The sequence below is a fragment of the Puma concolor genome, chromosome B2 (genome assembly GCF_028749965.1).
Source record: "Puma concolor isolate L17-30 chromosome B2, mPumCon1.1.hap2, whole genome shotgun sequence".
Taxonomy (NCBI): Eukaryota; Metazoa; Chordata; class Mammalia; order Carnivora; family Felidae; genus Puma; species Puma concolor.
In genome coordinates this window covers 112569269-112713447 of record NC_141671.1, presented here as the reverse complement: position 1 = coordinate 112713447, position 144179 = coordinate 112569269, and the positions used below count along the sequence as shown (strand labels likewise).

The 144179-nt window shown below is 36.8% G+C and overlaps 1 protein-coding gene across 1 annotated transcript; it reads right to left on the bottom strand.

The window, feature by feature from the left end:
- Positions 1-56954: 56954 nt before the first annotated feature.
- On the bottom strand, positions 56955-127743 carry CLVS2 (clavesin 2). The gene is made up of 6 exons (XM_086707718.1): positions 127634-127743; positions 126279-127202; positions 115007-115181; positions 74920-75030; positions 68429-68649; positions 56955-63100 (listed from the first exon to the last, which is right to left on the bottom strand). Exons 2-6 carry the CDS (start codon positions 126665-126667, stop codon positions 63013-63015), a joined length of 984 nt encoding a protein of 327 aa, XP_086563844.1. The 5' UTR covers positions 126668-127202; positions 127634-127743; the 3' UTR covers positions 56955-63012.
- Between the last annotated feature and the right edge of the window lie 16436 nt (positions 127744-144179).

The window sequence follows — 144179 nt, the reverse complement described above, 5'->3', positions numbered from 1 at the left end:
AAACTGAGCTAAAATCAAGTTCACTATGTCAATATCCAGTCTGAGTGGTGCAATCTCCAAGCTACAAAACTTTCAAAAGCACTGTTCAATAGCCAAATGTAATTAAAGGACAATTCAATTTTTACTAAATCTCATTAAGATCATTAGAGGAATACAAATGTACAGCATTACTGTTCCTGTTATCTATTGTATGATAAATCACATCAATATCAGTAGCATAAAAACTGGTCATTTTATTATGCTCACAAATTTGTGGGCCAGGAATTCAGATGGGGCAAAAAGCAAGGGTGGCTTGTGTCTGCTCTACAGTGACCTGATCCTCACCTGGCTTTGGGCTAGAAGCTTCCTCATTGTTTTATTTGATTCCCAGGTTGGAAATACTCTAAGTCCAGGCCAAACTGAGGTTGCTGATGGGTGCCAGCTTGCTACTTCTGGGTATACGTTGGTTTCTCATAACAGCAGGGTTCTTAAAAGATGATTTCAGACAAATAATTTTTAAGGGAGTTTACCATCTAAAAGCCCTCACTGAAAAGGATTCACCTCATTAAGAGAAATGACTCCAGGGGAAAGTTTTGTGTGCATCAGCAATGGTGTACAAATAAGTCAATACAAAGGGTGGTATATGTCATTTAACCATTAACATCAACATGTGATGATGATTATCACAAAATTTTGTGCTAAATAAAAATATGACAAACCTTCTTTATAAAAATGCCATGCAAGATAAAAGGGCCTCTGTGTGTGGATACAAAATTTAACAAAATATAGTTCTCGAGTAACTTTTACTAGACAGGAGTACTTTAAAAAGTTTCTCCATAAAGAAAACTGTCAGTAGGAAAGTTTTACCACATATGTTACTATGGAGAGTGTTTAAGCTAAAGTCTACCTCCTTTCTGTTTCAATTTGGGTAGGTTTTTTTTCTATCCATATTAATTTGGCACTGTTAATGATGTATATGTTTTTTTTCCAATTAACTGCATATTGACATTTCCAAACTACTTACAATCAAAGCATTTTAAATGTGAGTTTTCTCTTTATTGGTGAGATCAAATGTATATTGTATAAGAAAAAGGGAAGTATTATATGTCCAAATTGGTTAAAAAAAAAAAAGAAAGTGAAGAAAAGAAAAAAAATAAGTATAAATCATGAGCTTCATTGACTGTAAAGGAAATTTTTTAAAATTATGTTAAGAACAACTTCAAAATGAATTTAAAAGTGCAAGCCTGCACATCAAAAGTTAAAAAAACAACTGGATGCTGGCCAGTTTCATATGTACCACAGTTCAGCTTTGAGTCAGCTGAGTGGCCAGACAAGTTCAGATCCTAAAATTGAATTATGGTGATCCTTGGTTGCTAATGCCCACAAGAATTGGCAGAAAGAAAAGAAAATCCTCAATGGAGAAAAATAATGTAGGGTCAAATAATTTACACAAATTATCATGAAAAGTTCAGCCTAATTAAATAATAAGTCTAATAAATCTTTAATAAAAGATAAAAGTTCAGCATAAAATAAAAGACACAAAAGGAAATAAGACAATATGAAAGAGAATAAACAATGGCTAGCAGAAATAAAAATGATTGAAACGAAAGCCATACAGTGGAATTAAAGAACCAAATTAAAACACATACCACCATCATCAATAACAATTTAGCTAGCTGTGATTTTTTTGGGAATCTATTCATATAATAAAATATGCATTGACAGACATAAAAAGGATGTGTTTATCTCAATAATACAGAAAAAGATATGCAGTCAAATATGAATAAAATTCAAGGCCATTCATCTTTAAATAAATCATTGTAAATGAGAAATAGTACTTGCAAAATAATAATAATAATAATTAATAATAATAATAATAATACCTGGTGAAATAAGTGAGAATTCACTTTAAATAAGAACAACAGCAAAAAAGATGACTGCATTCATTGTTTTTAATGTCACATTAAACTAGAGGAACTGGCTAATGCAATAAATTAAGTGAAATAAATAACACATAAGGATTTGAAATTGAAGAACATTTTCAAAGGTAGCAAGCTCTTGGCTTAGGGAAACATAAATAAATTTTAGATTCTAGAACATGAACTTGAAGTGACTAAAATAAATTGGGTGATATCTTAAACTGGTAACTTTTCTATATCCTTGAGGATTATTCCACTAAAGTTATATTTTTCAAAATATTTACTTCACATTATTATACATAAGTGGTCATTTGTCTGTATTTCAGATGTATCTTAGCTAAAACTAGTGAATACCCTAACTTACATGGTTTTTGAAGCCCGTACATTTGGTATTGTTTGACCTTTAAACTTTTATATATCTTAGTATAGAGGATGAAGAAAGGTTGCATGTTGTTGCTAGACAGTATGTACATTTAAACCAAATTTGTATTTGCAATACAAATGGCACTATGGCAAATAAATGGAAAAAATGTTAATACATTACTAAATTTTTTATTTCTTTTTTTTGATCAGCTTATACCAGTGCTTGAAAATCTCAATTTATGTTCATGACAGTGGGAGCTTTTTTATTTTTTTTGGGACAGAGAGAGACAGAGCATGAACGGGGGAGGGTCAGAGAGAGAGGGAGACACAGAATCGGAAACAGGCTCCAGGCTCTGAGCCATCAGCCCAGAGACTGACGCGGGGCTCGAACTCACGGACCGCGAGATCGTGACCTGGCTGAAGTCGGATGCTTAACCGACTGCGCCACCCAGGCGCCCCATAGTGGGAGCTTTTTTAATGGCTACATGGTTTCCAATCAACTGTTGGAAGACATCAAAAAAACCCTTCCAGTTCTGGGAATTTATCAAAGGAAAACAAAAACACTAACTCAAAAAGATATATGCACCCCCATGTTAATTGCAATATATTTACAATAGCCAAAATATGGAGACAAACTAAGTGTCCATTGATGGATGAATGGATAAAGGAAATATGGTATATATAGACACAATGAGATATTATTTGGCCATAAAAAAGGAAGAGAAATATTCACTGTAAACTTTCAAAATTAAACTACTTTTGAAGAATTAGTATTATACCAAGAGGTAAGTTAAAAACCACTGTTAACAAAGAGATGAACTTTATACAGTTGGAGGTTTAAAATTGTACTGTTCGGGGGCGCCTGGGTGGCGCAGTCGGTTAAGCGTCCGACTTCAGCCAGGTCACGATCTCGCGGTCCGTGAGTTCGAGCCCCGCATCAGGCTCTGGGCTGATGGCTCAGAGCCTGGAGCCTGTTTCCAATTCTGTGTCTCCCTCTCTCTCTGCTCCTCTCCCGTTCATGCTCTGTCTCTCTCTGTCCCAAAAATAAATAAACGTTGAAAAAAAAAATTGTACTGTTCGGTACCTGATGGGTCAAAGATCACAATGAAAATCAAAATACTTAGAATTGAATTTTGTAAAAAAAACAAAAGTACTACATATTAAGATGTGTAGGAAAGTCAACCAAATAGAATAGAACATTGTAGAATTTAAAGCTGACCCCGCCGTTGTCCCATACATTGGTGAAAGCTATGCACAGAACAAGGCTAACTAACAGGCTTGAGGAGGCATACAGGGGCTGAATCCAGTCACTCTCTGCTAGCCACAACTTGGCCTTACTCGTGACTAGAGGAGAGATATCTTTTTTATTTTTTGCAAAGGCACTATTTAGGCTGATCAATAGTCACCAAATTGCAAGAAAGTTAAAAGGATAACTGTTCAGACTAGAACTTAGAAATAAGAAATCTAGAATTAAAAATGCATATTTCATTGAGCTGATTTAGAAGAAATGGATACAAATGAGCAAAAAATCTACACTTGTGACAAATGAATCCTAATTTTACGCAAATGATAACACATCAATTATTGTATCTAGTAGCTAAAGCTTATATAAAACTGTACTGTAAGTAAAATATAATTTGATCTTAGTAAGTGTTATTTTGGTCAAGTAACTGTATCTAACTTAATCTCAATCTCCTCATCTACAAAAGGAGACCTCTTAATTATATGATCCTCAAGGACAATTTTAATTTTAAAATTCTGTGACTCGCTTTTCTTTTGAAAAGAAAAGGTACTTGAAGGCAAACTTCTCTACCTAAACTCAAGAATATTCCTTTTCAGATATTTAAAAAACCAGTGTGACATGTCATATGAGAAATGTCCGATGTTTCATATGTCCAATGTCACATAAGAAAATTATTTCTTGTGGCCAACTAGTATGTGTTTACTCAGAAGACCTAATTGCTTGCCTTTGCAATGTCAAACACTAATTAATTTTAGTTAAATATCTCATAAATATCACTGGAAAGCAATGCACATATTGTAGAAGAAATATTAATCTCTTGAACACATAAAGTAGAAAAGTTTTGAAAATATTTTTAAATATTTTTAATGTTTTATTTATTTTTGAGAGAGAGACAGAGTGCAAGCAGGGTAGGGAGAGAGAAGGAGACACAGAATCTGAAGCAGGATCCAGACTCCAAGCTGTCAGCACAGAGCGCAATGCGGAGGTTGAAGCCATGAACTGCAAGATTGTGATCTGAGCCAAAGTCAGACCCTTAACCGACTGAGCCACCCAAGTGCCCTAATTTTTAACATTTTTTAAGTTCATTTATTTATTTTTGAGAAAGAGAGAGAGCACAAGCAAGGGAGGGACAGAGAGAGTATCCCAAGTAGACTCCATGCTGTCAGTGCAGAGCCCGATGCAGAGCTCGAACTCACAAAGCCTGAGATCATGACCAAAATCAAGATTCGGATATTTAACTGACTGAGCCACTCAGGTGCCTCTAAAATACTTTAAATGCATAATATTATAACACAATATTTCCCAATGTGGTATGCATACCACAGTTTACAATACTTATTCTATAACTTTTTATGTATTTTAAGATTATATATATATATATATATATAAGATTTTTAAGATTATATATATATATATACAGTACCATATATATAGTACCATATATATATGTATTATATATATATACTATAATATATTATATATATATAGTGTGTGTGTGTGTATATATATATATATATAATATCAGCACTAACACACTGATATTTTATAGAAATCACTTAGGCCTTAACTCTTAGGATGATTCTGTGTAAAAAAATTGAATTAGCTTAAAATAAAATTAGAGACTTCTGATCCAGAGAAGATGGCATAGATTTGTTTCTCCCTGCTATTCCCCACTAAGTACAACTCTAGCTCCTGGAAATAACATAAGAAGCAGCCAAATGAGGGCACTGAGAGATGAAAGGAAGATGGTCTAATTAGGGATGCTAGAACTGGAGGAAAAAAATGGTAGTATCTCTTGACTTCCAACATAGCAACCAAAAGCATTTCAGGCACGCAAATTTTCCTCCAGATTAAACTGGAATTTCTCCACTACCAACAAATGGCACCAGCAAGGGGGAATCAATCGGGAACTTTACTGACAATAAGCACCCAGAAAAAATAGTTTCCTTCCCTACTGATAATGGGACTGCTTTCATCTACCTAGCTGAGAATCACCCGTGAGGCCAAGAACCAGGACAATCACAAGTTGAGTGAGAATGATGCCAATGCCCAGATAAGTCAGATGTTGGAATTATCTGACAAAGTTTTGGTCATCACAAAAATAATCTCAACAAGGAGGGCCTGGGTGGCTCAGTTGGTTGAGCATCCGACTTGGGCTCAGGTCATGATTTTGCAGTTCATGAGTTCCAGCCCCACCTTGCGCTCTGTGCTGACAGCTCAGAGCCTGAAGCCTGATTCGGATTCTGTGTCTCCCTCTCTCTCTGCCCCTCCCCCGCTCATGCTCTGTCTCTCTCTGTCTCTCAAAAATAAATAAACATTAAAATTTTTTTTGAATAACTTCAATACACATTCTCTTGAAACAAATAAAAACATAGAAAATCTCAGCAAAGAAATAAAAGCTATAAGAAATAATCAATAACTATGATAAGAAACTTCTTAATGAGTTTATCATTAAAATGTAGGTGATAGAAGAAGATAGGATCAGTGAACTGAGGAGAGATGAATATAATTTACCAATCTGAATAACAGAGAGAAAAATAAATTGAAAAAGTAAAGTGAACAGAACCTGGAGAGCCTGTGGCATAATAACTAATGATCCAATATTAGTTTCACTAAAGTCTCAAAAAGAGAGAAAAAAGAGTGGGGTAAAAAATATTCAAAGAGGGGTGCCTGAGTGGCTCAGTTGGTTAAGGCTCTTACTCTTGATTTCAGATCAGGTCATGATTTTTCAGTTCGTGGGCTCAAGCCCCATGTCTGGCTCTGTGCTGACAGCACGGAGCCTGCTTAGAATTCTCTCTTCCCCTCCCTCTCTGCCCCTCCCTCACTTGTGATCTCTCTCTCTCAAAATAAATACATAAAACTTAAAAAAAGGAATATTCAAATAAACAAAGGCTGAAATCTCCCCAGTTTCAGGAAAAATTTGTCAGAAGACACAACTTAAAAGGTCAAGGAGCTGAGTAAATCCAAATAGGACAAATCTAAGCAAAGCTATACTAAGACACATCATAATTAAACTTCTAAAAACTGAAGGCAAAGAAATGATCACAAAAGAAGAAAGAACTGATACATTTCATATAGGGGAACCCTAATTTGAGTGATTGCACATGCCTTATCTACAGTCATAGAGGCAAGAAGCAAGTACCACAACATTTTTCAAGTGCTGAAAGATGAGTATTGTCAACCATTAACTCTATATTCAGCCATAGTATTCTTCAGAGAAGAAGGTAAAATACATTCTCAGATAAAGGAAAAGTAAAGACTTCATCACTAGCAGACCTACCTTAAAAGAATGACTAGGGGAGGTTCTTCAAACAGAAAGGAAATGATAGAAGAAAACTTGGAGCATCAAGAGGGAAGAAAGAAGAATAGAAAGAGCAGAAATATAAAAATATATAATAAACTACCCCCTTGAAATTTCTAAATCATATTCAATGTTTAAAAAATTGTAAAACTTTCTAATACCAAGACAGTAATATTTAAGAGTGATTAAGGTAATGGGACAAAAATGGAAATAAGATTTCCAGAGTTTGCTCAAAATTAGAAATGTTGTACCCAGGAGACTATGACAAATCACACATATTATAACGTTCAGAGCAACCACTAAGAAAACTCTACAAAATGATAAAATAAAAAACACTGTAATTAAGTCATAATGAAATCTTGAAAATATTCAAGTTACTCACAGGAAGTCAGATGTCTTTTAACAGGTGAATGGTTAAATAAACTGTAATATATCCAAACCATGGAATACTATTCAACAATAAGGAAGAATGAATTATTGTTACATGCATCAACCTGGTTGAACCTCCAGATAATTAGATTGAGTAAAGAAAAGGCAACTTTAAAAGGCACTATTATATGATTCCATTTATATAACATTTTTAAAAAAACAAAATTATAAGGATGGATAACATATTAGCTGTTTCCAAGATTTAGAGGCCAGGTGAGGGTAAGGGTGGTTATAAAAAGGAAGTGCAAAGGATCTTTGTAATGATGGAAATGCTCTGTCTCTTGACTGTGATGGTGGATATACAAATTTATATGTGTGGTTAGATTGCATAGAACTAAATACATCTACACATACACAAGTAAGACCAAGGAAATCTGAGTAAAATTGATGGAGTGCTTCAATGTTAATATCTTGGTTGTGATATTATACTACAGTTTTGTAACATGTTCCCATTGGGGGAAACTGGGTAAAGGGTATATAGTATCACTGTATTATTTCTTACAAAGGCATGTGAATTTTAAACAATTTCAAAATAAAAAGTTTACTTAATAAAATCCAATTCAAAAATGAAGGAAGTTGCAGAACAGGTGGTATTTCACTGTGGGGAGTATCCTGAAGGCAGCATGTGATAAAATCCAGGCCCCTGGGGTGGACAATGGTCAAGGATGTGAAATCTGGAACCTTCCAAATGTAGAATCCTCCAGATGTGGGCTTACATGCCAAGCATCTGTTTTCTAGGCCCAGCCTGTGCTCACCTCCCAAGTGGACGAGGTGGGAATGGGAAACTCCACCCCACCCAAGTAATATCAAGTACATTGATGTAATAGTAACAGAGGAGGAGTTAGTGATCCTAGGCTGGCAGAACACCAGAGATGCTCTACATGTAGAGAAGCTCAATATAGGGAATTTTCCTTCCCCAACCCCCCAGAAAAAGATATGGATGTCAATCTTTATTCCAGCAGTACATATGAGGGGATGCTCCCACAAAGGGTCATTACAGTCTTCAGTCATGATTTTATATGAGAAGAAGAAACCTTTGAAACATGACCATCATCACGTTGAGAGGGACTTGAACCAGAGGAGAATTAATCATAGTTCATGGATTGGAGCATGAACCTGAGATTCTCATAACTTCTAAAATTCTGATCTGGTCACTATTAATTTCAGCCATACTAAATGGAAATGTTAACGAAAAGCAGTGTAGTAGCTCCATCTGGAAGGAAACATTAAATCTGAAAATTATTTTTGCTTTGTGTTCTAATATAGCAGTTATACTTGTAGCTATCTGTGGGTTATGCTTTCCAAAGCCTGAATATGATATAGAAATATTTTCAAAAAATTGTCTAAAATAGTTTTTAGTCTGTAAAAACATGAGAATCAGCCTCATTACACTAAATTCCACATTGAAAAATCTGTTAATTTGCAAAGAGGGTGCTTAGCAACAAAAAACCACCTATGAGTCATAGCTTTTGTTTGGTGAGTAGAAAATATTCATACTATGACTTTTGGTGATTAGTACAAAAATTATGGATCATTTCAATAGGAGTCTAATGGTGCCTTCTGGTAGGATTGCAATTAGATATTTTAGCTAATTATTTAAAAGAATATACTTCAGCTTATAAAGCAAATCAGGTAGAGCAACTGCTCATTAATGGAAAATTAGCACCTTGAAAAAAATGATGGCCATTAATTACAGAGTACTAAATTCATGACATTATTTTCCTTAGTAAAATTGAATAGAAATAGCTAAGTATGTTGAAGAGAATTTTCACCTGATGAAAATATCACTTTACAAAGTTATTCTCTACCTCACTCACTTTTACTTTTCAAAGTGAATAAGTATGGCTGTTAGCTCATTCTACCAAACCAACAAGAAAGTTTCGGTTAAGAATCTAAAAAGCAGATTTTATTTATTTTTTAAGTTTATTTGTTCATTTTGAAGGGAAAGAAAGAGAGCACAAGCGGGAGAGGGGCAGAGAGAAAGAGAGAGAGAGAATCCCAAGCAGGTTCTGTATTGTCCCCACAAAGCATGATGTGGGCTCGATCCCACAAACCATGAGATCATGACCTGAGCCGAAATCAAGAGTTGGTCACTTAACCAAATGAGTCACCCAGCCACCCCAAGAAAATATATTTTAATAAATTCTTTCCATTGTCTTATGGTTGTGAGAGAAGACCTTTTATATTAATTTTAGATTATTCTGTGTGATAGAAAAAACTGCTTCTAAGTACAAAAAAAGCAAATAAATTATTTGATACTCCTTTAAGTTCTACAGTGTAAAGTGTAAAGTAGTATAGAGCATGTCATTTAGAATTAGACAAATTTAGAGTAGAAATTTTGCTCTGCTTTTGATTATTTGTGTGGCTTTGGGCAATTTACTCAAATTCTCTGGGACTTGTTTCCTCACCCAAATTAGGGGATATGTGACCTATATGGTACAATTATCGCACAGATTAAATAGTATGTCAATAAAGTATTAAAAGTGTTTGGCACAATGTCTACCTTATTGTGCTAAATAAAATGATGGAAACAACAGTGGTGAAGGTTCGTTGTAGTTACATCCAAAAACTCCAATTGCTTGGATGCACAGCTTCAATTTTTTTTAAGTTTATTTATTTATTTATTTTGAGAGAGACAGAGAGAGAGTGAGTGAGGGAGGAGCAGAGAAAGAGGGAGACAGAGAATCCCAAGCAGGCTCCACACTGTCAGCTTGGAGCCCAACGCAGGGCTCGAACTCACAAATTCTGAGATCATGATCCAAGCTGAAACCAAGAAAGTAGGATGCTTAACCAACTGAGACACCCAGGTGCCTCCACAGCTTCAATTATTAATTGAATTTAGCTAAGTAATCCATAAATAGCAGTCAAGGGCAACAGGCATTTTAAAGAAAATGTTAATCTTTGAAAGGTGTAAAGGATGAAGAAGTTCAAAATATTGTAAATGTATTACATCACAGCACAATGTTCGCTGAAGGACAGTATAACATATTCTATGCTTTCATAGGGAAACATTTATTAGTTAACATATTTTATGTACTTTAATTGTTTCTAGTTATGTATTATTATATATGGCTTATCACATTAATAATTTTATGGAAATCACTAAGGCTTTAATTTTTAGGGTGAGACTATGTAAAGAAACTGAGAAAACCTAAGATCAAATCTGAGAAAAATATTAAAGTACAGTAGAGATTGTATTTACTGAATATAAGAAATGTCTATCACCTTCACTTTAGTATTTATCTTCTTTTTTTATACAAAATGTAAAGAATATTATGACAAGGTTCTTGGCAGCCTGGTCCTTTACCAAGGAATCACCCCTTTTGTGAGGAGCATGAGGAATTTGAGAGTCAAGGGGTTGGAGAAGATGAGTCCAAACTCTTAGAGAAGAAAGGACAGGACCTGTCCTCTACCTCTGCTGTGTAAATACAGGAGTTGTGCCTTTTTATATCTATGATGGCCCTCTCTCAGAACTGTACTTTAAGGCTGAAGAATTACAGTATATCAATAGCAGACCATTCTTTAGAGCCAGCCCTAAGCAAAATTGTGAAATAGATTGAGTTATCTTTGCCACTTTCCCCTCCTTCCTAATAATTCCACTCTCTACCTGAGGCGTATTTCTTTCTAGTCCCAGTAGAACAGGCTCTCTTTACTGTCACTAATTGAGAAAGTAAGATAATTCCCCTTAAAATGTCAAGTGTTCAATAGTAGCCTCTCCCAAGAGTATTAAAAAGATTCTTGCTGACCAAAAGAGTCTTCAAATCCTAAAGAAAAACATTTCTAGAAGTGTAAGTTAGCATTATCACAAGTGCTTATGTATATACTTTTGGGCAAAAAAAAACCAAATACAAAAACAACAAAAAAAAACACTTTCTTAGTACCACTGAAATCTTAAAATAAAGATACTATATACTGATAAAGCCAAGAAGCCAAGTCTAATACTATCTTTTTTTCATATATTTAGCCTACTTTCCATCCTAAGCAGACAAAACATACACACAAACACACACACACGCACACACACACACACACACACACACACACACAGGCACACACAGTTCTATGAAAGAAAACAGAATAATAGGCTCATATCTAGAAAAAGATGCCCTATAAATAAGATGTCACTTGCTCTACAAGACCAAGAGATATCTCTGTACTACTTTGAAATAACGTAGGAAATTTGTTTTCCTGGGACTGGTAGTCAAAAGAAGAAAACATCTCAAGAGGTATCTGGGGGAAATAGAGTGATAGCCCAAAATTTGGACATAAGAGTTATCATCTTTATCTCTAATCTGAATTTAAATTTTCCATCAAAGCATCTCCTCTGAGTCCTTTACTTTTTGCTCATAACACCACATAACCTTACTTATTCTCGGAAGAAAAAAAACAAAAACTGTTTGATTTAGTGCCTCTGGTTGGTTGTTTACTCCTTATTTTTACTGCTCTCTTCAAAGAAGTCATTCATAATTATTACAGACAACCTCAAGTTACTATTCTGAAGAACATCTTCTACCACCACACCTCCAATTTGTTAAAAATAAAAATTTAGGGCGCCTGGGTGGCGCAGTCGGTTAAGCGTCCGACTTCAGCCAGGTCACGATCTCGCGGTCCGTGGGTTCGAGCCCCGCGTCAGGCTCTGGGCTGATGGCTCAGAGCCTGGAGCCTGTTTCAGATTCTGTGTCTCCCTCTCTCTCTGCCCCTCCCCCGTTCATGCTCTGTCTCTCTCTGTCCCAAAAATAAATAAAACGTTGAAAAAAAAATTTTTTTAAATAAATAAATAAAAATTTAATTCAAGAGATTCCTGGGAGCTGGGGACTTGAACTATCAGTAGGGGCATTTGAAAAAAATGTACTATAAGAACAAGGAAAAACTGGATATAGATCAAACTACACAAAAACAAAATGCCCAGAGTTTAATCACTTCAATTTCAGATTGGATTAATGTAATCTACCCAACCTTTCTGCCAGAATTAAAAGAAAATCATATGTAAATCATCCAGAGACCCTATTTTTTCACACACAGTCATCAGCAATCAATAAAGTATATCAGGAAACCAATTTAAGAAAAGCAGGGGAGAAGACTGGACACAGAACATGGATCATAAGGGATAAGTACTTAGAGTCACCAGACACAAACCTGAAAATGAATCTGATTAATATATTCAAGTAACTAGGGAATAAAATGGAAATGTCATCAGAAACCTGGAATCTATAAAAAAAGATGCAATAAATTCTAAAACAACAAAAATATACTAACAGAAATGACGGATTCAGCAGATGGATTTAACAGCTTGCTAGGCATGGAACACAAACTGAAAATATAGGTCAACAGACAATATCCAAACGGAAGCATGAAGAGGAAACAAAGAAAATATGTGGAAAAGACCCTGTAAAAGGTACATACAGTATTTCATGAAAATGTCTAAAATACATATTAATGGGTTGTAGAAAGAGAGAGAATGGGGCAGATAATGGGACAGTATTTTTGTTAAGAAGAGAACCTATACTTAAAAGAATCTAGTAAAACAGCTTCAAGCTAAAGGCAAAAAAAGAAATCTTCAAAGTAGCCTCAGAATTATTGAATTATTTTCAATAGAAATAATAAGAATAGCAGTTGACCTCTTAACACAAATAATGGGAGCCAGAAAACAATAGATAATATCTTTAGAGTATTGAGAAAAACTAACTACAAACCTAGAATTCTACCAACACACACACAGACACACACACACACACACACACACACACACACACACACACTCACTACACACACTCATTCATTCATACACAGTTGAGGAAACTTAGCATCTGTTTGGAGGTAGATGTTGATGAAGAATTGTGGGTGTCTCTAACCGGTTTCCCACTTCAATTTTGAAGTGGATGTTGAGAGCATTTCTTTAAGTAGAAAGGACACAAAGAGGAGAAAGAGTAAGAGCTCAGTTTCTGACACTAAGGCATATAAATAGATATATATGTTTGAGGAAAGAGATCTAAGATAGATCTTGGAATTATCCACATGCATGTGGCAACTGAAGTTATGAGAGTTGATGGAAAATGTGTAGACAATAATAGGATCAGGGTGCCTAGGTGGATCAGTCAATGGGTGTCTGACTGTTGATCTCAGCTCAGGTCTCAATCTCAGAGTCATGAGTTCAAGCCCCATGTTGGGTCCCACACTGGTCATGGAGAATACTTTAAAAAAAAGATAACAGGGTCTAGAAATACTTAAATTGGAGGATAAATTTAAAACAGTCTAAAAGTAGTAGGTAGAGAGGAGGTCACTGGTAGGCACAGTAGATCAATTTGAGAAGCAAGGTAGGACTGTGTGAGTCAAGGTTCTCCAGAGAAACAGAACTAATAGAATGTGTGTGTGTATATATATATCCATATCCATATCTCTATATCTATCTGTAACTGTCTAAAGAGATTTATTTTAAGGAATTGGTTCACACAACCATGGAGGCAAGCACATCCAAAATCTGCAGAGTAAGCAGGCAAGCTAGAGACCTAGGGAAGAGTTGGAGTTTGAATCTGAAGGCAGTCTGCTGGCAGAGTTCCTGTTGTTTTCGGCTTTTTTTTTTTTCCTTAATAGTAGGTCAATTTTGTTTTTGTTTTTGTTTTTTAAAGTAAGGTCATCAACTGATTGGATGAGGTACATCTATGCTATGGAGGATAATCGGCTTTACTCAAAGTCTACTATTCAAATGTTAGTGTGGTCGAAAAAAAACCACTTTTACAGAATATCTAGAACAAAGTTTGATCAAATATCTGTGTTCCATGGCTTAGCCAAATCGACAAATAAAATTAATCATCACAGGGACCAAAGTCAGAATGTCTTGGTTTGAGAACCATTAGAGAAGTGGAAGAGGAAGTTTTAACTATTCTTTCAGAAAGCTTGACTGTGAAAGGAAGGGAAAGCAAGAAGGAACAATAGGATTATAAGGTAATTGTGTATAAAAGTAGTATGTCGCTTACAATAGGAGAGACTTGGCATATGTACACTTTGGAGAGAATATTCAGCAGAGAGAAAGATTGATGATACAGGAATAAGGGTGTGTGTTTGGCAGCCAGACCCCTGAGGCAGGAATGAGACCCTGAGACTGGTATAAGTGTGAGTCCACTTTTGAACAGAAAATCAGCACACTTTTTCATAGCTCAGATACACAGTTTTAATGTTTTAAGCATAAAATAGATTTAAGCAGTGATCTGTGTTGGTTTTGTAATATGCTAGCTTTGTTAGTTATGTAAGAAGTTCAGTGATGATCTGATACAAAGAAAAAGAGGAAAACACAGCATTTTATGATTATTGTAATACAGGTGGGGAGAGTGTTCAATCAGAATTACAATGGGAAGGTCAGGAAAAGGTTCTTGCAGGACACATTTTAGATTGTGCTTAAAAACATAGAATTTATCTCAGCAAGGAGAGGAGAATGGAAGATATGGGAAGGATTATATATATATATATATGTGTGTGTGTGTATATATATGTGTGTGTGTGTGTGTGTGTGTGTATATATATATATATATATATATATATATATATATATTCATCAGGATAATGATAACTTTTGAGTCCAGGAAGGAGTTTTCTTTAGCTATATTACAACAAAAACTAGTACCATCAGAATAGCAATGTTATTTTAAATTGTTTTCAAATGTAAAGACAATAAGCTCATGTATTTGCTATGTATTTCTTTAAAAATAAAGCTCAATATTTACGTCAGCATAAATTTTTTTTTTCAACATTTATTTATTTTTGGGACAGAGAGAGACAGAGCACGAATGGGGGAGGGGCAGTGAGAGAGGGAGACACAGAATCGGAAACAGGCTCCAAGCTCTGAGCCATCAGCCCAGAGCCTGACGCGGGGCTCGAACTCACGGACCGTGAGATCGTGACCTGGCTGAAGTCGGACGCTTAACCGACTGCGCCACCCAGGCGCCCCATGTCAGCATAAATTTAAGCACTATATTTGTAACACTACATTTAAAAACTTTTAGATTAAATTTTGTTCAATAACTACTTTTGAGCCTTAATTTTTTTTAATTTTTTTAACCTTTTGATTTATTCTTGAGAGAGAGACAGACAGAGCATGAGCGATGGAGGGGCAGAGTGAGATAGGGACACAGAATCTGAAGCAGGCTCCAGACTCTGAGCTATCAGCACAGAGTCCGACACGGGGCTCGAACTCATAAGCCATGAGATCATGACCTGAGTGAAAGTGGGATGCCCAACTGACTGAGCCACCCAGGCAGTGCTACTTTTGAGCCTTTATAATGGATCTAGGAAAGATGGTAGTCAAAATATATTTTATATAATGCAAAAAACCCCACACAAAACAGACATAGTTATAGACCTCAAGGAACTTAAATACTATTGAAAACACACATGATATGTGATTATAGTAGGTCAAAATGCATATTGGTAACTTTTACAAAAGTTATAAAAAAATTTTAAATTTTATCATTTTCCCTAAGAATCTGTCACCTATGAGGAGACAATTATATAATTAATTTTAACAGCTGGTAGAGGAAGATAAGAGCAGGAAAGAGGTACTAACAGAGCTCTATGGCACTCAAGGGAAGGAGAAATTACTTTTCAGGGTGGAAAGGGGGTGGTTTATGAGGGAGAGTGCCATTTGAGATGAACCCCAAGGACTGAGTAGAATATCAAAGTACGGATGCTGTGGCAAATCAAGAAGGAATCCATAATTCCACTTAGTACAAGATAAGTGCAGGCAGGAAGTCACAGAAACATGGACTAAAAAGCTAAGATAGAATTGCTCAGTGTCTGAAATTTAGAATCTGTGTGAAGGAATAGTTAAAACTAAAACTGGAAAAATTATTTGAACCTATATTGTCAATAACATAAATACCAAGAAGAGAAACTCTTCCTTAATTTGGCAAACAATGAGTTACCCTCAAATAATTTTTATGCAGGGAAAGGTGAATTTGGATAAGAAGAGATGGGAACTTATCACTGGTCAGGGGAATCTTGTAGTAGTTCACACAGGAAAGACTTTGGTCCTAATTTAGTGTGTTGGAAAGGGAAATGGAAATTTAATTTCATAAGCCACTCATAATTTCTTTTTTTTTTTTTTGGAGGACTAACATAAAACATTTTATCTGGCTAAGAAAGGGAAAGTGTTTTCTGGGGGCACTTGGCTGGCTTAGTCGGTAGAGCACATGACTCTTGATCTCAGGGTTGTGAACTGAAGCTCCACATTGGGTGTAACACCTACTTAAAAAAAAAAAAAAAAAAAGGTATGTTCTAATATAACTTCATGACCTACTCTGCAGTTAATATTGTCCAGACAGTGGTACTTAGCAAGTCCTTACTGGCTGGTTGGGTCATCACTTCAACCTTGAGGTCATTCACTCAATTCATAAATAAGTATTATGCACCTATTACATACACTATACTCTTCTAGGTTCTGGAATACTGCAATAAACAAAACAGAATCACAGCTTTTTTAGAGGTTATCTTTTAGCAGACAGACTGATACATGAGAAACAAATATAAATAGACTATGAATAAAAGTAAAAGCTTTGGATTTTATTCTCAGGTAGATAAGAAGTCTTTGAATGCCTCTAACTTTGTTTTAATAGGATCATTGTAGCCAATGTGTAGAATTTTCATGTTTTAGTAGAAAAGAAGAGATGAACTGGTGCAGGTGAGTTATTCTGCGTGAGAGGTAATGGTAGTGCAGACTGGAGACATAGCACTGGAACTGAGGAGAAATCCCAGATATTTCCTAAAGCAGAGTTGCCAAGGAGTGTTGATGGTTGGGAATGAGAATGAAGGTTGACACTTTAAGCCAGATAACTCTTTGTTGTGGGCAAGTATCCCAAGCATTGTGGATGCCAGCAGCATACATCCCTTAGTTGGAACATCCAAAAATGTCTCCAGACTTTGCCAAATGTCCTCTTGGGGACAAAATGACCTCCATTTGAGAACAACTGTGTTAAAATAAAGAAGGAATAGATTCAAAAGGGAATTATCAAAACTTTGTTTTAAGGTACACTAATTTGGGATAATTCTTATATATCCTAAAGGAGATATCAAGTTGGAATTTGGAGGCACAAATATGTAATTTAGGAGAAAAGTCAGGGCTGAAGATGCAAACGTGAGAGCCATCAGCATACAAATGAGATCAAGTTCCTGAGAAGGAAGGAGAGTCATTGCTGCTACAGAAAAGAAAATGCCCAAGAGGCAAACCTGGAATGTGCCATGTGTCGCTGTGGGGAACATGATTCAGACCCAGGTAAAATAATTGAAAGTAAGCAAGAATGGCGTTCCAGAAGACAAGACAAGGCTGTGTTTAAAAACAGAGAGAAAAACGGCTTCATATGTTGCTGAAAAGTCTAGAAAGATAAAGACTGGAATTGGGATTTATTGGTGACCTTAATAAGAGCAGTTTTGTACAGAGGTGAAGACTTAAAAACTGGAGTCAGTTCAAGAGATAATGGAGGTAAAGAAGTGGCACCCACTAAAACAAAGAATACTTTAAAAGAAATTTATAGATTTGCTATAGAGGAGAACAAAGAACTGGGCAGTCCCTGGAAAACAATGTGAGGTCAGGGGAGGTGTTTTGCTTTTTTGTTTGTTTGTTTGTTTGTTTGTTTGAACAATGGGGAAAACTGTCGCATATATGTTTGCTATGTTAATGATCCAGAAACAAGGAAAAGATAATGAAGCAAGAACCGAGAATGGCTGAAGTCATTGAGTAGGGCGATGGATGCCAGGATCTCTAACACAAGCATGGATGGTCTAATCCAAGGACACCAGGGAATGAGTAAGTGCCAGATTTTCAAGCCACTGGAGCAGAAGTGAGGTCCTACAGGCCACTACAAAGGAATGACTTCAGTCTTACCACTCGAATTTGGTTCCAAAATAATAAACAATAAACATTGTTTAAGCAGCCAAAGATATTTTTCAGGCCCCATTGTGAGTAAAGCATGAGCCACTGTAGATGTATCTTTTACACTGACTAAGGGATAAATTTGGACATGTTGGCTGGATGGATGGATGCAATTATTCCCTGGGAAATACCATTCACTTAACAAAAGTTCAGCTACCACTTTCACTCAAAAATCATTCTCTACTTGCATATGTTAATTTGTAAATACATTTACAAGGCAAAATAAAGTCCCCTTTTGTAAAACTCTACATCTCTTAATTCCAAACCTGTCCTATTTTATGTACTCAAAATTTTTCCTTATGGCCTAGTTCAAGTGCCATACTCCCAAGTGATAAAAAATTGAATTGTCATGATCCTGAGAGAAATAAGAAGTAGAAATTTATTTTGCTCTATTTTGCAGCCAGATTTTTTTTGCTTGCACTTAAAATTTTATTTTTAAAAAATACACCAGATAGCAATGTAATAATGACTATGAATATATGTCTTATGAAGTGACTTATAAAATAATTTCGCATGTTTTGTGATAACACAAACTGGGGAACTGGAGAAGAAACTTGCTTTTCTAGGTTTTAACTGCTTCTACAGATAGAAGGAGAGATCAGCCTTGATGATAATAATACATTTAGAATGAAGTAGTTACCAAATGCATATTGTTACTTTTGTTACATGGTTCAGCTTCATTTGGCTGTATTTCTCCCTTAAGCATAGTTTATTGAAATGATGTCCTACAGCTAGGAACAATTCAATTTATAAAATCTTATAATACACTTACTTGTAATCACAAAGTAGAAATTTTTTACACTTTTGAACCTTTAGAATATATGCAATGTATTACCTATCTGTTTCAATCCTACTCCCGAATACATTTGGTGTAATCTTTACTAACGGTCCTCAATGTAATACTAATTGGATCAAATTCCCGTAAGCACATTTTTGTCTCCTAATGTGCAACAAAACAAAATGGTTTTCATTGTAGACAAAATAGAAGCTTAAAAAATGAAATAAGGAAAATAACATTGAAAATGTATAAAATGCTGGAGTGACCTTTCTGCCGGGTTGCTTCTTGTGGCTTTTTTTTCTTTGCTAATGTGGTTTTATCTTATCATCTTATCATTTTAACCATTTGACCTTCATTACCTTAAAGGAGGACATGGGCTTTCTATTTTATGTCTCCATTTTATCACCCTTTAATAATAAATCATAAGCTATCTATAATTGTCTGCTTATAAATAATGCTTATAAATATTCTTAGAGAAAGCATAATATTAAATCCAGAATTTAGCTCATCCACCAGGCACAATAAGAATTTCCCTTCCTTGGGCACCTGGGTCACTCAGTCAGTTAAGCATCCGACTTTGGCTCAGGTCATGATTTCCCCATTGGGGAGTTGGAGCCCTGCATCGGGTTCTGTGCTAACAGCTCAGAGCCTGGAGCCTGTTTCAGATTCTGTGTCTCCCCCTTTCTTTGCCCCTCCCTGCTTGCACTCTTTCTCTCACTGTCAAAAATAAATAAACATTAAAAAAATTTATTTAAAAAATTAAAAGATTTTCCCTTCCTGTTAACATTTGTGGCATAAAGAACTTAGAAACATTTTGGGTTTCAATTCCTTTAAAAATATTTATTGGTTATGGGGACTATCTCCTTTTCCATACTTTCTGTATGGGAGGCAAAGAAGGGACTCTGTATACAACATCTTTTTTTTTTCTTTTGAGAGAGCGAAAGAGAGAAAGAGAGTACAAGCAAGAGAGAGGGGCAGAGGGAGAGAAAGAAAATCTTATCTGCATGGAGACTAGTGCGGCCTCAGTCCTATGACTCTGGTATCATGACCTGAGCCAAAATCTAGAGTTGACACTCAATTGACTGAGCCACCCAGGCACCCCTTCATTTCCTTTTGGCAAATACCTTTCCCTGCTCCCTAGTCTCCCTGCCAAGGCCCATGAAATGTACTTTTGCATTTCTCTTCCTTTAACCCAAACACATAAGCCTTCAACATATGAATATGTGCATATGTGTATATATACACATATACATACACACATATATAAATACACATACATATACATATATATTATTCACATATATGTCTTCTATGTACATATACTAAAATATATAACCTTTCTATATAACATTTTGATCAAGTCCATTCACCACTATAAATATAGAAAGGCATAAAACTGTATGGTACTCACATCCATGAGGCCATCCCTAAAAAAAAAGAAACCATCTGACAATGAACAGGCCCTGTGCTAAGCAATTTGTATTTGTTATTTTGGTTAGTGCTCACAACTGTACTTATGAATAATGCCATTTTATAAATGATGAAATTAAGGTTCAGTAATATTAAATAATTTGTCAAAGATCAGGCTGCACTGTTGGTGAGTGAAAATCTTAACCCAGGTCTACCCAGCTGAGAGAGTTCACAGTGCTTCCATTTATTAATCCATTTGACAAATATGTATTGATAATGTATTATGTGCCATACACTGTGCTAGGTACTGAAGTATATGCATGAATGAGACAGACATAATCCAGGTCCTCATGCACTTACAGTCTAAAGGGGTCAAATGTATTTTTTTTAAATAATAGTACAATCACTTAAGACAAAATCTGCAAAGTAAATGCACAAGGACAATTTTTTTCCTGCAAACATATTTATTTGATCTGTGTAGTATTTGTCTGCAGAGTGTCTTTATTATTTCAGTTAATTAGTAATATTTATAAATCAGAAGATTTCATACTCAGGCAGACATACACATGCTGGAAGCCGAGCTATCCCAGCCTGAGTGGCAGGGCCCGGGCTGTGGACGGATTGGTGACTGCAGGGTGGCCCGCCGACAGTGAAGCTTCTTGTACTCCAGTTTTTAGGTAATTTGGCCTTATTAAATTGGGTATCGTCTGTTGGGGAATTCCCCTCAGCAGGCCCCCTGGGAAAAGAACCATTAGGGAAGAAAATAAGGTTCTGCAAGAAATTGTGCAGCCTGGCCTTACGTTTAGCCCTTGCCATTCCCTAAGGAGACTCCTCTACTTACAGGAAGGATAGCCTCATACATTTGCCAGCAAAGAGGGCCTGTAAAGGAGAGACATATGGATTTGAAAGTCCCAATCTGGCAACTAAAGAGTGTATCTCTGGGCACAGGTGACTTCAACCCCTAGACCCACCTGGCCCCTGGAGGCATTCCAGGTGATGACTGAACCTAGTCGGTTAAGGTACAGACACAATGGTTCATTGGTTCCTAGGTGCGTTGTCTCTCTGAGAATGTGTGAGCCATGGGGGTTTCTAAGGCTTTTTCGGCCCCTTCCTGGCACCTCAGACTGAGGCAAACACATTGTTCTTCTGGCCTCATGTGGTTAGGAGGTCATGTCCCTATAACTGTTCCACTTGAGGTGTTGAGAAATGGAGGGCCTTTCACGAGAACAGCACAGCAAATGCTTTGTAGATTATGGACAAACACAGGTGCATAATGGAATAATGTAAGGAATTAATCAATAATCAAAGGGTATGCGGGAACTTTATGAGAAAATCGCCATGTTATTTCTTAAAGGTCGATTACACATAAGAACATTTTCAAAATTAGGTAATGTTAGAAAAACATAGATGACGTATGTTACAAGGAAATCACTAGCATATATAATGCCACGTTTACTACAATAAATTGGCCAGTTCAACACACTGCTGTTTTCTGTGTCCATTTTTATTTTAGTTTTAGTTTTTTATTTTAGTTTTGTTTTATTTTCACCGACGCCTTTCTTCCTTCGGGTACCCCTGGACCTGCTGGAGCTGGACTGGGGCATACACATACACACACATAAATCTGGATTTCTGGCTGATCTGAAAAACTCAGATGTGACTCACTGGGCTGGAATTGCCTGCAAGGCAATGATTGGCTAAAGCTGAGGAGATATGTGTTTTTTAGATGGCAAGAGGCTCTCTAATGCACCACACACTCTATGGCTTCTTCTTATCACTTCATTCATTAACAAAACCTGCCAGCCATTGTAGGCATTTGAGCTTATAATCCTTGACTTGATTAGAATTTTGGTGAGTGTTCAGATAAGGAAAGAATGCCCAAATGAAATTACATATCCAAGTGAGGTAGGCAGAATTCTAAGATGACCTCCAAAAAGTTACGCCCTTGGAAACCCCTTCTCTTCAGTGTGAGTAGAACCTGTGAAAGAATAGGATGTTAGGCTATATGGCAAAGGTAAAGAGATTTTGCAGATATAATTTAAGTCCTGAATCAGTTGACCTTAAGTAAAAGGGAGTTTTTTCTGGGTGGGCCTGTAATAATCTGGTCAGCATTTTCAGAGAGGGCCCAGGTTTCAGAGACTCCAAGCAACAGGGAAACTCTCCTGCTCACCTTGAACAAACTGTCATCCTGTGGGGTGAGCAATGCTGCAGGAAACAGTAGGCTACTTAAAGGAGCTGAGGGTCTCAGTCCTATGGCCACCAGGAACTGAATTTGGCCAACAACCAGTGAGCTTGGAAGTGCATTCGACCTTAGATGAAATCGTATTCCAGGTTTAAACCTTCACTGCAACCTTGTGAGATCCTAAGCCGAGGACTCAGCTAAACGGTGCCCAGACTCTTGCCCCATGGAAACTGTGTCATAAGCTGCTCAATTTATGGCAATTTGCTGCACAGCAATAGAAAACTCATAGATATTTTCTACTTAGAAACACAGGTTAAGAGAGCATTGGGAATGAGAAGAAGCAGTTTATGCAAAGGCTCTATGATAGAGATATGGGGAGGAGGGCTTGTAGTAAAGGTGTGTGTACATGTGGAGGAGAGTGGACGGGAGCTGCTGGTGTGCAGAACATGCAGGGACTCATGGCCAACATTTTATGTATAATCCCAACATTTTAAGAAAACTTCTTTGGAAGGGTTTTAATTTACAGTATGATACACTCACTTTTATACTTTAAAAGAATAAGTTAAATACAGGAAACCAAGTAAAAAATTATTGAAGCAGACTATGTAGCTAGGATTAAGAAAGAGGATATAGAAAGGTGAATGGATCTGAGAATTATTTAGGAGGCAAACCATTATGACTTGGTGATTAGATGCAAGAGTGTTACAGAGTGGGGTCTAAGAGCTAAAATCTAGGTACCTCTGTTCCTAACTTAAATCCAAGTCAGTTTCTGTTTCTGAACGACTTGTCCCTTTGTCAGTTTAATTTACCTGAAAGCCTGTTCACTGTTAAAATTCCACCATTTTCTGTATGGAGTAACCATTGCTTAGTTAAGGTTTTGAAAACAAAGGAAGAATATGGAGTAACAGTGACATTTAGCTTAGGTTCTTAGTACCTAAACTTTAAAGATTCTCCCTTCTTGGAGGCTTTAGGATGGTGGAACAGTAAGGGGACCTGGGCTGGTCTCATCCCTTGAACACAGCTAGATCAACATCAAACCATTTTGAACACCTAGGAAATTGATCAGAGTATTAACAGAACAATCTGCATAATTTGAGGAAGAGAACACAGCAGCTTGTCTTAACAAACAGACCAAACACACTTAGGATCTAGCTTCCTTTATTTGATTTTTTTCAATTTTTCAATTTTTATTTCATTCTATTATTGTTGTTGTTGTTTTTCCTTCTTCCAAAATGACAAGAGGGAGGAATTCACCTCAAAAGAAAGAACAGGAAGGAATGATGGCCAGGGATTTAGTAAATGCAGATATAAGTAAGATGTCTGAACTAGAATTTAAAACAATGCTTACAAGGATACTAGCTGGTCTTGAAAACAGCATAGAAGACACCAGAGAATCCCTTTCTGTAGAGATAAAAGAACTAAAATCTAGTCGGGCCAAAATTATAAATGCTATAACCAAGATACAAACCCAAATGGAGGTCATAAAAATGAGAATGGACAAGGCAGAGGAGCAAATTAGTAATATAGAAGATAAAATTATAGAAAATAATGAAGCTGAAAAGAAGAGAGAAACAAAGGTCAGGGATCACAAAGGCAGAATCAGGGAACTCAGCAATTCATTAAAATGTAATAACATTCATATCAAAGGAGTCCCAGAAGATGAAGAGAGAGAAAAAGGGGCAGAAGGTATATGTGAGCAAATCATAGCTGAAAACTTCCCTAATCGGGGGGAAGGAAACAGATATCAAAATCCAAGAAGCACAGAGAACTCCCATTAAATTCAACAAAAGCTGGTCATCACCAAGATGTATCATAGTCAATTTAACAAAATATACCAACAAGGAAAGAATTATGAAAGCCACAAGGGGAAAAAAGTCCTTAACCTATAAACAAAGACAGATCAGGTTTGCAGCAGATCTGTCTACAGAAAGTTGGCAAGCCAGAAAGGAATGGTAAAATATATTCAACATGCTGAATGGAAAAAATATGCAGCCAAGAGTATTCTATCCAGCAAGGCTGTCATTCAAAATAAAAGGAGAGATAAAGAGTTTCCCAAACAAAAGCTAAAGGAGTTTATGATCACTAAAACAACCCTACAAGAACATTCTACTAAAGAATGAATGGGTTAACCAGGATTAAAGAAGAAATTAAAAAAAAAAAAAACACATGGAAGCAAATAAAAATGAAAACATGACAGCAAAACCTTTGGGATGCAGGAAGGTCAGTCCTAAGAGGAAGTATATTGTAATTCAGGCCTTTCTCAAGAAGCAACAAAGGTTCCAAATGCACAGCCTAACTTCACACCTGAAGGAGCTAGAAAAGGAACAGCAAATAAAGCCTAAAGCCAGCAGAATAAGGGAAATAATAAATATTAGAGCACCAAAAAAAAGATATAGAAATAAACAAACAAAAATCAGTAGAACAGATCAATGAAACTAAGAGCTGGTTTTTTGAAATAATTAACAAAACTTATAAACCCTAGCTAGACTTATCAAAAAGAAAAGAGAAAGGAGACAGATAAAATTATGAATGAAAGGGGAGAAATCAACCAACACCACAGAAATATAAACAATTATAAGAGAATCCTATGAAAAGTTATATGACAACAAACTGGGCAATCTGGAAGAAATGCACAAATTCCTAGAGACTTTAAACTACCAAAACTGAAACAGAAAGAAATAAAAAAAATCGAAAAAAAACAATGACCAGCAAAGAAATTGAATCAGTTATCAAAAATCTCCCAACATACAAGAGTCCTGGGCCAGGTGACTTCCCAGAGGAATTCTATCAGACATTTAAGGAAGAATTAATACCTATTTTTCTCAAACTGTACCAAAAAAAAAAAAAATAGCAGTGGAAAGAAAAGTTCCACACTCATTCTACAAAGCCAGTATTACCTTGATTCCAAAACCAGACAAAGATCACACTATAAAGGAGAATTACAGGCCAATATCCCTGATTAACATGGATGCAAAAATTCTCAACAAGATATTAGCAAATCAAATTCAACCGTAGATTAAAAGAATTATTCACCACCATCAAGTGGAATATTTTCCTGGCCTGTAGGGCTGGTTCAATATTTACGAGTTAATCAACACGACACACCACAATTGAAAAGAAAAAGGGTAAGGACTATCTGATTGTGTCAATAGATGCAGAAAAGGCATTTGATAAAATACAGCATCCATTCTTGATAAAACCCTTCAACAAAGTAGGGATAGATGGAACATACCTCAACATCATAAAGGCTGTATACAAAAGACCCACAGCTAATATCATCCTCAGTGGGGGATAACTGAGTCTACCCCTTATGGTCAGGAACAAGACAGGATGTCCACTCTCACCATTACTATATAACTTAGTATTGGAAATCTAACCTTCAGCAGACAACAGAAAGAAATAAAAGGCATCCAAATCAACAAAGAAGAAGTCAAACTTTCGCTCTTTGCAGACAACATAATACTCCATGTAGAAATCCTGAAACGGTCCCACCAAAAAATTGCTAGAACTAACATGAATTTAGCAAAGTTGCAGTATATAAAACTAACCTTACAGAAATATGTTGCATTTCTATATACCAATAACAAAGTAGCAGAAAAATAAATCAAGAAATCATTTCATTTGCAATTGTACCAAAACCAATAAGATACCCAGGAATACATGTAATTAATGAGGTAAAAGATCTATACTCTGAAAACTATGGAATACTTACGAAAGAAACTGAAGAAGACCCAAAGAAACGGAAAAGCATTCCATGCTCAAGGATTGGAAAAACAAACATTGTCAAAATGTCTATACTATCCAAAGCAATCTACACATTTAATGCAATCCCTATCAAAATACCACCAACATTTTTCACAGAACTAGAACAAAGAATCCTAAAATGTGTATGAAACCGCAAAAGACTCTGAATAGTCATAGCAATTCTGAAAAAAGAAAAACAAAACTGGAGGCATCATGATTCTGGATTTGAAGCTATATTACAAAGCTGTAGACCTCAAGACAGTATGGTTTTGGCACAAAAATAGACACTTGGATCAACGGAACAGAATAGAAAACTCAGAAGTGGACCCACAACCATATGGTCAGCTCATCTTTGACAAAGCAGGAAAGAATACCTAATGGAAAGAAGCCTCTTCAACAAATGGTGTTAGGAAAACTGGATGGCAACATGCAGAAGAATGAAACTGGACCACTTTCTTACACCATACACAAAAATAAATTCAAAATTGATGAAAGAATGGGGCACCTGGGTGGCTCAGTCAATCAAGACATCTGACTCTTGATTTTGGCTCAGAATTATCTCATGGGTCTCATGTGGGTTTGAGCCCCAAGTCAGGCTCTGTGCTGACAGTACAGACAGTGCTTGGGATTCTCTCTCACCCTCTCTGTGCTCCTCTCTCACTCTTACTTGCTCTCTCTCTTTCATAAACTTAAAAAAAAATGACGAGACAGGAAACCATCAAAATTCAGGAGGAGAACACAGGCAGAAACCTCTTTGACCTCAACCAGAGCAACTTCTTACTAGACACATCGCCAAGGGCAAGGGAAACAAAAGCAAACATGAACTGTTTGTACTTCATTGAGATAAAAACTTCTGCACAGCAAACGAAACAATCAACAAAACTAAAAGGCAGCCTACAGAATGGGAGAAGATATTTGCAAATGACATATCTGGTAAAGAGTTAGTATACAAAATCTGTAAAGAACTTATCAAACTCAACACCCAAAAAAACAAATAACCCAGGTAAGAAATGGGCAGAAGACAGCAATAGACAATTTTCCAAAGAAAACATCCACATGGCTAACAGACACATGAAAAGATACTCAACATCACTCATAATCAGGAAAATACAAATCAAAACCACAATGGGATACCGCCCCACACCTGCCAGAATGGCTAAAATTAACAACACAAGAAACAACAGGTGCTGATGAAGATGCAGAGAAAGGAGAACCCTCTTGCACTATTGGTGGGAGTGCAAACTGGTAAACCACTCTGGAGAACAGAGTATGGAAGTTCCTCAAGAAACTAAAAATAGAAATACTCTATGATCCAGCAATTGCACTGCTAGGTATTTACCCAAAGGATGCAAAAATACAGATTGGAAAGAATACCTGCACTCCAGTGTTTATAGCAGCACTATCAACAACAGCCAAACTATGGAGAGAGCCAATAGATGAATAAAGAAGACTATATATATATATACATATATACATATATGTATATATATACATGTGAATATTATATATATGAATATTATACATGAATATTATTCAGCCATAAAAAAGAATGAAATACTGCCATTTTCAATGACTTGGATAGAGCTAGAATATATTACGCTAAGCAAAATAAGTCAATCAGAGAAGGAAAAATACGATATGATTTCACTTATATGTGGAATTTAAGAGACAAAACAAATGAACATATGGGAAGGGGGGGGAAGAGAAGAGAGGGAAACAAACCATACTAGACTATTAATGGTAGAGAACAAACTATGGGCTGATGGAGGGAGGTGGGTGGAAGATGGGCTAAATGGGTGACGGGTATTAAGGAGGGCACTTGTGATGAGCACTGGGTGTTGTATATAAGTGATGAATCACTGAATTCTACGACTGAAACCAATATTACACAGTAACTAAAATTTAAATTAAAAAAAAAAAGGAAGGGCACCTGGGTGGCTCAGTTAGTTAAGCACCGACTCTTGATTTCAGCTCAGGTCATAATTTCATACTTCATGAGATTAAGCCTCACATGTGCTGTAAGCACAGAACCTGCTTGGGATTCTCTCTCTTTCTCGCTCTCTCTCTGCCCCTCTCCCTCTCACACTTTCTCTCTCTCTCTCCCCTTCTCTCAAAATAAGTAAATAAACATTATTTAAAAAAATAAGTAAAATTTTAAAAAGGAAAAAATAATTTTAAAAAGGAAAAAAAAAGTAAAAGAAAATAAAATAATATTCTCCCTCTTTCTTGGAAACAAAGAGCGGGTCACTGATAGGATTTATCCTTACAACTGACTCCTTTTTCCAAGCACATATAAACTTCGTTATGTGTTATGGACATTTTCATTTACTCCTTCATATACTGGCCCCTCTCTTTACCTATTTAATTTATCTGCCATGATGAAAAAAGGAAAATGTCATTACTACAACAACAAAAGATAAGAGCAATACTCAGAATCTGGTTGTGTCAGTGGTGGATATTATCCTTCCCCACATCTCAGAAAGTTAGCATTGCTGGTTCATGAAACAATGGGATGAAGTAATGAGGTGTTCTGCATTGAGATTTGATTTGGAGGTTGGAATCAAACATTCAAAAGCCTCAAAGGATAAACTCAATGATACTTTTAAGGAGAAGTTTATTCAAGAGAATATATGTGTAACAGGAAAAGAATTTGAAATTTCAGAGAGTGAAATTGCAAGCCCCAGGAATCATGGACTTGGCATGGCAGCACCTAGGATGGGAAATGTGGAGGCATACATCATAACCTGAGTGCTCAGTCCCTCAGAAAGTCGCAGGTACCCAAATTTGGCATGTGAACGTAGTAAGACTACCAGTTTGAAGAAACCAATCAGAGAGAAGACAAATGGAGCCTTCCCCAAATGTGTGGAAGAACTAAACATACCCAAACTTGCCAAGAACCTGACAACCTCCTCTCATATCCTTTCCTCTTCAGTTTGTTCCTCTTCAGCTAAGTACCAATGTATAAACCTACTCTTTTATCTCAGCCCCAAATAGAACAATTCTTGCCCAGTAACTCCTGTCTTATCTAGAAAGAGAAATAGCATCCTCTTATGTCTTCCATCTATACTCCCTCTCTGGAAGATTTCATCTAAGCTCCATAGCATGAAAAATCTATGTCCCACCATTTCCGAATTTTTATTTTCATACCTTGGTTTCTCTTGTGAGCTCACTTCTACCTATCTGCTTATTTCTGCTCACATGTCTAATAACTATCATAAACTCAACATGTCAAAAGAAAACTATTGATTCCATATCACTGCCAAAGTCATTTTCTTCCATTCTTCCATCTTAATTGATGGCAATGCCATCTGCGTGGGTCCCAACCTAGACCTCAACTATGATGATTTTCACCTCATTCTCAATTGAACAGTAAAAGTTCTATTGATTACTCATCTGAAATATATTCCAAACAGTACCTACCATTCCACCGTCTCTACTGCTACTTGCTAATGTAAGATATGATTATCCCACCTAGACCTCATTAGTGGCCTCTAGGAGGTCTCTAATTCTATGCTAATGCCTTTTAGTCCATTCTCCTTATATTTTTAAACATAATCTTAAAACCCTTCAATGGTATCTGATTGCAAACAGACCCAAATCCAAATCCTGTCATTTCCCGATTTTATCATTTACTATTCTCCACCCCTCTCACTAATTCCTCTCCAGAAATACTGGACTTCTTTCTGATCTCTTAATAGACCAGAATCTTCTCCTGGATCATGACCTTAGCACTCACTATTCCATGTGCCTAGGACTCTCTCCCCACTCCTCTCTTTTCCCAGATTGTTACATGTTTTTCCCTCCTAGGATTAGCTCAGTTGTCACCTCTTCAGAAAGCTCTTTCCTAACCATCCTCACTGAAGTGACCCTTCCTTCCACCAAGTCATTCTCTTTGCTATTGCCACCCTTATTCTATTTTCTCTACAGCACTTAGAAGTTATCACACTTACTTGTTTACATGATTATAGACTATTTTCACATTAAAATGTAAACCTCATAAAAACAGAAATGTTGTTTATTCCCTGAACCTAGAACATTGCCCAGGGTGGATAAATCTTTGTTGAATGGCATAGACAGAATCTGACCTCAAAATCATTCATCAAAGCTTCATGTGATTTGACATATACATCCTGAGAAAAACTTTGAGGAACTTTGTTGCTTCTGGATTATGATGAGATGTTACTTAGTCCCCTGGATTATTTAACCAGATAATAACATCTACCTCAAATTTAATAGGACATCAGAGTAATGGTAAAAGTCAATATGAATTAATAAGGAAAACTGTTTCAAATATAATTCCCTGAAGAGTTATTATCTCTTAGAGTTCCAAGAAAAAAATTCTTACCCTACTTCAAAAATAAGACCTAAAGTTACTATATTTATTTATAAATTGGCTCAAAATTAAGTACTGAATTATAATCATTAAGTACTGAATTATAATTTTTATCTTGTGATCCAGGATAATGAGTAATAATTTTTATATGAGAATATTTGATGAAGCATAGTAAATATATATTTAAGTGTTTATTTTTCCTAAAAGGATATTATTAAGTTATACATCCCCAAAATAACTAAGCTTCTATTTATTTCATAAAATATTGCTAATTGCTTTTGGATTGAGATTCAATTTCCCTGTGTCCCTAAACTGATTAATAAAAGAGAAAGAAAAATCAACTTTTTGATATACCTTACCTAGATAAACTCCAAATAATGTATTAGCTAGATGCATATCGATCTGAATTGTCATAAAGCTGAGATCCAGTCTCTGGTTTAAAAGCCTTTACTTGGGCACCTGGGTGGCTCAGTCTGTTAAGCAACTGGATTTCGGTTCAGGTCATGATCTCACAGTTTAAGGGATGGAGGCTTATGTCCAGCTCTGTGCTGACAGTTTGGAGCCTGCTTGGGATTTCCTCTCTCCCTCTCTCTCTCTCTTTTTCCCCATCCGCCCATCCCCCACTTGCACACACACATTCTCTCTCTCTCTCTCAAAATAAATAAATAAACTTAAAAAAAAAAAAAAGCTTCTGCTTGCTTTACACCTTCCATAGCAGGAAGGGCAACACCACACTCCTTACTTGCCAACCCCATCCACTACCTGCCCCACTTACCCCATGACCTGGTCACAGTTGGCCTTTTCAGTCTTGCCTCTACACTGTCTCCACAAAACCTCATTTTATAGCCATTGCTGGTGGGTCATTTTCACTAAAATATTTCACACACAGGCCTCCTGTTCAGACATTGACCATGGTTTTCCCTAGACCTAGAATGTCTTTCTCCACTAGTTAACCTGAAAAATGGTTTTCTCAGGCCTGAAGAACAAGCACAAACATTACCTCAGCTTTTGGTAATCCTGTTTTTACTCCCAACTATCTAATCTTATTCAGAAAAAAAAAATTGTTTCCTCATCAGAAACATTTTATGTTATAACTCTACCACTTTTCTGCATAGCACTGGTGCTTAACACATACTTGTGCTTATACGTTTATCTCACGTACTGGGCCTTACGACCCTTAGGACACAAACTATTTCTTACTCATATTCCTATTATACCAACTAGATGAAGCCCACCAAATATTAGATGTCCACGACATATTTGCTAAGTTGAATGGGAATAAAAGTTTGTCATAGAGGAAATGGAGCCCATAGGTTTTATTTATCTAGGTAACCTACAGAGCAATCCATCTTGTAACAATTTGTAAGAATCGTAAAGGAGTCTAAAGGAGTCCAGTCTTCAGTAGTCTTGTCATTGGACAGAAGTGAGAGCAAGAGTTGATATGCAAGTTACCTAGATTGGTTTCGTTGTACATATTTACTATTGTAAATTTCCCCATAATTTGGATAAAATAATTTTTAAAGGGTATTCACTTAATAAATATTTGTTAAGTACAGATTTACAAGAGCTGAGGCATACACAGACTTGCTCTCTTTAATTTCTCATGGACCAAATCATTTAAATCACAGCAATAAATTATTTTAAGTAACCTGACAGATATCAGCAAAGAATCAATTTTATTATAATGCCTTATGCAAATTTTTTTAGAATTATCATTTCAAATAAAAATGATTTCAATCAAAATTTAAAGTGGCATTCTAGATGCCAGAAAAAAAAAAAACTTTCTTAGACTGGGAGGTGGAAACAAAAATTTCCTATATTCCAAGGTCAAGGATCATGAACCCTAAAGATTCATATACAGAGGGATAAATCAACATATCTCCCTATGGCATTCCTGACAAATAGCTATCTGAACAATATAAATGAAAATTGTGTTCTCATTAAATAATGCCCTGGATAAATCTTAACAAATTTTTAACAAAGTCTGGCTTGAAACTCTTTCAAAGCCTTCTAATATCTCCAGGGATGATATAGATACATGTTGTTTTCATACCTCAAACTTCTATGGAGAATCAATTATTTACCTAAGTCTAAATCTTACCTTTGAATTAAATTATCTTTTTAAAAAAAATTTTTTTTAAATCTTTATTTATTTTTGAGAGAGTGAGAGAGAGACAGAGTGAGAGCAGGGGAGGAACAGAGAGAGAGGGAGACACAGAATCTGAAGCAGGTTCCAGGCTCTGAGCTATTAGCACAGAGCCCGATGCAGGGCTTGAACCCACGAACCATGAGATCATGACCTGAGCCGAAGTCGGACACTTAACTGACTGAGCCATCCAGACACCCCTGAATTAAATTTTCTATGCATTTTTCCATGGGTGAGATAGAGTTTGGGGCAAATGAAAGACCTAATTTTTCTTTTAATTTGTTAAATTCCTTATTTTAATATATAACAAATACAACATAACACAATAAAATTTGAATTTTGAGTAAGGACCATCTATCTGCTCACCTCATTTCTTCCCAGTTTAATAATATAGTAGTTTGACAGACCCAATATTCAAATACTGAGTAGCTCATCAAAAAAAAGTTAACTTGTTATAAACTGAAATAAGCATATTAAAAAAAAAAAAGATCTTAGGAAATTAAATGTTATCACCTCCTCAAAATATTGACCTCTCCAAAGAAGACATCACAGAGCCATTGCTTTTAATCATTTGTTTTAGGTAATTAATTCTAGCTTGTAGTAGAAGGTGAAGTACTATTTCCTCACTTATAAAGACTAGTTTGAAAAGTACTCTTTAAATACTACTATAGCATGCATTTGAAATAATGGCCCTCATTTTGAATAGAGGAAGCTGCCTCTTGCATTTTATGTCATTACTAATTCATAGTAATGAATGAGAACCCAGATCATTTTGAGTAAAGTCACAAGACCATGTGGCCATGAGAGAATGCACTGCTGTCTGCTGCTATTGCTATTTCAATGTACTTAGTGTCACAACCAATACTCATCATGGTATGCTTCCACACCACAAACTGGCCAATATGCGTTCTTATTGGTCAGGAAGCCCCTTTCCCTCTGCCTCACTAATTATTAAATAATTTAGATATTACCTCTGAATAACATCCTATTAAAATAAGACTTATATTTGTCCCATTTATCACAAGCTGTGCAAGGCTATACACACCTATATGTGTGTAGGTACATTTATGTACACACACAGAGAAATGTATATATTTCTTAAATCATCCTTATAGGTTAATTTTTTTCTCATTTTAAGATAGAGAGCATGAACCTGAGAAAAGATAGTAACTTTCTCCATATCATTTTCTAAATAAGTGATGCCAGCTACATTAGTTTGATTTAAAATTCAAACAAAATATGCCCTGGGTATTAAACAAAATTCTCTCTCCAATTGCTCTCAGTATGTGACAAAAAATCATATTTTGCAGTATATAAAATTAAAGGTATATTTTGTCATAGTGCTAAGCCTGTGTTCATTGACACACGCTGTTGGAAATGCCAGGAAACAATCACGACAACTAGATGAGGTGGGAACGAACCCTCAGGCTGTCGCAGGAATATTTCGCCCCTGTCATTTGAAAGCCATGGAAAATTCCGACCAATCCTTGAGGATGTCCACACAATGCAGAAATGTAGCTGGACCCACCTAGCACTGCTGCCAACATGTAACCCCGAGCCTTTCCCCAGTGAGGAATCACTTGACTTCAGCATCATTGCTCGCTGTTGCCAGCATGGATATCCCACTGCACTGACAAAAGCCACCACTAGCAACCCTGATGCTAAATGGCAACTGTAAGTCCTTGCTTCCAGACTGCAGCTGAGTCCCTCAGTTCATAAGATCACAATCAGGACCAAGCGTACGATATCTCTCTTCCCCGTTTATAGTAGCCATTGCCCAGAGTCCATACCTCTCAGATTAGTCAATCATTTCCTCCATTCTCATTGCCACAATGCTGGCAACATATTTTCTCCTAGCCCAATTTCTCATTCTAACATTCTTTCCTAAACCTTTCACAGGGACCACTGATATTCCCTAAATTATCTGTTATATAAACTACTTTAACCAAAACCTAGGTATTCCCAGAAAACGTAATTACCTTTTTATCCTTCTCAGGCCAGGCATTTTTGTTTGGTTTTTGTTTGTTTCCATCCCACACCCTCAATGCCTAAGTGTGGGGCTAAGAAGTGGCATTAGGGTCCTCAAGGTTTTTATCAGGAAACATCCAAATTCAAAGTTCCAGAACGTTATGACTTAATTCACCCAGCTTCACCACTCTCCCCGACTCCAAATTCCAGGTCCTTTTTAAAGACTTCAGCACCTGTGCACAATCTCCATCTTTACCTTGGTTGCTATAATCATCCAAATGAGTATATCAGCCTCACGGATGAACCAGCCAAAAGTCTTGAGTCTGTGTTCCCTGGGCTTCCGAAGGATTTCCTCTACTCTACCTAAGCCACGTACTCCCTCAATCACAACCTGAACTCTGTCGTCTCAAGAAACTCAAATTACTCCCTGGGGCACCTGGGTGACTCAGTCAGTTAAGCATCTGGCTCTTGGTTTCAGCTTATGTCATGATCTTGCAGTTGGTGAACTTGAGCCCCACCTCCAGCTCTGTGCTGACAGAGCAGAGCCTACTTGAGATTCTCTCTCTCCCTCTCTCTGGCCCTCCCCTGCTCTGTCTCTCTCTGTCTCAAAATAAATCAATGAACTTAAAAAAAATTAAGAAACTCAAATTACTCCCAAAGTACCCATTTCAGATATTCCACGCTGACCCAACTCCTGTTATTCCAGTCACTTGCTAAGCACGCCCTGTACCCCTTGAAGAAGTTGTCCATAGAACTCTGAGATTGCCAACTCACCACTTGGTAGTGACCCTACCATTTTTACCATATCTAGCAGCCTTTCTGTCTTACCGTCTTTGCCTACACATCTTCAGTTTGGAGTCATCAGTTTGGAAGCTACTCGCTCTGTTACGCTGTTACAGATGCTGCGAATCCTGCTGTCCTGCCCTTGATCATCACACCCAGATGAGAAAACCACACCTCCAGACGAGTCTAACTATAAATCTAACTATAAATCTAACTATAAATCTAACTATAAAACGTCTCTAAAAAAAGCTTTCTGCAAATGTTTCTTTAGTTCTTCACTTTCACTGCACTCTTCAGTTTAGTCTGGCTTCTGGCCCTAGCGCTTGGGGAAAAAAATGCTCTTGTAAAGGAAACTAATGCCACCAAATGGCTAAATCACAGGAAAACCTATTTGACTTTCCTAGGATTCAACCAGCCAAGCACCAACTTCTTTTGGCTTTGAAAAAAAACAAACTATTTCTTTTCTTCTTTAACAAGACATTCTCCTAGTTTTCCTCTTATTTCTCTGACAGCCCCTTCTAGTGACACTCGTGCATGCCTTCTCTGCCTCCAGACTTTTTTTTTTTTAATTTTTTTTTCAACATTTATTTATTTTTGGGACAGAGAGAGACAGAGCATGAACGGGGGAGGGGCAGAGAGAGAGGGAGACACAGAATCAGAAACAGGCTCCAGGCTCTGAGCCATCAGCCCAGAGCCTGACGCGGGGCTCGAACTCCCGGACCGCGAGATCGTGACCTGGCTGAAGTCGGACGCTTAACCGACTGCGCCACCCAGGCGCCCCACTGCCTCCAGACTTTTAAATGTTGGAATTTTGTAGGCTCAGACCTAGGCTATGCACATATTTGAATTTACCCTCATTCTTTAAGTGTTTATATCCCTTCCTATTTTTTTTAAATCATCAATATAAAGCACATTTATATCTTGATTTCTCTTCTAAGCCTTAGACCTATAGTCAAATGCCTAAATGATATACCACTTGGATATTTCACAATTAACTTGTTTATTTAATTAACAATTTCCTTCGATCTGCCTGTCACGGTAGCATAATGAAAAGGCTGTTAGCTCCTGTATAATTGACAGAATTTTATGTCACAAATTCAAAGGTTAAAAACTCCATTTAACAAAATAACCTTAATATTTGTTTTATTTTCCTGAATCACCATCAGGCCCCCTGTAGAGTTCTTCAATGTATATTACACTTGGTTCTTCTGAAAAACACTGTTTTTCATTATTTTTCAAATGTAATTGATCTCCTTTCAAATGCATATTGTCAGCATTCCCTTTCAAAGAGACTTTGGAAGTTAGTTTACTTGGTGAGCACAAAATTCTTTCTCCCCTATGAATTACAAAGTAATTCTTGAAAGCCTGGGGTGGTAGTGGTTGCCCTACACATAAATAAGAACCTGTGATCTTGATGTGTTAATGACTGAGGGGTGGTAGCTTCCCTATGTCTACCTGGTAGCTGTGTGCCTAATTTTTTGTGTATCTGTAGATCATGAGTAAACAATGCCAGCCATATTTTCAAATTCTGGGTCTGTGGTCCTTTTTTTTTTTTTTCTGAGAATTAGGAATATATTGATGGCCATGTCAGTGAGCCAGTGAATATTTCCTGCATGCCTACTATCGGTGTAAGCCCCAAAAAGACACGGGAGCTGGGTCACTATATGAACTACAGGAAAAGTAAGTCTGAAGATCCAATTCAAACTATGCTTTGATAAATAACCTGCTAGAGTTTCTCTTGTGTGTGTTTCATTGAAAAGAAAAACTGTGCCCCTAGCACCGATCCATCTCCTCCTGGTGGAGGCCTGGCAGAGTGGCTTCTCTCTGCAAACCTCTCCGTAATGAAGGCCTTCTAGCAGGAAACTGCATCCTGTCTGTCTGCCTCTCACTTTGGAAAACATGTTTATCAACTCAGAGATGAATCATTGCAGCATTTATGCTAAATGGACAATTCAGGGCCACATAGTGATTTTCCACTGCTTCAGCAGACTTTCTCTTCTATTTACATCTGACTCTCAGCCCACTCCTATTGAATAGAGAGCCTGGCCTCCTTCCAGACTTCCCAAATCTGATTCTGGAGTTCCCTGAGGATAGGTCTGATTGGTGTATACTACCTTGAGGGGCAGCTTCAGCTGGCGAGAGGCGTGCTGCTCTGCTCTAATTTGTGTGTTATGGAGATGTCAGCCACTCTGAGTCATCAGCAAACATAAGTTGGAGTACAAAGTGTCCTGAAATGATGTAGGGCAAAACAGAGTCAGTCTTCAGCTTCGTTCTCCCCTGACTGCTGACAATGCACAAGACACTTAGGATAGAGAGTTTCACATTGACTTTCATAATTCCTTAAATGTAATATCTGTCCTTTGTAAAGCAGTGTTTCGTGGTGATTAAACACCTAGGTTTATGAATGAGACAGAACTGGATTCAGATCCTGACACTTACCAGCTAAGTGTCCTTGGGCACATTAAATTGATGTCACTAAATCAGTTTCCTTCTGAGAATTTTGTCTAAGTATCCACACTATAGAGTGGTTTTAAGGATTAAGGTTTTAAGGATTAAATGGAATACAGTATTTAAAAGGCAGAACATAGAACCAGGTACAAGAGGAGAGTTCAAAAACTAGTAATACTATTAAGGGCATTCTATTCATTGTCTGTTTCCATAATAATCCAATGTTCTTCCAGCTGCTACTAACATCATTTATTTCTTTTTATTTAGTCATTCCTTTGGCTTAACTCACCACAGCACAACTCTTTAAATCTTATCTTCCCTTTTACCTCAGAACAATCCATTCATCTAAAGGAATAAAGACAGAAAACTATTCACGTCTAAGAAGAGGCAGGAAATGAAAAATACTGATATTACTTTAAAACTCAAACACTAACTTTTTGACATTAACTGGACCCAGGGCCTACCAAAAACCTGGGTGTGGTGTTTGCTTTATTTGTTTGTCTTTTGCTCTTGTTTGTGATTTCTAAAATATGAATGGGCTTCAGAATAGGCCACTGAGCACTAAACCATAGAATATTTATTTTATTTTATTTTATTTAAAATTTTTTTTTCAACGTTTATTTATTTTGGGGACAGAGAGAGACAGAGCATGAACGGGTGAGGGGCAGAGAGAGAGGGAGACACAGAATCAGAAACAGGCTCCAGGCTCTGAGCCATCAGCCCAGAGCCCGACGCGGGGCTCGAACTCACGGACCGTGAGATCGTGACCTGGCTGAAGTCAGACGCTTAACCGACTGCGCCACCCAGGCGCCCCTAGAATATTTATTAATATGCCAACATTCATGGGATGTTACATTAGAAATAATACAAATATAGGGCAAAACTCAAAGAAAGCCCCCATTCATACAATAGCTGAAACAAAATCTATTTCTACCTGTAGATGGGATTTACACTTGGGTTTTCAGCCACATTGGCAATCACTTGATGTTTGAATAAGGCAATGGCCCACTTTGATGCCACTGTGGATCTCTCTCTTAGCCAATCCCATACTGCTAAAGACTTTGCTGAGGTAGCTACTTGATGCTCTCTTGGCCTTTTCAGTTTCTTAGATTAACTGACGTTCCTACCTTTGGTCTTCAATCAGTTTCTGGGTTTACAATCTCATATATCCCCAAGTTTGAACAGTTGTATTAGTTTGCTAAAGCTACCATAACAAAATACCACAGACTGGATGACTTAAGCAACAGAAATTAATGACCTCACAGTCCTGGAGGCTGGATGTCCAAGATCAAGGTGTTGGTACATTTAGTTGCCCCTAAGGCCTCTCTTCTTGGTTTGCAAACAGGCTCCTTGCTATGTCTTCACATGGCCTCTTCTTTGGCATTCTTTCCTCTTCTTATAAGGACACCAGTCCTAAAAAGGCCCATACTTACACCCTTATTTATTAACCTTAATTACCTATTTAAAGACATATTTAAAGACCCCCTTAATTACCTATCCAAATACAGTTATATTAGTGGTTAGGGCTTCAACATAAGAAATTTGGAAGAATACATTCCAGTCCTTAACACCCTTGCAGATTATTCATTTGATAAAGATCAACCTCCTTGACCTTGCCTAGTGGTACCTGACATAGCTGGACATTATTCTATAGGTAGCTTCCAAGAAGCATCGAAGCATGACATTCGCCCCAAGGGTAGATCTGGGACTAATGCAATCAAATTACACAGGGCCTGGAAAAGGCTGAGACACGTCAGTTAATTAGGAGACCAATATTTATTTAGTGAGTTGGATTTAAAAAATTTTTTCTTCTTTATACTGAAATATTTCAAACATATAGGAAAATGTAAAGAATAATAAAATGAAACTTAGGCACTCATCCAACTTAATCAAAACTTAAGAGAAAATATTTTTTTTTATTTTTTTAACGTTTAGTTATTTTTGAGACAGAGAGAGACAGAGCATGAACGGGGGAGGGCCAGAGAGAGAGGGAGACACAGAATCTGAAACAGGCTCCAGGCTCTGAGCTGTCAGCACAGAGCCCGACCGGGGCTCGAACTCAGGGACCGCGAGATCGTGACCTGAGCCCAAGTCGGCCGCTTAACTGACTGAGCCACCCAGGCGCCCCAACTTAAGAGAAAATTTAAGATAATTATTTTAAAAGAAATATAGTTATTTTCAAAGAAATGTATTTGAAGTCCCTGTGATTTTTACTTTATCATACTTCCTTCTTTTCTTCTTACAGGCAATCATTGTTTTGAATTTGGTGATTTTTACCATCAGGTATGATACTCTTATACTTTTGCTTCATTGAATAGACCGTTGTTTTTGCCATTATTAAATTTCATATGGCATCAGAATATACATGTAGTTGGAGCTATTTTGTTGTATGTCCTTCCAGGGTAGAATATATCACAATGTAACTATTTATTCTTCTCCGGATGGACATTTACATTGTTTCCAATTTGCTGGTTGTTACAAATAACACTTGAAGAATTTTTGAATCCAGCCTCCTTTCCCAGCGTGTTCAAAAGACCCTCTAGAAACTGGAGGAGAAGAAAAAGTGTTCCCAGGTTTCCAGGTTCCCAGGTTTCTTCTTTTTCTCTTCAATCTTTTGCTCAATTTTCTACGGTATTGACTGCCTTTTCTTACTGATTTTCAGGAGTTTATATATTCTAGATTCATATCCTTTGTTGGATATATTCATTGCAAATAGGTTTTGCTGGCCTCTAGCTCATCAGAAATAAATTTGTTTATGGTTTATAATTAAGTTTATCTTTTTTATGGAGAGAATTTTAATTTTAATATAATCAAATATATGTTTTCCTTTAAAAGTTTGGGGGGAGGGTGTTGAGAAATCCTTCCCTACCCTAGCTTCATGATATTCATCTATATTTTTCTTCTAAAATTGTAATGTTTTATTTTCACATTTCAAATCTTAACCCATTGAATAAATAAAGGTGTGTGAATCTATTAAGAATACTCAATAATTAAATTGGTAGGCATGCATACTTATAATTCTAATAGTTGAAAATTTAAGGATGGTGATATCCTTGCTACTGTTTGTTATATCTCACTGATTCTTGTTCATAGTCAATTTGTTCCTCGTGGATTTTAAATTTTGTACTATGAACTTATTTTCAAGATTCCTTTGTATGTGGAAGTCCTGGGAAACAGGTTTAGTGTCTTCCTCCAGAGTGGTTCTGCTTTTGGTTTTCTGGACCACTCATGTAGTGTAAATTGGAAACCTAATTCCATATGGTTACCAATTTTCAGTGGAGACACTTATTTTCCACCTGGGCCCAGAGTAATGCTTGTAAGTTTCCTCTTGGGGATAAATTTATCTACTAAGTAACTATGTTATTCCTTTAAGGAGGGTATATCACTTTGCAGGGCTTAGCTGACTGTAGGATCTCATTTCTGATTTACTATCTCTTTCTTGGACCCAAAACCTCACTCTACTTTTATAACCAGAGCAAAATAGAGTAGAAACCTCTTCCACCTTTTTCTAATGGCACCCTCCCCTGTTCCACAAACCCACCACCCAGTGTGATCATAGAGCTTTAATACTTTTACTTCATGATCTTGGATATCATCCTTATTTTCTTGCTTGCTCAGCTATGCATTTAAAAGGACAAAAAAACATTGTGATCATTCTAGTTATCTTGTTGCTATTAAGTGTTGCTGTAAGTTGATGTTCTGCTTTTCTATTTATAAATGTTGTATATCACATAGATTCACTTAGTGATTCACTTTAATTGGGCAAAGCAGGATTTATATCCTAAAATAAATAAATAAATGTTCTATAGTTTCTATTTTCTGCATTTTTATACATTTTTTTTTCCTATTCAGAAATCACTTGGGAGGTATAGCAAAGGGTTTAAAATTCAGGTTAATTTCCCATAAACAGTACGATATCATGAATTATTTATTTTCAGAATTTCAGCTGACTGCCTGGCTGCCAAATTTCTGCTGTCATGCAAATTGTAAAATAAATACAATAAGTAAAGCCCAATATTGCATAACAAGAAATGTTTCTCATCTCCACCACTTGAAACTGAGAGCAGGGGCAATTCAAATTTTTCCAATTTATGTCAATAATGTTTTGGTGTCCCACACAGAACATCTCAAGGCACTTTCCCAGCTGATCTGCTCCCAATAGCACTTACCTAGCTATACCCAGAATCAAAGGATTCAGTCTATGTAACTTTTCACATCTCATTCTAGAGAGACCATCCAGGAAAAAAAGTAAAAATCAACCAAAAGTTACTTTACGTATCTCATCTATCTTTGATGCTTTTTTTCTTCAAACCCCCAATTCTTGTTTACCCTTGGGAGACTAGTAAATTCCATATGAATAATATAATTAACCAAGTAAAGATCTGCTTCAATTGTTAGTATTCCCAGAAATCTGTTAAACACCTTTTTTTTTTACTATGTCATCTCAAGGATTGGATGAGTAGAGACAATATAACAGATTTTCCAAAATTAAAAAAAGATAAAAGTAAGCATTTAGGTGCTTGTCATTTATGCCTTTCTTTTAACTCCACAAACCTGTCCTGTGAAGGAAGAGAGCAAGAGACCCTTCCAGTGTCTCCAGTCCCCACTCAGTGGAGTTCATAATGTATCTTAAGCAAATGCACTTGTTCATGAAGGTAAGTCATCAGAAAGTAGGTTTCTCACATTTTTCTTCTCTTATAAAATGCTTTTGATTAAAAATAAGTCTGTGAAAAGCTCCAACACATACCTGTCACATTTTTTCTCAGTTGTCAGGAACATTAGAAATCATTTCTGATAGTCATCCAAGTAGCTTCAAATAATATATGTTTCCAGCATAAATCTCTTTCCTGAGAACGTCCATTCTTATTTTCAACTCATATTTTTACTTTAGTTTTGCCTTGACATAAAAATAGTGACATTTGCCCTCCAGAACATTCACACCATCAGTCACTACACAGCACTGAAAGTACTTCAATACATGTAGATATTGTTGCTTTATGAGATCTTCTGTGTCTTAAATCTGTTTATTGACACATTTTGCAAATGTGCCAATAGTGAAAACTACATTGTGCTAAATAAATATGAAATTGTTTTATTACTATAAAATGACAAAAATCAATTTCAATAGCAATTAAACAATTTAATTGTTTGGATTATATAATACGTGTTATATATAATATGCCTGATATGCTGCATTTTATAACACATGTTATGATACAAAATTTCCATTAATTAGAACTCTTCAAAAAACAGAATATCCTGATCTGATATCTTTTTTTTTTCCAACGTTTATTTATTTTTGGGACAGAGAGAGACAGAGCATGAACGGGGGAGGGGCAGAGAGAGAGGGAGACACAGAATCGGAAACAGGCTCCAGGCTCTGAGCCATCAGCCCAGAGCCTGACGCGGGGCTCGAACTCACGGACCGCGAGATCGTGACCTGGCTGAAGCCGGACGCTTAACCGACTGCGCCACCCAGGCGCCCCCTGATCTGATATCTTTAAGTAGCAGAAAATTGTAGTATAAATAACTTCAGCCTTAGATAAGCAGGTTTTAGAATCCTGCTCCTTCTACTTACTACTCTGAACTTGTCTTCACAAAATCTTTACTTCCATCAAAGTGAAGCATGAGTTAAAAATATCTTCTTTCCACAAAAACAAAACAAAACTATTTGGCACATGTGTCTCTCTTTTTCCATGTTTATTAAGAACGTTTAAAAAATAGAATAAGCTATGTATTAAGTAATAATTAAGGTAAAGTAATATAATTCTCTCTCTTCAGTCTAATTTCATTTTCTGTACTGGTTATAATATTGAAAACAAAAATAAGCTATTGGGACTAAATCAAAATAAAAAGCTTCTGTACAGTGAAGGAAACAACAAAACTAAAAGGCAACCCTTGGAATGGGAGAAGATATTTGCAAATGACATATCTGATAAAGGGTTAGTATCCAAAATATATAAAGAACTTATAAAACTCAACACCCAAAAAATGAGTATTTCAATTAAAAATTAGCAGAAGTCATGAATACACATTTTTTTTTTCCAAAGAAGACGTGCAGATGGCCAACAGACACATGAAAAGATGTTCAACATCACTTATCATCAGGGAATACAAATCAAAACTGCAATGCAGTATCACCTCACACCTGTCAGAATGGCTAACATTAACAACTCAGGCAACAACAGGTGTTGGCAGGATAAGGAGAAAGGGGATCCCTCTTGCAGTGCTGGTGGGAATGCAAACTGGTGCAGCCATTCTGGAAAACTGTGTGGAGGTTCCTCAAAATTTAAAAATAGAAATACCCTATGATCCAGCAATTGTACTTCTAGGAATTTACTCCACCCCCCCCCCCCCCCAAAAATACTAATTCAAAGGAATACATACATTCCCATATTTATAGCAGTATTATCTACAATAGTCAAATTATGGAAACAACCCAGTATCCATCTATTGATGAATAGATAAAGATAAATAGATATATACAATAGAATATTACACAGCCATAAGAAAGAGTGAAATCTTGACATTTGCAACAACATAGATGGAGTTACAGAGTATTATACGAAATGAAATAAGTCAGTCAGAGAAAGACAAATACCATATGATTTTACTGATATATGGAATTTAAGAAACAAAACCAAAGAGCAAAGGGGAGAGAGAGAGAGAGAGAGAGAGAGAGAGAGAGACAGAGGCAAACCAAGAAACAGACTCTTAACTACAGAGAACAAAGTGATAGTTACCAGAAGGGAGATGGATTGGGGATGGGTTAAATAAGTGATGGGGATTAAGGAGTACACTTGTGATCTGCACCAGGGGATATAGATGTATGGAAGTGTTGAATCACTGTATTATACGCCTGAAACTAATATCACACTGCATGCTAATGAACTGGAATTTAAATACAAACTTAAAAAATGATATTGATAGTGAACATAATAACCAATATTATTTAACATTCATCAGTATTTTAAGACTTTGTCAGAATTTTCAATGTTGCTTATAATACTCATCTCAATCAAGAAAGCCTTGGTCCTCTCTGGCTTCTAGTGTCATGACATTGTTGCTATTTCCCAAGTCCCCATTTGCCCTCAGTAAGTTGCATTCTCCATTGATGGGGCATGAGTTGTTTAGTGGTAAGAACACATAAGGATAGTTGGTCTATGAGGCAGAAGACATTGGTCAAAAGCACTGTAGCAGTTTCTTCTTTCTTCAGATGGGCTTCTGAGGCTTGGAAAAGGATTAACACACATGAAAATATAAAAGATAAAAGAAAATATCTGGAGCAAAAGAGACCTCCTCTTATAGATGTTCTCCTTTATGCTAAGATCAGTTTACAATGACAAAAGGGTCAATCCTTCAAGAAGACATACGAGTTATAAGCCTTTAAGTACATAAGAGTAGAGCCCCAAAATACATGAAGTAAAAAACTGACAGAATTGAAGGAAGAAATAAACAATTCAACAATAATAGTTGGAGTCTTCAATATTGCATTTTCAAAATAGATACAACCTCTAAGATCAATAAGGGAAGAGAATACAGGAACACTAGAAGCCCACTATCTTCAGAACATTTCATATTTTATGTTTTGTTTATCTAAATGTAAAAACAGAGAGCTTCCATTATAGAATAATTAACACTAATAGTTAACATTTGCTAGGTCCCAGGTGCTATCCTAAGTGTTTTGCATGTTTCTTATTTTTTTAATAGTCACAACAATCTTAAGAAGTACAAGGATTTATCTCACAGCTGGGAAATGATAAGCAAGGATGTTATAGTATGAATTATGTCCCCCCACTCCCAAATTCTTGTATTGAAATCCTAATCCCCAGTACCTAAGAATGGGACTACATTTGGACATAGTGCCTTTAAAGTGGTAATTAAATGAAAAATGAGACTCTTAGAGTGGGTTCTAATCGAGTCCCACTCCTGTCTTATTAGAAGAGGCTCTTTGACATGGAGAAATGTCAGGGGAGTTCCTGCACAAGAGGATAGACCATGAGAGGACACAGCAAGAAGGCAGCCAGCCATCTGTAAGTCAAAGAGAAAGGCTTCAAAACAAACAAAATACACCAACATCTTGATCTTCGACTTCTGCCTCCAGAATGGCAAGAAAATAAATTGGTTGTTCAAGCTACCCAAGCTCTGCTTTTTCGTAAGGCAGCCTTAGAAAACTAATACAAAGGACTTAAACTCAAGAGTCTGATCTGAGAGACCACAGTTCTAAATACTACTCTAGAATGCCATGGCTTACATGATTATTTTTCTTTGTTCTCAATTTCTAAATATGTATGTGTTATTCTAATCCATCTATATTACTAATTCTTACTTTGAACCTTTTTATCCAAACTGTAGAGAGTTATTTAAGAATAAAAGTTACCTTAGGTTCTGAGTAACCTTAGCAACCTCAGGTTTTGTGATGGTTCAAAAATGTTGAAGCCTATAAGAGACCACCCCTGATTCTGGACCACCCATTCTGAAAGGCATAAAATGATTTTGTTAAAAATTGTTTTAAAGGCAACCTGGAGGTTTCTGAACACTAAAGAATTTAGAGATAGAAAGAATCCCACTTGAATATTTTGGTTACTATAACATTTCCTTCTATAATCCTGCAATGATTTTATCCTTGTTATATGATTATTTGAAGAGAAGAAATCAGGGGCACCTGGGTGGCTCAGTCAATGAAGCCACCAGCTCTTGATTTCGGCTCCAGTCATGATCTCACCATCATGTCAGGCTCTGTGCTGAGCATGGACTCTGCTTAGGATTCTCTCTCTCTCCCTCTCTCTCTCTCTCTCTCTCTGCCCCATGCCCCCATCTCAAAATAAATAAATAAACTTTAAAAAAAATAAAGAGAAGAAATCCAAGGGAAATTACTGCCAGTTGAATACTTCCTGTGTATCCATGACCTCAGAAAATCCTGACTAACATTATGAAAGAGTGCATAGAGTGCAAGTAAAATCTGAGAGCTTTTTGCCTAGGCTAATACATAAATTATCTGCAAGGGAAAAATAAGTGACAAGGCAATTGTTATTCCAAGAAAACTTACTGTCCATCCCAACTGATGTGGACTGCCTCGCTTAATGTGCACCAACAATGTCTATGACATTTATTATTAAATCAGTAGGTATTTAGCTTTCTACACCCATAATATCTTTTCTTTTTTTTTTTTTTAATTTGCAATATTGGAACACATTACATTGAGGTACATGTCAAAAATGTTAGTAATAAAAAACACATCACAAAGGGAACTCCCAAACCATGAGATCATGACCTGAGCCAAAAATCAGAGGCTTAACCGATTAAGCCACCCAGGAGTCCCAAAAAGTTCTTAAAATGGCAATCAATTTAAAAGACTTTTGCACTATTGATATATAAATACTCTGGCAATACCTTCCTCTACAGAACAAGTAGAAATGCTATATTTAAAAAAAACTATTTAAATGCTGCTAAACTGTCAATAAAATGAGGGAAATCCTCGGAGGATATATATAAGGCAGGTGTGAGAATCCAAAGAAGGACACCAAAGACTGATGACAGCCATTGACTTGGGATTTTTTACAAATACTGTTTCACCAGAAGTTTTGGTTTGAATAGTTACTGAAGGTACAGGAGATAAAGGAGGAGGCCCGTACAAGCCTGGAGCATTGGAAACACAGAACAGTGAATGAATTCAGGACTGCCTAAGACTGTTAGACACTTGATGGGGGGAAAACAATATTTGATTTCCATCATTCACTACATAGAAACATCAATTCCACTGAGGTTGTCAAAGGCAAAGGTAAAATATTATGAAAAAAAAGAGAAAAAAAATCATTTCCTACAAGAATATCCATAGCTTTAACAATGTTTATTAAAAATAAGAAAGACTAATAGTTCAAAACCCAAATTAGAAATTTATATTAAAAAGACAAGATTCACAAAATTTAACATTAAGAGGCAAATTAAAAAAAGAATATAGTGAAATTAATGAAATAGGAAGCAAAGCTATAATAGAGTTTCAACTAAGCTACATAAATTTATAAAGCTATATAAAGAAGGTCTAAGACAATACTAATAAAGACACATGTGAATAATCTGAGGAGTAGGAAAAGGAGATGAATACAAACAAGGCATATATATGTTAAAAGGTAGAGATTATTATAAAATTTCTGCAAATCAATTTGAAAACCTCATTGAAAATGGTCACATTCCTAGAAAAAGAAAACAGTAACTGAAACTAACTTAACTACAAACTGGAAATTTCAATTGTCCTAAAATCATTGAGGATATAGGATTAAGAGTTTAAATATTTACGTAAGGAAAATGCCAGTCCCAGATCATCTTAACTGAGTTCTGCCAGACATTCAAAGAAGAGATAACCCAATTTTACATGAACTAGCTGCAAAACTATGTTTTCTAGAGATATATACATAAGTGGTAAACTAGAAAGTAAAATTAAAAGTCAACATAATTTGAGATAGTTACCTTTAAACAGGAATCAGAGGGCATTGTGTAGAGACATAAAGGAGGATTTAAACTATTGGTAATGTTCTGTATCTTAGGCTGAGTGGTGGATACATGGTGCTCCTTCTGTTTTCTATATGTATACTATATGTATTAGCAATGTCAAAATGCTTTAAGACAGTAAAAAATTCTTAAGCTTTTTTAATTTGATTTTCAATAAATAATACATTCACAAAGTTCAACAATAAAAAAATGTAGAAAGGTGAAGAATGAAAATTTCCTTCTCACCCTTACCTTAATCCATCCAATTTCCAACTCCCCCAACAAACAACAAATGTTATTAATCCTTTATATTTTTCTGCATTTCCTTAATATACAAGAAAATATGAATTTTTTATTTCCCACCCCACTTTTTTACATTAAGCATAATATAGTCTCTACAATACTCTGTCCCTTGCTGCTTTTCTCAACAACATATTTAGAGAGCTATTTCAGCACACACAAAAAAAGTTTCCTCATTTTTTAAGATTTGTATGATATTCTCATTTATTTAAACAGATTATATCAGATCTACATAGTATCCTTTCCATGGATATATCATATATTTTTGGTTTTTCTTCCAAATTTTTGGTTCTTGGAAACCATTATCCTATAAATATCTTTGGAAATATTTATTCTTGGAAACACATTTGAATATATCTTATGAAATATTTCTCATGTGTGCAAGTATGCCTGAAGGATAAATTCCCCAAAGAGTAGGTGGATTGAAGTACAGTCTAATTTGTAATTTTGATAGATTATGCCAAATTGTCATCCTTCCTAAAAGCAATATAAGGAGAGCTTATGTCCTCATAGCTTCCTTGAAAAAGAGTAGGTTATTAAACTAGTCCATAGTTTCAATTTCTATTTCTCTCATTTTGAGTATGGCATAGCAGTTTTTCATATTTTTAAAGACACTATATTTTCTGGGAACCATCTGTTCATATCAACTGCCTATTTTTCTACTAGGGTTTTCCTTTTCTTATCAATTTCTAGAAACCTTTTAATATATTAGAAAACTTGACTCTATGTCTGTGATATAAGTTGAAAATTTTCCCCAGCTTTTCATTTGCCTTTTGTTTTGATTTTGCTTATGTTTATTCCATGCAAAAATTGTCGAATTTCATTTTTTAATTTAGTCAAATGTACCCTTTCTTAAAACTTTTTGGAATTTAAATCATAGTATAAGGCCTCTATTCTAAGATTATAAAGGCATTCTTTCATGCTTTCTACCAATACTTCTGTGGTTCCCTTTTTTTAATTTGAAATTTTTAATATATTTGAAATTTATCATAATATATGATGTGATGTATGGAGCTATGCAGTTTTTCACAATTTCCTTTCCTGAAGAGAAATCATATCTAAAGTAGATCACTGTCCATCTAGAATATAATAGTATCATAAGTACATTTTTAAAAATGCATTATTTTTTTTTAATTTTTTTTTCAACGTTTATTTATTTTTGGGACAGAGAGAGACAGAGCATGAACGGGGGAGGGGCAGAGAGAGAGGGAGACACAGAATCGGAACAGGCTCCAGGCTCTGAGCCATCAGCCCAGAGCCTGATGGGGGGCTCAAACTCACAGACCGCGAGATCGTGACCTGGCTGAAGTCGGACGCTTAACCGACTGCGCCACCCAGGCGCCCCAAAAATGCATTATTTTAAGAGAGCACGACTCTGTGTATTATTTATATTTTCAGTATGCGTCTAATACAAGGTCTTCACATAGTATTTTAAAAGCCATAAAAAAGCAATTAAAAAGTCGCATAAATTGATTGTGGCCAAGTGATTCCAAAGCCACTGTCTTCCAAAGTCAGCAATAGCAATGCTAAAACACTCTCAAGTAAAATCTGATGCAGAGCCTGTTTTACTCCCTTTTAGTGAACTGAACTAAAGATTTTTTATGTTTAGATTAGCCAATTTATTAAGACCCGCATTTCTCTCCATTTTTTTTAAGATTTCAGAAAATCTAATCTGTTAAAAAGTCCATTCCACAAAATTCCTGTAAGATATCCTATGAGAACTGCCCATCATAAATCAATACAGTAGGGAAAACACCTGAATAAACTCATGGGAAGCTCCCAAACAGTACCTCAGCTCTCCTATACATCTGCATGGTTGCTTGACAGGCATCATGGTAGTAACATCCTGTCCCACCTGCCCTAACTTACCAACAAATATAGAGAAGATGCTCAAGAGCTAAGTGGAGCACCTGTGTTGAGATGTTCCCGATCCCATTTTCTTCTTGAAATCAAGGAACACATGCTTCTAAACACAGTAGTTGGCTTTGTTGAATGATTCTTTCTTTTAGAGATAAGCCTGATAAAGTTTCATCTTCCTTTAGGACTGGGCTCATCCTGAAGCTATTGATTGCTAAGATCCTGAATGGTTGGGAATAGTGGATATGCCCAATCATCCGCCTCTGATTTGAAAATCCCTGAGTCCTGCCCTCTTTGCATGAGTAGATGTTTACCGAATGTAATGCCAGTGGAGAATTCCAAGCACAGTAAACAGTATGGAGAAAATGAAACAGGTTCATTATGCAGGCAGAACAGAGTTACATAGAAAAAGAGTTAGGGGAACAAGGGAAAGTTATTAAAAGGAACAACAATATCACTGGAATGGTTGAGTCTTGGTTCTACCCTTAATTTGTTGTATGACTTCCAACAAGACAGAGTATTTATAGGCCTCCGTTAATATGCTAATAAAATTGGCAGCTTGGATTAATCTCTAAAGGATCTTCCAGTAGTGGCATCTATTATTTTCAAAGAATGCAAGAACAGAGGTAGTTTTTGGTTGAGGTGAGGGTGCCATAGCTGAGGGATAATAATAAACTTCTTTTCCTTTTTTACTGAAGTGTTCATAATAATCTGTCAGTCTCCATTAATCAAATATATTTGTAATTGGTAAATATTCTCATAATTATTCCAATTAAAAATATGTATACTTACATATCTTTAGTTTTTTTTAAGTCTTGAATTATACATAGTTTGTTTTACTACTCTCGAGAATAGATTGTTAAAACATGTTAACAATGCCCACTAAATGACGTAAGAGCAGCTGTGGCAAAATAAGATTTGAAATTCTTTTCTATAGAAAAATGTTTTCAATCACCCTTTAGTAATAAAGTTGTGTAAAAATCACTATTTTTTTTCTGAGACTGGCTAAAATCCTCAGTATATATAATCAATGAGGGAAATAAATTTATAGAGACTTCATAAACAAATAAGTTCACAAAAGTAGGCAATCTGAATGGTGTCCATAACTTCCTGCTTCTAGAAACAAGATGCTTTATTATGACCATACTAAATTATGTTTTTTTTTTCCTTCATAAATGTAATGAGTCAATTGCTGGTGTTCTTAAATATCTCTTTATAAAAGTCAGTATGTGAAATAACTCAATTTTTCTGTTTATTGATTAACATAGAATCAGCCTGCCCTAACACAAGCGCTCACCTTTAGTGATTTTCTATACGAATGAAAATAGAGAAGCTCCGTTTCCTTAAGATGAAAGTCATTTGCTGTTTTTTTTTTCCTATGTTTCAAAAAGGGAAACTTTTATTTATTCACAGCTCCTTCTATCTAAGTTATAATCAATATTCCTGATACCCTTATTTTGAGACTTGCACATGGTGAGTTATTAAGGTATTTTATAATACGACCACTTTATAAAGGCAAAGAGTCTCGCTTCACATACCAAGCAGGAAATAATCCTTTTAATGCTACCTACATTAGCGCCTCTGGAGCTATAATGGTCAGAGTTCCCCCTAACAGTGGGACATAGAATACATCCAAACATGTCCAGGAAAATAGTGGCTTTGTGGTTCAGATTAAATGGAAAGATTAAATTGAACAGTCTATCGGAATTTGTTTATCTTTGGTTCCTCTTTGTCTTCTTTTCTGATGAAAATCAGTGTTCATTTTTCAGTTATAATGAGTTAAAGCAGTAGGAAATTGCCTGTAAAGGGGCAAAACTGGGCAAGAGCTGACACCTCTGGGTCACCCCGAGAGGCAGATTGTGAGATGCTATACCCCTGAGTGTTGACAGCTTTGAACTACTACCAGTGCAGAGCAGAAAGGAAGGAACCAAAAACTGTAACAGTCTTCCCCAAAACAGCATGGATATGAGAAGATGATACTGCATTTTTCCATGAAAAGGAAGGGGCCAGGTTATCAAAAATTAGTTCCTGATTCTGTGCTGACAGCTCAGAGCCTGGAGCCTGCTATGGATTCTCTGTCTCCCTCTCTCTCTGCCCCTCCCCCACTCGTTCTCCCTCTCGCATGCACTCTCTCTCGCTCTCTCTCTCAGAAATAAATAAACATCAAAAGTTTGTTTAAAAAATTAGCTCATATTGTTGAAACAATAATTGCCCCATTTCACAGACGAGGAAATAGGGCCAGAGGTCACACAAATTAAACTAGGTGTGTTCATCACACTTAACACACTATCTGATTTCCGGAAGGGCAGGAGCTTTGTTTCACTGCCACGTCCCTGGAACTTAGAACAGTGTCTGGGGCAGAGCAAACACTCAATAAACATCTGCTAATGTTAAAATGAAATAAACTGAAATCATCATTCAACCCACTCCACTGCTTTGGGGCTGGACTTTATAACTCATGCTGGTTTGTATCTCCATTCCATCATTCTAGAAATCAAGATGTGACTTTACAGTGATTTGGAGTTTATATCAAATTTTATCAAAGATATTGGATCGAATCAACAATAAATTCAAAATAACATTAAAATATGCCCACACATGTTTAAAATCCATTTGAAAGCATTATATATTCCCATATGCTAATATCAATGCCATATCTCCATATTTTAATAACAAATCTATTCATAGCTATTTAATATGATAGGTTTTCTAAATTTACAGGAGTTTAGTTTATGATAAAAAGATTGAAAGAAATATATACACATTCACATTTCTGAATCTGAAATTTCATTTAGTGACATTTTATTTAGCAGAACTTCATTCATCTTCAGAGATCCAAAGGGACATGAAATAACCTTGACATGAAGTGAAACATTAATACTATGGTTTTAAGAACATAATAGAGGAACTGTAAAATTTCTAAATCCATTTGAAAGCAGATAGAATTAATAAAATTTACCAATGAATATATTCCTAGGATTCAATCATAAAAATGACACATTAAAAAAACAACAAAATTCAGTATAAGATGATGTGAACAACAGCATCTTCCATGCACTGTGTATACTTGAACTTGAACCCTTTATTTCTGATGTAATGCTAAACACATTCTTGGAAACTGGCAAAAAACGATGTCACAGAGGCAAATACCTCCTACTGTCCAGAGAATTCACACAAGAGAATTCTGCCTTTTCCCAAGCACAGGCCATTTAGTCTTTTCTCTATAGAAGGTTTTCCACATTCCTCATTAACCCTGTCATAAATTTGGATAATCAGCAAGAAATATGATCTACACTGATTACCAATATGCTACATCATGCCTATTACAAAGCCACTGAAAGACCGTTTGTCTTCCGAAACATTTTCAAACATCTATTCTCATTTTTCACATTATAGTTCCTTCTTCAATTTCACATTCAACACCATACTTATTCTCAGTGTCTTGTTAATAGAAGACCTGGTAGCAGATTGTAAAACTGGAGGCTTGAATTATTACAATGTAGAGAAAGGCACACAGTGCAGTGGAGTAAAGGGAATAACATAGGTTTGGCGAGAAAGAGAAGATAAACTGCAAAGGATAAAAATCAGAAACCTATCACACCAAGAACCAGTATCGAAGATATTTAGTTACTAAGATTATGCCGAAGTCAGTCCAAATTGTAGGGATACAAAGTATGGGGATAGTTAGGGGTAACAAATGTGATTATGAGTTTCAGAAAATGATAGCTGCAATTGTACAGAGGAGAAGGGAGTAAACCAGTTAGAATATATGAACAATTCCTGCCATGTGGTGTCAGAACTAAAATTTCCAAATTAAAAAATATACAAAAGGTATCAAATATAAAACCCAACTGATATGACTTCTGTTAAAGTGTTCCCAGACAAAATAGTTATAATACCTATTTCTAAGATCATGAAAAGATTATTTAGAAACACCATAAAACTTCATTTATGTTGTAATTGTTTCAGAGAAGGAGTGATCATAATTTCTTTTCCCCCTTCTCTTCTCCTCTTTCTCCTTTCCAGTTAAACTAACTATCTTGGTGTTTTCTCTTAATCTAGTTTCCCATATTGGAAGAGTTATGATCTTTTAACTTGCAAATTTTAAATTGGAACTAAGATAATCAACAAAGAACAATTTACTATGGTTTTGACCTCAAAGTGACTTTTCATCTGAGCTATCTTGTAGTCTTTCCAAAACTGAGTGTAAGCTATGCATATTATAGGTCAAGAATCAAATGATCTTAGAGTAACTTCCAAAGACAAAGCTCAGAGTCATGTAAAACTGAAGTTCTGGGGTAGAGACCAGATCTGAGGGAGAGGGGAATTTAATTATTGGTTCATGTTTCCATCATCATCAGAGAGGGAAAAATTCCCCCTTTGAAGATGAATAACAAAAAGAGGTTTCTTATTAAGAAAAAAAAAAACTTTTCCTTGGGGTATGTGGATGGCTCAGTTGGTTAAGCGCCCAACTCATGATTTCAGCTCAGGTCATGATCTCATGGTTCATGAGTTCGAGCCCTGAATTGGCATGGAACCTGCTTGAAATTCTCTCTCTGTCTCTCTCTCTCTCTCTCTCAAAAATAAATAAATAAATAAATAAATAAATAAATAAATAAATAACTCTCCTTAAAAGCATAACATAACATGCTGAAACAAATTAAGATCTTCATGCAGTCTTTTTGGATTTGCTGCTAAGTCCAGGCACTATTCAAGGCACCAGTAATGAAAGGACAGGCAAAAACCCCTGCTTGTGTGGAGTTCATATTCTGTTAGAAAAAGATGTAAACTAAACAAAATAAATAAGCTATTTGGTGTATTAGAAGGTGATAAAAGCTATGGGGAAGCAATAGACCAGAAAAAGGAAGTATGAAGAACCATAGGGCCATATAATCTTAAATAGGGAAATTTAGAGAGTTCTAAGAAGGTGACTTTTGAGCAAAGATGAAGGAAATGAGGGAATAAGCCACATGGATTTTGGGGAGTTGGGGGAGAGGCAGAAAGAACAGAAGGGCAAAGGTTCTGAGCTGGAGGAATGCTTAGCAAAGTCTTGGCACAGCAAGGATGACAATTTGGCCAGAGTATAAAGAGTAGAAGAAATATTCTTAAGAAATCTCTAGAAAAGCCAAAGTCATGGGTGAGGGGGTATATTGCGTAGAACTTTAGAAGCAAGAAATTAAAGTATTTAACAATTACTTTTGCATTACACAGGTGACAAGATGCAACCCAACCAAAAAATCTGCTATTCTGCTCTTCTGGTGCTTACAAACTTCTTATCAACTCTCCTCATTCTCCATCATAAGGACATTGGTTTTTAGTCTTGCGGGTTTTGAGAAAGTGAAATGATCTGAGCTCACTCTCGCTAATGTGTTATAAATCCACTCTAGGCGCCAAGGGCAGAAGCAAAGAGACCAGTTTTCAGATTATTAAAATATTCCAGGTGGAAAATGTTGAAGTCTTAGGACAGGGTAGTGATGTCCTGGTTAGAGAAGTGGTCAGCATGGATATTACATTTTTTTTTATTTTTTTATTTTTTTTTTTTCAACGTTTATTTATTTTTGGGACAGAGAGAGACAGAGCATGAACGGGGGAGGGGCAGAGAGAGAGGGAGACACAGAATCGGAAACAGGCTCCAGGCTCTGAGCCATCAGCCCAGAGCGTGACGCGGGGCTCGAACTCACGGACCGCGAGATCGTGACCCGGCTGAAGTCGGACGCTTAACCGACTGCGCCACCCAGGCGCCCCTGGATATTACATTTTGAAGGAGAGCCCACAGTATTAGTGAGCTGATTGGATGTGATTTTGAGACAGAGACAGGGAAGAGAGGATGATTGGAAAGTTTTGAGCCCTGGAACCCAGAAGGTTCCAGGACACTTGGGGAGATGGGAAGGCTAAAGGGGAAGCAGGCTCAGAGTGAGAGAAGAGAAGTTTGTTTTTTTTGTAAATGTTAAACGTGACATGTTCATTAGACACCCAAATAAAAACTTTTAGATAAATGAATTCAAAAGAAAGAATATTACTGGTCTTCTCTGTGGATTGAAGATCCAAAAAACATTTCATAATTTTCTATCATGAAAATCTTATATATTTTTGAAAAACATTTACTTAAGCATTTACAAATCAGTAGGCAAATACCCAATCCTATACAACTGACTGATTTATGTTTTTATGTGTATAATGGCACATTTTTTCTTAAAACGTAGCAAAGTGTTTATGGTTTCTGATACTTTTATGATTCCAGTTAGAAAAAAAAAAGGGGGGGGCATAAGAGAGCATACTCATTTTTAGTTTTAGAGAGAAGTGATATTCAGAGACAAGGGTTTTTGATGTTGTTGCTGTGTAAAGACAGACTACACATCAGAGCCTTGACCATCATGTCCCCATGGACTCTTTTATTGGCCAAGTATTTAAGTCTTGATATCAGAAACCCTTGACATTTTGAAAACGTTTTCTGTATGTACACTTTAATACACTTTAATGTACTTTTTAGTGCGGAAAGAATTCCATATCTCTGGTTTTTCTTGCATTCTTTGGTTGTCCTGAATTCATTCCCACTTGTGATGCTTCTTCAGTTGCTGCTAGAAACATGGCCCCTTCCTGACATGGCTTTACAAAGAGGCAGCAATAATGATCCTTAATAATCTCAAAAGCTGTGTACAGGAAAATCATCTGCATCTGAGCCAGAGAAAGTCATAAAGTCTATTACAGAGGGTTCTAGCTAAATGTCTCTTTTCCCTCATTAGATAACTTTTCATCTATAGGTAAGTTAAATGAGGGGAACTCACAGAAGACACAAATGTGTATTTATTAAGCATTTTTTCCAAGTCAGGCTGAATAATTTTATTTTATTTAATAGTTTGAAATGGAGTTATGTTTAATAGAATTTATTTAAATCAATGCTTCTTTATAATTTTGAATGTATGTCTAATCTCACAACTCTATGTCAAAAGTGAAAATATCAGCTATTTAATGGTCGTCCGCATTGCTATATGCAACTTAAAAGTTAATTCACTTCTTCATTCAAACTATCCTTTGAAATCTTGTCTAAAACTTACAGAATACTAAAAATGATGTTTTGATTAAATGAAATGTTTTCTCCTTTAAGCTCCAAACATGTAAATGTCAGAAAATCTCAGATATCCTAACCTAAATAGCTAACTAAAATTTCTCTAAAAAGAAAGTTATTGTCCATTTTTAGATGATATTTTAGAGATTTACATTTCACAGGTGCAACAGATCCAATACTACCAAATTCAACATTCACCATATGCAAAATTATTTTTAAAGCAGAAATGTATTTATTCAAAAATTATATTATACCATTTATAATGTTGTATTGGAATAAATCACTCCCTCAAAAGGTCATAGGTATTTAAACCAAATAGTAAACAGTGTGCTTGTATTCTTATGTAGGACTTTTATAAATTACCTCTTAGACATCTTGTTTTGTTTTCTTTCTGGACAGTTTGGAAAAAAAAAGTATGTGGTTTTGGAATTTTATTTATCTTCTAAATAAGTCTGAAAGCTGAAAACTAGATTAGAAATAAGACAATGCTTGAAACTCTATTATATGTAAACCATTTATAGTCCATTGCAATTTTTCAAAATAGTTGGGGATTGATTAACTCTTGAAAGTTCTATTAACATTTATTTCAGTTTTCACTGAGGTCTCTCTCATTCACCACAAAAATAATTTTGACAGAATAAATGAATTGATATCATTAAAGATACAAATATTTGCATTGAAACTTGAAACTAAGCCAAATATTGACCAACACCTTCTGAATTGTAACATGTCCACTATCTACTAGAAAAGTGTATTCATTGTATTTAAATCTATGCATATTTGATTTTTTTCTTAATTTAAAAAGTATCATTTGCACCCTCCACCTTTGAAAAACAGTAAAATTTGGCTGTTTCAATCCACAGAATTGCTACTTTGTATTTTTTCCCACAATGCAAAGGAATAAATTCCCACACTTATCACAGAATAGACTCCATAATAGTATCTCCATGTGTGGGGTTAACCTATGGATGTTTACAAAATAAAAACTTGAACTTGTGAAAACTTACATTCTTTAAGCCACTAAGATCAAGATATAATAATGTTTCAAAGTCAAGTCTCCTTTTGTAGTCTTACTTATTTGCCACCTTTCAACTAGCAAATAGTGTTAAATAATTCCAATTGCACGTTGAAATCAGTTTTCTTTCAACTAAAATGAACACAAAAAAACAAATCCTTTTTACTACTGAAGATAATTACACATCCTGGATATTTAGCCAATCTTGTACTTTTGTGCCAATACATTTTATGTAACTTGCTGATTCTTAAATGATCTAATGGTTTCATAAATTTAAAATGCACCACTATTTTTTAGGCTATATATCTATATAGCATACTTAAAAAGGAATATATGCCTATGAGCTTATTGATGTAAAAATGTAAATACTATATCTGAAAGTTCAAATATCATGCCAGACCTTTGCTCCTTTTATTTTGTGGGTTGAAAATCACTCTAAAATGTCCTGATGGCTGATGGCAGCTTTTCAAGTAATCATTAATAAATACACACAAAATAAGAATCAAAAAAGTTATTAACTAACCAGATCAGTTAGACATTTAGATACAACAACAGAATACATAGCCTCTCAGCAGGTTTTCTTCATATAATTTCTCTAAGGGGTCACAGACACATCCATAAACCTTTAGGTTGTTTGTAGAAGGAAAGGAAATCTGTTTCTGAAGATACACTCTGCCATGGCTCTAAGGGTTTCTTTTTGTGAGTGATAAACATGTTCCCCGAGGTCTAAAACAATGCTCCATTTTCTTGATGCATTAGAGGGACCTCTGCTCCCTCGGGAATAGTACAGAAACTTCAAATATTTACTTTAACAATGTGACCTAGTTAACAATATTAGAGAGAACCTAGCTGCTTGGCTTTCCTGCTTATGAATGTATGAATTTTCAGTATGGTAAAATAAACAAGCATTTTTCTGTGAAAAGACTCAAGGAATGTCTGCCTACACTAAGCAAACTATTACGGAAATAAAAAAAATCATGCATGCCCACTTCAAAAACTTCCTTGAACAAACACTTGTATATTGTTTTAGCATAATGCCAGACTTGTCAATAACATGTTCAAGTTACGGTATTGAACTTACACAATAAAGACTTAATACTCTATGGGAATGTTCAAAGCAAGGCCTCAATATCCTTCTTCAAATGATATTTATATTTCACCCTTATGACATAGATGCATGTATTTACTTTTCCAAAGAGAATATAAATAGAATCCATATTCTAGTATCACTGCTTTATCTCATTTTTAAAGAGGCACTTCTTCATATTTCTTAGAGTGTATTTTCACGATAATCTCTTCCTTTAAAAATATCAGGCAAAAATGTGTATAAATATCACTGACAATAAAAGGAAAGCTATTTATTTTTAAACTAGCTTTGGAAGCAGCCGCCCCTGAAACAATGGAAGGAAGAAAGGATATAAGAACTAGCTGGCAGAACAGGCAGGGTGCGAGAAGTATGAACAACTGGCCTATTCCAAATGAAATGTGTAATTCTTTGATGTCTACTATTTTCAATAACGACGGCTACAAAAGTAAAGCATAGATCTCAAAATAGGCAAATCCATGAGGGCAAACAGCTGTGTGTGTGTGTGTGTGTGTGTGTGTGTGTGTGTGTGTGTGTGGTGTGTGTATGTATGTGGGCGTGTGTGAGACAGAGAGAGAGAGGACTATCACAATTAAATTGAAAGAATATGGGGGTGCTTATTTATGAAGTTATGTGACAATAGATATAACACAGAATATCGCATCAGGGAAAAGCATCCCGAAATGGTGCAAGTTAGCTGGTGCTGAAGGGAAAATTTATAGAGTTGACCAAATATCCCTCGACCAAGCAGCTCCAAAAACATTCCTGGAAAACGAGTCTACTCACAGATTGAACTAGATAAAGCAATTTCAAAAGGCATCATTGTTGTAATTTTTTCATTCACTTAAAAATATTTTACACAATGCAGCCAACTCTGAATTGCTCATTTGAAGAAGAACAGACACACAGCAATGGGAAATGAAGTTTCCAGATGTTGGGCAAGGGAGATAGTGGGAATCATACTTAGATAGGTATGTATACACATAAAATATGCCTTTCTGGTTATTTTTACATATGACACTAGCCTTATGAGAGGGGAAAGAAGCTGGCTATACTGGTTGACATCTGAAGCTGGTAGAATCCTAAAAAATGCCAATAAATAGTGTATTTCAAGAGAAACACATGAGACTGAAAAGTTGACAATCCTTCTGTACTTTGTTTCTCTTTTATCCTAATGCATCCTATTGCCTAACACTTGCTTCTGTAGTATATGAAGTCCAAGACTATAAAATGTACATCAGGTAGGCAAAAACGTAAGAATCTCATGGGTAGGGTTCTAACAAAGATAAGAGTTGCTGTGGCTTTTTATCCCCAGGTCATTCTAATCTCTATCATATTTATGCGCAGGGCAGAGTACCTGACAGTTGTTATTCTTCTGCACTTCCTTGAGGTTGGCATTTCTAAGGTGTATTTCAATCATATTATTTATGTATAGATTATGTATTTTTACAAATGTTAGATAGGCCATCAGTGAGACTGCAGATTGGTGTCCTGATCTTGATTTTAAGACTTTTGGCTATAGAATTGTCACTGGAATTTTTGAAGCTTTTGGCCAAAAATATATAAAAGCTGCTACATGCCTTTATTTCTGTTGGTTTCCAGAGCTCCTTGAGATATGTTTCTTTCAAAAGAATATTTTAGTGGTAAATTTTCGATCTCAAAAATTGTCACTCTGAAGAGGTGGTAAAAATCTTGCTTTTTCACACTGGGATTTGAAATTTAAAGTAAGATTTTTAAAATGTGCTATAATTGTACAATTTCTATGAAATAAAAACTAAATAACATAAGGATTCCACATCTAGATTTGAATTATAATATGCTATCTCAGATGCCCTCAGAAGCTTTCATTATGTCTTATGGATGCAATATGTTCCTTCAGTCTTTTCTGAAAAGAAAATCTGTACTTACAGAGTCATTAAGATAATTACTTGGATTTTTGAGAAAAATTGTATTACTCTTGGTCACCTAAAACCTATGTTACGTTGAGACCTGTTGTTTTTTAAAGGAAAATTTTTTTTCACTAAAATGGCACAGATTCAAGATTGCATTACAAATTAAATTGGAATTCCCTTAAACAGGTTCACTGAAAGTCTATTTCACTAAACATCATTTTCATTAACTTTAGCAGAAGTAGTTTTCCGGAGTTAGTATCTCACATAATCATTTATAACATCTCTAAGACCATTGAATATGTATGATTTATTTTATAAGCCTGTCACATCAAGAATTTATTAGAGCTCAATAAAAATATATATGTGCATGTGAATATATATGTTTATGTTTCCAACCAGTGCACAAGAATTAGAAACTAGCCCCTTATCCGTACATGGCAACTTTTATGCCCAAAATTAGCTGTCAAAACACTATTCACATATGAGTTCTCTTTCTCTTGGTCAAAGAGTTTGGGGGGGGGGGGGGAAATGTTCTTAAAGTACATTAGACAGGGATACAATGGGGTCTTAAATACTACATTTGATCTTAGCCAAAAGGCCGAGAAACGATACAATGGGGTCTTAAATAAAAGCCACGTTGTGAAGACAGCAGTTAAAAAAAAAAAATCCACTCTCTTTCAGAATTCGACATCTTAATATGGGGAACATATCCTTTCACAAGACTCCAGGAATTAAATAACATAGAAGAGTTCAAGTGTTTAGTTTACCAGCTCCTCTGCCATTCCTTGTCTCCAAAATTCAAGGCCAGTGATAGTCACTAGGACACATTTTGTGTGAAATGAAAATCACTAGACAGGAAATACACTTATCATACTAATTTCCTAGAATCATCTAGTTACCTGTGTCCATTAAAAGTACATTGGAATATGACAATTTCAGAGAAAAACAATGAAACAATCACTATGATAGCTGAAATATGGCTTCATAGGAAACAGGGCTACATTTAATTAGCTTCCATTGCGTGTGTGTCTTTTCTGGTTTTTGTTATAATTCATATCACTGGTATGGTCTCGAGCCAATCTTTTCCAATTTAAGTTACTACCAAAGTTTACAAACTTGACATGAAGATTACATTATATTTACAAAGAACTTGGCACTTACAGAATAAATTATTGACTTTTTTCTTTAACTCCAGACCAGGGCACCCATGGTTCAGGCAAATGGGAAAGCCCAATGCCTTATTATATATTATGCTACATTAACATTAATAAATAAGTTTCCAGCTGGTCATTCTTCCACAGTGCTGTCCCTGTTGCTGAAAACAAGTACCTTCCATTTCTAATCCATGGAGAGTGTAGAGAATTTATTAGTCCAGAGAGAGCAAAGGTTGCATGTTTTCTTCTTCATTTTTATCCATGCGTTTTAGTACTGTAGGATCCACTACCGACTGGGATCTGGAAATGATAAGGCTAATGTCAGAGAGTTGTTACCAAATAATCATGTTCCCTTCTCCGTCTTTTCTCCATTATTACTGCTCTCATGGATGCGGATTATCTTCCCTACATCAAAGGCTTTATGAACTGAGAATGCTGCACGTTAACAGAGGGACATGCTTACCATGGGTTTTGCATCAGAGGGAGAAAAAAATCCCCTCTGAGCTCTAAATAAAATAATGAGCAGCAAAGAATTCTAAATGTACCATAATAGGCTTAAGTTCTACTCTTCCCAATCGATCAAGAGTCTTTTCTTTGAGAGTGAGAATTTATAGCGTAGGACAGATGGATGATAATAGCACATCCCCAAGTGGAAAATTATTACAGTGAAACTATTGTTATGAGAAATGGTGTAGAAGTGATAGGAGCCTTGGTTCCTGTTTTAAAGAGCTCTTGGAAACAAATTCAACACGAATGTGCATTTTAACCACCTTTTTAAATGTTTATTTATTTATTTATTTATTTATTTATTTTGAAAGAGAGAGTGAGAGCAGTGGAGGGACACAGAGAGAGAGAGTCCCAAGACAGACTTTGCGCTATCAGCGTGGAGCCCCATGCAGCACTAGACCTCACCAATCATAAGATCAGAACCTGAGTGGAAATAGAGTCCATTGCTCAAACATTCGAGCCACCCAAGCGTCCCTAACCATCATTTTTCATTTTGGATGACCACAATAGGAAAAGAAAAGGAATCAAAATTTGAATGTGAGCTTTTGTTAAATTTCCCACCAGAGCATCTGAATAAAATCAGTCTTACTCTGGAAAGTTTCATGAAATGATTTAAGGCTTTAAAAGAGTAAAAATCCCTCTTGTTGAGGCAGCAGCACTTTGTGATTACAAGAGCAATCATTTGAACTCCTTATACATGCCTTTGATAGTAGGTAGGGATTATATCTCAATTCATCATTAGGAAACAACTTGAAACTGGGCAGAGGGAAAGTCAATGAAACATACTACTGTTATGGCAGGAAACTGCATTCTTAATAGCTATGGCATTAAAGAAGCAGCTGCCCTTTTAAAATTCTCCTCAGCAATGAATTTCCCCCCCCCGCTGCTGCATTCCAGCCAATTGGCTATTGCTGTGGCAATATGCCTCTTAGCAGACCTCATTAACTCTCAAAAAAAAAGACTGTAAGCTAAAATACAACTGCACATGCTAATGAAAAAGAACAGCAATGGAACTAATTATCAAAGCAAAAATAATTATAGGATTAACTGATTAATTGACTCTTTTATTTAAATAAACCTAAATTCATCTCTAAAGAGGGAGTGAAAAGAAAGGGGAGGACATTAAAATAGGAATGTTTTATTTCCTAAGTCATTTTCACTATTTTATCTCAGTAATAGGTTATACATGTGTATATCAGAAAGGAGACCAACTAAAGTTGAATGAGCAGATGGGTGAGAGAGAGACAGTGGAGGAAAAAAAGGGAGAGGGACAGGGAGGAGAAGGGGAAATAAAGGAGGAGGAAGGAGAGAAGAAGGAGGAAGAAAGGAAGGAATAAAAGATTGTGTATCATTTTTAAAGGCAATAATAATTTATCTTCAGAAAAATAATTTTTAATGTTTATTATTTTGGAGAGAAAGAGAGACAGAGCATGAGCTGGGAGGGGCGGAGAGAGAGGGAGACACAGAATCCGAGCCAGGTTCCAGGCTCTGACCTGTCAGCACACAGTCCGATGCGGGGCTCGAACTCAGGAACCAAGAGATCATGACCTGAGCCAAAGTCAGACCTTTAACCGACTGAGCAACCCAAGCGCCCCATATCTTAGGAAAAATAATTTATTTGATGAATAAAATAACATTTTAACACAGTGAAAAATGGCACAAAACACTTAGGAATTAGACCTTTAACACTGTTTTACTTGGACTCAACTAAAAACAAACAAAAAAATGGTCTCCTAAGAAAAATCCATGTTAAAACAAAAAAATTTCATTTGATGCCCTCCACTAAAGTATTAACGTGACTACTAGTAAATTCCATAAGCAGGGACATGATCAGTTTCTCTCCTTACAGTGAACACAATGTGTATCAGTCTGTTACACAACAGGATCTTAATATCTTTAATTCTACCCAATAAATAGTTTCCATAACTGAAAGAAGTTTGGTATTAAGCATTTAAAAGCAAGAGTAATAAAGATAAAGCCATTTATCCTATAAAAAAGAAATTCTTAACAGAAAATCCATTTTAAAATTCTCACCAATTAGATTTATTCTATGAATTTTGAAGCATAACCTAATAATATTGAATAAGTACATGCCAAAGCTCTTCAGGCAGCATAAAGTGCACAATTTAAGCATTTGCCAAAAGGTTCTATGAAAACATATATCATACACACACATGTGCACACACACACATACAGTCTTTTAAATCCTTAAGTTCCTTGACTATTTTTAAAAAGTGATTAGAGAATATGGTTATTTTAATAAAATATTTTAAATTACAGTGCACTATTCAACCTGGGATTAAATTCTTAGTTTGCTTTTATCATGAACTACCAGTATCAGAATTGTTGGATGATGAATGTTGGCTCCATATGTAGAACAATTCCTCAATAAAACAAGCCAGGCAGAAACGATTTCCGATTAAGATTTTTCGGTATTTAATTGTCCCAAGTGTACCATTATTTTAGTCCAGATTTTTTTTTTTGCTGTGTTATACAAAACAGCAGGGCGTTTTTTTTTTGTTTTTTTTTTGTTTTTTTTTTTTCAGTTCATTTATTTTTGACGGAGAGAAAGAGCATGAACAGGGGTGGGGCAGAGAAAGAGGGAGACACAGGATCTTAAGTGGGCTCTGCACTGAGAGCAGAGAGCCAGATGTGGGGCTGGAACTCACAAACCATGAGATCATGACCTGAGCTGAAGTTGGATGCTTAACCAACTGAGCCACTCAGGTACCTCATATTTGTGCAGGATCATAATTGTGCAGGATCATAAGTGAATGTGCCTGTTTCAGCTACAATAGAAGGAGTTGTTTATCATTAACTCATAGTATATGGGAACCTTCTCCACATAGCCTCTACTGTCTTTGCAATGAATAACTTCTATTTTTTTTTGCATGAATCCCAATAACTTAAATTTAATCACTCAGTTATAATTTATTCATTTATTATGCACCCACAATGTTGCGTTATACCTTTGTGTTTAAGAGGACAGATTTTGGACAGAAGTGGATTCCAATTCCAGGTCTGCTATTTGCTAGCTCTGTGACTATGAGAAGGCTATTTAAACTTCCTAGATTTTGTTCTCTTAACTGTAAGAGGGAGAATACAACACCTACATCATACAGATGTACTAAGGATCAAACTCAATAATGCATGCATAAAGTCCAGCACATACTTTGGCAGTTCACAAATGGTAGCAGTTAAGGAAACGACTGACGGAATTGGATTGTTGGTGTTCCAATATTAGCAGTGCTACTTTGTGTCTGTCTATGTGACATGTGGGAGTTATTTATCTTCTCTTTATCTGGATCTCCTCACCAATGAGAGAGGAATAGTACTAACCTATTAATTATTTATAGAAGCAAACGAGTCAATGTATACAAAGCATTAGATGGAGTTTGACATGTAGTAACAACAGATGTGGAATATTATTCAATAAAATCAGAGCTCATATTACCATGGCGATATTAATATTGCTACTCACTCAACTGTTACATGCCTATCCTAGGCACTATCCTAGGTACTAGAGATATAAGGCAAAAGACATTCCTCCACTTTGAAACACCCACAATCTTTTGAACTTTGTATCTTTTCATGGACCATGGTATTCCTCCACAAATTGACACAGAGGCAGAAAGTCTTCTTCCTACACCTCTAGCTAAATGCCCCCAAAGGAGGAAATATCTACAAGTCTTTGGTGAAGGAATGATTTTTTTCCCTCTCAATCTAATGATAAAATAAAACTGGGGGGGAAAATAGAGAAAAGGAGACAATTTTCTCCCATTCTTAACAGGGAACTGCCATTCCCTGACTTAGAGAAGATGAGACTCAAGTGAAATAACTTTCTTAGGCTCATTCTTCACAAGTTTTCAGATAACACCCTAAGAACTTCACATAATACAAAACCTACCCCAAACAAAGGATGTCTGAAATTCTAATCAATCCATGTCAGAAGCAAGAAACTCAGGGTTGGGAGGTCAATGTGCTGTGAGCCAAGTCGTCAGAGGACAGAATGGCCTAATTAATTGGAGAAGAAAATCAAGACCCAAAAAGACTTCAAAAGGTGGACAGACTGAGCCAAATCTAACAAGATGGTGTTAATCAATTAAAATTGTCTGCTTGGAGGAAAAAGCTAAACACAGAAAGAGAGAATTATGAGGATATGGATCTGTAAGTAAAGAGCCTTCTAGTGTTAGGGAGCTCAAGATGAGTCAGCAATGTGCTTTCGCTGCCTGAACCATAGCAATAGAGTCAAAAACAGAAATCAAAGGAAGCCACTGAGGGCAAAGCTAGCGTTCTGGAACCTAAATGCAAGTAGTGATAGCATCAGATGTCACCTATTCAATTCTGGACATGGCACCTAAAAGGGGCCACTGACAGCAGAGCACTCCTTCATTCACTCCACTAGTACCCAGTGAATACCCTCTCTTTGTGCCAGGCCCTACTTCAGGCACTGGCAATTCAGAGAACAGGACAGACAAAGCCACTGAAGTCTTCATGAAGCTTAAATTTGGGGAGAGGAAATAGAATTAAATAAAATCAGTGATTTGACAGACAAAAAAATAAAGGAAGTGACTGATAAGCAGTGACCAGAATGAGGAGGATGTAGAGTTGATTAAGACCAAGTGGTTGGGGCGCTTGGGTGGCTCAGTCGGTTAAGCAGCCGACTTCGGCTCAGGTCACGATCTCACACTCCGTGAGTTCGAGCCCCGCGTCGGGCTCTGTGCTGACCGCTCAGAGCCTGGAGCCTGTTTCAGATTCCATGTCTCCCTCTCTCTGACCCTCCCCCGTTCATGCTCTGTCTCTCTCTGTCTCAAAAATAAATAAACGTTAAAAAAAAAAAAATTAAAAAAAAAAAAAAAAGACCAAGTGGTTGAGGGGCGCCTGGGTGGCTCATTCAGTTAAGAGCCTTGTTAGAGTCTCTGTGAATATGGAACAAAACTGTGCTGACATTACCTTGTATGACTTTGTCTTTGACTTAACTTTCTTAGACATCTAATGATGGAGGCATAAAAGGATTTAAAATCCCACCAAATATATATTCCCCAAAAGTATAAAAGCTGGAGTTAACTGGGGGCACCCTCACACTGGCTCCAGCCCACTTCCCAGCCACCTCCAGCATACCTCTTCATGGACTTGGGAGAGAGTTCCTTTTCCACCTCTTTTACAGGCATACTGTAGGAGTCCACATTGTATTCACTGTCATCATCGTACTCGTGATCTAGCAGTGTTCTTGCCCACGTTCCCATATCATAAGGGGGCAGCATTCCTCCAAACTCAGAAGGCAGGATCTCAGGATGAATTAGTTGGTGTAGACTGTTCAGGTTGTTACCATGCAAAAATATCTACAAATGCAACAAGGGTGAGGGGAAACACAGACAGGAGAATAAATACAATCCAAAGGCTAGGAGCAGGGAGTGAGGCTAGGAAAAGCAAAAATAAGAGTTTTCCATGTCTGTTAAAATATTTAAGTCCTTCATCCACTCTGTAAAACAGACAGGGATGGTATAGTTATACTAATATTTCATATAAAAATCCTGAGGCATAGGAATTTTAAGTAGTTTCTAGAAAGTCAGAGGGTGGTTGGGTTAAAGAGCTGGAACCCAAAATTTATAGTTTGAGGTCATGAGTAGAATCCAATGTGCATATTGATCTGTACATCATCCTGATGTTAGTTGTGCAAAGCTAATGGTGTGCATAATGAATGCTGTTAAAATAGACCATTCTCATAAGGGACTCATCAACTGTAGAGCCCATCCAAGTTATTAAGCCCAAAAGCTGTTACTACTTTGGCTTTTTCTTTATCATCAATAAAAATAAGAACACTGTAACCACTAAATTACTGCTGTGTAATGCAAAGTGTGTAATGTAAATAAAAGTAGATTAGCATCATCATAATGAAAGGTTGAGTGAAGGTTCACATCCCAAAGGACTTAAGTTCTGTAATGTTGCCAGCATCTTCTCTACTAGTGGTTTCTATATTTATTGTTCAAATAAAAATAAAATAATGGAGTGAAAATGTAAAGATTATGTATACATTAATTATTGGTATTACTGTCTACATCTAGCTTTTTTTTTAACTGGAAAATTATTCAAGCTACAGATGCAAGATTTATTCCTCCATGAATTACTACCTCTTTCCTCTTCTTTCATTTCAATCTCAAAACTATAGATTGGTCTTCTCTGAAAAAGCATTGTTGTCATCTCAAATAATTTATAGAACATTTGTTTAAGGATTATAGTTTATAAGTAACTTAGAAATAGTCACTTATAGTTTAAAAGTGACTCATATTTCAGGTTCATGATGAACAAACAGGCTAATATATTTATCTTCGCTGTCTGTATTTTTAAAGTCCACTAAAGTAAATATATGGGAAAACAAAGAAAAACTAGTCTACAGTATTCAAACAAAATGATAGGGATGGGAATGATCAATCAACAAGTAATTTCAACAGATTATGGACCAGTAAAAGCAGGTGAGAGAGGGTCACTGGCCAAAATAGGCAGAGGAAATGGCTGCCTGAAATCCTTGATGTGGGGCCAACAGAGGGTGAAGATGCCATCTGCTGCCAAGTACATCAGGCCAGTTGCAAACTTCACACACTTCCACTCCTCTTTGCAGAGCACAACAGTCCCCCTACCTACCCTCACCACACACATACACACACACACTCTTAGGTTCTTCTTAGGAGAAATTAAAATAATTGAGGCCGGTGGTAAGTTGAGTTCTGGCACCTGAAACTCTTATTTTATTAGTTATACAATCTTATTTCATTAGATGTGTTTCTTCACGTAACAAACCTCCTTTCAAGTCATGCATGAGTTATCATCATAAATCCTTAGGGAAGTAAATGTAATCCTAGCACACTACTTCCTCTCTTTTTGCTAACATTCTGCTACCTCCTCCCTCAACATCATTTTCAGCTTTGGCCTTGCTTCCTCTTTCACTGAAAAAATAGGGCAACCAGATGAGACCCACCCACCAGCATCTGTGTCCATATGCTGTGCCTCCGCTTCTAGTACAATGGAAAGATAAACTCTACAAAGGCCAACCTCTCCACCTGTGCACTAGAATCCATCTTCTCTCCTCTACTCAGTTATGCTGCTCAAGCAGTTCTTTCCAGTCTCTCTCACATCATCGCACTTCCTCCGTCTGGTGGATCTTTCCCATTAGAGAACAAACCTGCCAACTCTTCTCTTTCCATTCCCTCTCAAAAAGACACACAAAACCTCTCACGGCCAGATTTCTACTTCCAGTTATTCTTCTATTTCTCTCCTTCTCTTTATAAGAAAACTCATCAAAGGAGTTGTTTATATTCACTGTCCAAATACTCTAGTCCCATTTTTCCTGAATCCGGTCCAAACAGGCTTTGCCTCCCACGATAACATGGAGATAGTTCTTGTCAGGCTCTTTCTCATTGCTAAATTCAGTGTCCAATTCTCAGCCTTTGTTTTTCTTGAACTCTCAACAGCACTGGATATAAATGACTCTCCTCATTGAAACATTCCCAGCATCTCACGATTTTCTCCTACTTTGACAGATGCTTCTTTTCAGTCTCTTTTGCTGATTATTCCTCATCATCCCAACATCTTAATGTCACAGAGTTCCAGGCTTCAGTTCTTGGATTTGTTCTCTTCTCTAAGTGTACTTACTTCTTGGTGACCTCATTCAGTCCAGTGGACCTAAATATTGTCCATACACTGAAACATTTATATATCAAATCCAGACCTCTCCTTTGAAATTTATATCACTATTTCTACTCTCTACTTAACATTTCCACTTAAAAGTTCGATGGGCACCTCAAACTTAATATGTCCAAAACTGAACTCACAACTTTCTTCTCAAAATCAGCTCCTCCCTGTTTTCAATGTCAGTTAGTGGTAGGACTGCTTCTAATTTCTCAGGCTAACACCTTCAACCCATCCTTAATTCCTCTCTAAGTTGTCAGTAAATCCTTTTGGTTCTTTCTTCAAAGTATATCATGAATCTGAACATGTGACCAACTCCACCTCTACAACCCTAAATAAAGCTATCATCATCCTTCAAACTGTATTACTGCACTAACCTTCCAATTGTTCTCCCCACTGCCACTCTGGCCACCTGTGCTCTATTCTTAACACAGCGGCCAGAATGACCATGTCAGATCATGTTATTCTACTCACAATTCCCCATTGGCTTCTCCTTTCTCAAAGAGTAAATCCTGTAAGGTCCTCCATAAACCTCTTCTTTGAACACACCTACCCCTTTACTTCCTGATAAAGCATACCATGCATGCATTTGTCCCAGGACATTTGCAATGGATGTGCTGTCTGAGGATTTTTGCCTTTAGATATTCCTATGGCTTATTCTCCCATCTCCTGCAAGCCTTTTCTTGCAAGTCTCCTTTCAGGAAGACCTCCTCTGGTGAGCCTTTTTAATATCATAACCCTGCCTAACCTGGAAAGTTCTGTTCACTTTCCCTACATCATGTTTCTTTATATCATTTCTCACCATCTAGCATATTATATAGTTTACTTAGTTTTACTGTGCATTTACTGTTTTGACAATTCATAAAATACTGTCATGTCTCCAAACCCAAGGTTTCTTGAAAAATATATACTATATGAAGATTCCAGAACTCTTAAATGTGAATGCACCTCTGGGATGGGCAAAAGGATGCATTGCAATAATCCAACTATTTAATTTTTGCTTTAGATATTTCTTTGTTTTAACTAGTTGATAGCGGCATGATTTATTAAAGTTTTGCTATTTTTTTTCTCCTTATATTTTTCTTTTCCACCATTTCATTCAGGAAGTCTTGTCTTTGTGGGCTCCCTAGCCTCAGTGTACCTTACAATTCTACGAATTAGCCTAAATAATGCTTCTATTTTATTTCCCTAAACCATGCCATTAAAGAGATTATGGCAAGTGACCTGAGTGGAAGGGAGGAAAGTGAAATACATTTGGGAATTAGCAAGGAATAGCAGAGTCCACCATATGGAGGCACAGGTGGAAATCTGCACCCATCAGTAGGGAAAGCTATATCCTGTCATCTCTTGGTGAGTGGCAAGACCACAGCCCTAGAATAGCTGAAGGGTACATGAGAGTTGAAGCCTAGCCATTGGTTTCTAGCTTAATTACAGATAACTTGGGAGCAGAAGGAAACCTTTATTCAAGGAACTAGTACTGGCTTCAACAATGAAGATGTCAAGTGGCCATGATGGATGGGAAGTTTGGTTCTGCATGAAAGACTCCAGATATCAATGAGATTTGGGGAAGAAGGGACCCTTCTACCACTTTGGGTTCATATGCCTATCCGTTCAGCATGTTGGAGACTCAAAGTCAGGTTTCGTTTAATGAAAATAAATAAATAAATAAACAAACAAACAGATAATCAGGTGTTTCCTTTTTGTGACAAAAGATTCACAATTATTCCTTGAGTTTTCTTTTACCAGTTTTTCACAGCATAGATTTATAACATCTGAGGAATGTTTGAGTAATGTGGTGATGCTGAATGCATCACTTGGAATACCTGTAAAGAAATATAATTGCTTTGTACATTACATTAATTATTTAAGTAAAAATTAAAAGTGTTTTAACCTATAACTATTTATAAGTCATATAGTTTTAATTAAAATGGTAAAGCTCAGATACCTCACTTCCGTCTGGAATAATGCTACCAAAGAATTTTTCTAGGCATTGTCAAAACTGTTCAGTTCACTCAAATAACCGCAAACCTGGAACTTTCCTCATTTTTTAGACTTGATCCTCTTTAGTCTTTTTCAACAGAGCAGAACATTGTGCTCAGAACAAGTCACCCCTGTACTCATAGTCTTTCAAAGTATTTCTCATTTCACTCTGACTGAAAGCCCAGACCCTTGCAATGGAATACAAAGCCCCATGTGATCTGCCACGCCATGCCCCCTTCTATCCCATCCTCTACTACCCTCCTCAGCAGCTCATTCTGCTCCAGCTTTCTGAGCCTCCTTGCTTTTGCTAAGTGTATATCCCAGGCATGTTTCTACCTAAGGGCCTTTGTCTTTGCTATGCCCTCTGTCTGGCACTGTCTTTCCCATAAATCCACATATTCAGCTCTACTACCTCCTAGCTGTGATTTAGAGCAATTTGCTTAACCTTCTGTAACTCATTTTCCCATCTATAGAGGGAGAAAAATAACAATTCTTCCCCTTGAGCCATTGTTGTAAGGATTAAATGAGTTAACATATGTAAAGTACTTAGAACAGCATGTGGCATAGAGTGAATACTACAGAAGCATTCACTAGTATAATGCGTACTAAAAGCCCCAGCAGGTGTTTTGGATCACCTGATCATCTCTTCATAAAACAAAGTTTGAAAGTGTTACTTGTGAAGCACATCAATACATTTTTCTGAATTCTAACACATTTTTCTGAATTCTTAAATCTAATACACTTTTCTTAATTCTAGTAAATTAATTTGACTCTCACTGGTAGAAACTATTCCTGATATAAATTATAATTGTTTACAGAATTCTTCCTCCTAAACTACTGAAACATTTTCAACAAACTCATATCCAGAAGACCTTCTGCTCACTAATGTTTGATACAAACACATACTGAACAATTACTTCGCTTTTATGCTCACAAGGAGGCTTCTACAACATTGCATGGAAATACCTGAAGTGCCTTCTCATTCATTGGGAAACATGGAAAATTGCCTTCAATAAAGATTTAGAAGTAAAGTATACTTTACTTTGGAACTAATCGTTTGAAAATTGGTCACAGCACGGTGGTAAAAATAGCTCTAAATCTGGAGATGTCTGGATTCCTATACGAGCTTTATAGCTGTGGAACTGAGTAAGCAAGTTGCTCCATCTTAAGACTTACTTTCCTTAGCTCCGAGATAGGAGATACTGCTTACTAAATTTACACTTCAGAAACTTTTGGAGGCTAAAATGAAATAATGTGCATTAAAACACATTTTAAAGTCTGTATTATTAATAATAATGAGAAATGCGTTCAGCATTTATCATGTACCATGCACTGTGCTAAACGCTTTATATAAATCATCTTATTTGCAGAAAAAATGATTATTTTGTTGCATGTACTTTGAATATCCTCATTGTTAAGTGAAACCGAGCCTTAGAACTCAAGTAACTTGCAATCTAAACAAATATTAATATTTTTAAACATCAGCATTCTTTCTGAAATGTGTGATCGATCATGATGATCACCACAAAATTATATTAGATTTCACAAAATTCACTATATTCAATATGATACACATTGTGAAATAACTAGCATTCATATATCCACTAATAAAATGATAACTTTTCTCTAGATCTTACTTGAAATTAGGTGTACTAATAACAATCTAGTAACATGGCATAATTTTTTTTTTACTTTAAACTGGGGCTTTATCATGAATGTACTGACATGTTCTCCCAATTTGTGGGAAAATAGACAAGCAGGCTTGCGGGCTTTTGAATATTTCTTTTATATGGTCTTTAAGAATTTTTAAATATCTTGTATGTTGAATATTTATATGCAATATAGAGGTACATTTACCACACCCGATATTATATACACATTATGCATCATAATTCATTGAATGTGGGAGGAGAAAAAAGTATAAAAACAAAGAAACAAACAAATACCCTTTTTCGAGTCTTCTCCTTTAGGAAAGGCCGGATCACGGTATACAGGGCATGGATATACCATGGCTGGTTGACAAAATGAATTCCTCCAAATCGTGCTGGGAAACTATCCTAGAGTAACACGAAGCGGGGAGAAAAATCAAAACATGCTTTAATATATTGAGAAGGCTTAAGGAAATCATATGGTATATAAATTTGTTATTCCACACACTTAAATGAGATTATTTGTATAGTTAAGATGAATAACAAAGATCCTTACCATATTAAACATTATAATGTTCATACCGAAAGTGAAGCAATATGTAATAAAGCAAATCCTTCTCAAGAACAGTTAATTGCTAACTTCAGCGCTTTTAAGAGTGCCATATTTTAAGCCTACAAACTGTTAACAGTCATTATAGGCCAAGAAGAAGAAATAAATACTTTTATTTATTTGTCAAATACTGAATCTAGTTAGATAAGTGTTGTATTTAAATCATTTATATTTATATTAAAGTGTACCTAATTTAAAATATTTTATTAAGTTCACTGTAGTCAACAACAATGTGAGCACCATCATATTTCAAAACTCACTTTATCTTATTTTGTCAACTTCATTGTAAACATTCTCCTTCCCTTATCTCAGCCATAAAAAAGGGGAAACAGACTTACGCAAAATAAAACCTTAGCGTTGTAGTGTAAGAAATTTGGGGTTGTATTTTGCTAGGTTAAATTAAGTCAAAACCCTTTGAGCTCACCCCACCGGATGAAAACGGGCCTGTCAGAAAGCCACCCTCCTCTTCAACAAGAACTCACTTGTGTAAGGTTCGAATCTGAAGTGACGTAGAGAGGTAGAGAGGGCTTTTCTTCCTATCTGTAACTAAATAGGTGCATCCCATTCACTCTATAATATGAAGGGAATCCTTAGCTGAATGAATTACAACATCTCACAGTGCACTTGAGGAGGCCACATAAATGGACTGATTCTTGCTACTAGTTGAAAAATTCCACACTGAACTGACTACAAAAGTCTTCTTTAAAAAAAAAAAAAGGGCTATATCACTAGAAGTCTCTCTCAAGGCGTATCATGATACTTAGCATTCTTCTGGATTCTATTTAGAGCATGAATGGGAACAAATGAAAAGTAAAGGAACTGAAATAATCAGATGCATTTTTTTAATTTAATATTTTCTTAAACAAGATTGTCTAGTCAAAAACACACATGGCATAACCCCATTAAAATATTTTAGTTTTGGGGGGACACTTTGGAACATTAATAATTAATTCATGGTTTTGCATATTGATTTTCAGAGCGAATAAGCATTTTTTTTTTTGCCAAGCGATACCTATCTCTGAGACTAACACATATAAAAAGACAACAGTACTGGCTGCCTAGGTGGCTCAGTCAGCTAAGCATCCAACTCTTTATCTCGGCTCAGATCATGATCTCATAGTTTGTGAGTCTGAGCCCCACATCAGGCTCTGCACTGACTGTGTGGAGCCTGCTTGGGATTCTCTCTCTTTCTCTCTCTCTCTCTCTCTCTCTCTCTCTCTCTCTCTTTCTGCCCCTCCTCTACTTCCTTTCTATCTCTCAAAATAAATAAAAATAAACTTAAAAAGTAAAAAGAGAACAGTACTAGATAAATAAATAAATAAGAATAACTAAAGATAAAATTTGTCTCCTTTAATGCCAGTGTCTTACTTCTTTTATAAATATATAGTTTTCATTTATCAAGAAGTTATTACAATAATAGAAATGAATCAGATAGAGATACAGACATAGTATGTTTTTAAGTTATGACATTTTTATACATAAAAAGAAAATAATGTATATACAATAAAGAGAATGCTAAGATAAACACCCATGTGCCCTCCACTCACCTTAAGAAATAGAACATGGTTAATAACCTTAAAGTTTATTGTATTCCTATTCTTTGATCTTCTACATTTTAAAATTTATATTGTAATTCTTTTGCTTATATTTTATTTTATAAACATGATAAATATATAAATATAATATTTTACTTGTTCTATAGTTTATATCTTATATATTTTATTTATTTTTATATATTATAGTTTTTGCTGGCATGTATATATATATATATTTTAGGGATATATGTGTTTATATATATGTATGTATATATATGTGTGTGTGTATATATATATATATAGAGAGAGAGAGAGAGAGTTAAGTTTTCTAACTACTTAAACTTTATCAAAATGTCAGTGAATATATTTTTCTGTTGTCACATAACATTGTTTTTAAGGTTTCCTGTATTTGAGTTTTCTACATGCATAGGTATAGTTCATGGTCACTATTGTATAGTATACCATTGTATGATACCTCACAATTTATTTTGTATTGTCAATGCATGGTGTTTTCCAAATATTTTGTCTATTTTGCCATTACCAGTACAGCTGCTCTGCAGACTTCATTCTTGGACCTGTCTCTTGGGCATGTTCAAGTGTATATGTGGGGTATATATCTGAACTTTTAACACTGAGTCATAGAGTGTAGAGACTTCAGCTTTACACAACTGGTAACACCAAGTATATCAATTTATACCCCTCCTTCCCCCAGCAATGAGGAAAGTTCCAGCTCTTACCCATACCACACTTGGTACTGTCAATCTGTTGAATTTTGCCAATTTATTGGGTATAAAATAGATTTTCATGTAACTTCAATTCCCTAGTTACTTGGTCTTTGCTTATTTTAATTCCATCATTAATAACATTATTTAGTAACATAACCATTTAATTAATACATACTTATTTTGTTTTATAGTCCTTGAGCACATGAATTTGCTTACTGTCTCTACTGATCTTGCTTACAGTATCTTGTTTATGGTGAACTTATATTTGGCTGATATTAGCCATTGGGAATCCTGAAGGAGCTGGCTTGAGGATGCTTTTCCCCAGATGAGATCTGTATCAGCTCCTACTCAGTGCCATCAACCTAGTTTGGCTTTAATTTAATTTCCCATCTTGGGGTTTCTGATTGTACAGTGTATATTCAAACCTCAGCCTCATGAGATAATTATGGCCTCAGACTATCACAGAAGATAATTACCATTATTATTAATACCAATATTATCATTATTATTATTTTCCCACCTGCTTATGGGAAAGGCAGAGAGGTTTACCTAAAGGTTTCCTAGCCAGCAGTGATTTTCCTAGCACAAACCTTCCCTAAGGGTGCCACACCTGGAGGAATGCAAAATCTCACATCTAGTCCCCCATTTACCCTCAACTAGTGCAAATCTAGTCTCTGCTTCTGCCCACCCCACACCTTAGGCAATCATTACACTAAATCTGTAGGCTCCTGCAGCCAACATTTGCCTCCAGAACCACCCAGGCTTCACTTATTCCCTGGGTTTTTTTGTTTGTTTTGCTTTGTTTTTTCAGTAGACTTTGTGTTCTTGTCTCAGGGTCCAGAGGCAGGTGAGGGGTAGGTGTGATTCTTTTGCTGTGATTTACCTAACACCTTTGTGTTTCCTGGCAGGAAGATCTTCAAAGAAATTTTAACCTACTGCATTACCTGAAGAAGAACTACTTGGAATGCTTTTAAAATACACTCTTGAATGAGCATTTAATCTCTAGAACAAAACTGAATAAACACCAGCTATCAAGTTTTATGCCAAGTGTTTAAGACTGTGATTTTTAAACAAAATCACAGGGAGGCCATGCTGCTTCTATTGAAAAATGAATATGCACACATATACACAAAACTTAAGCATGAGTTTATGGGCATTCTTGACTGTATCTTTACATAAAGAATGACTTAATCAGTACCAAATCACATTTAAGACAGGGTGAAAGTGGAGAACACTGACTTTGCAATCAAATTAATCCAGGTTAAAATTCTGATTCAATGCCATCTCTCAGGCATCAAAGTCCAAAACAAGGATGACATAATCCCTGATTCCTTCCTTCTCTTTACTGTGATGTCCTTGTTTCCTTCCTCTCTCTCTTCTACTTGTGGTATTACAATTACACATACGTTATACCTTCTATAGCTGTCCTCCAGTCCTTGGATACGCTATTCCATTTTTCTTTTCAGTGTTCTTTCTCTTTGCTTTTCAGTTTTGGAGGTTTCTATTGATATATTCCCAAACTCAGAGATCCTTTCTTTAGCCATGTCCAGTCTAACAGTAACTCCATCAAAGGCATTCTTCATTTGTTACAACATTTTTTATCTCTAGATTTTTTTTTCTTTTTTAGACTTTCCATTTCTCTGCTTATACTATCCATCTGTTTTTGTATGTTGTCTACTTTATCCATTAGAGCAGTTTGCTCTGTCTCTTCAAGTTGTGTTTTTGGACTTTTTTTAGTATACTTTATAATTTTTTTCTTGATAGCCAGACATTATGTACCAGATAAAAGGAACTGCTGTAAATTGGCCTTCTGTAATGTGGTGGTGAGGTGTCATGGGAGGGAAATGTTCCACAGTCCTATGATTAGGCTTCAGTCTTTTAGTGAGTCTGTGCCTCTGGACTGTGAACTCCCAAGTGTTTCTCAGTTGTTTTTTTTCTCTTCTCTTAGGTGGGACAGGTAGCCTAGAGTTGTGTATTTCCCTTCTGCCACCAGAAGGCTGGAGTGTGGTATCTCCCTACCCCTAGGTCAGTTAGGTTCTATTAATACCCTTGCAAATTATGCTCTGGTTAACTAGCTTCTCCTGAGGGCAAGCCCTGTTAGGAACAGAGGATGGCAATTGTGATGAGCACCAGGTGTTTTATGTAAGTGCTGAATCACTAAATTCCACACCTGAAACTAATAATACACTAAATGTTAACTAAATGGAATTTAAATAAAAACTTGGAGAAAAAGGCAGTAAAAATAACAGAGTGCTCTGGCATATTTCAAAGGTTTTCTTCTCCTTTCCCCCTGACATAAACACAAGGGGATTTTTCCCTAATATTTACTGTGAGAACCTGGTCCAGCTCCTAGAAGTAAATCTCACAAAAGCGTGGATGGCCCCCTATGACTGGGCCCCCTGGAATTTTTAACTCTCAAGTTCATTCCCAACGAGACTCCAGCAATTTGTCATTCAAATTTCATGAGGCTGGACACTGATTCTCACCATAGTTTGTTTCCTGTTAAGAGTCTCTGCTCCAGTAAGCCAAGACTCCCTGTGTTCACCTGTCTGCCCGTCCAGTCTTGTTGATAGTGGTGTTCCCTGATACCTCACCTCTCTTGTGAATCTAAGAAGAGTTGTTGATTTCTCAGTCTGTTCAGTTGTTTACTTGTTAAGACAAAGTGGCGACTTCCAAGCTTCTCACAAACAGAACTGGAAACCAGAAGTCTGATTCTCTCACTTCCAATCATGCCCAACGCCCTGCAGTATTTATATCTTCAGCTCTGTGTAGCTTCATATTTTCATATTCACCCTCATGACCACAATAAAAACCCAAACCCCACTGTGTCCACTCCCCTGTTTGGCACCATGTCACTTCCCTGCAGCCTCTTCATGTCTGTTTATGTTCAAGTGCAGTTTTATAGCATGTTGACTTTGTTCTCTCCCTCATGCCTGACATGGCCTTCCTCCCTCTTTGAATTGTCTTCTTGTGCTGATCTTTTAAGGCCTAGCTCATGCCACACTATCTCAAGGAAGCTCTTTTTGATCTTTTCTCTCATTTTTCCATGCCCTACTCTCTCCGTGAAAAGTCCATTCTGTCATCACGAGCACAGTGTCTAAGTACCTTAGTGTACTTGCCACAAGACCCTTAAATTTTCTATTTGTCTGCCTCCACTACTAAACTGTGAGCTCTGAGTGTGCGATTGTGTGTTGTATATGGTCTGTTGGTGCTTGGCCTGGCATCCATTTCCCCCCACTTCATGCCCCACCCCATAGGGCAGGAGATGGAAGGCTAAAACAAAAGAACTTTACAACTGCGATTCTAAATAACAACGTTCTGTCATTCTGTCAATGAGAAGCCCTTCAGCAAGATTTAAAGAACCAGTCATTACATTTACATACAGAGGCCACCATTGCATTGTTGCTGCAGTGGCAGCTGCTAGGCAAGCTCTAGAGGGGCAATTGTTTATGGCAGTGTCTGAACACTACCTTCCACTTCCTAGGTGGCACTTTGGAGAGTGAGAGACTCCTGGGATGGGAGTAGTGAGAGGGTGGAGACAGCAGTTTCTTGACCTCTAGATCACATCTACACGGCTGTGACCTCAAAACCAAGAAAGCGGACATAGTCTGCTAATGACATTGTCATCCCTCCCATTCTTCCAATGAGGTTTTAAAGCGTGAACTCCCTGTATTTAAATCCATTTGTCTTTGAACTATCCAGAGAGATTTCTGTTTTGTGCATCGAACTCAGTTCCAGACTGTGTGTAATTCATCTTCACATTCCCAACATTTTGAAAACGTGTGTGTATGTGTGCATGGGTCTGTGTGTTTGTGTATATGTCCTATAGCAAAGCTAGGTGGATGTTTCTTGAAAAGAATAGATTCTGATATTATTTAGGTAAACTATTTAAGTAAACTGAGCCACAATTTCCTTATCTGCAAAATGAAACATTTAATAGGACTGCTAACAGCCAACCATAGCTGTTAGCCATTAAACACACCTCCTAAGTACTGGGTTACCATATTAACAATCTATTTTTTTACTCTACACATATAGAAATGACTATGGAGGCAATTTTATAATGTGGTATAATGGGTAGTTATTTGGTCCTAAAACACTGCATAGTACAAAATAATAATCAAAATAACAATATACAGCATGCTGATCATTGACTCTGCTGGCCACAGTGTTATTCACGGGAGACAATGAAATAAGAAGTACATTGCAATTAGTGAGAGTGCAGTCAAGATAGGTGGAAGAAAGTTAACAGAATTTCTACCTTCTGAAAGCTTTTGGCAATTCACCTGCTTCCATTCATTTTCCTCTTGAGTGGTAAACTTTGTTGTGCTGGTTGCACAGATTATCTTGCCTGAATGCTTGAGTTAATGGAAACTTGGCCCACCAAAGCTCCAGTGGAATTCAACATTTCTCCAAGCCTCTGTTGACCATATGCTCAAGTAAATATCTTTCTTTGGGAGAAGATAGATTTGGAAGTACTCCCTTCATGCAATATGTGAGTTTCCTTAAAAGTTGATTGCTATTGCAAACAATTACAAAATGATATCAATCAAAGCAAAACCTCTACCTTCTCCTCATTGGCATATAAACAATATACACATTACAGATATTGACACTATGGGCACTATATAGAGAGGTAAATATATGTATATGTATCAAATATACATAAGTAAGTTATTCACATATTTCTAGCAAAAATATGTATGCCTTACATGTCTAGCTATTCAAGAAGAAAAATTAGAAAATGAACCATTAATATATTATTCAATTTTTTAATTGATTCTTATGAAATAAAAAAAATTACATGTTAGGATAATACTATTACAAGTAAATTGTTAGATCTGAAAACACATAAATCAAAATAATGTCTGGTGTAATCGCAGTACAGTTTGTAGTCATAAACATGAACAAAATGAACTCTTCCATGAGAATTAAATCCACAACTTTGGTCTTGTTTCACAAGATTGTTTAAGGTTCCTAAAACAATCAAGTGTGTTAAGAAGTATCCTCAGTGTGAGCATAGGCAAAAATTGTATGTGTAACTCACTCATTCAAAACCAAGTTCATTAGCCTTTTTCAAAAAATATAACTTATTATCAAATTGGCTAACATACAGCGTGTGCAGTGTGCTCTTGGTTTTGGGGGTAGATTCCCATGGTTCATCACTTACATACAACACCCAGTGCTCATCCCAACAAGTTCCCTCCTCAAGGTCCATCACCCATTTTCTCTTCTCCCCCACTCCCCCATCAACCCTTGTTAGCCTTTTTTCAATGCTTGTTTTTCTTTTCTACCTTTACGGTACTTTTTTGAAGCACATAATTTCAACTATTATGTGCACTATAGAAATTACTCTTCTAATTCCATAACTCTCTCTCTAAAATTATACTGAGATTAAAAATATTGCACTATTCTGTTAATGTTTTTAGTATAATTAGAGAACATGATTATTGTAGAAATTCTGAACATCAAATAATGTGTAATTTTTTTAAAAAGCTACTCATAACTTTACCAACCAGAGACAAAAGCAATATTTAAGCATTTTGGTGTGTGCTTCTAATTTTTTTTAGTTAAGCTTTATATAGATGACATGAAATTCTATATAAAAGCCTGGAATTATGAGAATAATTATGAGAATAATTTTTACAATGCCTCATAGGAATACTATATATATATGTATATATATATATATGTATATATATATATACATATATATATAGTCTTTAAAAATATATATATATATACAATATACATACAGTATATATACTATATATATATATATATATATATACTCAATATACATACAGTATATATACTATATATATATATATATATATATATATATATACTCTCTAAAAGTGTGCCCAGGTATAGAAAGAAGAAGGTGGCTATTATAGCAGATGGTACTACTAGTTCCTTAGATCTTATCAATATTTCCTTCAGATATATTTAAACTTATTAAGATTGGTCTGCTTTACAAAGAAGTGTTAGGAAGAGGAGAAATTGGGGAAGGCGTCCCTCAGGCAGAAAGATCTAAACGGCAGCCCAGAACATTGAAGAGAATGGAATGAAACTACAAGAGTGACTAGTGAAAGGTTGCCATTGTGAGAATACAGATCTAACATTCTGGATGGTTTTAGGAAAGGCTCAATTAAGAGTTCTGTTAATAAAGAATTCAGAAAATTTTATTAAAAAGTTTTCTCGGCCAATCTAGTAAAGAAAATCAAGACATGGCCAAAAAAAAAAAAAAAAAGAAGGAGAAGGAGAAAACTTTGATGTGTCTTGATGTGCTAACCACACCATATTTTCCCAAATATGTCTTTTGAGGGTATTCTTTCTAGCTGGTATAATAGCATTTGAATACTTATATCTACCTTTTTGAATGAATGTTGTATAAGCTATTTGTATACACACTCTACCTATCTTGTAAAAGGTTAAGATTCCTGAAGAAAGTCACGTTTGCCCTACTTCCAAAGCCTTGCTTCCATTCCCCACCTCTAGTATTCTGTTCAGTGTCTGAAACTAAAGAGAATGGAGCTACCTCTATAATCTTATATTTTTAGTCTCATCAATACTAGACAGGCAAACCTAGGCAAGTCATTCCATTGCTTTCATGAGGTAAACAAGGATTTTTACCAAAATATGCTAACTAGCATATTTTGCCAAACTGAAAGAAAATAATCAGGAAACTATTTAATGACCAGCTAATTGGAATGTCTTTTTCTATGCCTGCTTCATAACTGGTAATGAGCCATGTGTAAATGGATGCAAATAACAGATTGAAAACAAAGGCTCTTAACCTGGTACAGAGAGATAGCAGTTTAAACTGGGGGGTACAAATACAGAAGGATGCTTCACCTCCAATCTCTTAACTTCTAAATGCCCATTAAAACCTCATGTTGCCCAGGTAGCCAGACAATAAAGGAGATGGGTTAGATACAAAGTATTGTGTAAGAAACAAAATTTCACCCAGATAGGTATTGCTCTGACATGTAGGGAAACAATAATTATTAACATTTTCTATAGTTTACTTAACACTTAAAAGGGAAAAAAAATAAATAAATGGTTAAAAAATGAATAGTCAATTCTTGATAGAGGAAACAATCAGCCTTCAAAGATATATCACATTGTATTTCAAAACAAGCACTTAGAAAGCCTTTCTATTTGATGAGCAATCTCTGAAACAAAATGCACATAAATTACATGCTTAAATTCTAATGATTTCTCAGCAAATAGTGTCTTAATTTTAATAAGTGTTTTAAGAAACATGGATTAACTGTGATGGATCATTTAAAAAAGTAATTAATAGTATACATTAACTTTTCATTAATGGTATTTTTATAATTAAAATTTTTTAAGATATGAGGGGCACCTGGGTGGCTCAGTCACTTGAGCATCTGACTTCAGCAGGGGTCATGATCTACAGTTCATGGGTTCAAGCCCTATGTCAGGCTTTCTTTTTTTTTTTTTTTTTTTTAATTTTTTTTTTTTTTTCAACGTTTATTTATTTTTGGGACAGAGAGAGACAGAGCATGAACGGGGGAGGGGCAGAGAGAGAGGGAGACACAGAATCGGAAACAGGCTCCAGGCTCCGAGCCATCAGCCCAGAGCCCGACGCGGGGCTCGAACTCACGGACCGCGAGATCGTGACCTGGCTGAAGTCGGACGCTTAACCGACTGCGCCACCCAGGCGCCCCATTTTTTTTTTTTTTTTTTTTTTTTTTTTTTTTTTTAAAGTGAAACTCATCTTTTTTTTTTTTTTTTTAATTTTTTTTTTCAACCTTTATTTATTTTGGGGATAGAGAGAGACAGAGCATGAACGGGGGAGGGGCAGAGAGAGAGGGAGACACAGAATCGGAAACAGGCTCCAGGCTCTGAGCCATCAGCCCAGAGCCCGACGCGGGGCTCGAACTCACAGACCGCGAGATCGTGACCTGGCTGAAGTCGGACGCTTAACCGACTGCGCCACCCAGGCGCCCCTGCTTCAGATGCTCTCTCCCCTCTTTCTGCCCCTCCCCCCTAAATAAATAAGTTTTTAAAAAGATTTAAAATTTTATGGGGCACCTGGGTGGCTCAGTCGGTTGAGTGTCTGACTTCGGCTCAGGTCATGATCTCATGGTTTGTGAGTTCGAGCTCCGCATCAGGCTCTGTGCTGACAGCTCAGAGCCTGGAGCCTGCTTCTGCTTCTGTGTCTCCCTCTCTCTCTGCCCCTAACTCACTCGCATTCTGTCTGTCTCTCTCAAAAATAAACAAACATTAAATAAATAAATAAATAAATAAATAAATAAATAAAGTAAAATTCTTAAGATATGAGTATATTTTGAAACTATTTTGCCCTCTCAAATGGTAAAATCCTAATCTAAATATGCATTAAAACAAAGATACCTTCTTAGATTAAATTTTTTAATTTAAAAATAATGTCCCTATTTGCATTTGCATACTTTACATACATAATATCTGTTTGTTTTAAGACGTTTGGCAAAATGTCAGCTAGTGTTTAAACTGTCTATCATGAATACAGATGTGTCAACATGTATATCTCTTAAGGGTGGTCAACAGAATATGCTCTCCCCAAAGGCAAATACATACCATTTATGACATTTTTAATTAAAAAAATAGCCATCTCCCCCTATATACATAAATATTTAGCTAATGAAGACTTCATGACACTGTGACTCCTAGTAATTCTCTTTTGCTCTGTCATTCTCCTTTTATAAAATCCAATTCCTATTATAGAGATGTGTTAGATTTTCTCTTTTTCAGTTTTGTCTGAGGGTGTCCTCTGGTTTAATTTTTAAGTTAATTAGAAGGGCGCCTGGGTGGCTCAGTTGGTTGAGCGTCCGACTTTGCTCAGGTCATGATCTCACGATCTGTGAGTTCGAGTCCCACGTCAGGCTCTGTGCTGACAGCTCAGAGCCTGGAGCCTGTTTCAGATTCTGTGTCTCCTCTCTCTCTGACCTTCCCCCGTTTATGCTCTGTCTCTCTCTCTGTCAAAAATAAATAAACATTAAAAAAATTTAATTTTTAAGTTAATTAGAAGTGGTGCCCATGTACGATGATGCTGCCGGATATTCTCCTTTATAGGGTGCATAAAAGAAAGCATGAAGGGACTTACTGAAGGGCTATGTCTTCTCAACGCAAATTACTAGGAAACCTGCCATAGGATTCTAAGGTGTTAAATAATCATGGCTTTTAATTGTGAGTGGACATATGCTGTAGGAAGCTCAGGTCTCACGCCAACATTTTGAATGCAGAGGGATTGGATTGCATTGCTTTCATGATGCTACAATCAGCATCTATTGTTTGGGCTGAGAGAGTCTTTTAACTTCTATTCAAGAGGACTAGGAGGAATCTGCTTGGGTCACTCAGAACACAGTGGTGGTCAAGGGCTACTCCAGTTTATAAAACTGCAAGCCTAGAGAAAAGCAAGGAGTTACACTTTCCTCATCCAAGATAGCACATGATTATCATCTGCTCAAAGTGAAAACAATGTAGTCTTAATATAGACGATCATTTCTAAATTTTTACTTTTGTTTTAAAAATCTTAAATAACGGTAAATTTGGCTTGTTTAAATCTATAAGCAACCCCAATTCCTCTTCAACCAGTAAATTACCATTTATAAATAACAAATACAACAATCGCTTATAAATAACATTTAAATATATTGTAAATAACAATATAATAATTTGTTTTGTCCTGATGCCACAGACAAAACACAATGTTATTCCTTTTTTTTCTTTTCCTGCTAGTTATGAACACATGTATTGAAGGAATCCATACACTCTTGGCTTCTAGGTTTCAATGATAAATCTACTTACCCACAAGATAAATGAGTCTCTGTCAGCAAAAGTATCCCTGCCACATATACAGAATTACTAAATAGAACAGAGAGACTATAATGGAGAGAAAGCCTCCTAGAGTACACTATGACTATATGGTCAGGACCTCTGAAATTCGTGGACTAGAACTGACCAATCTATCTCAAAATCTCAAGTATATTCTAATTCTAGACAAATCATTATTTTGTTATTTTTTCCTGTGCCCACCATTAATCAGTTAATGCTGGCTAACGGGGCTTCAAACACAACCCTCCTCACCCTACAGGGGTCCCCGGGACACAAATTCTGGTGTATTCATTTAGATAAATCCCTACACCTAGATAAAATTCTTAAATTACACTGGTGACTCACTTTGCATGTGGAGAGGAACATCTGAGTCTTTTGGGTTTTCTTTTTTTCAATAGGCTCCAAGTGGAGCCCAATGCAGGACTTGAACTCACGACCCTGAGATTAAGAACCGAGCTGAGATCAAGAATCACATGCTTAACCAACTGAGCCACCCAGGTGCCCTGATGTGAGTCTTGACTAGGGTAAAATATAGGCAATTTAGTGGGATACTTATATAAAATATTCCTCCTTAAAAGAGTTCTTTCTAGACAAAACTATTTCCTAAAGTAAAACCAACAAGGAAAACTAATTGCAATACGTTTAGCCATCATGTAACTGAATGGGCAGGAAGATCTTTCTTTTGTGAACAAAATAAGTGTGGTATTCTGCCCAGCCACTTTTTCTGTCAGAGAAAGTTGATAACAGATTGAAGCAAATCACAGCTATTGAGCCTTAACATGGAGACACAAGGCTTATTTAAGTTTGTCGCTGCGGGTGTGTGCCTGGTACGTGCGGAAGTCAAGACAACCTGGAGAACATGACACCAGCCATTGTCACAACTCTTCACAATTCATGAAATACAAGTTTCAATCAAGTATAATAGCAGGAGAGAAACCAAAGTAAAAACTACCAACTTATAAAATTGTTACATCATCATGTTTCTAAGTCAGGTTCTTCTATTAAAAGTGAATGCATAGCAAGAGTAACAAATAATGGTGACATTTCTAATCAAAATAGAATATGTAGTCATTTTCTATGACCTGTATCTTGAGGCCTGTAGCTCCAATTTCTAAGTCAGCTGCAACAGGCCTTACTATCAATAATGGATTAGGTCTCTCACTTGACTTTTAAACTACTTTAGTAACACACATTCAGAAGTGCTGACATTCTCATATTCAAAATTGCCAAAGGGGAGTTAAGCTGCAGAACTTCAGCTAGAGGAATTGAGAAGAGCAAATTATAAAAAGAATTAGGCAGAAGTCCTTAAGTGGATATTTCAAGACACTCCTGCCTACATCAGGCATGTGCAACTAGACCAGATTGTTTTTAATGATGAAACTCAATCCTGCAAGGGTTTGGCAAGATGGGAGCCATCAGATTCTGTTGAGGGGATATAAATTGGTAAAACATTCCTGAAAGAAACCTCAAAATATACTTCTTTTGTTTCCTAATACCAGTATGAGAAACCAATTATAAGGAAATCATCATAAATTGGGGTAAAATTTTATGCACACCAATGTTTCATACATATTTTGTGGTGAGGAAATCACTAGAATCAATTTAAATTTATTTAAAACGAAATATAAAAGAAAATATTTAGGAAAATATATCAAAATATTAACCTGGTTAATTCTGTGTAATTGAATAATAGATGACTTTTATTTTATGCTTTGTGTATTTTATACTTTTCAAATGTTCTAACATGACCATGTACCGTACACAAACACACACGCTTGTTAATATGTATAATAGTAAAAACATTATCTACTTTAAAAACATCAACACAAGGACAACAACATAGCCCTCTAAGCATCTATTAAATTTAGCAAATATGTACTGCACACTACTCAAGCTTGGGAAATGTAAGGGGAATGTGAATGAAGCAAAGTCCTAACTGAAGAAACTTATATAATACTGGTAAAGAGAGTAAGTAACATAAAGCAAGAAAAAATAATTTCCACAAAATGTGATTGGGTTTGAAGGAGAGAAACAATTCCATCCTGAAGAGAAAATTTGGAATGATGATGAAAATACTCTCCAAAGAGGTAGTACATGGAATAGATCATGGGGCATCAATGAGAATCTGGTACTTGTGGATGAGGCAATGGAGTGAGTGTAAGAATGTCCCAGGGAGAAGGAGCAGTAAAACCAGAGATGGGAAGACTGGGCCACTTTTAGAATATAGTTTTCAGGAATGTTTGTCAGGAGTTGAGGGTGAATGTGAGGAAATGGTGGCAGCGTGGCGAAGAAGACAGTTATGGGGTCTACTTGGACCGCCATCCAGGTTGTCTTGCCAAAGGGCTTGTAGTGGGCATTCTTGAGAAAAGAGTGGTATGTTACAGTTGTGCTGTAGGAACATTAGTTGAGTAGGGGTGTGTAGTCTGTTATGGAATTCTGACATCTTAATGTTTATGTTTTAGTGCAACCACTTTGATGTGGAGACATTCTCAGGTTAAAAATAAAAACCAGGTAGATGTTTAGTTTAATTATTTTTTAAAATGACCCAGTAATGTGTGACCCACCATCTACCAGGTCTTCCATCATGGCCACCTACCACAGGGCAGCAGGAATGAGGTGGTGAGGGTTAGAGATGGATAGGGGTGGAGTTGGACTAGGGAACTGTTAGAGTTAAGGATGAAATAAGGGTTATGGGTGTCTCGGGTGCATATTTCTTGAAATAGAAAACGGTGATTTGATGCTTTGACCTGCCCAGTTTGTTTGATGAAGTCTTGTGAAATGTCCTACTTTATTTGATTTCAAGAAGATGGAGACATGCAGTCAAATCTATTATCACTATACAGATAACTAGAGCTGAATCTGAGTCCTATCGTGGTGGTAAACCATAAAAGGAAAACATGTGACATATGTTAAGAAATGATTGGATACGGAGAACACCTGCCATAGAATGGCTGAAAACAGGTTGATACTTTTTAATCTTGCTTAGTTCACCGCTAATTGTACTAGAAACATATAACAAAAGGATCATAGTTAAGAGGAGGTCTGAAATGTTGAGCTCTCAGTGTTAGCAGGTCATATGTGTGAGATATCCCCAAGCTTGGATAGCTCACACTGAAATAAAGACATAGAGAATCAGAAACAGAGAAAGAAATTGAGATTCACGAATACATTGAAAGGCTCCAGTAATCTGTGTACTATTAAAATAGTAAAAATACACATTTTTCCCCTAATTGAAGTCCCTGACCAATATCATGGAGCTGGCTTGAGTAAGGGGTTGGAGAGAGGAGGTCACTGAAGCCAGAATGATGTTTCCCAATCATTTGCCAGAACGCTTTTAGCTCTACTACCGCCTTCCAAGACTGTGTGGTGTCCATATGGGTTGTGAGGCAGTGGATTATAAAGACAGCTTGAGAGAGTCTAAAGATGTTTCAGGCACGTGTCCTTCAGAGAAGCACACATGAAAAACAGCACGACTAGGGCTCATGATGTAGGCAATCCCCCATCCACCTGTCTGCTAATGAGGAATTCCCATTCAGTCTCTGAACATCTCCTGCAGGGCTGGGGATAATGAAGACAATGTCACAGTTTAGCTAATCTTGGAATATTTGCTTGTTCTTACTTGTTAGTTTTATAATGGGAAGGAAGCAAGGGTTCAGACTGGGATCATCATCCCCTCTCCAAAATTCAGAAACACTTAATAAGTGTACCTCTCACTACAAAAAGAACTTTTAAGTTAATGCTTCAAAGATTTCACTGTGCTCTTCTTGTGTTTATCACACAATTTTATAGACACTTAAAAATTTTCGCTAATTTGAGAATATTCTAATTAAACACCAGGAAATTCATGTGGCCTCAGAAAGATCCTTTTTCCTTTTGCTTTACTCCCTGTTTCTTTGTTGGCAAATAATAATCATCCAAAGCTATTCCTTATAAGTTTTCCTTTCCATTGCTGCAAAGTCTTTCTACAAATAAAGTTCCTTAGGAAGTAATACTCAACAAGTTGTTTACCCATGGTACACTTCATTGGATTAGCAATGTCAGTGATTAGCCTTTACTGTCTCCCCATTGTGGTACAATGCACTCAAGGTCTCCATTCATTCTGGAATCTTGCAGTGTAATTGGAGAGTTCATATTAGCCTTTGGTCTGCCAATTTGTATAAACAAGATATGCAAGCATCTATATCTGATCAAGCATTGACATCAGGGCAACCATACACATTTGCAATCTGTCTTTCCATAATCTCAGTAATGGCATGTAAATAAAAAAACAAAATTTCCAGCCCAGCCACATAAAGTTGCATAAGATCTCAAGGAAACACAGATTTTTCTGAATTAAGAAATGTTCCTGACTATTGCCGTGTGTATGGATATGTGCTTGTGTGGTTAAGAGAGTTCCGTGGCTTTGACTTCTTCCTTGCAACTCATGAGTAGAAGCAAGAGATTACATGCCTTGCCTTCACTCATCCTTGAAACCTAAGCGAACACAACAATTCTGAATTAGTGGCAAAGCTGATAGAGATCTGTTTTATGTAACATATGAATCTGACTTAGGGTCATGCATGTCATTTTAGACATTGAAGTATGTGACATATTTAGGCTGCTTTTGATCTATATAATGTTTTAATTCACTCTACTTTTTAGAATAGATTGTGGTTCATCTGTGAGTTACAACTTAAGTGGATTCTAAAAATTTTGTAGACAAAACAGTTACACCTTTTCTCCAACAACTTTATCTTCAATACTCTCCCAACCCCATCCATGTAGTTTGCCATTAGATCAGACTTGATGATATTCCTTTTCTCCTACCATCCACTTCCCATTCCTTCAATATGGATCTTATTTGTTTTCAAGTTCGTGTGTGTGTGTGTGTGTGTGTGTGTGTGTGTGTGTGTATCCAAAAGAAAGCTGCATTTGAAGGTTTATGTATTAACTCTGAAAAGATAGTCCCCATGCTTAGGTAAAGTCATCAAAACATTCCTCTACATATAAATGTTAACAAAGAGGTGGATTTTTCTTTGAAGAGTTTTGCTTTTATCTTTCTAATATTCTTTCTGTCATATAATCAAAACCAAAATGGAACAGCAAAAAAAACCCAACTTCTTTTAATAATTCAAATAAAAATGCTTTTTAAATATTATCCCATGGTGTTCTTCAAAAGAGATAATAGACAGTGTCTCTTCATTCTCATTCAACAATTATTTATGGTTCCTACTATATATTTGCACAATGCTGGTGGTGGGACCCAGATTCTGTTACTTTGTCACTTTTTTCACCATTCAGAAGGTATCTGTGTCTATCTATTGACTATTTTTTTTTAATTTTGAAATAATTATAGACACACAGGAAGTTGCAAAACTGAACAGGAAAATCCTATGCACCCCTCACCCAGTCTCCTCAAGTAGGATACCTTACTAGAAAAAAAAATCAAAACCAGGAATTTGATATTGATATAGCCATAGAGCCTATTTAGATGACATCAGTTTTGTAAGTACTTCTTCGTGAGTGTGTATTTATGTACTTCTATGCAATTTTATCACCCATGTAGCTTTCTGTAACCATCACTACATTTCATATTATTGCTGCTATATAGATATGATATTTGTAAAAAGAACAAAATCTATGTCTTTGAGGATGTAAATTTAAAATACTTCTGAATATAACCCCATGTTCTCTGAACATTAAATAAAATGGATTTTTAAGGAAACGATACCTTACCCAGAAAAAGCTAAAAAATTACCTTGTTTTAATTTCATGAGCCAAATAGTATTGGTTTGAAATGTTTCCTTTAAAACAAAAAAAGATTAATACGCCAACATGGAAAAGATAAAACTCAATGTTGAGACAAAATTACACATCTAAAGATTGAGAAAATTTACTAGGAAAGCATACCACCCTAAGGAATAATTCATTTTTAAATATCTCACATAAAATAAAAACTAAAAAAATCTCACATAGGTAAAGAAACAACAGACAGCAAATAGACTTTTGGTGTTTATGATTTACAGAATGCCCACTGCCTCTTGTACTGGCCTGTGATTGCACCATCTTAATTTTATAACTGAGAAAAATGAGGCACAGAAAGCTTACAGATTTGAAAAATTAAAGTTCCAGTCAAGCTGTTACTGCTCAAGGTGATCATGGACTTCACCATGGTTTCAAATCTACTTCTTAGTCCACTCTGCTGTAAGTTTATATTCATTAGTAAGTGCAAAAGAGATCAAAATTTGCCTATTAAGCTAGCTCTATCATCCTAAGAAAACACAGCACACACTCATACAGCAGTGGCATTGTTCGGTCACTCTACAACCAACATCTACCTTTATCGTTTTCTTAGAATAGGCAAAGAAGAAAAGCAAATTTTATTGATGATATATTCATTTAAGAAACATGTTAAGTCCCATTTTTTGCCATCCCTTAGTGATATTAAGACACCATCCCTGCCAGCTATAGATTTTACCACTTAGTTGAAATAAAATGTTTACACTCTATTTTACCAGGGAGCATTTCCATGGCTCACAATGATACATAAAATTATTTAAAAGTAGATGAGTATTGGGGGCGTCTGGCTGGCTCAGTCAGTGGAGCACACGACTCTTGATCTCGAGGTTGTGGGTTCCAGGCCATTTTGGGTATAGAGATTGCTTAAAAATAAAATCTTTAAAAGAAAAGTAGATGAGCATTTTCTAATTTAAAATGACTGAACACATATACTTGTTTCCCTTACTCCTGAGACACCACTGAAAATGATGGAAGATGAATATTTTTTAAAGGAAATGAAAACTGTAAATAGTGAGTGAAGAAAAAACCAACATCGCATAAATTATTTCAAAGCATCTTTAAAATAAAAGAATGAGATAAAACTCTTATGAATAAAACAGAAGCAATGTAGATGTGAAAACCAGGGTAGAGGAGAGAGAGAGAGAGATTCAACAAGAAATGATAGATTTAAACCAGTTCAGTGAAAAAAAGGATCCAGAGTGACAGCCATCCAGCAAGATTAGAAAGCAATTAGACAAGTTAGAAGAGAGGGCCACTGGGCTAAAAGAAGAATGGTTTTTAAAAGAATAGAAGAAATTTCATGAGTAAATACTATCAAAAGATAATAATATATTGGCAGGAAATAGTAGAAAAGGGCCTTTTACTTTTTATTATAAGCTCTTCTATTGTATTTTTATGAAGAGGTAAATATCTTGTATGATATAATATTTTTGAATGGAATTAAGTATAAAAGAAGGAAAAATAGGACCGAGAGGCTGAATCATGAGACTAAGGCAATAAAAAATATCCAAATATATACCCATGTGTGTTTTAGCAGCAGAATTTACAGGTGTACTCCCTGACAATCTTCTTAAAATGACCGCTTGAAAGCTTATCAGATTCTTTAGCAGATATGTGAGCCAGAGTTAGAACTGGCATTTGCTTGAGAAAACAGAGGTGACCTGTTAGAGACACCTGACACAACAGAAATTTATCCTTCCTCTGCTCTCTGACAAACTAAATGATAACCTTTCAGGCAGGAATAAGATGGCTTTTACTGAATTATTTCAACTTCATCCTAATGCATTGCAAATAAAAGTACCATGTGAAGCCCTAGGATTTACTCCCTGTAGTTTGTCAGAGGTAGTTTGAGTTTCAGATACTAACATGAAGAAGAAAGTATGTGTTGTCATTTGGGTCTGCACAGCTTGGTTCCACTCCAATATTACCTGGACAGCAAAGTTCACTTTGGAGCTATGGAAAGAGACAAAGGGAAGCACATCTAGAAAAAATGTTACTGAAGACTGGGGTGACCTTTATGCTTAGCCAGAAGGGAATGAGCAATTCTCCAAGCATTCATATATGAGTCTGAACAACATATACTTTCAGGTGACATAAAGCTTGACTTCAAAGTGACTCATTCCTACTGCTCACTGCTAGAGCTTTGAGAACATTAAAACAGAATATGAGATAAGGTTCTTGGATAACTGGGACTCCACTGAAGATTAAATATTACACAATGGATTCAAGAATCCTCTTACCTGTCTCTTATAATAGCTCCGTAGGACCAGAAATGAGATCAAAGATCAGGCACAGGTAGAATTGAACAAGAAAAGAACTAAATTTACACACTTTTATTAACAGCCTATTTAAAAACGTGCTTCAAAGAAATAAGAAAAAAATCATAAAAGGAGACACTGGGATATTATAAGACAGCACTGTGATGGTGATAAACTGTAACTTCCTGCCGTTTTTGACAGTCAGCATTTGCAGCGCTTTGACAGAGCTTTGCTCTCTTTGTATGGCTTGCTAAATGTCCAGTGTGCAGAGGTTATGAGCATCTCACTAAGTGAGGGTGATACATCTTCAGGTCTAACAGCATTCTCCATGTAAGATGATTCATGAGAACTATTCTCCCAGTGCATTTGACAAAAACTGCCTCATCAATCTGTGTTTTAATACACTGCTGCTTTGCTATCTATGAATTCATCATCAGGAAGTATTTATTAGAAATATGGTTGATGGCATGCTTACAGTGAACCACCAGCATGTCCCGACTGTTACAATGCTTCCCTCTGCTTAATCCATCCTTTATCACAGGACCACTAGATTTAGTTATCTATTGAAATATACTATCCTGTCAAGTTGAAACTTAACTGGTCACCTACAAATAAAAAAAACTTAAAACACGTGAGAGTGGCATTCATGACCTTCTACTATTAAGTATCACCTAGCTTTTGCAGAATACGCCCTATTTTACTTCTTCATGAATGTTAAGATACACTAAATTAACATACTTGATAATACCCAAATGCACTGTGTACATATTCATCTCTGTTTCTCCCCCAAACTGTTCTCAGCCTATAATGTTGCTCACAATATATTTTCCTTCGTTCAAAATCCTTCTAGGGCCTTCTATAGATATCTCTTTTCTTAATCCTTTCCCTAAGTAAGACCTACTCGCCCTGTCCTTGCTTTCCCTTTGGTATATCATTTTCACTTTTACAGAGCCTTGTCTGTTTAATAATATACTAAATAATATAATAACATATATTAATATAAAATGATATAATACATGTACATAATATATTAAAATATAATATTTTCTAACAGTGAGAAGTATTTGCCAAACTGATCAAAATATATTGGAGCAATTATACTTTTACTTGGGGATAAATTGACAAAATATTTTGGGTTTAGTAGTCAACCAGAATGATACAATATTTAGAAACTATGTCATGAGAGAAAGGTTGGAAGAATAGGTGGTATGTATTTGGAGAAGGATATTGTAAAACGAAAAATATCAGATCACTTCTAATGTTCAAAGGACACACATTCTATGTTTTTGAAATATTGTTACGTAAAGGACAGTGTATTCGGTGGTCTGGCATTAATCTTGTTTTCAAGAGCTGGCATAAAGTGCAAAATTCAGAGGCCAGTTTTAGCTGAATTTAAGGAAGAGTTTTGTTGCCAAACTCTTAAAGATGAAAAGGTCTGCCTTGCAAGGAGCTGCACTAGCAGCTGAGTGTGTATAAACAGAACTTGCATAATCATCTCTTAAGACTACCACAGAAGTAATTCTTATGTAAGACGGCTTGTGTGATTTCTAAGTTTCCTTTAAATGCTAAGATTCTAAGATTCTAGACATGTCTACACTAAGCTTTTCATTACAGGATTTGACATAGTACATGCTCCTGTGTCGTGCACCTATTAAAACTGATTTAGATCTGTACTGAATAGCCAACAGCCCAATAAAGAATCACACAACATGACATGAAATAGCATCCCTATTAGATGAGGAAGATCACATTAGGATGCTCTCTGATATTTTAAGACTCAGTTTCCCACTCACCTGGTCTTAATTACTAGTCTAGAAAGTCTCCGGGAAAAAGAAAAATCCAATCATGTATCTGTAACCCTTAAATATTTAAAAGTATACAAATAATACAACAGGCTGTATAAGATCGTGTTTTAGGAAAAAAAGTTCTGATCGCCATGTCAAAAGGGGACTGGACAGGGGCAAGTGGGACTCAGGGCCAATCACTTGTCTTTTGAGATTACCAAGGTGAGAGGTTAAGAAAGATTTAAATGATGACAGGAGAAAAAGGTGAATAGGAAAGGACATAGACAAAAAGTACCCTCCCCTTCTTTTCCATTATTACTTGGCCTGCACTACTGTGGACTTGCAGCATCTCTGGGCTGAATTGCTACAAAAGTCTCCTGACTTCCCGCTTTTCCAAATTCTTCCTTTAAAATTATTCCACACAATAGATATTTATAGAATGAAATCACGAGCAGATGATGTCAATCATTAATTTTTCTGTTGGTCATTTCTCATGAGTTATTCTCCTCAAAATACTCATTGATTCTCCATTCTTCATAAAATACAGTTTAAATGCAAAGTCGCTCCTATTTTGACCCCAACCTGTCAGATTCCTCAAGCTTATCTTTCTTGCCTGTGTTGTATCAACCCTTTACATCAGACTGCCTAGACTCGCTACATATTCAAAATGCAATATATGCATTTTCACCTCTAAACCTTAGCTCTGTTGTTTCCTTCCTTATGTCTCTCTACAGACCAATACAGTGTCATCCTTGAAGATCAAGCTCAATTTTCAACTCTTCCATAAAACCTTTTTAGCGTTTTTAGTCATACACTATAATCCCCTCCTCTGAACTACAAATAATTTCTATCTGTAAAATTTATTTAGTCACTTATTTAATTGATTTTAATCACAGGAAATCACTGACAGAAATAGCATGTATTCTCTAAAAAGCATGATTGTCTTTCTCAGGTGTAATTTATGTTCACTTTTTGTCTTTTACTTAATTCCTTTCTGGCTATCTTATTCAGATTTGCATAAAAGTATTTTTTTAAATAAGGCTTACTGGTGGTTCCTTGAATTCAACTTCCTTCCTTCCTCCTACCAAAAAGTAGTTAATACATGCCAAGTATAGTAGTATAATATTTCGAATTATATGCCAGCCTGGTAGCTTCATAAAACATGTTTTTTTAATCATGTTTGACTTTTTACTCCAAAGCATATTTATATTTCCATTGACTCTGCTTCCCTGAGTCTTCCTGTAAATTTCTTTTGTGGTCCCCAAATGTGACCCATCACAGCCATGTATGTTAACACTGCATAATTTTCTTAAGATTAGCAGCTGCAGCTGCCTGATTCTATTAATTTACTCATCAACCTATGTTAATATTATTTTAAAATAGAAACTAACCTTTTTAACATGGCATATTGTATGCTCGTTAAATAATTTGCTTTGTTTTCTACTGTATATCATGGCTATTTGAAATAAATATTTTATATTTAAAATACCATGTCTCCAATGGTAAAATGTATAAAATGCAGGAAGTAGAAAAAAGAAAATGTTACCATAGTCTTACAACTCTCGCATAATTGTTCACATTCCAATGCATTTCTTCTCTTTTTTAATACATTATTAACATAAATGTGATCATATTTTACATTCATTTATATCATACATATTTCACTTAACATTATATATAGCCATTGCCTATATTATTACAAACTCTTCGCAAACATCACTCCTAAGAGTTGAAAGAACACTCATCAGAGAAACAAGTTGGTGTTGCAAGGTCCTTCTTTATGGGGCTCTGTAGTCTTTCTCTTGTCATGAATTCTGAGTCTGAGAACCAGCTCAGAACCTAGAAAACTAGGCATGGTATTGTAATTTTACACTGGGATAGCCGTCTTCATTCCTTTTCATTTGTTTTGACTGAATATTTTAAGCATCACTTATTGTCTTCTCATCTATCTCTCCCATAGGAGCACTGTTGCCCCGTAAAGGCCAGGCCCTTAACTGCCACTTCAGCCTTGCCCCTCATTGTAATAATTGCTCCCAACACACTTCTGATGTTTAAATGCCATCACCTGGCCAATATTTTTTTCTGAATCCTACCACCCCCATTGGTCAAGAGGTCCTTTTACTGAGTTACTCTAATGTATGAGCTCTCTTTTCCCCATAGTTCTTTTGATTTCTACTTCCTCTGAATCTTTCAAATGCCTGAGATATTGCATCCTCTAGCATATGCTCTTGCAAAAGTCTCCCATCTTACTTCACCATAAGTGAAAGTTTTAAGAACTGCACTTCTACTATATGCCTTTAGTCCACCCAGAACGAGTGATATGATCCTCCTTGCCAGCCAGCCTGTGAGTCATTTAGCTGAACTAAATGTCATTCTTGCCATGGAGGAGCTTATCATACAGCTGAGAACAGTGAGGAGAAATATGTATATTAATCACATCTATACCAGTCTCTTCATGTGGTTTTAGTAGAAAATATTTGTAATATTCCCAAGAGTGAAAATCTCAAGAGTCTTACACCACAGGAGTAAACTGATGAGTTCCACATGCCATAAAGCACCCATACTTATTATAATCATATTTGACCACTATCTTACAGTCTGGAAGGACAATGGTAGGGGCTATAAACTTCTAAGAGAAAATTGCCTACAGTTTGTCTTAGAAACTGGGAGGGGGGGTCTTTCTTCTTACATAATTTTAGTTGGTGAGTTTTGTATGATCTGCCAAGTTAAGCTGATTAATTACATTACATAAAAATAATATTTCAGTTTAAAGGAATAACCTTCTTGTTACATCAGTTTGCATAGATTCTCTTCTGGAGCACAGGGCAAGAAGTACATGGCCAGAACCGATTTAACCAAGTGCCTTTTCTGACTAAGTATCATGCCAATCTCTCTCATATTATATCTTGTTTAATTCTCATAATAATACCAGGTGGAAGGTATTAATCCCATTTTTAAATATGTAATAACAAAGACTGGGATCAGTTAAGTCGTCTATCTAAAATTGAAATCTGGATGTGGCAGAGGCAAGACTTAAGTCCAGGAATACCTGATTCTAAAATCTGACCTATTCTGGCAATTGTCAGGAGGAGACGATTTTGCTTTCAACCATATACCTTATCATTGTTCTCCAAACAGTGCCTTCTAGAGAAAGCAGATAATCAGAACATGACTTTCCCAGCAGTTTGCTTGAGTGAAAGAAACTGATCTCTTTCTTCCTTATATGGTCTCATGATGAAATACAAATTATAGCGTCACTTCTCCTACACTAAATCCAACTTAAGAATGGTTCATGTTCTTTTTTTATTATTATTATTTTTAGAGAAAGAGGGGAAGAGAGAATGTGTATGTGTATGTGCATGTGTGGGTAAGGGGCAGAAAGAGAGGGAGAGACAGAATCCCAAGCAGGCTCTGAGCCCCATGTGGGGCTCAATCTCATGAAATGTGAGATCATGATCTGAGCTGAAATCAAGAGTTGTTCGATTAACTGACTGAGCCACCACCCAGGTGCCTAAGAATGGTTCATATTCTTAAAATTAGGTTATAAATAACATGTGGGAAGCCTCCAAGAAGAAAAGAAAGGGAAGGCATAGTTCTAATTCCAATGCCGATACATGAGCTTCCAGTAAACAATGCCAAAAACAGGAGTTAAATAATAAAGGAAAAGTCTTAAAAGGAGAACCTTGAGCCACATAAAAAATGAAGCCTTAATTCAAACACATAAACCATAAGACTCAGGATAATGAAAGAAATATTTACTTCTGCTGGGATTGTGACCTATTCTAGAGGTAGATGGGCTTACTTTAGAGGCAGTGATAACTAGAGAAAATCAAAACTGGAAAGCATAAAATTACAAACCACAACAATGGAATTTCTAGGAGCTCTCCATGGTGCTACTCAATTCAGCCTCAGCCTCTTTTGATGATTTTTATGCAGTACTGACGTCACCTTAGCTCATCTTTGGGTTAAGGTCTTTCCCAGATCTAAAGATTTATAAAACTAGAAAACAGCCTTATATTTACAAAACTATGATTTACAGCAGAGTGATTTGACTCTTCTTTCACTAACTTAATCACATCTCTAAGTTTAGCACATAGCAGTAACCCATTATGATGCTGACCATCTACCTTGGTTGAGATAGCAGACCTCAGTTACCACTAAATGTAGTTTGTTTGCCAATCCTGTAGCAATACATTATTGTCCTGTGTGGGGTAGAATATGCTTTCCTTATCCATATTAGCAGAGAAAATGGGCTGACCAGAGGCATCTCTTTGAAATCTTTTGATGGGGCACCTGGGTGGCTCAGTCGATTAAGCATCTGACTCTTGATCTTGGCTCAGGTCATGATCTCACAGTTGGTGAGTCCGAGCCCTGTGTCAGGCTCTGCATTGACAGTGTGGAGCCTACTTGGAGTTCTCTCTCCCTCTCTCTATACCCCTACGCCCTTGTGCTCTCTCTCTATCAAAATAAATTAAACTTAAAAAATAAAAAAAAGGTTCTGAAATCTTCTTTTGAAACCAGGTGATAAGGCTGACTATCTGTCTGAATCACTACCCAGTTGCAAATAAACCCAGCTTTCTGCGCTTCAAAGTTTTAGTTTAAGTAGGCCTATACTTATTTATAAAAAACTGTAAGTAAGTATATTCTTTAGAATTTTGATTTTGGAAATAAATTTATTCTATATTTCACCTCAGAAAAAATATCTCTGGGAATTTAGATTGGAAAACATAATAATAACAACAAAACTACTACCTCATGAAAGAATAATTTCTCTCTAGACCTATATATGTAAAAGTAAAAATATGATGCCTCCTGAACTTTATTTCTATCATTCTGTGATCATAAACCTGATAATGACTGGCTTTAAGGCATTACTTACAGGCATTTAAAAAGACTTTAAGGCATTATGGAGCTTCCCAGTCAATATAGCAAACTGAATGAGCTTAATGTCCTCACCTCCCTCTATAAATTTAAATGATAGTAAACAGTTCGAACAATAACAAATTTATAGAAAATTTACACAAACGCTGTAAAAGAGGCAAAGTAACATTATTAAATCAGGTATTTGATAAAAGATGAAAAATACATGGGGGTCTGACTTCTACTTCAAGAAGATGGGATAGTCATACTTTTCCTTATTCTTCCAATTAAATATAACTTTAAAAACTGGGCATTATATGTAAAACAAACATAAGAAGACTATGAAAGTAGTTTCTAACCAGCTAGAAACTGTAGGACCCAAAGAATGACCTAGGTCAATTCCCTGGTTTGATTTTTGCCTTATATATTTCAGACTTAGAGCTCAGGAAACTGGCACCTGGAAATTCCAATAGGCACAGACAAAAAAAGGCCCTAACAAAAGCTTGCCCTCACTGGGCAAAGGACCAGGAAAGGTATACTCACAACATACAAAGCTTTTAGGCAACAGCTACTTTACTCCAGCTGTACACCACAGGGAAAAGAAAAGAGAAGAAAAAAAAAAAGAAAAGAAAAGAGAAGAAAAGAAAAGAAAAAAAGAAAAGGAAAGAAAAGAAAAGGCAAGGAAACGCAAGGCAAGGAAAAGAGAAAAGAAAAGAAAAGAAAAGAAAAGAAAAGAAAAGAAAAGAAAAGAAAATCATGTGACCTCACCACCATCCACACCAACAAAGGGGGAGAGGGAAGGCTGAAAGTGGCACATTTCCAGGCTGTTATGAGGCACCCCATCCCCCACAGAGTAATGTCAGAACAGGTTGAGTGAGCAGTCAGGACTTTCATTCTCTATTCTATCAACATTAACACCCTAGTTGTGAGATGCTATAGTATTTTTACAAGATGTTATCACTGAGGGAAACATGAGATTTCTCTGTACTGCTTCTTACAACTGCACATGAATCTACAATGATCTCAAAACAAAATTTAAAAGTTTAATAAGAAAAAATACATGTGATCATGAAACATTATGATATGCAGAGGATTAAGACCACAGACATAAAGTCCATGCTATAGAAATACAAGAAAAAGTATCAGAGAAAAATTCAGAGGAAAGAATAATAAAAATGTTTCTTTTTCGGGGGCGCCTGGGTGGCGCAGTCGGTTAAGCGTCCGACTTCAGCCAGGTCACGATCTCGCGGTCCGTGAGTTCGAGCCCCGCGTCGGGCTCTGGGCTGATGGCTCGGAGCCTGGAGCCTGTTTCCGATTCTGTGTCTCCCTCTCTCTCTGCCCCTCCCCCGTTCATGCTCTGTCTCTCTCTGTCCCAAAAATAAAACAAACAAACAAAAAAAAAAAAACGTTGAAAAAAAAAATGTTTCTTTTTCTAACTAAAAGGAATAATAAAAAGTTTCATTATGATCTGATAGACACATAAAAGATCTGCTCCCAAGAGCATGCTTGCAAATGCCAAAGGTGAAGAAAATCCTAAAATCTTTTACAAAGTGTAGATACCTACAGAGCAACAAGGGTTTATCTGAAGCCAGCCTTCTTATAAAAAATAATGGATGTCTAACAACTATGAAATAATGATTTCAAAGTTCTAAGGGAAAATTATTTTGAATTCACATTTCTATATCTAGCAAAACTATCAACAAATGTGAAAAACAGAAGAAACACATTTAAGAGAATGCAAATACTCTGCCATTTTACCTCCCCTGTACTCTTTCAGGTAAAACAAACCAAGAAACAAACGAGGCATATAAACTGCTAGCCCTTTACCTAGGCAGAACTAGTCTGGTACAGAGTCATATAATGAATTGTAGGAAAAATGCATTTATTCCATTGTGCTTGAATGTAGCAATTAAACTTCCTTGAAACACTGTCTAATTATCACCTCTTACTTTCAGAGAGCATAAGCAAACATTTAAAAAAAAGTTATTTTAGAGACTCAGTTTTCTAAAAGAGAATACAAGATGTCCACCATTCCTCTTCTTCCTATGATCACAGCTAACCTACATTTCTTCACCTCCTTTATAGTGATGGGTGTCTACTTGGCTGTTTTTTCTAGCCAATAAAATTTGAAAGAAAGCAATGTGCACTGTTTTCAGGTCTGTCCCAAAGAAATATATAATGTGTGATTCTCCATGCTTTTTCAACCTTTAGGGAAATAGAATGGAATTGAACAAAGTGACCCTGAAGACTATACCTAGAAAATGGCAGGACAGTATGGCATTGACTATACCTAGAAAATGGCAGGAACGTGGGTCATTGATTCACTAGGAGAAGCACCTTATTGGACTGCGTGGCAAGATGTTTGAACCAATGTACACATTTTGATCTGTTTGTTATAGCAGCTCTTAGTACCTTATGTAACTACCTCATATTCATTCACATCTTAAATTCCAACTAATTGGGGCTTTGCAAAATGCAGTCAACTTTAAGCTATAGAAACACACTGTTATTAACTGTGCATCAAATAGTATTCTAGGAGGCATTCCTCTTATGAATTTATTGTGGTTTCTCTAACTGCAGCTCTTTTCAGAATAGTTATGATGAAGGATAAAGAGTATTTTATTTCCAGATAAATCTTAAGAAAATATAGCAAATGGGAATGCAAGCTGGTGCCGCCACTCTGGAAAACAGTATGGAGGTTCCTTAAAAAACTAAAAATAGAACTACCCTATAACCCAGCAATTGCACTACTAGGCATTTATCCACAGGATACAGGTGTGCTGTTTCAAAGGGACACATGCGCCCCCATGTTTATAGCAGCACTATCAACAATAACAAAAGTATGGAAAGAGCCCAAATTTCCATCGATGGATGAATGGATAAAGAAGATATGGTATATATATATATATATATATATGCACACACACAATGTATATATATATATATATATATACAATGGAGTATTACTCGGCAATCAAAAAAATGAAATCTTGCCATTTGCAATTATGTGGATGGAACTGGAGGGTATTATGATAAGTGAAATTAGTCAGAGAAAGACAAAAATCATATGACTTCACTCATATGAGATGAACATAAGGGAAGGGAAATAAAAATAATACAAAAACAGGGAGGGGGACAAAACAGAAGAGACTCATAAATATGGAGAACAAACTGAGGGTTACTGGAGGGGTTACGGGAGTGGGGGATGGGCTAAATGGGTAAGGGGCACTAAGGAATCTACTCCTGAAATCATTGTTGCACTACATGCTAACTAATTTGGATGTAAATTTTAAAAAAAGAAAAAAGAAAAGAAAATATAGCAAGAGTGCTACCCATGGAAGAGACAGAAGAATCACGTACCTCTATGATTTGGGCAATATGGTACCAGAATTTTAAAATTTACAAAAGCAAAAACGACACCTCAATTTGATATTCCAAAAAATTTTGATTTAGATGTCCATGAAGTTATATTTATGAAGGTAAAATAGCTAAACATTTGAAAAATAAGCATGTAAATTTTATCAACATATGTAGGAGAATCTGATGACACTAGGGTCCTAATATTTTCCCAGAATTATTTAGTAATGACTGACAAATAAAAAATGCATATATTTAAGGTACACAGCAGATTATGTTACATACACACATTGTAAAATCATTGCCACAATCAAGCTAATTAACATATGTTTCACCTAACATAATTACCGTGTGTGTGTGTGTGTGTGTGTGTGTGTGTGTGTGTGTGTGTGTGGGTTAAAAACACTTAATGTCTACTCTCTTAGCAAATTTCAAGTATACAGTATACCACTACTAACTATAGTCACCATGCTGTACATTAGGTTTTCAGACTTATTCATCTTATGACTGAGACTCTGTATTCTTTGGCCAGCATCTCCCCATTTCCCTCATCTCTCCACCCCTGATAACCACCATTCTATTCCTGTTACTATGAATTTGACTTTTTTTAGATTCCACGTATAAGTGAGATCATGTACTCATTTGTCTTTCTGTGCATGGTTTATTTCACTTAGCATAACGTCTTCCAGGTTCATGCATACTGTTGCAAATGGCAGAATTTCCTTCTTTTTTAAGGTTGAAGAGTATTCAAACTAATTTTTTGAAAGGATAAGTGAATGTTCATTTTGCAGTTTAGAATTGAAGAGAGTAAAAAAATAAAGTGCCATTGGGGAAGAGGGATATATCAAGATGCATTTGCATTGATACTAAAAAGAATAAAAGAGAACTTGCACTTACTCATCTTTTTTGTTCTCTAGTTAAGGACATGTCTAAACATAGCAAATAAAATGAAATGCAGAACAGCTCATATGGTTCGTTCAGTTTTTCATTACAGATAATTACTTTCTATCCATTTATCATTATCTCACTGACTCAGACCAAAAGATTGCTATTTGCTTCTTTCCATTTTGTCACTGCAATTATTTGGCTATTTGAAGCAAAATGATAAGTAGTCTCTTCCTCAGTAGTTGAAAGTGTACACGTAGTAAATTTTATTGATAATACTCTCTACTTTAAGTCAGTAAATACGTGTTGAATAACTCAAGAGCACCAATCTCTTCATTTTTGTGAAAGTTGACACCTACTTCCTACAACTAGACATTTTAAACAGATTTAGCTGCTAATCAAAAAATAAACAGCAATTTTGAGGAACCTGGGTGGCTCAGTCGGTAAGCGTCTGACTTCAGCTCAGGTCATGATCTCATGGTTTGTGAGTTCAAGCCCCGCTTCCGGCTCGGTGCTGACAGCTCGGAGCCTGGAGCCTGCTTCAGATTCTGTGTCTCCCTCTCTCTCTGCCCCTCCCCCGCTTGTGCTCTGTCTCTCTCTGCCTCTCAAAATTGAATAAATGTGAAAAAAATTTTTTAAATAAAAAATAAACAGCAATTTTAACACAAGAAAAGATAATGATATATACATTTATATATACATGTATGTGCTGTGTGTGTGTATATGCATAGAATTAACCTAGCCCATTATCAAAGATTATATAATCCTTAGCTTGCTTGCTGAACTAAATATTATATATAGCTTTTACATGCCTATTGTCAGCTTTTAAAAAGACTTCCAACGTCCTACTTCTGGCGACTAAACCTCTCAGCCAAACCACCACATTATCACACCATGAAATAAAGCAACTTCAAGGGTTTCACTCATTTGTTTTAGGTTAAGTAACAACTGAAAGGAAGCACACTTAGCTCAGACAGCTATGCATGTGATGAAGAAAATGTCACTTTTTTTACACACTGCCCTTGTCACTGTTTCTCAATATGGTTCTGCCTGTGCATACACAATGTGGAAATAAACTCTCCCACCTTCAGGCTGTCTGAATGAAAGCAGTTCATGAATCTGTGTTCATTTTTAAAAAGACAGGCATTGTTTCAGCCCTCTCCTATCAATGCACCATAATGCTGCCTTAAGTTTACAAAGTAGCTTGAATGCAAGAGGTTTCTGCTGCTGTCCAAAGCACTATAAGCTTGCAAACTATTGGCAGGTTAACAATCATTGCAAAGAACACTGTTGCAAAGCACAGAGCCCTTTTGTTTTATTAGGAATTCCTAATTAACTCAATATCTCACTGAGTTCTTTTTGGATATTCTCTCTTAACCATTCTACACACACACACACACACACACACACACACACACACACACAAACACGTGCAATTTGGAAGCTGCCAGAAATTATAGGTAGGATTTGGAGGACTGCACAAACTAATGCTGGACTGAAGTTAATGGGGCTCGTCACCCGCTAGCCTTGGACAGTGATGTTCCAAGTCATTAGCATGTCTTCTGTTTTTGGCAAGCTCCCCCTGGTAGGACTGGGCTTCCAAACAGTCAGAGCCAGAATTTGTAGAAGCAGTACTTTCTGCCTTCCACATGAATGACTAGAGCTCTCAAAGCTAGCAGATTGGTGACCGCTTCTAACACTAGACCCTTTAGACAGAAGAAAGGGCTGCCATTAGGTACTGTGAATTGATTACATATTCTTTATTCTTTCACAAGTCCTACTTATTAAGGGCTCTTAAAATATCTGGCACTGATTTAGGCATTTTGCGATGGCCCTTACATCTGAGTCTTAAGTAGAAACTCAAAGAGCTATTCAGTTCCTTGTTACAGCCAACCCCCCTGACAGCAAGCTGGGCCTTGACTACATTATGTACTTTTCAGCAGATGGAGTTTGGGGATTCCTGTGAAATTGTGAAACAAAAGCACTGAGACACAGGAGAACAGAGCTGGGAGGGAATAACAGATAGATATATCCAAAGAACAACAAACACAGGTAGGGTTAGGATAAGTTAAAAAAAATGACAAGAGATTCTGGATTCGTAAGAGTTTGATTTTTTCATTACTAAAGAGTTTTAAGAATGCTAGTATTTTAGAAAAATAGAGCAACAATGACAAAAAAATATTAAAAAGGACATTGCTTCACTGTAAATTCAAGCAGTCTAAGCTGTGCCAGGTATCTCCAAACATTTCATGTTTTAATTGGCTTCCCAGGGCTACAAGTCACATCCACTTAATCGTGTATTGATTTTCTAAGATGCTTCCTGTTACTATGACTACCCCAATCAATGAACTTCTTATAAGTAGTGAGATCATTTTCTTTCTTGTTTCTTTCCAATGGAGTCTGAATAATTTATTTCCACAAAAATATCTGATGTTGCTTCTCATCTATCAAGGAGCTACGTTATATTGGTAAAATTGTTTGATGCCTCTCATTTGTTTATTTCTTTCTTTCTTTATTTAATATTTATTTATTTTTGAAAGAGAGAGCGAGAGAGAGACCGCACACATGCAAGCAAGGATGGGGCAGAGAGAGAGAGGGACAGAGGATCCAAAGCAAGCTCTGTGCTGACAGCAGAGAGCCTTATGAGGGGCTCAGACTCACAAATTGTGAGATAATGACCTGAGTCAAAGTCAGACACTAAACTGACTGAGCCACCCAGGTGCCTCTGATGCCTTTCATTTAAAAAAAAAATTAACAACTCAGGCAACAACAGATGTTGGCAAGGATGTGGAGAAAGAGGAACCCTTTTGCACTGGGAATGTAAACTGGTACAGTCACTCTGGAAAACAGTATGGAGGTTCCTCAAAAAATTAAAAATAGAACTATCCTATGACCCAGCAATTCCACTACTGGGTATTTATCCAAAAGATACAAAAATGCTGACTCGAAGGAGCACATGCTCCCCAATGTTTATAGCAGCACTATCAACAATAGCCAAATTATGGAAAAAGCCCAAATATCCCTAGACTGACAAATGCATAAAGAAGATCTGGTATATATACACAATGGAATATTACTTGGTGATCAAAAAGAATTAAATCTTGACATTGGCAACAATGTGGATGGAACTGGAGGGTATTATGCTAAGTGAAATAAGTCAATCAGAGAAATACAAATACCGTATGATTTCACTCATATGTGGAACTTAAGAAACAAAACAGATGAACGTAGGGGAAGGGAAGCTAAAATAAGATAAAAACAGAGAGGGAAACAAACCATGAGAGACTCTTAAATACAGAGAACAAACTGAGGAGGGTTGCTGGCAGAGTCTTGGGTGGGGGATGGGCTAAATGAGTGATGGACATTAAGGAGGGTACTTGCTGGGATGAGCACCAGGTGTTACATGTAAGTGATGAATCACTAAATTCTACTCCTGAAATCATTATTACACTATATGTTAACTAACTTGGATTTAAATAAAATTTTTAAATTTTTAAAAAATTTAAAAAATATTTACAGATTCTGCACAGAGAAAGCATACAGAATTATCTTGGACCAAGATCATGAGTGGCTTATCAATCTGTGGTTGTGTTGATAAAAGTTCTTTTTGGCTATGAGAAAAGTTCCTTTCACTTGGGCCTTCATCACAGGGACTGAGAGGCTGACAATCACTCAAAGTGGATGCTCACTGGGAAGAAGAAAGTGGTTCTGCCACTAGGAGTCAAAGAAAGTGCAAGGCCACGGGCCAGCCATTTGTGACTTCGTTAGTTAGAATTGTGCTCTCTACCCCAAGAAACAAATTGTATATTGTGAGGATTTTGGCATGGGGGAGGGAAGTCACTCTAATCTGAGCCTACCCACTTTTTCTGAAGCACAGCCCTAGAAACAATAAAACAAGATTCAGGAAACACATTGGTCTTTGGAGTCAGACAACCTGGACTCAACCCTTCATGTCAGGTGAGAAAAATTGGTTAAGTCTCTTAAACTTCTTGAAGTTTCATTTCCTGTCCTATAAAATGAGATCAACGTAGTTACCACCCGGTAGTATGGAGGCTCTCTAAAATTTTTTTTTATGTTTATTTTATTTTTGAGAAAGACAGACAGGGCACAAGAAGGGGGGGGGGGTGGAGAGGGAGACACAGAATCTGAAGCAGACTCCAGGCTCTAAGCCATCAGTGCAGAGCCTGACATGGGGCTCGAACTCACCAACCATGAGATCATGACCTGAGCTGAAGTTGGTGCTCAACTGACTGAGCCACCCAGGTGCCCCAGTATGGAGGTTCTCTAACTCTAACTTCTCTATCCTTCTATCAAAGTCCATTCTTCTACTTGAGACATCTTTCCAAAGCAGAAGAGTGACCAGGTCACTTTCCTGTCCCAAAACTCCCCAAGTCTGGAGAAACACAGGCCAAACCACATAGGGTGCCATCCGCCACCCCACTGAAACAGTTCTCAGCCAGTCTTTCTTTGCTCACCTCTGATCATTTGCGTCAATTCACTTCTTGGTCTAGTTTCCTCAAAACAGATTTATCACGTACTTTTGACCCCTTACAGCTGTGTGTTTGTTCAAAACACCTCCCTAAAGTTTTCCTGTCTGACAGGTTCTTCCTGTCCTCGTCCACTTAGTAAACTCTTGTTCATCCATCCAGGCCAAGGATATCCACATATTTGCTATCTTTCCCACTGTGCCTGGAGTTTCTCCCCCAAAAAATAAAGATTAATTTTCACCAGGTGAAACAATTTCGTTTTTCATTTGGTTTCCAGCATGAACAAATATTTTATTTGGCGTCTAACGTGAAAATATCTAGATGTTACTTAACCACACAGTGAAGTGATAAAAAAAAAAATGCAACCTGCGTATTGAAAACCTGAACACTAAAAGCAAAATGTGATGTTATTCAGATTCCCAAAGTCAATCAACTTTAAGTCTTCACAGTCTAAGTAGTCACTGAATTGTAAGAAAAACAGCACACTTGCAGAAAAATATGCCGCCTGACAAATGAGCTTATCCACATCAATTACTTTGAGCATTGCTATCACCTCCTAAGCAAAAGATGTATCATTTCTAATTTAATACTCTAAAATTGGTATAAGTGAATGGACTGAGATTCAAACAAGGTACGTCATTTGCCCAAGTATTTAATATGTAGCATTGTTGTCATCCAAACCCGGGTCTATCTGCCTCTAAAGACCATTCTATTTCCACCCCTCTGCATTATCTTTCTATTGACCTTGCACTTTGATCATAGGTGGATCTTAAAAGCAATGGTCTATGTGTCTTTTTCCCAGGTGTCAGGTGCTATCTCTAGCCAGATCACTCAAAATCCTCTTTTGCTTGAGAAAAGGGGGGGTTGGTGTGTGAATTTAGAAAGGTTATACAATCACTTGAAAAGGAAAAGAGACGGGGCCTCTTCAAAACAAAATTACATCATCCTATTAATAACACACATAATTAAAGTAAGTTTTCTTCCTGGCACTAGACCCATTGGTAGCCTTTCTTATTTTTGGTTCAAGTACCTTGAATATTTGTTGTGTTCGCCTAAATAAAAGTAATATAGCAAGATTATAGCATGGTATAAATTCTCACTGAGTTGTTACAAAATATCCTATCTCTTCATTTCCCTGACTAGGTTCATTGGAAGGGGTTTACTATTGTGGTAGTGGTGGTGGTCTTGATGAGGGTAGTAGTTGTGTTTAGCAACCTGACATTGTGTATATATCTTACTTCAAACTTTTTTTTGGACTTACATTAATCTCAAAAAAAAAAACACAGTTTAAATTGATGCTTAGAGTGAAACATGTATCAATACGCAATAATATGTCATACATAATATATGCAAAGTAAAACAGAGTCATGATTACGAAAGCCATAAAAAAATGTTACTTCAGTAGAAGACTATGAAATGCCCCATGCCCCAATGAATGGAACGTTTTTAGCACATCTTATATTCTTATTCAGAATTGCTATTGTTTTTAGATCTAGATATAGAAGTAGTCATAGATACAGAGACAGAGATACAGAGCATTTAAAAATCAATCTGAACTTGAGAAACATCTAGTTTAAAGATTAGTAACAAGTCAAATTTATTCCCAGAAAGAGTTCCTTTAGGTGGCTTCCCAGTTAGCAATTAGAGGAAATCAACTCTCTTACTCAGTCTGGATCCTGGGAGAAAGGTAAGGGGACTGAAACATTTATGGGAACTAGAAACAAGGCGGGCAGCCAGCACAAGGGATCCTTCCCTCTCCAACACAAACACAAAGATTTAAATTGACGGTAGCTCCTGTTGTGCTGACACTTAGCACTTAAAGAAATTCTGATAAGCCATGCTTATAGGGAAGTTCCCAAACATGTCCAAGTTGTCAGTTTTCTCTCCTGGAATGGCTTACAATGTTACTCTTAAATGACTCCAAAAACCATGTAAGTTGGTAAATAGCAAGATACTGAATCTATCCTGAGATGCTTTTTTTATTTTCAATTTCTTACAAATAATATGAGTTCTCCAGTCCTTCATGTAGCTGAAGGCCTGCCTATCCCTAGTGCAGAAAGAAGACGACGGCAGGTAGGGGCACCTGGGTGGCTCAGTCAGTTGAGTGTCAAACTTCGGCTCAGGTCATGATCTCACAGTTTGTGAGTTTAAGCCCCACATCGGGCTCGCTGTTGTCAGCACAGAGCCTACTTCAAATCCTCTGTCTTCCTCTCTCTCTTTCCCTCCCTTGCTTGTGCTCTCTCAAAAATAAATAAAACATTTTTAAAAAGCTAAAAAAAAAATAAGAGGCAGGTTAAAAAAAATTATAAAAGGCTAGATTACCATTATGTGTTAAGTAGCATGGTTGTAGAAGCCAATTTTCTTTACGAAGTGACACTTTATTTATTTTTTTCAAATGTTTATTTTTGAGGGAGAGCAAGTGGAAGAGAGAGAGAGAGAGAAAGAAAGAGAGAGAGAATCTCAAGCAGGCTCCTCAATTCAGTGCAGAGCCCAACGTGGGACTTGAACTCACCAACCGTGAGATCATGACCTGAGCTGAAATCAAGAGTTGGATGCTTATCGGACTGGGTCACCCAAGCACCCCGCAAAGCGAAGGACACTTTACACACTGCTGACAACAGGGTAGAATCAGGAGTGATTTTACATGATATACACATTTCCAAACATGCTTATCCTATGTCCTCTCCCAACACCTATTATCTATCTCTGTGGAGTTTTAAAAAAGGTGTTGTTGAAGAAAAGGCAGCAGCAAGTCTGACTCACCAAGAGCAAGTCAGGAAACCTGCATCAGGAAAAACCTATATAGAGAAAAAGGATCAGTGTGTCTCATTCACTTCAGAGGCAACATCCAAACTGTGAATTCAATTTGGTGATGATGTCCTGCTGCCCGGAGAAGAGGACCCTTTTTATTGAGTCATCAGCCATCAGTTTAGGTGCCTACAGACACAGTCAGAAATTCCTATGGAGCAGAGGTCTGCATGATTTTGGCTATTCAACATAAAAAAATAAAGTCTGACCTTCCAGCCTAATGAATGACAAAGATATAATTAGTTATTTTAAAACGAGTGGTATTTTCAGTGGTAAAAGTTACAAAAATTGACTGTTGACTTGCAAACCTCTAAAATGCATGTTGAATACACGGAAAGTAAACAGTAAATAATATCACTGAAGAGTAACTTCTCAAATCTTTTTTAGGAATTTAAAATTTATCCCATAAATATTGTATACAAAGTACCATAAAGCGAACTACAGAGAGCAGAAGGACATCCTAAAAGTTAAAAAGAAATTATCAGTAGTAGGTTTATGACATGTCGCTAATTAATAATTGATTTTCCATTTTATAATTCCTAACCAGGTAAGTGTCATTCCCTGGAAGAAGCACCATTCCTATATAAATTCTATGTGATAGGCTTTCCACCAAAAACAGCAACAACAACAACAGCAGTAGCAGCAGCAGCAACAAGAAAATCCCCAATTAAGTCTAGAGAAGTAATTCAAAACAGTTATTCCAAATCTTAGATATCAAAATACATACTGACCGATTGCCTTTCTAACAGCTTTTTGGGCAACACGAAGGTATTAATAATCATATCCTCAATTCATCAGGTTAAATTGAGTAGTAAAGCAAATAGTTACCTAATTAATTAATACACACAGAAAAAGAAAGAGAAACAAAACAAGAAAGCTAAATAGCTAATAATTAAAATCGAAAACGTGCTCTTTGTTCTGCTTCTCAAGATAAAAATCTCCAATTGGCACCCACATTTATGTTTAGATGTAGTAAGATTTGCACTCAGTATTACAAACTCCCATCTACAAAAAAGGCCACATCTTTCAACTTTCCTTCTATAATCCTTTGTCCAGTTATGGTTTTAGTGCTTGTGCTTAAAAACTATTTTTTAAAAAATGTTTTTATTATTCTTTTTTTAAATTTTTTTATTTTTAATTTTTTTTTTAAGTTTATTCATTTTTGAGAGAGACAGAGACAGAGTGTGAGCAGGGGAGGGGTGGAGAGAGATGGAGACACAGAATCCAAAGGAGACTCCACGCTCTGAGCTGTCAGCACAGAGCCCGACGCAGGGCTCGAACTCACTAACTGCGAGATCATGACTGAGCTGAAGTTGGACGCTCAACCAACTGAGCCACCCAGGCTCCCCCTTTTATTATTCTGTAAGTAAGACATTTCGTCATTCTAACACATCAGATGAGAGAAATCAAACGTGAAAGACTGAGAAACTGGGTAATTTATAAATCTTTACCTGAAGGCCTTCAATAGCCAGTCGCAGCATGCTTGGTGTAAGTTTGGAGGCTTGCTTGAAGGTGAAGTTACTCCAGTCTATGATCAAAACAAATCCATTCACTTGAAGCTCAGGATCTTCAATCATAGCTTCTAAAGAAAGTAAGATGGCACGCAAAATATCCACCAGTGTGTACCTATCAGCAATAGAAATGTACTGCATTAAATTTGACAACCACTTTCACCAAAACTATAGATAGTGTTTACCACGCTGTAAATTTCCTTTAAGATACCTCAGGAGTCTTAAGATTATTTTATTTAAAAATCTTCTCCTAAGAGGACATTTATTTACTGCACTCAGGGGACATATTAGAATTTAACATGTATTCTACCAAACCAAACTAAAATGCTTTTGAAAACATACACTGTTGCATATTTTACAACCATTTCTTTACTTCCAGGCCTTCCTATGATTTTCTAAAATCTCATTTTGACTATCCTGAAAACTAGGCATGGTAGTTTTTTAAGCAGCTCAGGAACACTCTCAGTAATTCTAACACTTGTACCTTCATATTTCCAAAATTTAAAAAAAATGAGATTTGAAGAAATTTCACCAATAAACAAGAACACTAGGGTTAAATAACACTAGGGTCTAAACCTGTCAACAGATTTTAATTACTTGTACTGAGTTTATGTCATAAAGCTGCAAGAAAAGAAAGGTGATTGAGTCTTGATCTTTTTCAGCCTTGCACTTAGCACAGTGCCTGGCACATTGGAAGAACCCAATGAATGCTCTTTATGTTGCTGTAAAATGGGAGTAGACTAGAGCACAAGAACACTAATTGTGGAGTAAGACACAGCCTCAGTGAAGGCAGCAGAAAGAAGAGCAAAAAAAAAAAAAAAAGGCAAATTTGAGAAGTATTTTAGAGATGAACTTGTTAAAATTTGATACTTGATTAGATGCCGAGACTAAGATTAAAGGAAGAGTAAAAGATGACACACACAAAGATTTTCTAGCCTCAGAGCCTGAGTAAATGGTAAAATCTTTAATCAAAATCAATAATGCAAGAAGAGGATACCTTTGGGGATAGTTGGAAATGTGGAGTTTAGAATAAAACCCATTGTATGAGAAATATGTGGTACACTCAGAAAGATATATCAAGTAAATATCTGAAAAAGTAGATCCTAAACTCAGGAGAAAGCTCAAGGGTGAAAATTCCAGAGTCAAAAACATACAGATCTTAAGTTCAAGTAAGTGAAAGGGTAATGTAATCAGAGCTGAGAAGAAAATGAGATAATTATTCAAGAAGGCAATCCCAGCATTTCAAGAGGAATCACTGAATTTATGAAAATGTTAACAATTTCAATTTTTGAGCAGCCTGCATTTTAAGTTTTCTCCCCTCATATATTCAGGTGGACATGTCTAGGAAAAGCTAGAGAAATAAATCTTGACCTCAGGAAACAAGTGAGATGAAGAGGATTGCTGGATTAGGTGAGTGGAAGTAATGGGCTCTCCAGGAAGACAGTATGAGACGGTGAGTACATATGAGGGAGTAGTTCTATCTTTACTTCTAAAAACATTTGGAGGCAAATGGAGAAAGCATAGTAATTCAGAAGGAACTTCAGGTGATTTTTCACTTGCTTTGGGTATCATTTCCTCATCTGTAAAATCAGTAGTTTGGAATAGAATCCCTTTGGGATCCCAACATTAATCAAGCATGGTGTCAGAAGACTTCAGGATGGAATTCCTTCCCTGTCCCTCATTAGCTGCGTGGTCCAGGACATGTCATTGATCTGTAATTCTGAGCCTCAGTTCCCTAATATGAAAAATGGAAGTACCTATTATTATCTTACTATATCTCACTGGTGATGGTGGGGTGGGGGAAGGGGGGAGGAGAGGAAAGTCAAAGACATGATGCAGGTGAAAGCACTTCCATAGTGCTAGGTGTACAGAAAGTGCTCAGTAAATGTTGGTTGGAATACATACAGAGCATGCTTTTTATTGTAATGGTAACCATAGACATAGTGTACTAGGCAGGATATAATCAGAACTGAAGGCTGTTTACACTTAAAAATTATTGATGATCTTTAGACAACTTATTCTTATAAAAGGCGAGGATCAAAAAATTATTTTTAAATCTTTGGAAAGTATACAGGCTTTTTATAGGCCTAAGGATATAACATCTCAAAATACTTCCTGAATACATAAGACAATAAAACTTTATGTAGAGCTCTGTTACCTATTTGTCTTTAAATCTATGAAATATGTACGGCTGAATACCTTTATTTGTCACGCCATGGCTGGCCTATCTCCTTTATAAATATAATGGCCTAACTTAGTGTTATGACAAAAAGTCTATAGACCTACACAGACTGGAAAGATGAAGGAAAAAGGTTATATTTCTGGTTTAGGCTTAGAGCACCATTTAAAATATATGTTCATTTTAATTCCTGAAATTCATCATAATATCATGCTAAAGTATTTTTAATTAGAAAAGCCCAATTTAGAATCTATCTCCATTATGATCATCCTTATGTTACCTATAGAAATACCAAATAGCATTAATACCAAAATAGCATTAAGTAACACTTGAATCTGAAATCAGCTTTGGAAGGATGATGTATTATTTTCAGTGAGAATAAACCATAGCACCAGTGAAGGCAGAATTCAAGAGGCATTTTGTTTCAAATAACACACTTTGAGTATGGTTTTCCAAAACTGAGGCCAAGTCAAGAGAAAAATTTACGCATATATTGTTATTCCAAAGGAAATAAAACAAGGCAAATCCTATTATCAGCAATGAAGAAAATCATGTTTGCAAAGTTTTCAAGAGTAAATTTCATCAAGTTTTTAAATTTAATATCTTGCTTCAAAAAGAGAATCAAATGATCTTTATCTAAATCATTATATGTCTAAATCAAAGAAAAGAAACATTAAAACATCTTAGCTAACTGTATTCAAAGGGCAGGTCAAAACCACTCTTGACACGCCAGTCCTCTGTTGTCAAACATGTCACATTACTACCATTAACAGCTCAGCAGGCTATTCATAAGCAGAATCTTATTACATGAGATCTTGCCAAAGTCTGTAAAATATCTTCCAAAGAAATGAGGGATTTTATATCTTCAGGAATCCTACCTTCATCCCTCTCTTTGAAATTATGTTTAGCTGTTGTACTCTACAAATCTGAGGTCACTGCAATAAATATGTTCATGTGTGAGGTTTACATCCCAACAACAGGAGCTCCACCATTTTTCTTCTTCCCTCGTATGTTGGAAGAAAGCCATAAATAACAAACTAGCACATTAATGCAGCTCTTGACTCTGAATTGTGCTTTCCAAAACAGCATTAAGTAAATCCTGAATCTGAAATCAACTTGGAGAGGATGATGCATAGCATGTAGTAAGAAGAAATAATAACACCAGAAAGGGATTTTACAACTGGGACACCAAGCTATACAGACCATGGCTCTTGAAAGACAGCAGAGCTGCTATAATATGTAAAAACTGTATGGAGAAGACTGACACCTATATCTCCTATTTACTACCTGTACAATCAAGACCAAGGAAGCGTGTTCTCCTGCCTCAGACCACACAAGGATTTGGGGGGCTGACTGGCCTGTGCTCTCCTGGGGCATCCTCTACAACTTACAATCGGTGCAAAGAGCAAACTAAATCACAAACAAGTCATTACCTTCCTACTTCCCAATCTTTTCTTCCAGCCTGACAAGGAAAAACTGGCATCTTGGCATCACACTGAACAGCACAACAGCAAGCAATTTCCCTTTGTCACTAAATCAATCAGCCATTATTAAATTCTTCATTAAGGCTGCCCCTCCCCTCAGTTTTCATTAAGCCATGTTTCTAATGTCTGAAGCACTTCCTATTAGAAAGGTGCTAAGGGGAAAGACAAAGGCGAAGAATTGCCTGTATTAACGCCTCAGGGTATCATCAGTACTAAAGTTGATGAACCTATCTAGGTGTTTTATATTACTCAGTGGCAATAATAACACCTCTATCTGTGTAATCATTTAAGAGTTCCAAGGCAATTTCAAATGCATTATCTTAATCTCAAAACAAGCCCAGAGTCTCTGTGCTGGCTTTGTTCCTATTATTTTGGAGATGAGGACACAGGGTCTCAGGGAATTTGAACAGTTTGCCCACAATCACCACGGGAGTAAAGCGGGAGCCTAGATGAGAAGCTGGGTCCTTCTGACACCTCAGTCCTCTCCACACCCCATGGTGCCTCGTACCTAGAACGCAGTCTAATGAATAGCTGATCTGCTTTTTCAGGTCTCGGCGGTATGTATGTCAGAAGACAGATCAGGAAGTCAATACCAACGTGGCACCATGCCAGGTTCCAGGGCATGTTCCAGCCTGGCCCCAGCAGCAGGCTTTGGTGAAGGAAAGGCAAGAAGACATTCATAAGAGTCTGAATAGAAAGAGAAGTCTACAAACCCTAGAGAAAATATGAACTCTGAAATATTCATCTGTCTGGCTTGTGTCACTGAGTGCAGAAGATTAGCTGTCTGAGCCTTGCTTTAGTTTTACTGCTGTGGGAGTGTAGGTGAGTGAGAACAAGTGAATCACTGAAAATGAAACATCTACAGGAATAATGTCTTTCTTTGGGGGAAAAAAAGTTTTAAAAAATGTGCACCTACTGCCACCAAAATAAAATAAAGTAAAACAAAACAAAATAGAATTGTAATGGAAAAAATGCAAATGTCAGAAAGGCAACTCTTCAGGGTAGAATACTCTAAACAAATGTCTGCTAAGTCTTTGTCTTCAGATTTATTCTAGCAACTTAACTTTCTCATTGTCTATTCTGACGTTCAATCAAGATTTTGTAAATGACAGATGGAATTTTTCCGCTAGGTTTATGTTTGTCCTTAGACTTACGTTGATAGCTGTCTACACACACAAAAAAAGTTTGACCAATTCACCTACTAGTTGTATGATCATGGGTGAAATATCTCACTGCCCAGTGCCTCAGTTTCCTAATCTGCAAAATGTGGATGTTAATAACACTGGCCTTGTAGGATTGTGATAAAGATTTACTGTGTTAATGTTTGCAAAGGACTTAGAAGAGTCCTTGGCACATCACACATGCTATAAAAGTGTTTTAAATCAATGAATAAATAAAGTAATTAATTAAAGCATTAAAATGAGACAATAAAAGGTTGAATTCAGTTAACAGAGAAGGCGATGTTCTCTCGGCACAACACTGTGTAGTCCACAGCTGCCCCTTTGCCCTGAACTTCGAGCGCAGGCAAATGGTACTCTCATTAAGCACTTACAATCTTTCTAGTAGCTATTTAATGTTTCATGTTTTTTCCTCCCAGAGGTCATCTATCTCTTGATGGTACAAAGAATATGTCATTTGTCTTTATTTGCCCTGTCACCTACTAAATTTCCTTTATATAACAAATGCTCAACTCAGGTGTATTTCAGCATTTATTTATTTATTTATTTATTTATTTATTTATTTATTTATTTTAGAGACAGAGGGAGAGGCAGAGCATGACCAAGGGAGTGGCAGAGAGAGAAGGCGACAGGGGATCTAAAGCTTGACACAGGGCTCAAACTCACGAACAGTGAGATCGGGACCTGAGTCAAAGTCAGACGCTCAACCACCTGAGGCACTTTTTGTTTTTAATGATTTGAATGGAGTACTGTTTGTTCAGTTATTTGATGTTATAAGGACCTGACGTACAGGGACATCCTTTCCCTCATGTCAGTAGTACTGTTTATTATGTTAGTAAAATATATGTACTTGCCCTCAGTCATGTAAAAGAGCTCAACCTTTCTAAGAATGGAAGAAATGTGTTCATTGACTAAGGATAACAGTAATTTACTAACTATTGGCTTATGTTTTAAAATATCTTTAAGCATTTCTTTAGAGGTATCCTGTCAGTGCAGTGTAGTAAACCTCAAATCCTTTGCTTCTCTTCAACTTTGTTTAAAGTTGTATATCTAAAATATGAAAATAGCCCAGTTCAAGTCAGACCCAATCAACATCCTACTTTAAGGTTGGCACTCTTGGTCTTTGCTGTTATTTCAAGATTATTTCACTAATTACTGTATAATTGCCCCAGTTTCTAGAGACCGTCCTATTTTTTTCCAGAGATTCGTTCCAATATTCCACTAACATTTCGCAGGACAATTTTTTTTTCTTTCCCATTTTCCATGGTATGAACCAAGGGCATAGTCTGGAATAAGATGCAGTTTCCAGAATCTTTGTTAAAAGAGCCTCCTTATAAGGAAGCAATACAGAGAGGTTCTGCTGGAACAGAAGTGCCATGGAATCCACACATGCTTTTCCAGTTTTGACTGAATCTCAAAACCCACCCATAACATAGCACAATGATGTCTCCAGGGTTTGAAAGGTAAGGATTCCTGACCTTGACACGATATATAACACCTTAAAACAAAACGTTGAAACATAAATAAATATAAACTTTAATAAACTGAGTCTTCAAAAATCAGGCCTCAAGATGAAGCCTATTTTCTTTTGTTTTGTTTTTTTTTTTTTTGTTTTGTTTTCAAGATCACTGAGTTTGAGTGTTTCTCCCTAATTATCTAGTTAATTGTGCTTGACTGTTCCTAGCAATTTTTACTTCATTTTGTTTTATTTCACAGCACACTTCCAGAGAAGAATAAAACTTCATGGTGGGATTAAAACAAATCTGTATAATCTATGTCTATCTTAAAATTTTAATCTATTATCAACCTAACCTTCTTTCAGTTTGGAGACTGACCACATTATTTTAATAAATGTGAGCAGAATCATAATTCAATCTGAACTTGCAAACATTATCATTGTCTTTTTTGTGAAAAAGCCACACAATAGGAACAAACAAACTACAATGATATGTTTTTTAGGCAAATTCCAGGATAAGTTAGAGAATCATAGCATGATGTTTGACCTGCTAGTCTTCTATCCCTTCCAGAGCTTCAATACTGTAAGTGATAATCAATGTTTATCATGACAAGCCAAACATAATGCAAGACGGTCAGTGCTTCTGAATTGCCACTATATTAGGAGTCGTTTATTTTAGCTGTATGTAATTGTTTTCTAAAGGTTATTAACCAGCTTCCAGATAAATGCTTGTTTGCTGTACAAAAGTGTAGAGGACTACTCTGAATTCTAATGAGGTAAAATGCTACTTGCATGCTGACAGCCTACGGGCCAACAATCAGAATGGGTGTCATCAGGACGTTTCAGGTGACATAATTTCCTCACGAGTGTTTGCAAGAACTACGGTCCAGTGAATTTCAACTTCTCAGATACCTGCTCTCATGCTCTAGGGTCTAAACTGTGATCTACTTTCATTCCAAACGTCCTTTTCTTAAAGTAGTATTATCCCTTCTAGCTTCAGTGTTACATTATCCTCACGTTCTGTTGTTGCAATCAAATGGACAGTTTGAAGGTATCTATAGAGTCCTAATCAGGGCACTATCATCCAGGAAAGAAATACAGCACATGATATGTGGAAGATTATTACATCCTAGTGATGTGGTGTAACGATTCAATTGTTTGTAATTTTGTGGAATTTGCTTTTGTTTTCAGAAATTATGTTAGACAAACTGAAAGAAATGAGATGAAATTGTATGAATCTTTACCAAGGTAGAGCCTACTCAATAAATGTAATAAGTAATCTGAGCCTGTTCTATCCTTTTGAGAAAAACCACAAATCACATTGAAAGTCATTTTGACATTTCAGTATTTTAATTATTTTTTAGATATATTAGAATGTGATAATGCTGTGAATATTATTATTTTACCTTAGTCTTCCTGAAGATTCCATGTCTCTTATAAAAGCTTTGGAAATGGTCCAATTCTTTGCAATAACCTGAAACTGACCTGCACTACATTGCAGTGGAAAGAGCCACTATTTTATTTATAGTCACCAGCTCACACACATTTACTTTTGCTAGTCTCCCGAGGAGCACAGAAAACTGTCCTACAAATTTAACATAGGAGAAAGTATATATAAGATAACTTCCTACTTAGAATTCTTTCTTTTTAATGCGTAACTCACTTCAACTCAATATAGATTTGCATTAACTCTAGGTCACGTGCTATTGTAAATATAATAACATAAGACTTCATCTTTTTTGTTATACAGATCAGTTATTTCAGAGCTCTTTACAAAATTTTTCAAAATTCATTAAAAAAAAAATCTTGCTTTTCCCTTGGGAGGTTGGAAATAACCTTATTTCCAAATAAAGGAGACACTTTCTTCTACCTTGTTTCTGGAATTTCCCTATGTAACCTTGGACATTCCCACCTATTGTTTCTTTAAAACAATGCTATTTTATTTTCTTTAAAACAATGCTACTTTTCAAAAAAGTTGTTGAAAGCCAGGCAATTCACTGAACAACACAAGGAAGGTGGTCCAAATCATGATCAGATGCGCAGTCTTCTCAAGAGACCCAGGTTGTTTGGTCTGGAAGGATGAGAGCAGGATCTGACTCCCAGAACAGGGAAGGCATGGGAATGAAGAGAATTTGGCAGGTAGCATGTTCACCTAACAGAACAGCAGTAAGGTAAACATCGAGGGAAGGTGACACAGACTTCTGTAGAAGTCCAGTCAGTTAAAAATTGAGGCTGCGCAGTGTGGGAAGGAAAAGGATTCAGACCAAAGGTAGGAGAAGGGCTGGTGAGACCCTGATACTGCCAGAAAGGTATTCCCAGAAACTGTCCTGCAGGCTCCAGGGCAGTTCTTAGACACATATCTCAATGATAAAAGTTTACAGAGAATGTTAAGACGATAGAACTGATGATCCACTAGTCCTTGTTATTAGATACATGTAGATCTGAGATAGGGGGCAGGTAGGAAGGATGGAAAGATTTTTTTAAGAATATAGGAGGAATTTTAGACAAGCTCAAAATAACTTGTGTACCTTCTGTTCTTGACATTCTATAACTTCTTGATTATACCTGTTTATTTCCAACCATAGAAACAGAATTTACAAATTTTAGCCTAAGGGTCCTGATAGAGTATTTTTTTATAAGAAATAGCTTCTCATTTTTAATTTCACACGTATGAGATTTTAATGTTTAAATTATTAAAATAATTTTATATACCAATTAATAAATCATCCATTATGGATTCCATTATGGATTTCCAAGGAGATAGATTCTGATTACCAGTAACCTATCCTTTCTATGAAAGAATGAGATAGAGAACTAAAATATATTCTTTAAATCTGGAATATTAACTTCCCATATAGAGGAGAACTCTTTCATCTTAATTAGATTTATGTCAGTGTGAATATTAGTTCACTTATAAAGATAAGTGAATAAAGGTCTGATGTATATGCAAGTTTCACTGAATGCAATCTGCCTCTCTAATATCTTTAACAGAGAGATTTTGAGATATATTTAAATGTAAAATTTCCTCAGCTCCCATTTTACTATAGCTCACAATAAACAAAATGCCACTCTGATATATGGATTAGGTTCCTTCTTGAAGAAATTTTTCAATTTTGATATACACAATAATTGATTTGCATAACCCTACAATGTCCATCTCAGACAGGAAACAAAAATTTCTTAAAGAGAAATTGTGGCCAAATAGTGGCTTTTCTTGGTCCTTTAAACTTTGCCACCTCATAAAAAGTAGAGTGAGATCTTTATAAATAACCAAAATAAGAAACAGAACTCTATTCCCCCTCAATAGCTAACTCTAAGTTTCTTAGCTTTATGATTCTTCAGGTAGTAATTTGTCTTTATATTTATCTAAAAGAAATCAGAGTAGTTCTCAACTTAGAATTACAGGGAATAGGTGACTATATAAAGAGTAAAAAAAAAAAAAAAAAAAACCTGTTAGGGGCATCTGGGTGGTTCAGTTGGTTAACGGTGGCTCACTCAGTTAAGCATCTGACTTCACCCAGGTCATGATCTCATGATTTGTGAGTTTGAGCCCTGTATCTGGCTCTCTGCTGTCAGCACAGAGCCCACTTTGGATCCTCTCTCTCCCTCTCTCTCTGCCTCTCCCCTGCTCTTTCTCTCTCTCTCTCTGTCTCTCTCAAAAATAAATAAAAATATTTTTTAAAAACTTAAAAAAAGTAAAACCCTGTTTAAAATATTAGCTCACATTCTAATGTTTCAATAATCCAAGAAGCCTATCTAGAAAGCTGTAAGATCAATAAACTTTCTCAGTAACTGTAAAAGTCTTTTACAATTGTTCCTGAGATGTTTTCAACTAACCAGATGCATCAAAAGTCACCATTCACAGAACTAAAAATACACCAATGTTATAACAACCAGCTTCTTATGATTCATAGTTCTGCTAACATTTTTAAGTCCCATGAAATATATTTAGCTTTGAACTTAATTGAAACTACCTTACACAAGAGTCTTTCATAATTTTTTATATCTTTCAGTCTGAGAAAATAATTTTGACCGAGCAAGTGGAAGAGTCCCTCTCTGCATCTTGCTATTATAACGTAGATGAAATAAAAATATTATTTCCCCTCCATTAAAAAGCAATAGAGCTCAAAAGTCTACCAACTGACATATCTGAACATTTTCCACTCCCTTACAAAAGATGAGAAATCACATCAGACAGGAAACACATTCTTTAGATTAGTGGCAGGTGTAGAACACACACACCAGTCAGCCTTTATTTTCAGTGTCAGCAGGCATGCTCAGCGAGAGGGCACAACTCTTCCTTTTCATTGAAGTGACACACATCGTATTATTCCTTCATCTACACTTCACCAAGCAGAAAAGTTCCCAAGCCACAAAACTACTTGATCTTGCTTGAACACCACGCTATTCTTTAAAAACAAAACTTCAGTGCTAGGAAGAGGGATGATGGTGATGGTGATGATGAGGATGATGGTGATGGTGATGACAGTGATGATGATGATGAATTTAGTTTAAGAATTTTTTTAGGAACAAGGAGAAAAAGTGGTCTCCACTCTCAGACTCACTTTTCCATAGAACAGTAAACTTATTCAAGAGGTGAAAAATATAGCAGCTGTATTTAGAAGGCGAATGATTCAGATTGCAGCACAATAACACAGTTCTGGAAAACACTTAAAGCTGCAGTAGAAACTAGGTGCTCACGAAGCATGAGTTTCAAAGGTAAAAAGAAAAGCCTTTCTTCCACTGCCCAGGATGTCCACCAAAACCTCATTTTGTAGTTTCAGTTTCTTTTCCCCTCCCCATGAGCCAAATAAACAAAACACCAAAGCTGTAAAACTATGACATGACTCAGGGTAAAATCTGGAAAATGGGGGAGTAAAAGAATCCCTAGTACAAGTTTGAATTTAGGATTTACCTGCTCTGATCCCAGTTGGCTGCAAAAAGGACTAGAATCTTCCTGCCATAGTGGTCCAGGTTGGCCAGGCCCCCAGGGAAGCCATCTTTCAGTGCCTGCTTGATTCCAGGGTCAGTGGCCTTGAAGCTTTTGAACATGTCCAGGTTCTGCTGCCGGTACTCAAAGTACTGGGCCAGAAGGCGGAAAGCTTCAAAGTGATGAAACTTCCTGGCCCGCAAGAAGCGTAAGATGAAGGCATCATCTGTGCGCAGAAAGCCAATGTCCGGCCTGGTGATGACCATATCCCTCACCTCCTGGATGTCCTGGTGCAATGTGTCTGGGTTCTCGTTCAGCTCCAGGCGAGCTTTCTCCAGGGTCTCAGGAGAGAGACCAGCTTGTAAATGAGTCATCGTCCCGCTTGTTCCTGAACCTTCCCTTCCTCCTGCTGACTGTCCCACAACAGACCTGGCCCTTGCCACCACCACACTCTGGCCTCCAGACCTCCCTGCCGCCTGCTTCCTCTTCTGTACAGGAAATTGTTTGTCTTGGCGTCCAGACCAGTACCCTGTTGCTCCTGCCTCTCGGCAGCTCTTTTGTGGGAGTACGAACTTCTTTTCCCACCGCCTAAAAACAACACCTCACTTTGGTTCCCTCTTCCTTTCCTTTAAAGAGCTGTGGACCTCTGGCGGGCCCAACACTCCTTGTCCTTCCTCAACCCTAACAAAACACCCCTAAGCCCACCCAGCACGGTTGGCACTGATCTTGATGCTGTCCTCTTCTCTTCCAAGATGCAACAAAAACAACCCCCACGCACATCTCAGCCCCAGCTCTGTGATGCTTCTGCGGTCCCTACTGAAGGATGCGCCTGCCAGGGATAACGATGGGAATTCTGATTAATAATAAGGTGGCTCTTCAGCGCTGAGCTCCAGGGCGGGGAGAGAGCGTCTTTGCCAGAAAGAAAAAGAGAGAAGGGGGGGGAGGAAATTATTTTTCCTTATGCTTATTTAAAGATGTTATTCTTAAAAGGCATTTGTGGGATTTTGTTTAAAATGATTATGATCCAATTAGGCGGAGACTCTGCAGATAGCGCACCTTCCCTCCTCCCTTCCTAGATACACCGTGATCTCAGAAGGCACCAGAAGGGTTTTGGTGGCGTTGGCACCAGCGTGGGCTACCCACCCCCCAGCCCCACCCGCAACTTCTGCCTTCCTCTAACCCTTTATTTCGACGGAATTATCCCGGAGGTGGAGGGGGGAGGTGGAGGGAGGAGGGGGATCTTTCCCAGAACACACATTTCAAATGCGAGGTTGGGGGCGGGGGGCGGGGGGAGAGAAGGTAGAGAAGAGGAGTGGAGGATAAAATTAAAATGTCTCTACCTTTTCTACAAAACCCCAAAGCAAGAGAGAAGAGCGGCGGGCTCCTACCAGCAAACCCGGAGGCGGGGACGCTAAGCAATGCGGCACTCCCTGGCATCCATCAGCCCCGGCTTCGGCGGCGGCGGCGGCGGCGGCGGCGACAGCAGCATCAACTCCTCTCCGCGGGATGGAGCGAGCAGCGAAGAGGGGCGGCAGCTGGGACCCGGGCCGGAGACGCACTGGGGAGCAGCCGCGACCACATCGTCAGCCAGCAGCCCGCTGCCTCTCCCAGCGGGAGGGTGGGGGTGCGGAGCTAGGGCCCCCGGCGTCCCAGGTCCTCGCCCGGCCCGGCCATTCGCCTCTCCGGGAGAGGAGAACGGAGGGAGCGGGGTTCGAACGCCTGGATGGACAAGGCCACGCCGGCTGCCGCCGCCTTTGTGCGCCGGAGCCGCGGGGCGGTGGGCGCGGCGGGGCGGCAGCTGCGGGGCGCCGGCCTCTCCACGGGGGCCCCGGGCGGCGGGAGTCAGGCGCGCCCCTCCGGGCTCTTGCTGCCGCTGCTGCTGCCACTGCCGCTGCTGCTGCTGCTGCTGCTGCTGCGGCCCCGGCTGCCGCTGCTAAAAGAGGACTCGGCTCAGCCCAACTCCTCTCTAATTATCCCAGCACAGATCTGGCTGCGACGTAAGCGCTCACTCAGCTCGCGCACGCACCCCGCTCCTCTCACCCTGACTCCGCTGGGGAGGACTGCGATTTCCGCCGCATGCAAATATCCTGAGCCCCAAGTTTAGCCTTCCCCTTGTCCACACTCCTCGGCAGGCTACTCGAGCGGGCATCACCTGGTCAGGCGGGGCATTGACGCCTCGCGGCCTCCCCACGCCCCTCTCTCCCCTTTGTGTGCAAGACCCCGGAGCGGCCAGCGAGTAGCTGTTGTAGATGGCAATGCACACGAACACACATTTTCTAAGTCCCTTAGGAGATCATTTCGATGTGGGAAGTACACAGAAATATTTTATACTTTTTGCATTTGTTGTTGACAGATATGTTTAATTTAGAAAAGGAGACCAGAGTGGTCCCAAAGCTTTGTGTTGATGATTACACCTCTGGAGGAACTTACATGAATAGTATTTCAACGATGAATTCTGGCTGCTGACTTACTATTGAACAGAATGGAAATGAGCACCGGGGCAAAAAACAAAAACAGTCCCAGAGGAAGGAAAAATAGACACTTCTCATCTCGTAATAAAGCATGTATTTCTGGAGACACATGCAATCATTCTCTTTAGTGTTACACACCTGTATACTGGAATCATCATTAAATGAACAGTCTTTCAACCTCAGATGACTGTCTAAGGGTTTGAGGAAAGGGATTGTTTTCTCTTTTCAAAGCACAGCATGTTTTACTGCGCATGTCCCTAAGAGCAACTTTTGGCTTACAAACTAGAATAGGGTCCTAAATTCAAGTCAACTCAATGCAACAATTATTTCCTGAGCTCCACTGTGTGGGACGTTCTTGTAGATTCTATGGATTGGCGGTCTTGAAGACAAGTAAACATTGTCATCCTTGATGACTATTAGAACCCTCACATTACAGGCACACACTTCTTATTGTTCTTTAGCAATGATGTTCACCAAAAGAAAAAGGAGAAGGATGACAGACCTCTGGCATTTTATTCATTAAATTAATGCAAAGTTTAGTAAGAACCAGAATAAAAGAATACATTACATACACACACACAGTCATTACTCCCAAGGAATTTACACTTTATTTATTTTTTTTTCCACTCATGTACCCTTTATTTTTTTTTATTTTTTTTGTTTTTTTGTTTTTTTGTTTTTTTTATATATGAAATTTATTGTCAAATTGGTTTCCATACAACACCCAGTGCTCATCCCAAAATGTGCCCTCCTCAATACCCATCACCCACCCTCCCCTCCCTCCCACCCCCCATCAACCCTCAGTTTGTTCTCAGTTCTCAACAGTCTCTTATGCTTTGGCTCTCTCCCACTCTAACCTCTTTTTTTTTCCTTCCCCTCCCCCATGGGTTCCTGTTAAGTTTCTCAGGATCCACATAAGAGTGAAACCATATGGTATCTGTCTTTCTCTGTATGGCTTATTTCACTTAGCATCACACTCTCCAGTTCCATCCACGTTGCTACAAAAGGCCATATTTCATTTTTTCTCATTGCCACGTAGTATTCCATTGTGTATATAAACCACAATTTCTTTATCCATTCATCAGTTGATGGACATTTAGGCTCTTTCCATAATTTGGCTATTGTTGAGAGTGCTGCTATGAACATTGGGGTACAAGTGCCCCTATGCATCAGTACTCCTGTGTCCCTTGGATAAATTCCTAGCAGTGCTATTGCTGGGTCATAGGGTAGGTCTATTTTTAATTTTCTGAGGAACCTCCACACTGCTTTCCAGAGCGGCTGCACCAATTTGCATTCCCACCAACAGTGCAAGAGGCTTCCCGTTTCTCCACATCCTCTCCAGCATCTATAGTCTCCTAATTTGTTCATTTTGGCCACTCTGACTGGCGTGAGGTGATACCTGAGTGTGGTTTTGATTTGTATTTCCCTGATAAGGAGCGACGCTGAACATCTTTTCATGTGCCTGTTGGCCATCCGGATGTCTTCTTTAGAGAAGTGTCTATTCATGTTTTCGGCCCATTTCTTCACTGGGTTATTTGCTTTTCGGGTGTGGAGTTTGGTGAGCTCTTTATAGATTTTGGATACTAGCCCTTTGTCCGATATGTCATTTGCAAATATCTTTTCCCATTCCGTTGGTTGCCTTTTCGTTTTGTTGGTTGTTTCCTTTGCTGCGCAGAAGCTTTTTTATCTTCATAAGGTCCCAGTAATTCACTTTTGCTTTTAATTCCCTTGCCTTTGGGGATGTGTCGAGGAAGAGATTGCTACGGCTGAGGTCAGAAAGGTCTTTTCCTGCTTTCTCCTCTAAGGTTTTGATGGTTTCCTGTCTCACATTCAGGTCCTTTATCCATTTTGAGTTTATTTTTGTGAATGGTGTGAGAAAGTGGTCTAGTTTCAACCTTCTGCATGTTGCTGTCCAGTTCTCCCAGCACCATTTGTTAAAGAGACTGTCTTTTTTCCATTGGATGTTCTTTCCTGCTTTGTCAAAGATGAGTTGGCCATACGTTTGTGGGTCTAGTTCTGGGGTTTCTATTCTATTCCATTGGTCTATGTGTCTGTTTTTGTGCCGATACCATGCTGTCTTGATGATGACAGCTTTGTAGTAAAGGCTAAAGTCTGGGATTGTGATGCCTCCTGCTTTGGTCTTCTTCTTCAAAATTACTTTGGCTATTCGGGGCCTTTTGTGGTTCCATATGAATTTTAGGATTGCTTGTTCTAGTTTCGAGAAGAATGCTGGTGCAATTTTGATTGGGATTGCATTGAATGTGTAGATAGCTTTGGGTAGTATTGACATTTTGACAATATTTATTCTTCCAATCCATGAGCAGGGAATGTCTTTCCATTTCTTTAAATCTTCTTCAATTACCTTCATAAGCTTTCTATAGTTTTCAGCATACAGATCCTTTACATCTTTGGTTAGATTTATTCCTAGGTACTTTATGCTTCTTGGTGCAATTGTGAATGGGATCAGTTTCTTTATTTGTCTTTCTGTTGCTTCATTGTTAGTGTATAAGAATGCAACTGATTTCTGTACATTGATTTTGTATCCTGCAACTTTGCTGAATTCATGTATCCGTTCTAGCAGACTTTTGGTGGAGTCTATCGGATTTTCCATGTATAATATCATGTCATCTGCAAAAAGCGAAAGCTTGACTTCATCTTTGCCAATTTTGATGCCTTTGATTTCCTTTTGTTGTCTGATTGCTGATGCTAGAACTTCCAGCACTATGTTAAACAACAGCGGTGAGAGTGGGCATCCCTGTCGTGTTCCTGATCTCAGGGAAAAAGCTCTCAGTTTTTCCCCGTTGAGGATGATGTTAGCTGTGGGCTTTTCATAAATGGCTTTTATGATCTTTAAGTATGTTCCTTCTATCCCGACTTTCTCAAGGGTTTTTATTAAGAAAGGGTGCTGGATTTTGTCAAAGGCCTTTTCTGCATCGATTGCCAGGATCATATGGTTTTTCTCTTTTTTTTTGTTAATGTGATGTATCACGTTGATTGATTTGCGAATGTTGAACCAGCCCTGCATCCCAGGAATGAATCCCACTTGATCATGGTGAAGAATTCTTTTTATATGCCGTTGAATTCGATTTGCTAGTATCTTATTGAGAATTTTTGCATCCATATTCATCAGGGATATTGGCCTGTAGTTCTCTTTTTTTACTGAGTCTCTGTCTGGTTTAGGAATCAAAGTAATACTGGCTTCATAGAATGAGTCTGGAAGTTTTCCTTCCCTTTCTATTTCTTGGAATAGCTTGAGAAGGATAGGTATTATCTCTGCTTTCAACGTCTGGTAGAACTCCCCTGGGAAGCCATCTGGTCCTGGACTCTTATTTGTTGGGAGATTTTTGATAACCGATTCAATTTCTTCGTTGGTTATGGGTCTGTTCAAGCTTTCTATTTCCTCCTGATTGAGTTTTGGAAGAGTGTGGGTGTTCAGGAATTTGTACATTTCTTCCAGGTTGTCCAATTTGTTGGCATATAATTTTTCATAGTGTTCCCTGATAATTGTTTGTATCTCTGAGGGATTGGTTGTAATCATTCCATTTTCATTCATGATTTTATCTATTTGGGTCATCTCCCTTTTCTTTTTGAGAAGCCTGGCTAGAGGTTTGTCAATTTTGTTTATTTTTTCAAAAAACCAACTCTTGGTTTCGTTGATCTGCTCTACAGTTGTTTTAGATTCTATATTGTTTATTTCTGCTCTGATCTTTATTATTTCTCTTCTTCTGCTGGGTTTAGGCTGCCTTTGCTGTTCTGCTTCTATTTCCTTTAGGTGTGCTGTTAGATTTTGTATTTGGGATTTTTCTTGTTTCTTGAGATAGGCCTGGATTGCAATGTATTTTCCTCTCAGGACTGCCTTCGCTGCGTCCCAAAGCGTTTGGATTGTTGTATTTTCATTTTCGTTTGTTTCCATATATTTTTTAATTTCTTCTCTAATTGCCTGGTTGACCCACTCATTCGTTAGTAGGGTGTTCTTTAACCTCCATGCTTTTGGAGGTTTTCCAGACTTTTTTCTGTGGTTGATTTCAAGCTTCATAGCATTGTGGTCTGAAAGTATGCATGGTATAATTTCAATTCTTGTAAACTTATGAAGGGCTGTTTTGTGACCCAGTATATGATCTATCTTGGAGAATGTTCCATGTGCACTCGAGAAGAAAGTATATTCTGTTGCTTTGGGATGCAGAGTTCTAAATATATCTGTCAAGTCCATCTGATCCAATGTCTCATTCAGGGCCTTTGTTTCTTTATTGACCGTGTGTCTAGATGATCTATCCATTTCTGTAAGTGGGGTGTTAAAGTCCCCTGCAATGACCACATTCTTCTCAATAAGGTTGCTTATGTTTATGAGTAATTGTTTTATATATTTGGGCGCTCCGGTATTCGGCACATAGACATTTATAATTGTTAGCTCTTCCTGATGGATAGACCCTGTCACTATTATATAATGTCCTTCTTCATCTCTTGTTACAGCCTTTAATTTAAAGTCTAGTTTGTCTGTTATAAGGATGGCTACTCCAGCTTTCTTTTGGCTTCCAGTAGCATGATAAATAGTTCTCCATCCCCTCACTCTCAATCTAAAGGTGTCCTCAGGTCTAAAATGAGTCTCTTGTAGACAGCAAATAGACGGGTCTTGTTTTTTTATCCATTCTGATACCCTATGTCTTTTGGTTGGCGCATTTAATCCATTTACATTTAGTGTTATTATAGAAAGATATGGGTTTAGAGTCATTGTGATGTCTGTATGTTTTATGCCTGTAGTGATGTCTCTGGTACTTTGTCTCACAGGGTCCCCCTTAGGATCTCTTGGAGGGCTGGTTTAGTGGTGACAAATTCCTTCAGTTTTTGTTTGTTTGGGAAGACCTTTATCTCTCCTTCTATTCTAAATGACAGACTTGCTGGATAAAGGATTCTCGGCTGCATATTTTTTCTGTCTAGCACACTGAAAATCTCGTGCCAATTCTTTCTGGCCTGCCAAGTTTCAAAAGAGAGATCAGTCACGAGTCTTATAGGTCTCCCTTTATATGTGAGGGCACGTTTACCCCTTGCTGCTTTCAGAATTTTCTCTTTATCCTTGTATTTTGCCAGTTTCACTATGATATGTCGTGCAGAAGATCGATTCAAGTTACGTCTGAAGGGAGTTCTCTGTGCCTCTTGGATTTCAATGCCTTTTTCCTTCCCCAGTTCAGGGAAGTTCTCAGCTATTATTTCTTCAAGTACCCCTTCAGCACCTTTCCCTCTCTCTTCCTCCTCTGGGATACCAATGATGCGTAGATTATTTCTTTTTAGTGTATCACTTAGTTCTCTAATTTTCCGCTCATACTCCTGGATTTTTTTATCTCTCTTTTTCTCAGCTTCCTCTTTTTCCATAAGTTTATCTTCTAGTTCACCTATTCTCTCCTCTGCCTCTTCAATCCGAGCCGTGGTGGTTTCCATTTTGTTATGCATTTCGTTTAAAGCGTTTTTCAGCTCCTCGTGACTGTTCCTTAGTCCCTTGATCTCTGTAGCAAGAGATTCTCTGCTGTCAGCTATACTGTTTTCAAGCCCAGCGATTAATTTTATGACTATTATTCTAAATTCACTTTCTGTTATATTATTTAAATCCTTTTTGATCAGCTCATTAGCTGTTGTTATTTCCTGGAGATTCTTCTGAGGGGAATTCTTCCGCTTGGTCATTTTGGATAGTCCCTGGCATGGTGAGGACCTGCAGGGCACTTCCCCTGTGCTGTGGTGTATAACTGGAGTTGGTGGGCGGAGCCGCCGTCAGACCTGATGTCTGCCCCCAGCCCACCGCTGAGGCCACAGTCAGACTGGTGTGTGCCTTCTCTTCCCCTCTCCTAGGGGCGGGATTCACTGTGGGGTGGGGTGGCCTGTCTGGGCTACTTGCACATTGCCAGGCTTGTGATGCTGGGGATCTGGCGTCTTAGCTGGGGTGGGTAGGCAAGGTGCACGGGGGCAGGAGGGGCAGGCTTAGCTCGCTTCTCCTTAGGTGATCCACTTCAGGAGGGGCCCTGTGGCAGCAGGAGGGAGTCAGATCCGCTGCCGGAGGTTTGGCTACGCAGAAGCGCAGAGTTGGGTGTTTGCGCAGAGCGAGCAAGTTCCCTGGCAGGAACTGGTTCTCTTTGGGATTTTGGCTGGGGGATGGGCGGGGGAGATGGCGCTGGCGAGCGCCTTTGTTCCCCACCAAACTGAGCTCTGTCGTCCGGGGGCTCAGCAGCTCTCCCTCCCTTTGTCCTCCAGCCTTCCTGCTTTCTGAGCAGAGCTGTTAACTTATGACCTCCCAGACACTAAGTCGCGCTTGCTGTCGGAACACAGTCCGTCAGGCCTCTCCAGTTTTGCAAGCCAGACTCGGGGGTTCTGCTTGGCCGGCGAGCCGCCCCTCTGCCCCGGCTCCCTCCCGCCAGTCCGTGGAGCGCGCACAACCTCGCCGCCCTTCCTACCCTCTTCCGTGGGCCCCTCGTCTGTGCTTGGCTCCGGCGACTCCATTCTGCTAATCCTCTGGCGGTTCTCTGGGTTATTTAGGCAGGTGTAGGTGGAATCTAAGTGATCAGCAGGACGCGCGGTGAGCCCAGCCTCCTCCTACGCCGCCATCTTCCAGTCAGGAATTTACACTTTAAATGGGAAGGCAGGGGCGCCTGGGTGGCGCAGTCGGTTAAGCATCCGACTTCAGCCAGGTCACGATCTCACGGTCCGTGAGTTCGAGCCCCGCGTCAGGCTCTGGGCTGATGGCTCGGAGCCTGGAGCCTGTTTCCGATTCTGTGTCTCCCTCTCTCTCTGCCCCTCCCCCGTTCATGCTCTGTCTCTGTCTGTCCCATAAATAAATAAAAAAAAAAAAAAAAAAAAAAAAAAAATGGGAAGGCAGAAAATTACACACACACTCACACACACTATATTTTTTATTTTTTATTTTTTTTAAATTTTTTTTTCAACGTTTATTTATTTTTGGGACAGAGAGAGACAGAGCATGAACGGGGGAGGGGCAGAGAGAGAGGGAGACACAGAATCGGAAACAGGCTCCAGGCTCTGAGCCATCAGCCCAGAGCCCGACGCGGGGCTCGAACTCACGGACCGCGAGATCGTGACCTGGCTGAAGTCGGACGCTTAACCAACTGCGCCACCCAGGCGCCCCCACACTATATTTTTTAATATAATATATATATTTATTTATTTAATGTCCTTCTAGGGCTTTATGTAATTATGACTCTTCAAAGGCATTCTGAATGTAATGTGAACTATCAACATAATTTAATTCACAGTTCAAAAGATTTCGAAAAGTTTCTTTTGGGCCAATATTCTAGAACTTGAAGAAAATTTGTCTCCTGTGGATTCTATAAAGAGATTTTCTGAAGAGGTTTCACCAATATTGAGAGACAGTTCTTCATGGCTCTCTTGCATTTCTGAATGTCATAGGAGCAGGGCACAAACTGCCCTTTTTCTCCTATCTTTTCAAGGCTGTGTGTACAGTGTTAGTACACAGCCTTGGAAGAGATTGGAAGCTAGAGATAGTACCTCCATCTGAATGAAAGGTTTGCTTAGAGCTTGGGAAGATAGAGGTAGTATCTCCCTTCTTAGCACAGGGCAGGCAGGTTTATTTTAGTCCCCTGTTCTCAAAGCTACTGTCCTGTAACACCACCTACTATGTGGGCCAATAACATCCAACCCTCTTCCCTTAGGCTTGTGAGAATCAGGGCTTAGGAAACAAGCCTAAAATATGTTGGTGCTTAAACTACTTGCTGTTCCTGAGTAATAAAGTTGTTTATCTCTAACTCAGAGGTTTTGCAACTTCCACAGCATACATGAAACTCTGGCCAGCTAACCTGTTAGCATGCAAGTAGGCTTAAATCTTAGAACCTAAAGGTACTTAAAAACCAATTACTTAATTTTGTTCTCTGAGATGGAAACAGTAGACCATATTTTTAGAAAGGAATTCTAAGATAAAATTTACTTTGTTAGTCCAAAGTATGGTGTGACCTATATTTAGTGATTATATTTTTATTATTTATAAATGATAGGCTTCTTCAAATAGGTTCATTTTACTATATCAATATATGGTGTAAATTGCCTCTATCATGCAGTAAGTTTGTTGGAATAGGTCCATATAAGACAGGTATATATAAGAATTTTCTTCATTATATTTACAAACTATTAAGTCCTCACTCTGATAATTTTACTCTTATTCTCCCTCTACTCTTACATTTGAAATCAGTTCTGAAACCAAAATAAATATGCAAAGTAACCTAAGAATTAAACAAGGTGTTTATCCAGATGACTTCAGAGTGTTTGATTCTTATTCAATATTAATTTACCTTGCCAAATTAATGCAAAGTAATATAAGAACTAGAATAGAAGAATAAATTAACTAAAGGATTTATTAAAGTATTATTGGAAAAAATAATTAAATTAAGGACTTCTGGTGTTTTCAAGCAACCTTAAACCACAATTTGGTTTGCTATTATATTTAAAGTGGACATAGTAAGTAATTTACATTTTAAAATACTTTATCCCATTTACTGTTAAATAAAATACACATACAGAAAGGGGCACAAAACAAGATGCACAGCTCAGTGGTATATTACAAAGCACGGACTTGTGTAAATGCTCACCCCAGTTAAGGAATAGAGCATTGTCAGTACCCACATAGCCCTTCTCTCCCCACCTCCTAACTACTTGCCTTGCCTTCCAACAAAGGAAGCTACACCATCTTCATTCTGAAGGTCATCACCTCCTTGTTTTCCTTTAAAATTGTACAAACTAGGTGGCTGTGCACTACAATTTAGTTTTTCCTGGGTTTTTTTTTTAACTTAAATGAATGCAATCATTCATTTTAATTTTGTGATTGGCTGTTTTCATTCAGTGTTACGTTTGTAAAAGAGGGCTCTTTTCTCCATGTTGTTGCATGTAGTTAGTTCGTATTTGGTGATGATGCATGGAATTCCATTTTATAAACAATATTCTTGTCTATCTACTGTTGGTGGAGATTTGGTTGTTGGTGGTTGTTTTTCTATTTTGGGCTATTATGAATCATGACGTATAAACATTCTAATATATGTCTTTTGGTGCACATGGGTATATGTTGGAATGAAACTGCTGGGTCATGTGGGATGAGCATCTTCAAATTTACTAAATGACACCAAACTCTTTTCCAAATGGTTGTGCTATTTCACCCTCCCCCCAGAAGTATATGAGATTTCTCACTGTGCTACATTCTCACATATCTTATTATTATCCATCATTTTAACTTATCCCATCTGATTTTGAACAGGCATGTTTGTATAGTAGTTTGAGTATAATTTCCATAATTTTTAATGAGGTTGAGCAAATTTTCATATTTTTTGGCCATTTGTATAAACTGTGTGTGAAGTGTCATTGCACTTTTAATATGGTCTCTGATTAGTATAATTTTAAATTTTAAAATAGTTCAATTTTTCTTCAATGAATAGTATTTGGGGGGTTTTGTTTAAGAATATCTCAAGGTCACTCACATATTCTCTGATAGTACCCTTTAGAAGTTTTATTATTTTTGCCTTTCATTTTAACCTACAATCTACCTGAGACTGATTTTAGTGCATGGTGTGAGAAAGGGATAGAGTATTTTTTTTTTTTAATATGAATATCCAGTTGACTCAGCACCATTTATTGAGACTGTTTATTGAAAAGACATCTTTTTCCTATTGAACAGAAGAGCTACCATTGTCACAAAATAATTGTGCATATATGCATAGACTGAATTCAATATAAATTTTAAATTTCACAAGACATCATTGTTTCATAAACCAATGTTCCTCAATGGTTTGCAAAATGTGAGCTTCAGACCAGCAGCATTAGCATTACCTGGGACCTTATGAGAAATGTAAATGCCCACCTCTGACATCTTGAATCAAAATCTTGGGATGGGATCTCACAGTGTTGTCTGGCCAGCCTTTAAAGTGACTCTAAATTACATTAATATTTGAGAGTCATTGCTCTAGATTTACATACATGTGTATCCTTTTCTGTGTTCTTTATTCCTTCTACACAAGGAGTTTCCAGAAATTCTGAGTTTCCAGAAAGAATTGTTCTTCTTTTACCAGATGCACACCCTTTAATATGTCCCTCAGTACAGATCTGAGGCTTATAAATGACTTGTTTCATTTGCTTGAAAGTCACTATCTTACTTTCCTTCTTGAATATTTTTGCTAGGTATGAGATTCTGGATTTGCAGCTATTTTCCTTCAGCACATTAAATATTTTAATTCATTTTTTCTGGCCTATAGTATTTCTGTTGTAAAGTTAGATCTCACTATTTTCATTTCTCTTTTGAAAGTGATTTTTTTCTAGCTGAATTTATTTTTTCTTCCTGTCTTTCATAATCAGCAGTGTCCTGTACTCTTTTTATTACTTTGCTGTTTCACCACTTTTTATTCTTCTATTCCTTTATATAGTTTTTTAAAAATCCTTCTTGAGTTTTATCGAGCTTCTTGATGCTATTGTGATGTCTTTCATGTGTTTTGGAATGATTTAAGTCATACTATCTCCATATGTTGCCTCTATTCCATTTTCTTTCTCCTCTGTTTCTGGAATTCTGATTGTACAGATATATATCCTCACTGTTTCCTCCATGTCTCCTTAATGTATCTTCTGCATTTTCCTTCAATTTTCTCGGCATCTTTCCTTTTGGATATTTTCTGTCTGAACTGGTTTCAATTTATTAAATAATTTTTCAAATCTCATTAGCCTGCTAGTCTGCCTCATAACTGTCTCTTTATTCAATCCTTAATTTTAGTTCCAGGATTGCTGCTTAATGCAAAGAGAGATACACATATGTCAATTATGTAGGAATTGTCAAGCTCAGTTTTTATATCTATAAGCATAATAAACATAGTTATTTTAAATTCTTTGATAACTCCACTATCTGGGTTCTTGGTGGATCTGCTCTATTATTAATTATTGTTTCCATTCGTTCTGCTGGTTTTCATTTGTTATTGTATTATCTATCCCCTTGAGTTTCTACCTATTTTAAAAATTGTATCTGTTCTTACTTCCTTCTGATCCTGTTTTTGTCTCTCTAATATCTTTAGGCAGGGTTTCCTTTTGTTGATTGTCCCTTCTAGATGTTCTCACTCAGCACTCTGATCAATCTCCAAAATGCCCAAACTGAATCTTTTTTCTTAAGAAACTATCAGATAATTTAAACCAGTTTCCAAATTTTCTTATTACTGATAGACTTTTTTAGATGTTGAAGACCATAATTTTATATCTACATCTATAATGTATAATTAAGAGATATATGAAGATGTTTTACCTGCACAAACAATGCCTGCATAATTAAATCACTCCTAGGAGCTCATATGCTCATGAAAAGAACAAAACTTTACTTAAACATTAGAACACATTTCTAAATTTTTCCTTTAGTATTTATTTCTCAAGTGTTTTTCTATTTCATCATCTGTGAGCCTCATTTGCAGACAAGTGACAGCTGAACTCTAAAATATAAGAAAACATATGTTTAAAATTTTAACTAAATTAAAATTTTAAGTTGGGAACTTTTATTTAATTTTTATTTTGAGATAATTTCATATTAATATGCAGTTTTATGGGCTAATACAAAGAGATTTCACTCACCCTTAACTCAGTTTATCCCAATGGTAACACATCACAATCACGATATTGATATTGATAATCCAGAGACAGACATTTCAATCACCACAAGGATACCTCTTGTTACCTTTTTATAGCCACACCCACTTTTATAAGCTCTGCTTAACTCTCAGACCCCAAACACCAGTGCCCCTAATATATCTAAATACACCAAAATTTTAGAATTTTCTTCCTTCCACAATTAGAGGATTCATAACCAGTAGTCTCTCTAACACAAGAGAGCATTAGAGAACTTTGAAATAATATCTTGACAATCCATTGTCACTTGTACACAGTCTCCATTATGGTAGTTAATAGGCAAAATTCTTTTTTCCAGAGGTTTATTTTAATTTTTTTACTCCTTTTTGTCATATCTATGTAGTACTACAGATAAGTTAAGAATTAAAACAAAGGTATTGCCTTTAAAAACATCACATTGACTGGTGTTGCAGACGGAGTTGACAAATTCTCATTTCATCTTAGTGTTGTGTTACCAATGATATCACACCTTTACAGAAACTAGTAATAGGAAATTGATCCACCTATTCCCCTGATGATACAAATGTTTCCCAGAAACCTTATTAGATGCAGTGGAGGCGATTGTATTCCTCTTCTTCCTTTCAGAGGAGTAAATGTGATCAAGGAGATGATTATATTAAGTCTTATTAGTCTGATAAGTTTTATTTAAAACTATAATAAATAATATATATGACAATTTTAATACTATTTCATATTACAGATCTATAGGAATTAAGTTTTGCAATTTTATTTTATTTTATTTTGCCAAGGTTCTCCCTACTTTTAATAAAGGCTTTTCTAAATGGATACACCTTGCCCAGGTACATTGCCCAGGTAGTTCCCAGTGTCAACAGTTTCCATATCGTTGTACAGGTGAAACTAGATTAAAATAATCACTAAGGACCACCTCGAGGAAAAACACTCCATAAAAGATTGAGAGGTGAGTGTGCGCATGTTTGTATGTGTGTGTATAGGTAAAAGAACCGGTGAAGTTCTGGATGGATGTATATAAGCCTCAGCTATTTTTAAGACAGTGTGCGGTCATGTGTCACTCCCTGGGCAGCAGTTTGGGATCAACAATGCTAACCTCCCTAAAATGTGTTTCCCTATTTACAATACTAAAGAGTCTGTCAGGGTGAAGGTCCTTCGACAGATAAACACGGTAAAAACTACTATTTTGCTGGATTTCCCAGAGTTGTCATTTCTTAAATGAATGCACTTGTATTCAGACTTGTCGATGTAGTGCACATGCCAGTGAGTAAATGTCACCCTGTTGGTGATGCCGTGTCAGTAGATAAGAACAAATTCAGTTCTGCCTCATTGCTCTTGTTTTGAGGCATGTAATTTCAGTTGTAACATATTTTCAGACCAACTGCTCAAACTTAAATCTCTTTCATTTTCTCAGGAATGATTTTGTCCTTCAAAATATTGACATTCCTGTTATTGTATCATATCTACTAATAATCATGGGATAGGACCTGAGTTTCTTTTAATGGAATATAATTAGCTAACCTTCACGAGAGTTAGAAGTAAATTTTCTACAACAAGCACATGGCAACGATAGGTGTTTGCCCTTCCTTACAGTCCCAATGCTAAGTACACATTAAACACTCAAAGGCCACCAGTGAAAACAAGTGGAAGAAAGTAAAATTTGTAAAGTTAAAAAAAAAATCCCTATGTGTTTCATCTGTATTTTTTTTTAAAGTGGAAATAGTCCTCAAAATATACAAGTAACATATTTTAGATTCTTGAAAGAAATTGTCTTTGACATTTGATTCAATGTGTAATAAATTGGTTTTCTATGATTTTTTTTTTGTAGTTCACTTAAATCATCTTTTGAAAGCGTTTCCCTTAGATTTCCAGTGGTTCACTTCCTCTCAAGCTGCAGTTACAGACATTCACGTGTCTTTCCCAAAGTATTTATCTTCTGGCTTACTAAAGAGGATTATATTATAGAAGAAAGCCTTGAAAATGTCTAGCCGACTATGTGTTAATGGATTATTAAGATGAAATTCTTAGTGATACAAAGAATGATTTAGGAAGTCATGGATTAATCCTCCCATGAAGTTTGAAAAAAAATGTTGTTTAAAGATGCAAATGCAGTTTTAATCCTTTACTAATTCATTTGTTCTTTCACCAAATGTTTATTGAGAACCAATTATGATGTGCTCCCTGTGTTAGGCAACTCTGCTTCATTTTCAGCTCACCACTGTAGGATATACTATAGATAAATTATCTGAACTATTAGAGGTTTATTTTGCCAAAGCCTCATTTTCAGAGTTGCTAAGGTGATGTTTTCTAGTTTAAGATAGGCATAGTTCCGTAAATTTAAACAGAATCCTTCAGGATAATGACCACTACTGGTGATAGTATAGCTTTTCACATTGATGCTATGACCAAAACGTTCCCCTTTTAGCATCTTACACACTGATTGGCTGTCTGGTATTCTGGCTTTGCTTAGTCTGGTTGCTCTCCTTGTTGGCTAGAACACTGCCTTTTATCTGATACCAGGCACCAGTCATCAATAGACACTTTCTCCAGAAGATGACTGTGAACTCTCTGCCTTCCAAATGTTCTCCCACCAATCAAAGGGCTGCAGGCTGTTCCTTGACTACGTGAACATGAGGCCAGGTCCCAGAGCCTCCTGCTTCCAGAATCATGGTCAAGAGCACATCCCTCCTCCAAAACTGTGTGAGAAAGAGATAGGCCCCTCCAAAAAAGCACCAGGGGCCCAGCAACATCTCAGAGAGTAGATTTTTTGGCTCCATCTTTCTTCCCTTATCTAGCCAACATTGTTCCTCAATCTACCAAAATTGCAACTCAAGGGAGAATATAACTTGAATAGCCCAGAATAGGTCTTAATGTGGCAGTCAGCTCAAACTGTTAACCGTCCATTTTCACAGTACTTGATTATAAAAGTTTAGAGACAGGTTTATGATAAAAGTTTCCCATACCTCAGCAACTCTGCAGTATATGCCTGGGTACTATGAAAAGTAACTATGGAAAAAGATTTGAACAACGTTCACAATGAGGTAAAACATAATAAGACAATATCATAATAAGAAAAAAACTGTGAGTAGTCATTTATACAGCTAGGGTTTCCAAATTGTATATTTCCAGAACACTAATCACTGAAAATCATATCCTACTTCTATCTTCTGATCTTATAATCCTTTGGAAGTTACAAAACAAGACTCTAAAGACAGTTGCAAGTTTTCTAGGATCCAAGTTACAAGGGAATACCAGAAGAGTTTGATGAATATCCACTCTAGAGCAGAAAAAATAAAATATTGATGTCATGATTTCAAAATTAATCAAAGAGTAAGTAACTTTATAAGGTTATGAGAATTCCTAAAATATAAAACAACTGAGGAAAAATAAAATTTGCAGCTCAACTCTTCAAAATGCCCCTTGCTTCATGCGCATGGATTTACTCATGACTCCCGATAAGCATACTTTCTCCAAAGGCTACCCATTACTTCTGCTCACAGCCTTGGAGTGGAGCTCCAGCCAGATGGGGGCAGGCTTCCCAGCAGAGGGAGCCACAAACTTGCTGGGGCTTGACTAACATCCTGGGGCCAAAAGGGCAATGGTCACCTGGGGTCTGGGCTGTGTAATGCCATCTGAAAGTAGGGTTGCCTGTTTTAGGGGGGGAAAAGGTTCTTAGATAAATTTAAATTTCAGATCGACAACAAATAAATCTTTTTTTAGCATAAATATGTCCCATGAAATACTTGAGGCATACTTACACAAATGTTTTTAATTAAATTCAAATCTAACTGAA

Bases quoted from the DNA above. Each gene is read 5' to 3' on its own strand.
- CLVS2 (XM_086707718.1), bottom strand. From the start codon at position 126,667: ATGACTCATTTACAAGCTGGTCTCTCTCCTGAGACCCTGGAGAAAGCT. The intron at 115,182-126,278 runs GTAAATCCTAAA...TATTGCTGATAG, and splicing joins GCCAACTGGGATCAGAGCAG to GTACACACTGGTGGATATTT. The intron at 68,650-74,919 runs GTATTTGTTTGT...TTGCATTTGTAG, and splicing joins AGGAGAAGACTCGAAAAAGG to ATATTTTTGCATGGTAACAA.